At 31.1% G+C, this 144,179-nt stretch overlaps 1 protein-coding gene across 7 annotated transcripts; it reads right to left on the bottom strand.

Annotated features, from left to right (window-relative positions):
- Nucleotides 1-38,336: 38,336 nt before the first annotated feature.
- LOC107443390 (uncharacterized) lies at nucleotides 38,337-139,317 on the bottom strand. Of its 7 annotated transcripts, XM_087160753.1 has the most exons (26): nucleotides 139,204-139,317; nucleotides 133,793-134,017; nucleotides 131,035-131,262; nucleotides 126,348-126,575; nucleotides 124,718-124,945; nucleotides 123,394-123,621; nucleotides 120,329-120,553; nucleotides 111,518-111,766; nucleotides 108,005-108,229; nucleotides 102,196-102,423; nucleotides 100,773-100,997; nucleotides 96,797-97,021; nucleotides 94,910-95,152; nucleotides 91,972-92,202; nucleotides 81,011-81,238; nucleotides 79,647-79,874; nucleotides 73,234-73,464; nucleotides 67,496-67,723; nucleotides 66,125-66,352; nucleotides 58,373-58,603; nucleotides 52,625-52,852; nucleotides 51,231-51,458; nucleotides 47,247-47,471; nucleotides 45,473-45,715; nucleotides 42,609-42,839; nucleotides 38,337-38,586 (listed from the first exon to the last, which is right to left on the bottom strand). In XM_087160753.1, the coding sequence occupies exons 1-26, from the start codon at nucleotides 139,259-139,261 to the stop codon at nucleotides 38,468-38,470; spliced, it is 5,694 nt and encodes a 1,897-aa protein (XP_087016879.1). In that variant the 5' UTR covers nucleotides 139,262-139,317; the 3' UTR covers nucleotides 38,337-38,467. The 7 variants fall into 7 exon arrangements, with proteins under 7 accessions (XP_087016879.1, XP_087016882.1, XP_087016881.1 ...); XM_087160756.1 differs by lacking the exon at nucleotides 73,234-73,464; XM_087160755.1 differs by lacking the exon at nucleotides 79,647-79,874.
- Between the last annotated feature and the right edge of the window lie 4,862 nt (nucleotides 139,318-144,179).

The following is a 144,179-nucleotide window of genomic DNA, read 5'->3' as shown; positions in this document are numbered from 1 at the left end:
TGGCGACGGTCTGGGAAACACCCCGGAGGATGATCCGAAGACATGCCATCACAATTTTGATCCTCTGCGGAAGGGATGGCACCCCCGCTTCGGTAGCCCGACGACCTGCGCGCGAAGTCGAGCACTTTACGGTAGCACAGTTTAACGAGGACCAATACCGCACACCCTCGGTCCCTACGCAGACTGATCCAAGTGGTCACCCACCCGCACACTGACCGTAGCCAGTGATGCTTGACTTCGGTGATCTGCCGGGAACCGTGTCTTAACGATCAGTCCACTGCGGGACCACATAAAATTGAAACGTCATAAAAAGCAAACGATCTGATTGGTTCATGAAAGAAATTGCCTGAACGGTTGCAGATATTTCGTGCAACCGTAATTTCTATATCACACGAGCGTTTTTTGGAGAAATTTCACTTGCAGTTGCACTTACACTTGCAGTTGCACATATTTTCTCTCGTGTGATATAGCCATTAAATTCCAGTTTTATCATCAAATAATAATAGTTAATAACAATAGTCAAATAATAATAGTTTCTTTTCATGGTATGAATGAACTTTAAGCCTATCATTTACTGTGGTTATTATTATTTTGCATTTTATTTTATTTGAGGACCCCATTACTATCTTTCATAGCTTCCGAGAGCGAACTTCTATTTATTAACTTTTTCGTTCCTTAACATTGCAATTCAAAGCTTTTTTTTTTGTTTTTTTAATACCATTTTATTTTTCAATTACTCCTATTACCTTTATTTTATGTTCTCTAATTAATTTTAGCTGTAAAAATCTCAATCATCCTTGTATATTGTAATTTGCTTTCTTACAGAACTATTGTAGTTTTCTATATGTTTAATTACTTAATCTCTCGCCTTAATTTGTCTTATAATTTAATTACTTAAGTTATTTAATTAAATAAATTGATTAACTAAATAAATTAACTAGTTAAATTAATTAATTTACTTATTTTGCCTCTCACCTTCATTAATCATTCTTGTGAAAAGCTCCCTAAGGAAAAGAACTTGTAACTGCAATTTAATGACCCTTGTCAACGTATACATTTGTTTTCATATAGTTGTATGATAAAATTCTTATGTATATATAAAATATTGTATGATATATAAAATTTCTTAGGCTGTGGAAAAATTTCATAAGCTATAACATACTATAGTTTTATAGCAAATTTTATAGTAGGTAGGTATTTTATTTACGTCGCACTAGAGCTGCACAATGGCTATTGGCAAAGATCTGGGAAACATCCCCGAGGATGATCCGACAACCACAATTATGATTCTCTGCAAATGGGGTGGCTCCTCCTCTTTGTTAGCCCGACGATCTGCCCCCGAAGTCGAGCACTATACGGTAGAACAGTAAACGAGGACTGATACCGTGCACCCTCGGTTTCTACATAGGCTGATCAAAGTAGTCACCCACCTGCTTACTGACTGCAGTCAGTAATTCCTTGACTTCGGTGTTCTACTGGTAACTGTGTCTTTACAATCAGTCCACTGCGGGACTAAAATATTGAAATTATCATAGGATATCACAATGGTGTGAAACCTATGGTAAAATTTTATCATACACTTTTATCTATACACCTATACCTATGGTAAAATACATATTTTTGGTAAAATTTTATCATACACTTTTATCATATACGTATGGCAAAAATTTTCCAAACGCATGTGATAAAAAATTTGCCATACACGCATGGCAAAATTTTGCCATACGCTTATGACAAAATTGTATGTTAAAATTTTCCCATAGGCAAAACTCCAAAAGGATGTCTTATGGAAAATTTTTTATGGTAAACCTATGGCAAATTTTCATAAGGTATTAAACCTTTCAAAGTTTTAGTAACTAGTTAATTTTATTCAACTTTTATTTAAAAAAAATTTAAACTCATTCTTAATATTTTTAACATCAATGCTTATTTGCATTGTTGAAAGAATTGCATATATGTTTTCGGGGAAGCGTATTTTATCTATTTGTAGCTTTATTCACAAAAACACCTATTTCGATTAGTGTGATTATTTTTCAAACCTATAATAAAGCAATTTGCATAAAGTTTACCTGTCACCGTCTATTTTCGTTTCTATAACGAGTTCTATTACTAAGCTAACGTCAACAGTAATTTAATTTTTCTTTCACCGATAAAAATCTTTCGATGTCTTCAGATAATAAGTTTTTCTTTCAGAGCTTTATCAGCTTTTTTTTAATCAAAATAATTGTTTGCTTTCAGTTTTTTTCTTGATCATTTGCGAGAGAGATATTAATCTGATTGATAAGCTTTGCAAATTTGCTTACATTAATTAAAAGGAATATATTTCCTACGATTAAGAGGAAGGTTATGCTATTATGATCCATCTTTGTAACGTTTAAACAAAAATAAATGTTATTATACAGATAGAGATCAGTGGCAGAATGTCGGCGAAAAAGTTATCAAATATTTTTGAAAAAGAATACTGGCATGTCAGAGAAGAAAAGAGAGAGCCTGGCAGGTTTCATTAATAACACTGGGAAACGAATGTTTTTTTTCCGTTGCTTTTATAGAAATTTATGATATTGAATGATTCAGGTGTGGATTTCAAATTTGAGATTAGTTTTCCTCTTAAAGCAACAAATTTTTTAAAAATTTCATTTTAATCTATTTTTTGTCGAAAGGTACGAGTATAAAAACGTTATTTATAACAGGAGCGTAAATCTTGCGGCGAGCTTCAAGGAGAGTTAGGGCACATAATTAAGATTAAAATTATGCAGGAACCCTGCTCAAAAAAGTCGTCGTACGTGGCTAGGGGTGCTTCGCTATTATGATCTATTCAGAAGCGCACGAAGAAACAGTTCATTATAGGGGAAGAACCCCTAGCGGCGTATGATGACATTTACGGTCATGGACTTCCATACAATTTTAATCTTGATAATGTGCCATGACTCCCCTAGAAGTTTGTTGCAACATTTTACGAGCTCGGGTTGCATAAAACGTTATGAAACTTCTATATTTCGAAAAAAAATAGACGAATTGAAATGAGAGATGTGAAAATATCCGAGATACTTTAAAAAATTTCAAGCAACAGGAAAACAAACTGGTTCTCTCGATAATTTCATTTTATTTTATTTTATAACCGTAACAGCCGACCCAATTTTGGGTTTAAGATTAATAACATTCAACTCCGTAGCCTTGTAATTTTGAACCCAATGCAGAAGACAAGGGAACTCCTGAATCAAGTATTGGGAGAAGTTTTGCTTTCGTGGGGGACCTTTTGATGCAACTTATCCGGAGAAATTAACTGCAATAACATGGAGAGGAAAACCATGATGCCTCTCATGGTTAGCCAGATGGCAAGTAGACTCTAACTCATGACCCGTCTATCACTTAGAATATTTTAAGTCAGCACTGTGGTCGAGGCGAACCGGGTCCGGAATTCATATCGACCAGCTGTCGCTGGAATGCATTTAACCTACCCCAGTGAAATTGACCACAACATTATTACTATAAATTAAAATAATAACTAGTCTGTTATTTCTTTTCTTGCGCTACAGCTAAAAAGTTAATACCGCCCCTAGCAGTTGGTCAATATAAAACCATAATTTAAATAAAAATAACAGCACTTAATATGTTATGTGTATTTAATCAAGCAACGTTAATGGTCAAATTTGAATTCCATTTAATAACACTTCAAAATATGAACTCAATTTTTTTAAACTATGTTATTATAAATTTTTTTAGAATTTAAATACCTACACTTTTAGAATTTTTCTATTTTATTGCGAATTTCGCATTTTTGAAACTAAATCAAAGCAATAAATTGTATTTTTTCTTTAGTTTACACATAAGTTTTATTTTTAATATATGTACATAAAATTTAAATTTTAATATATGTACATTAATATATGTACATAAATTTAATACATATATATCAATTTTAGACGTAGTGTAAAATTAAAATTGCCTTTACCGAAACTCTATTCAACAATAATTACTCTTTAGAATATTCTGGATTAAATCACGGTAAAAAGTTCTGGCACTCAAAGTGCCGGTACTTTTCACAGTAAAATCCGTTTATACAGAAACATATAGCGGAACGAAAAATCTGATATAAAGTACTTTTTACAGTAATAATTACTGTAAAATCAGTGAATCATTCTAATTAAATAAATATTACTAAAAAAATTACCGTATACTATTTTATGGTAAAATGGATTTAATGGTAAAAAAAAATTTCACGGAAAATGCACCCAAAGTGCTGATCTTTGTAATTTGATTGGAAACTCTTTACTGTGTACAATATTACTTAATAAACTAAAAAATATTTCTTTGAAAGCAAACATATCAAACTTAAAATCAATTTATAACATGAATGTTAGATAATTCATAAATAGGAATTATTCATTCAGCCGTAAAAAACAGTTTTTATTTAGCAAATTAGTCAATTTACGTAACATTAATAATTTTTCTCTAAGCAGGCTGATCAAAAAATAACAATTATACTCATTTCATACAAAATTCATAATTCAGTCTCAAAAAACAAAAGCACGGCAATAATTTATCAAAACGTTTCAAACACCTGTTTGAAATTAAAAGTTCGAAATATTTTTTCCTGCGTGGTCTGTTATTTCGAGCTAACAAATAGCTAAAATATTATTTTCTTTCCACCAAAAATATAAATTTTCTCACCATTGTTTTTCCGAAAGTTTATTAAAAATAGATTATGAAACGAAAACATAAACATAAAATAGAGTACGGTTTCACAACAAATAAATCTTCAATTCAATTAAATCGGGAGATATAAAAAAAAATTAAGCTTAATTTATTTACAGATACTTTGGTATTAAATATTTTTATAGTTAATAGTTCGCAATTTCCTTTTTAGTTGCTACATTAAAATTTTTCGAAGAAAAACTATTTTTTATTTAATGCTGTTATATTTTCCTAAAATAGTTCTTGTAAATTAGGAAACACAATTAAAATATGAGATTTGGTATAGGCTTGAGATTTCTTTAAGAAAATTTAATTTAGTATTTAATTTGGAAGAAATTTTATGTACAAATAAATTATTTTTGTGTAAATGGTCTGCACTTTTTAGGACCCTATGAGATATTAATATTTTTGCAGCAGATACATAGTTTGGAAAATTTTATAATTAAAAAATTTGTATTTTTTGAACCTTGCGAAAAAGAATTTAAGCAAAACTACCAGACTACAGTAAAATTTACTGTGTAATAGTGCTGCGTGTGACACTATAGTGAATATATGGTGTTTTTGGTTCCATACAAGCACCAAAAAGCTCAGCTTTTCCGAAACACTTTGGTGTTGATTTTTGTAAATTTAACAACAAAATATAGTTTTAAAATATATGATAAAATTTGATAATTTTATCCTGATATCTTAGATATCTGAATCATGATAATTTTTATAATATTAGAGAAAGTTTGATAGTTTTATCATTATCTCAGTTGTTTTTATTCTTTAGCATAATAAAAATCGTTTACTCGATTAGATTTAAGTTTCAGTTTTGTAGTATATTTATTGCGTGTTAATACGAACTATAATTTTGAAATAACATAACAAAGCTTTCTAGAAGTTTTTGGAGTATTATTTTTTCCGAAAGAAAAAGGTGTAATTTTACTAGACTGCATAATTTTCTCATTTAAGTGTTAATTTTTTACCCATAAATTTCTATTGATGTAACAGGACAATTTTTAAGACAATAAAAATATTTATTAACGATAGGACAATACGGAACATCGTGCGTAAAACAATAAGCTAAACATATGCTCTTTGAAATTTGTAAAGCATTTTACACAGTGGCATTAGTGTATAGGGTTCAATAAAGAAATTCGTAGCATAATCCTAAATCTTTTACCACCGAGATCATATAAAAATTGTCTCCGCCGAGTAATTTTCCACTTTTTCTTAAGGAAAAATTTAAATAAAATAATAAATGAATAACAAAAATAAATATTCCAATTTCATAAGTCGGAATATTCATCATTCATACATATTAAAATTTCTAAAGCGCATTTTAAGTATTTTCTAATTTAAAAATTTGAAATAGAAACTTTTTATAAAATTTTTAATGAAGACTAAATCGTACTACTTATTACATTTATATTGTATTACAATGTTGATTGAAATATTTTAATAATAATATATCTTCTTCATTAAATTACTTATATTAGTTTGCGATAATAATATTTGAGCTGCAAGTACAGAAAATTAATTGCTTCCACAAAGTCCGCTAAAGAGAATGATTGCAGGTAACAGGTTGCTTAATTAGAAATATCTACTCTTTAAATTGTGCCTCCCTCAAAAGTATTGAGTATTTATGATTATATAAATAAATAGATCATGTGTAACCCAAACTAATGGCTTAATGGCATGATACGATATGTTATATGAAATTTTTGAGCTCATATAAGTATAGCAACAATATTATAAGTTTATAAAATATTAATGAAGCATTGTATTACGTGCGTAAATTTAGAGGGTGACTTTTACGTGCGCTGCTTTTTAAGACTGTTAGAAATTTCTCGGAAAAAATTGTTAGATAACAATTTATTTAATTTCTATTTTACCATATTCAAATAAAATAGTAAAAAAGCATAAATAAGTCAGTGTTCAAACTGTTAACTGCGTAAAGACCGTTTAATACTACTTTCAAATAATATGGTTAAGTAACCTGGCTTTTATCACACCAATTAGGTCCCCCTAATGAAAAAACTTAGTTTCAAGTAGATGAGTACATATTGCAGCTGAGAGGTTAATCTGCCACTCTCATGACCGACAGAACAGGGGTTCGAGCTCCAATGTTGGTAGCACAATATTTCCTCCATTCCCTTCATCACATGAAGAGTTTCCAGTGTCCTGCACTTTCCAATTTGTGACCCTGGGCTATTATGATACGATACTCTCATTCACGCATAGATGGCAGCACCATAAGGCAGCTAAACTATTTCTAACATCCAGTTGAATTTCTCTTTTTACTGTTTTGAAACCATGCTAGTTGTAAACGGTTTCAAAACCATATAGGTAAAAAAAGTTCTTTGCAGATTAATTGGATGGTCAGACTACTGACAGTTATTTTACCATAATTTTAGAATAAAAATAATTTTCTTTCTAGGTCTTAAAAATGAGAAAATCTGTTCAACGGAAACCTTGAACAAAGAAAGTATTCGGGCGGATACATCTTTTAACTCACATTACTGACCTATAATTGCTAGATCATTACTTGATAACTAGAAGAATCCCCACTTTTCTAAACTGGTACAATTTGGGAGAGATACAATTTTGGAAACCTTCATGTATTTGGTAATACAGCAATAATTTTCTTCAAAAGTTTTTTTTTGTAATTAATATAATGTTTTCTGATTTTATCTAAAAGGTATATTCATAAAATTTATAAGAATAATAAGTTAAATATTTTAAAACAAAATATATTAAAAATATTACTTATTATTGATGGCATCTAGAACATGTAGCATGAGTTTCCAAAACATAGTTTAGGTATCCTTGCAAGTTTAGTAAACTATCAGTTGCTTTAAATGATTCGGAAGAGGTATGTCTTAGGCAACTTTCCTATACATATATTGATAGTATAGACCCTAAAAAGGACTAAGTTTATATATTTAATGAAATATTAAAATGCAGTTTTCCATTCAGTTGATAAAGATCACACTTTCTCGTCTGAGTTAGTGAAAATATATTTAACGAGTAGTTCTTAAGGTGGTCGGTATAGCCTGGTTGGCAGGGCACTGGACTCGCGTTTGTGAGAACGGCCGAAGACTCACCGTGTAGTAAATGGTGAATGGTGCACGTGAAATCTGTCAGTTCGCATAGTCTTCCATGTTCCCATAACAAATCAATGCCTCAGGGGGTACTGAATAGGAGACTGATCGTTCTCTGGTTTAGGTTAAAATTACGATCTGTGGACGAATGAATGTATGAATGAATGGGTCCACCCTATAAACGGACGTAACGTATGAGTGTGGCAGAAGTCGAATTCTTTTCCGTAGATGGCGCCACTGTGAAACAAGAACAATCGCACCCACTCTGCCTTAATGGCCGACGACAACAGCAGCAATAGTTCTAAAAAGAGACTGTGACGAAAAACACCTCTTTAATTTTAATAAATGTATGTAAATATAATTTTTCATTCAATGGATAAAGAGCACTAATATCTTGTTCGATTTTAGGAAAATTCAGATACATTTAACATCAGATACATATACTTCTAAAAAGAGACTCAGTGTTAAAAATACTGTATAATGGTTTTTATAAATGTATTAAAATGTGATTTTTCATGGCGTGCATAAAGATATCATTGTTGTTTAATTTGAGTTTATGAAAATCAGTCTCCGAATAATGTATTTAACGGACAATTCCTTAGGGTGACTCAGTTTATCTTGTAAATTGAATAAATATCAACGTAACAAATGTATCTTTTCACGATAATCAAATTACCGTCGGGACAGAGTAATTAATTTCATTAACTTTTTTAATAAAAGTAATAGTATGTTTTATGTTTTCTTTTCCTTTTCTACTCAATTTTAGCATATATCGAGCAATTTTTTTCCTCTAATTTAGTAAAATTAATTTTATTGAATTCGCTATAATTTCTTTAATAAATAAATAACACGTGCATTTGTTTTCATAAAATGTGGAAAATTGTTAATTTAATTTTAACTTTAAAAAATGTTCTGTTTTATGATGTATATATTCTGCAAGGAATAAAATAATTAAATGTTGTTTCTTTAAAGTTTTTTAAAAGTTGATACACTAAAATAAACAATTGACAGGATGTGGTGTTTCGATTTTCAGCTAAAAGTAGCGAATGTAATTTTTTGTTTTTCACTATGACCTATCACAAAAGCGATACATAAATTTTAATCTGCATTAATAAACATTATAAACAGACAAGCTAAAATAATTTAATATTCAGCATATGTGTGCGTTTGAAATTGCTCTTAAGCTACTATATACGCTATATTCGATGTTTTACTTAAAAACTTGTTTTCTCATTAAAAAACTTTTCCAGCAGACTTTAAACTTTTTTACGAGCTATAAATAAATAATACTTTAGGGAAACAATTTTTATTCACTGTTTAAAAGCTACTGAATATGCTAATTTAGATTATCATTTTATCATATTATAAACTGGGAGGCTTCACCCCCTCCTCACTAACACTTACCCTCCCCCGGAACTACTATCGTAGTTTCTTTCGCACATGCATTGGAAAAGTTGCTTCCGTTTAGCTTTGTATACTTTTTTGAAGAATTAGTAGTCGAGAAAAAATGCTTCAGAAAACTTTTCTCTGTATGTTGTTGTCGTTGTCTTCAACCATTAAGGCAGAAGGAGTGAGATTGTTCTTGCTTTCTAGTGGCCCCATTTATGGCCAAGAATTCGACTTCCGCCTCACCGCCCATACGTCACACCCATTTAAAGGGTGGACCCATTCATACATCCATTCATTCGTCCAGTCCACAGATCGTAATTTTAACCAGAACCAGAGAATGACGAATCTCCAATTCTGCACCCTCGGAGATTTGTTATGAGAACATGGAGGGTTATGTGACCCAACAGATTTAACGTGCACCAGACATCATTTAGCGTGCTCCAGCGACCTACCAACCAGACTATCCCGACCTTTCCTCGGTGTAATACATATATATGTAAAAAATATCAAATAATTATTAAAAATTATTTTCGGGTGGAATTATCTTTGGATAAAATTGTTTTATAATTGTGTGCAAACGTATTTAATTCACTTCAAAAATTCTTGAGATATAGCGAAATTCACAAAAGATAAAATTAATATTAAGAGCTCCAATTTCTATACCCTAACCAAACTATTAGGACTCTATTACCAAGTTTGTGGCAACTCCCTACATATTGGGGGCAAAAATCCGTTGAAAAAAAGGTATGTTTATTCAGAGAAAGCACGTTTTTGTGTCAGATTTCGTAGCTTAAAATATCTCCTGCACTAACTAATTAGCATATGTGAGGTCATCTCCTTAAATAAAATCCGATTATAAGATCAAAAGTTAATCAGGGTGCTGTAATAATTGGTATTGAATAAGAGGAAAAAGTTTTGAACTATCGGGGAAAAACTTTGTCCTTGAATACAGTTAACACTAGGTTTACGGGACGCGTTACTTTGGTGCATTTCGAATTTTATAAGAAAAATTATAAAACCCGTTTGCATTTTAATTTTATCTCTTGTAATGACTTTTATTTATTGATTGAGGTAAATATATATTGAATTCTATTTTCTTCAAAAGCGTTGAAATATTGAAATTCTCTTTGTGGTATACCTATCTCTACGTATACGTGTCAATTTGACGCGATCGTAATTTAGACAGAATTTTAAGTAAGCATGTAAACATCACATCAATAATAAATAGGAATGTACCGACAATACTTTGATCTGTTATCCGATATCGTTATATCAAATGGAACAAGCTATAAACAACTGTTGCCGAATGCAAAGCAGAATGTCAATTGATGTCCGATTTTGAAGGTTTCAGTTGCTTAGTTCGAGTATTGAAAAATAAAATACTAGAATATTTTTTGAATTATTAATATTATTGTGAGCCTCAATTTTATACTATTTTGACAAAAAGCCCTTCTTTATCATCTGAATATGTCTGGAAGAGGAAATAAAATTTTACAAAACATAGTTAGTATTTGTGAGGAATATTACTTCGGGAGAACTCCAGACTTGCCAAATTGGCTTTTGTAAAAGAAACAGGAGCAATACCACCTGTGAAATATGTGAAATGGTTGTTTGAGGAAAGTGTACAAACAAAATTGAGTATTTGTGTAAAAGATGCATGAAATAAATGTATAATATTGAAATAATGTATAGTAAAATTATTGAATAATAAAAACGTTCCATAAATATATAACTCATATTTTCATTTTTTTTCTTATAGAACATAATTACATTGCTTTCTAAGTGTTGTTATATGTATTCGTTCATACGTCAAAATGACGCGTGTTCGTAGAGATAGATATATAAGAAACGTCCGTAAGCCTAGTGCCAATAATCTCCATAATGATTTGAATTATAAATCATACCACCTATTATACCTCACAAAAAAAACGACTGCAAAAAATTTCAAAGAGTTAAGAAAAAAAAGAGTTAAAGGCAGAGTAAAAAAGACGAGATGAGAAAGTTTTAACTCATAGATAAAATCTAATTTTTACTGAACAGAATAAAAATGAAACATGTAATTTCAGAGGAAAAAAACGAATTAAAGAATAAACAGAATATATTTAAGTTATCTTAAAAAATATGTAAATAATAATCAATAAAATATGGCTTTTAAGAATAGAAATTCCGTAGCTCTACATCAAGAGTTGTGGTGACAAGAAAGTTGCAGTCACCAAAATGGCGGCGTGTCGTTACTTAAGCTACGCATCCAGGGCACTATTGTAAGTGATTGATATAATTTCCAAGTGCAAGAGCATGGTTTTTGAAACTGAAACCAAAAAGTACGTCAAAATCTAAGCAACGACATTGTTAAAATCTTAACAAATATGTTAGAAACGAAGCTAACTGTCTAAAATAAATGTAAATAGGTTAAAAGTGAGGCTATGGGTTTTAAACCAAAACTAAATCAAATTATAAAATCCGATATCTTTTAGGTAAAAAAGTTCGGATGAAATGCATATTTAAGTAAAAATAATAAAGTTAGAAAGAAGCAGTTAAAGTGTTATTATCTTTTCAGTTTAAATTTTAAACATTGGGTCACAATACGCTTTACTGTAAGAGGCTCACGGTAAAAATTGAATGTTGATCCACCCTTACAAAAAAATAGCTGCTTTTGAGGTTGTATGATGTAAAAAATACACCCGAGGTGTAAAAATATGAGGTTATGTTTTGCACCAGCCTCATTTATAAATCTCACTTTCACCTTACTTAATCAACCTCATAAGTAACTCAGAAATAATTTTAGTTCTAATCTGGTGAAATTTTCACACCTCAAATATAGGTATTTGCTTACAGTACAGACGAAATAATCCGTACACCTCAAAAACAACCTCCTTAAGCTGGTTACCTTAAAGTAGATTTCCATCAACCTCAAAACAACCAACAACTTCAAGTGGGAATGAAACTTCATACACCTTGAGAGGTTATTTTTGAATCAACTTTGAAGAAACCTCAAATCAACCATGACACTTCAAAACAACTTCATATAAATCTCAAAAATACCTTACATTTCTGAGGTACGATACAATACCTCCTTTAACCGTTTGTGTATATTTTTTACTTCATTTTTGAAAATGACGTAAATGATTCTAGAAGTATTATAGATTCTAGAGAATGAAGAATAAATGTAGAAATGATTCTAGAAGTATAATAGATTCTAGAGAATGAAGAATGAATGTAGAAATGATTCTAGAAGTATAATATTAAGAGCAAGGTTCCGAAAACACCTTCGTTCGAGTGCATAAAGTTATACAAATTTAAGCGCATTGATTTGGAATAATTGGACAGGATAACCAAAATAAACAAACAAATAAAACTCGTAAAGTAAACAATACCTGAAAATTTTAGTACAATTAGCTTTAAAGATTATACGTTGACAATGGAAATTAAGAAATATAGACAATGTCTTGCTTTGTTTTTTGTATCAAAACTTCTAATTAATAAAATCAATAAATTCCTAACACAAAATTTAAAATATTGCCATCCCAAAAATTCACATTCACGGCTTTTTAATTTGATTTTAAAAGAGAGGTTATCTAGGCTTACAAAATTAATCGTCGATCCATTATTACCAGATGCACTTGAAACTTTCTTTCACATCGAGGATTCGCAAAGATTACTGCTTAGTTCCTTTATGCACTGATATCTGAGAAATTTAAGGACTTAGACAAACTTAACTAATGTTGTATTTAGTTAAATGAGACTAACATGAGATATTTTCCAGAAATTCTTTTTTTAAACATCACTTAGAATCTTTAACCACTTAGAGCCACTAACCTTTTCACACGGAAAAAAAATCTGCTGAAATTACCGTAACTGCCTTGAAAATGACGTTTCTGAAAGAAAAAAACCTATTCTGGTGAGCGAAAACAAAATATACGGTATTTAAACCGTTGATTTGGAACTTTTTTTCCGTTCATATCATAACGATTTACGGGAAATTCTCATTTCACAATTATAGTTCTTACTTCCACACGTTAAGTAAAAAATACAAAATTGAAAAGTAAATTTTATAGATAAATATTTTTTTTGCCATGATCTACGTATTGGGATAAAATTAGCAATTTTTACCACATTTAATAAATTTTATCACATATTATATGAAACATAATTTATTTTTAATTTTAGCAAAATCATTACCATAGCACTTTGATAAAAATTACATGGCTTTTTGATGTTCCCTTAGAGCCAGAAATACTGTAAAATTTACAATACTCTGGTAGTTTTGACCATGCATTTTTTCTCAGTGCAGTTATGAAAATGAACCGAACAAAACTGATGCTTCTAATATTATTTGAAAGATTACCTCGATTAGCGATAAAAACGGTCCGATATGAGCGTTACGAACGGAATATGTTCGGTCTCATATTTTGCACAGAAATTCCACATTAGAAGATCTTCTTAAGCGTTACATCGGATCCAATCCAGTCATATCCTTGAAAAGAAACTAATTTAAGCATAAAAATATCAATATCTTCTTTGGAAGAGGAAGCACTTCTTTTTTGTCAAACAAAAGCGTGCAGCAACTATGAAAAGCTATAGATTGTTATAGTCTATTCAGTTGCAGTCTATTCATTGTTGCAGTCTATTCATAACAGACTAGTCTCCTTTGGCAACTAGCTTGGTGACCTTTTAAAATTACCTTGCATGATATATATATATATATATATATATATATATATATATATATATATATATATATATATATATATATATATATATATATATATATATATATATATATATATATATATATATATATATATATATATATATATATATATATATATACACGCAGGGTGACTCTAAAAAGATGGGAAAAATTTTGGGAAGTGATAGTACACACCCAGACAACCAATTTTTTTCAAAGAATGCATGGTCGAAAACAAAACGCAAAGGTTTTGGAGAGTTTTTTCATGCAAACGAGAAAGCTCCTATTGCGAGTTACTGCGCTACGTTATTTGTCGCCAAGCTTTCCGCAGCTGCAGGGAAAGGTCGCCTATCTTTTCTTCTCCGTTGTACCAGCATAGCCGCTGCCGGTCACTGTTTTGAACACTTATTGTAATCACATGCCATTAAATTTGTTTTGATAACTTAACTTCATCGTTCTTTATGTGTTTTTGCCTCATATAAGAACATAAACTTTGACGCCCTCTAGCGGTTTTGGGTTTTGTTTTCGACCATGCATTCTTTGATAAAAATTGTTTGTCTGGGTGTGTACTATCACTTCCTAAAATTTTTCCCATCTTTTTAGAATCACCCTGTATATATATATATATATATATATATATATATATATATATATATATATATATATATATATATATATATATATATATATATATATATATATATATATATATATATATATATATATATATATACAGGTGATTATCAAAATAATGGAAACACTTAAGAATAAAAGGCACATTTAAGAATTCGTTTCATAAGCATTAAAATATAATCTTAACTACCAGTTTTTTTTTCATATAAAAAGTACATATATTAGGTGGTATGAGAGAGATTTAGCAGAGTTGTCTACGCTTTAATTTTTTGTCAGAAGTGTAAAATGTCAAACCTCACAGATTTTCAGAGAGGCCAAATTGTAGGAGCCCGACTAGTTGGAGCAACAGTGACCGAAACATCCCAGTTATTAGGCGTTTCTAGAGGTACGGTGTCTAAAGTCATGACAGCATACACACAGCGCGGAAAGACAAGCTCAGCAAAGCAAAATAGCGGACGGAAGGAGAAGCTGAGTGAAAGAGACCGACGGGTATTGAAGCGGATTGTAATGTCTAAAAAGAAAACAACTGCAGCCAAAGTAACCGCAGAGCTCAATCAGCATCTGGACTCTCCAGTGTCAACAATTACAGTTAGGAGATACCTTCATAAACAGAACATTTACTGCCATATTAAAAAAGGATTCCTTCAAAATCTAGGTTATTTCCATTATTTTGATAACCACCTATATATATATATATATATATATATATATATATATATATATATATATATATATATATATATATATATATATATATATATATATATATATATATATATATATATATATATATATAATAAAAATTAACCCCAACAGATAATAAATTTTAAGCCAAATTTTGTTTTATTGCATTTAATTAAGGAGAGCACTTTTACGTTTCTTACTAAATTTTTTGTACAACAAATCAATTGAGTTCCTTATAAAATAAAACCAGGAGCTGCATCTAAAACTTATTTAAAATCTAATTTCTACTAAAAAATGTTAATCAGTTGTATGCTTACAGAAATGAAAAAAACAGGAATAATGTGTATGTATACATGTTTAATCCTTCTCAATTAATGATATTGCTTTCGAAACAAGAGCAATTTGGGTCACTTAAGTGGACAAAAAAGAACAAAAGTCAAAACTTCGCAAAAAATTGCAGTTTCATTGCATCGTAAAAGGGAGTCTGTGTGTGTTCAAAAACTATAAAATAAATGTCCCTGAATCTTCTCATCAATTACCGAGATTGCTCTCAAATGTGGTGGGACAGCTAGTAATAAATTAACTGGGGAGCGAATGTTTCGAAAACACTTACGATTACAACCCTCCCTTCCAAATCACCCCAACTCCTGTTTCTTATAAGAGAAAACGTTCGATGCAAAATTACTTGGAACTAAATGCTTACCATAATATTTCACTCTGGAGTTTTTTACCCAACCCTTCTCGAAGCATCTTTGAATAATGTTTTGTTCGGTTTGGAATGATTTTAAATAGTTCCGCGAGAATTTCGGTTTCGAATTTTTATTTTCGTCGTTGTAGATTATGTCCTGACAGCATTTTGGGAGATCATTTTTCTGATTGCAGTTTTTTAGCGAGTAAATATGCTTAATAAATTGATAAAGAAAATGAGAAGAAAGTCGAGAATTTAGTATGAAATATGCAGCTACAAATTTGATATGGAATGTTAGTCATGATTGGCAAAAGATTTGATTTCTCGGGTTTTGGTGAGAGTTTAATCAAATTGCAAATTTTTCTCATCGTTTAATACTTGATTTAAATTGAATCACAAGGAGTTGAAACTTAATCTTGATGAAATTTGCTCACATAATGGAGAGATCTACCTTAAATCAGTAGAAGATGGAACTTTTTCTTAGGGTATGTTTGAAAAATCAGGCGAGTTGGTATCACACATTTGTCAACAACATTGTCTGTTGTGGTTAAAGATGTGTGGCATATTGTATTTCTGTTTTTTTGTTGTTGTTGTTTCTAATACAACTTGCCTGGCCGGGATAGCCCGGTTAGTAGGGCTCTGGGTCCATGTCCTAGAGGTCGTGGGGATAATCCCCGCTGGCCGAAACCTTCCCGTGTAGTAAATGGGGACTGATGCACGTTAAATCTGGCAAGTCACAAAGTTCTCCATGTTCCCTTATGAAATCATACTTCTGGGGGTATTGTTCCAGGAGATTTCTTGTCTTTTGGATTGGTTCAAAATTATGAGGCTACGGAGTTGAACATTAATAGTCGTGAACCCAAAATTGGATTGGGTGTTCAACGGCAGTTATAAAATGAAATTAAATGCCCCTTGCCAATATCGGCAAACCTAACCAAGAGAATTTAAGGCAGAGGGTGCGTTTCTTGTTTTCTAGTGTCGCTATCTCTGACTAAGAATACGACTTCAGCCATACACTCTTCATAGCCCGTTTACAGAGCGCACCCATTCATACATCCATTCATTCAAGAACAAATTGTAATTCTGACCTGAACCAGAGGACGATAGATCTCCAATTCAGTACCTCCAAAGCTATAGTTTGTTATAGAAGTGTGGAGGGCTTTGTGATCCGGCAGATTAAACGTGCATCAGTGACTTTTTACTACACGGGGAGTCTTCAAATGGCGAGAATTGAACTCACAACCTCTAGGATAGATCTAACGCCCTATTAACCAGGCTATCACGTCCCATATTGTGTTTGTCCCGTAAATAACTCTCGGTGGAAAAAAATGCATTGAAGCAGCAGGATTCCTTCAAGTAAATAAATATACTTACATAACACATGGAATATATGTGGTGCTTAATGCTAAAAAAATGCTTTTAACTCTGAAAACTTTTAAGAAACTACAAAAAAAAAGTATTACAATTTTTTTTATTTATTTTTTATCTGTGAAGTCAGCATGATGAGAGCCATGAGTAAATAACCGGCAAAGTCCTCCAGTGAGATTCAGGAAGCGCTGTCACTGTTAGGAGATTAGTCAGAGCCTTCAGTTAACAAATGACTGAGCTCAATCGGTATTCGAACCCGCTACCAAAACTGTCACACAAATAAAACAACCCAATAAAACACGTCGTCTTAGAAAGAGCATCTTGAATGAATTTTTTATTATTACACCTCGAAAGAAATTTACTTTATTGCACTCACTATATGAAGCAGTTCTCTAAGTAAAAACCACATTAAAAAGCAATAAAATTTAAAATTAAATATGTTTTTAAAAAGTGATTTGAATCATATTAAATTAATTTGTGGAAAAGTAAACCTTATACGTAAGTAGGTACTTTATTTACGCCACGCTAGAGCTGCACAATGGGCTATTAGCGACGTCCTGGGAAACATCCCTGAGGATGATGCGAGAAGACATGCCATCACAATTTTGACCCTCTTCAGAGAGAATGGCTCCTCTACATTAGTGGCCCGACGACCTGCGCACGAAGTTGATCTCTTCACGGTAGAACAGTTTAACTACGCCGATACCGGACACTTTTGGTCCCAACGTAGGCTGATAAAAGTGCTGAGTAGGACTGGGCGATACATCGATGCATCGGAAAACATCGATGTTGTGCAATCTTTGCCGATCCGATGCTTAGACTGGCCTCCTTTTCGAAGCATCGTTAATTCCGATGTGAGCACGATGTTTTCCGATGCCAGGTTGACATCGATGTTTCCCGATGCCGCGAAGAACGATTCTCCCTCTCCAACATCGATGTTCGCAAGCACGCGCGATGAGCATTTTCCCCCGATCATGCGGCGACATCGATTGTCGTGACGATATTTTCCTCTATGTTTCTTCTTTCGCGAAGCATCAAGTAACAATGTGCTCACACGATGATTTCCGATGTGACTAGACGATCTTTCCCCTTGTGTTTCTTCTTTCACGAATTGTCAAGTAACGATGTGCTCACACGATGATTTCCGATGTGACTATAACTCATCGCCAATGAAAGATGAGAAGGTGCTTTCTTCATTTCGTGTAAATCCAAGAAAAGAAAGTGATTCTCGGAGGATTATTTATGTTTTGTTATTTGACAATACTTTGAGATCATTTTTGTCTTGTTGAAGAAACGAGCGTCTGCTTCGATAAGACTTTTTATTTATTTACTTTTTTACCTATTTATTTTTCTTTGTTAAATCTGAAGAATTGCATTCCCTCAATATGGATAAAATGTTTTCATTAATAATTTTATATAAAGCTGCAATTTTGCATAATGACCACGTTTTCAATTATTAAAAAATGATTATTATTATTGTTAGAAAATATTAAAAAAAAAAATCTAATATTTTTGCAAAAAATCTTTGCAAACGAGGTTTTGAACCGACAACTTCTCAAACGCAAACTTTCTTTTTGAGACAGTCGTTTCGTTTTTATTTCTTTAGCATTTTCTTTTTTGACATGACTGCTTTTTGATCTTTCTTATTTATAACAATTTTAATAAGAGTGTGCAGTTAAATTTTATTTCCACGAAATATAGTTTATCAACATAATAATACATTAGGTCATCAATAATTTTGAAAAGAAATTTTCAAATAATTGATTTTTACAATATTGAAGCCATAATAATTTCCATAATATCCTTTTTCGGGAAATTTTGTTTTTATACTGGTTTTTCTCAATTTCCTCAATTATTGAAGGTTACTACCTTCAATAAATTATTGAAAGATATTCTTCAAGAAATTCTGGAGAATGAAAGGTCAAGAGGTTATGCGCATCGGCTGTTCTAAGTTTTCTAGCTTTCTCAATCCATATATATATATTTTTTATCTTTTTCTATTACGTTTTTTATTTTTCTGTTTATAAAGATTTTTAAATTGTTGGCTCAATGCACATTTAAAATTTTATTTTTATAATTGTATCTATTTTATTTTTACAGTTGGCTGACATAATTCGTTTATCCAAAGATAATTTTATGTAAAAATGATTTTAATTAATTTTTTTATTAGTAATAGTCGAAAAAAGTTTGAATTGTAAGGTATACAAATTTTTTTAAAAAATATAACTTTTTATTTTAAAATAAAAAAGTTAAAAGAAATTAGTTGAATAGTTTCTGAAAAATAAATTTAAAAAAAATCAGACTTTTTGAAATCCAATTATGAAGTCAACAGTAATTTTTTTTCATGCACTGCTATCTATCCGCAAATATCAAATATTAATTGCTAAAATATCCATGTTAAGATAAATTTATTACAATATGAGAGCTGAAAAAATGCACCAATTTCTTCTAATTTTATTTTCTAGAAAAATTATTTCTTAATGTAATAATTTTTTAATGTGTTTTTGTCTAAGATACCTAACCATCTTTAAGAATGTTGAAAATTAACGATAATTTTTGTTGGCTAAGGTTGAAATACTATTCTTTTTTTTTTAATTCATCCTTAAAGATAATTTCTAATTTTTTTTAAGCTGCATGTAAAATTTTAATGAATTATTCGTTTCACTAGTTAACTATTTATTCAATACCCTCTTTCTTTACTTTAAAAACTTCCGATTGTTTTCAGAAAAGTTTGAAAAGATGTGTTTTATTTAAATTGAAAAAGACAGTCTATCGAATTATTTTAATACATAAGAAGAAAATAATCAATTTACTAAACATTGATATACCCGGATATAAAGTCATATATTTAATTTACTCCTATCTTTACTTTTTTCTCTTATTGAATATATAACTTTATTGAAATTAAATACCTATAAAATGAATATAGTTCATATAATGTAAATATGATGCATTTTGGCAGATTTTCACTTTTATAAATTTTTTCTGAATATAACCCTTGAAATCTTACTCTCCTTTTTCCACAAACACACAAAGTTTAAATTCTAAAGATCTAATATATATATTTAAAATTTTAGATTTAGTCTTACTTTACAGTAGCATCAAATAAAAAAAAAGTAAAGGTGGGCAAGAATGCAAAATTTGGCAAAACCAAATGTGAAATAGTAATGTGACATCGCGATGTATCGAAACATCACGATGTTTGAGTGGCGATGCATCACGATGCTGAAATCTTAACATCGCCCAGTCCTAGTGCTGAGCCACCCGCTCTCTGACCGAAGTCAGTGATTTTTTACTTCAGTGTTCTACTAGGAACCGTGTCTTTACGATCAATCCACTGCGGGACAAACCTTTTACATAAATATGCCTGCTTGCGATACATACAGCTAAACTAAATTAAGATTTAAATTTTAGATCCAATGTGATTTAAAATTAAATTTAATAGTCAACATTAATTTCTTTTTAAAAATGTCATTTAAACTTAAATAAATCATAATCATGCATAAAAAATTCAACTCTGATTAAATTTAAACGACTGAAAAAATAATTTCGACTCATTAAAGTTTGCGAATGCATATTTCAACGTGTTTAGTTAACTAAAGTTTGAATTTACGAACATATTTCAGCACAAAGTATTTTTCGCCCACTTCACGTTCAAACACATTTTATACCATTTCAATTTTTAAAACGGAAACTTTTATGCTACTTTTTCTCAACGCATAAAAAAGTTCTCAATGCGGATCCTCGTAACATATTTAATATAGTCCAACAGGTATAAAACAAAACGCTTGACACAAAGAAAAATTTTAAGAGCAATTTATTACCACAGACGTAACGTCATTTTGAATTTATGATTTTTCATTCCGACCGACTTTTTGACCCTGTTTGATCCTTAAAAACAGTACCGACTGATCCTTGGTAGCCCTAAAAGAAAGCCGTAAGAGACTCAAAATGATAAGCAAATTTCTCGGCTATTGTACCTTAGAGAAGTTTTAAACCGTAGAACGAGCTAAAGGAAATCTCAAAAAGACGTTGTGCCTGGTAATAAAAACTTTTATTGTTTTCTTTGCTTGGGAGAATTCCGGTAAGAAATGAAATTGGAACGAAAAGGATTTTTTTTCCCGAACCTCCCCTTGGGGGTATCAGATGGTAAGTCTGGGGATTTGTTTCCGATAAATTTTTTACTCGTGCTACTTTAGGACCGGGATAGTTTTTGACTTGTTTGAAAAGAAAATATATCTATTTATCGGTGGGAATTTTCCCTGCTTTTTTTTCGCGCAGCAATTTTAAATGTTTTTCTTTTTTTTTTATCTTATGCGTAAAGTTGTAGAATTCTACAAATGCATAGCCTGCTGGAAAAGATAAGATTGAGAAAAGAAAAAAAAACTCTATTGTTAGAGAAGGAAAAAAATCGTTTAGCTTTTACGCGCTGCGAAAAATGTTATCAATATTTCTGAAATATTCATGGTGAACTTAATGTATGGTACGTTTTCTTAAAATAACTTTTGAATTCTAGGCATTGATGAACGAAAAAGGACTGGTCAGATAATTTTAACAATCCTTTTTGAGAAAAAACTTTACCTACACAAATATGAATCCTAAATTAAAATCTTGTTTGATTATTTGGTCAACTCCATCTGAAAGTCTAATGAGTGTATTGTTTTTTCCTATCTTTACTAATTTGCAATGTTTGAGAGTAAAAATGAGCTAAGATTTCAGTAGTTTTTAAATAATATAAGAATGTATGATTATAGCTAGAACAGCGGTGGCCCAGCGGATAGATTGCTCACATCCCAATGAGGTGATCCAGTTTCGTCTTCCCAGTGGTGGCTGGGTGATAAGAATTCTGCTCCTATCTCGCATCGACCGCGGTTCTGACGTAAAATATCCTCAGTAGTAGACTGATCATGAGTTAGAATCCTCTTCCCATCAGGCTTACAGTCGATGGCTTTCGTGGTTTTCCCCTCCATGTAACGAAAATGTTTTTCAGATTTATCAAAATGTCCTCCACGAAGACCAGTTTGTTCCAATGCTTGATCCTAAAGTTTAATTGTCTTCTGAGTCATATCCAAAATTAGGAAGCTATGGAGTTGAACATTGATTATCGCTCAAAACTCAGAATTGGGTCGGTTGTTTATTGCCGGTTGTAAAATAAAATATAATGATGAGAGTTAAACTGTTTTTCAAATAAGGACTTCAAAACTCTTACTCATATCACTGTATTTTAATGGGGGCAGGCACATACTTTACAATTGATAGAATTTCAATATCGTATTGTGCAAAAATATACTTCAGTGGATCTGAGAAGTGTACTGGTTGTACATGTGTAAAAAATTGTAGAAACTATGCCTCTGTATATTTGATAACACTATTGTATTAAATGGGCTTAAGTGTATCAGTCCAAAAATATTGCTAAAAGTATTATAATATTATAATTATATTATATTATAACCAGCATTGAGCAGTCGACCCCATTTGAGTTTACGACCATCAATGTTCAACTCCGTAGCCTTGTAATTTTGAACCTAACCAGAAAGACGAGGAAACTCCTCGATAAAGCATTTGGACATATTAGTCTTCATGGAGGACTTCTTAATAGAACTAACCCACATTTACCTAGAGAGGAAAACCACGAAAATCCCCCGCGGTTAGTCCGATGGCAAGGGGTTTCTAGCCCCATGATCTATCTACTAATGAGGATATTTTACCTCATCATTGGCTTTGGTGAGAGCTGAGAACAGAATTCGTATAAACAAGCCATCGCTTGGATTCGAGGCTGCGTCACCTCAATGAGAGGCGAAAGCTCTACCCCTGAGCCATCACGGTTCTCGCTAAAAATAATAGTCTTGGCTATAAATTCTGTCTGGTAATCACTGGATAAACTATCACTGAGTAACTAGCGTGTCTGGTGTAAGATAAAACAATCCGCCAAGCGAGAACTAGACTTCAGTTCAACGTGACTACCCTACTAAAGCACTATTTTTATAGAAATTATTTTTATAGAAATTAAAGCACTTAAATTTCTGCTTTAATCTACTATTTATGAATATAAACTTTAATTTGAATCATTAACGTAAAAGAGACACAGATATATCTTTATATTTTTTTCGGGAGATCTAATTGCAAGCGAAAGGAATTTTTTGATTTTTTTAATTATAAAAAAACAGTCTAATAGTTAATCAAAAATCTGTTATATAAATGGAATAGTATTTGTACAAAAATATGAATTCCAAAAAAATAAACAAAAATTTCATTGATATTCAAAAATTTATTAATAATTGATTTCATAAATTAAAGAAATTTCAATGATTAAAAACTTTTTCGCTTAGATCTAAACTGCAAATTTGAAAAATTATTGTATCAAAGTGAGCCGTACTTGAAAGATTTTTTTACCTTAAATAAACACCAATGTTTCATGTTTTATTTCATAACAGTAAATTATTAAAATGATAAATGTAATATTTTTTGCTTACTTTGACTTAAATTATTGCAAAATAATAAAAAAAAGTATGAAAAATATGTTTAATAAAAATTCTGCTTCTAAAGGTAAAGAGTGCTTTTATTTAAACATTAGTTTCAATTATTTAAACATTGGCTCGGATCAATTAGATAGTACTTTAATTTGAGTAATAAGTTATTATATTCCTACTATAATATAAATTATAAATACAAAATAATAAAAAAGTATGAAAAACTTGTTTAATTAAAATTCTGCTAAAAGGGCAAAGAGTGCTTTTATTTAAACATTAGTTACAATTATTTAAACATTAGCTCAGATTAAGTAGATAGTACTTTAATTTGAGTAATAAGTTATTAAAAAATTCTCCTATAATATAAATTATAAATACAAAGTAATAAAAAAGTATGAAACGTATGTTTAAAAAAAATTTGCTAAAAGGGTAAAGAGTGCTTTTATTTAAACAGTAGTTTCAATTATTTAAGCGTTAGGTCAGATTAATTAAATGGTACTTAATTAAGTTATTAAAATTCTACTATAATATAAATGCAAAATAATAAAAAAGTATGAAAAATATTTTTAGTTAAAATTCTGCTAAAAGAGTAAAGAGTACTTTTATTTAAACAATAGTTCAGATTAATTTGATAGTACTTTAATTTGAGTTTTAAAAAATGGTTTTAAAATGCACAGAGGGTACAGTAAGGAACAATTTTCTGGACGAGAAGATTGAGAATAAATTTTAATACTTTATATCAATTCAATAATTGTTGTTCTTTCAGATATTATCTGTCAACAGTTATTGATAGCACAGCAGAAAAATCTGCTGAAATACATCATTCACGAAGGCAAGAAAAATTACTCCTCATTTCTGAAATCAGTTCTGTCATAAATCAAGATATCTCTCAACTCATAAATCAAAATATAATTAGAAAATTAATAAACTGGGAAAAGTTAAAAGGTATCTCTTATTTCCTTTTCCAAAAGACCAATTTTCTAACTCTTCCCTCCTCCCCAAGAGGAACATAAAACCGTGTTCTTCCAGTGAGGAAGTAACTTCAACCACTAAAGGTGGAAAATAAAAGACTTCAAACTATTTCTCTAATTCCTTCGCTGTAACCGCGTCTGCGTCAGATGACAAAGTGAAATTCTTCCCTTTCCCATCAAATGACAAAAGCGTAAGGGAGAGCTCGCTGGTGCGCACAAGTTCGTCTTCCAATTCATTAGCTTGCCTCGTGTGCGTTCTCTTTTGGGTTGTTGAAGGAAAAGTTTTCAACCAAGAAAGGGATCGAAAGAAGAGGTTAAAACTCTAATTGAGGCTCTCTGCCTGACGCCCAGTTTCAACCATTTCTGGAGGAAGAGTGGGAAAAGGGTTCATTTTAAAAGGACAGGCACAGAAGAATCTGCCAGCGCCTTAAGCCATACATTTGTTGTTCGAAGTTTACATTAGGCCTTATATTCGACTTTAAAAGACCATTTTTATGAATGAGTTTTTTTTTCTCACTGCATTTTTTAAAGCGAACTGCCTTTATAAAACAAAAGAAGGTTACAATAAAAGATACGTGCAAAAACTTATCACAAATAAATCTGGTTTACAATGGAAAAAGAGTTTATTTTGAAAAAGTAAACCCAAAAGAATCTCACAACGTCTTATGATATACAGTTGATATGAGTTTTTTTTTTTCCTTACATTCTAGAAGTTTCATTTTTTTAAGCGTTTTTATTAAGCATAAGAAAATTACAAATGATGCACACAAACACATAATCTACTTGATTATGCAAGACGTTCTGTAATGAACATTGTTAATATATACAGTCCCGATTATCCGAGTTCATGTGGAAAACGAATAATTCGGAGAACCGAAATACTCGGTTAAAGTGAAAAGTAGGTATAAATATAATATATTTAACAAATACAAAATTTATGCCAGTACACCATATACAATTCATATTATAATTAAAAAGCTTACATTATTATCAAGCTTAAAGCTTGACTTATAAAGCTTTAAGTCATATTACGTAAAATATGACTTAAAGGTCATATTTTACGAGAATTAAAGAGTCTCTACTTAAAGTCCTTATTTTATTTTATTTTATTTTATAACCCTTGCTTGAACAGCTGACCCAATTTTTTGTATTTACGACTGCTGATGTTCAACTCCGTAGCCTTGTAATTTTGAACCCAATTCAGAAGACAAGGGAACTCCTGGATTAAGTATTGGGAGAAATTTTGACGTCGTGGAGGACTTTTTGATGGAACTAACCCGCATTTGCGTTGCATGGAGAGGAAAACCACGGGGACCTTCCACGGTTAGCCTTATGGCAAGGAGACTAACCCATGATCCGTCTACCTCTGAGGGTATTTCACGTCAGCACTGCGATCGGTGCAAACTGGATGCGGAATTCGTATCAACCAGCCAGAATTCGAACCCGGTTCACCTCATTAGAAGGCGAACGCTCTGTCCCCTAAGCCATAACGGCACCCTGTTTAGAATACACATTATCTAGAATGTAGAAAATGAAAAACATTGTACAGATGGGATATTCCAAATCATTAAGTTTCCCTTGGGTCATTGGTTGTTGACCACTGGCCTAGATTGATTATCAATATAATTAATTTGATTAAAATAAATGAAATTTATTATTAATAAAATTGACTTAGTTAATAAAATTAAAGATTAATTGATTATAATTAATTGAATTGATTTCAATTAATTGAAATTTATTTAATAATTAATTTAATAATTAAATTTAGAATTCAATTTAATTAATAATTAATTAAATTGAAGATTATAATTAATTAATCTTCCTAAATGATCTCAGTTCTCCTTTATTTACCTGGGAAAGAAAGACTAGGTTCAACATATAACTAGAAACCAATTTAGGTTTGAAGTTTAAAAATCGGACATGTTTACATGACATAATTAAATTGTCTAAATTTACTGGTTTATTGAACAATTTATTTTGAGTTAAACTTATTCCTTTTACTTTCATTTGTGTATTCAGCAAAGTAGAAATGTTTCAAAATAATATTTAACCAAATTAAGCAATGCAATTTATTTTGAATGTAGTTTCTGTTTTTACCACTTGCTTAATAGTCAATTTCTTTTTACACAGCAGTAAATAATTGCACATGAATACCTTTAGAAACTTGCTTATATATTAGATTTATGTGATAAGGAATGATTCGGTTGTTGGGAGTGATCAATAAAATTAAATCAAAGATTGTTTATACTTTTTTTCTTAATTGTATTGTAAACATAAGTGTTACTCTTGTTTCTTTATTTTGAGTATTTCTAAAGATTATTTTAGTGTCAAATTTCAATTTATTTATTTTTTTGTTGCTATTGCTGGAAAAAAATCATTAATTCAATTGCATTCATGTTTTCCTCCAAGATTCTTTAATATTCCTTTAATCATAGCTGTCAACTCCATTAGATTTTCCAGTAGACTACTGGATTTTGCCAGTTTTTCTTGTTCTACTGGTTTAACAAAAGTTCTCCTAATTTCTTAGCATTTTAGAAAATTCCCTAAAATTGAGTGAGTTTTCCCTAAAAAATCCCTATTGAATAGAATTTTTGTGCAGATTATTGCTTACTTGAATATTTAAATAAGTGTCACTAATACATAAGGAAGCGAGCCTCTTTTATAATACTCAGTTAACCATCTTTGTTGAATTTAATGCCCATTAACATTCAAAATTATGAATTAACATAATGCGTAACATTTCAAGATTAGCATATTTGCAGAAATTATCATAAGTTTATATTATTTTGTAAATCTGCGGGATTTTTTCCTATCCGTGTTGGCAGCTGTGTTTGAATTTTTTTGAAAAATTAAGTTAAAAGCTTATATGCTTTTGAAAAGTATTCTGTTTTCAATATTCATGGCTGCCAACTCTACTGGATTTTCCCAGATTCAGGTCTACTAGTTTAAATGAAATTCTTCTCCTAGATTTTGTACATTTTAGAAAATTCCTTAAAATTCAATCAGTTTCCAAATAAAAAATCCCAATTGAAATAGAATTTTTATAAAGATTATTGCTTGAATACGTAAAAAAGCATTACTAACACATTATGAAGCAAACCTCATTTATAGAAATCAGTTCAATGCTTTTTTGTTATAAAATGTTCAGTTTATTTTTATTGAGAACTCTCTTTTTAAATTAATTTTTTTTTTAAATATTAACTATCTTTGATAAATTAAATGCCTATTAATATTTGAAATTATGAGTAAACATTTCAAGTATGTTTAAATGTCAAGAAAAACTGGAAAATATGGCAGTTTTTCTATTTTGATGACTATGAAAAACCCTGAAATTCCCTCTGTGTAAAATATTTAGTGCATCGTGCAACAATTATCATTAAATTTATTTTATTTCGTAAAATTTACTGGATTTTTTTCCTATCCATGTTGGCAGCTACAAATATTTAAACAATTAGGAACACTTGAAAAAGATAAATTTTTAAGAAAAGTATCAAAAGACAAAATAATATGCTATGACTTTACTCTGCTTGCACTTTTATCATCAGTATTGCAAATACATTTCATTAAAACTTCCAACTGATAAGGTAGATGAGCTTTCAAGTTTATCGTGTTTAATTCTGTAATTAAGTTTATAAGTTTTATCTAATTTTGTGTGTACTAGAGTTGTGTGTATTAGAGTTGCGTGTACTAAAGTTGTGTGTACTAGAATTGTGTGCACTAGAGTTGTGTGTACTAGAGTTGAGTGTAAGGAGTGCTTATCGTTAAAAGCATAGCTACAAGAAAAAATCTTAGCTTATAAGACAAATTTAATCCTGTGAATAATTTGTAGAGTGTCTTTTTTTTCTTTAATAATAATTTGTTATAAGTTGCGTAATTTAATTATCTGCTTGTTAAACAAAAACTAAACTAAAGGTACATTAAGGCGCTGCAGCTTAATGTTTATAAAATAGACAAAAAAATTGCTAATTCCAAACTGAGCAGAATTGGTTTCATATTGTTGATCAAAGAAGCCCATTTTATTTGTTTTGAAGTCACTTGTTAGTTCGTTCAAATGTTTAGAAATGTGTGGGGGCATTTATCCTTAACATTTACGTCAGAATGAACTGCAAAATTTGAAATAAAGTAATAATTTCCATTACATCCCTGAAAATCTCATCAATCTCAAGCTACGTAGGCTTCAAAGCCACCTCCAGGAATCGAACCCCAGCACTTCACAAACGCGGCTTAACCGCTCAGCTGTCGCAGTGTCTGTATGCATAATTTCAAAAATATATTTTATTGACTGGTTGGTTCTAATGCTACTTGCCGCACGGGCAAGCCTGCTTGGTGAAACCAAGCAAATTTAAGGCAGAGTGTGCGATTCTTGTCTTTCTTTGGCTCCATCTATGGCCAAGAATTCGACTTCTGCCACATCATACGTCACACTTGTTTGTAAGGCGGACCCATTCATACATCCATTCATTCATCGACAGATCGTAATTTTGACCTGAATCAGAGAATCACAGATCGTAATACAGAGAGAGGCACCAATCCAGTACCCCCAGAGGTACTCTCGGACATGGGCCCAGCGCCCTACCGATCAGGCTATTCCGGACTCAATATATTTTATTTGATGAGAGTGTGTTTTTAATTTCACATTTGTTTACTTCCGCGCTGTGTTAGGAGTCCTCTTGTTATTTTTGTGTGGCATATAGAAAAATATTTATTATACTCATAAATTTGTGTAAATTTTTATTTTCTCTTCAGGTTATTTGTGTTTCTAAAAATGTTGTCTAGCGGTTTAAATTCCATTAAGAAAATATTTCATTTATTTTAAAGTTTAAGTAAACTTGTCTTGTAGAAACCCGTAATTGATGGAAATAATCAAGAAGTCATCTTAAACAATTGTTCAGTCTATATATACTGGACTTTAAATGCAATTAAAACTGGGTATGTATTTATCGAATTTTATGAATGAGGTTTATTTTTAGTGAGGGCTAAAAATTGTTTTTAGTGATTGATCTATGAAAAATTTCAAAACATTTTGCAGCTGTTAAATTTTAAGTTTACAATAATCTTTGAGTTTATTATTGATTTTATCTTATTTTAGTGCCTTTTAGTCATTTGCGAAATCGTATTTTTCCATACATTGTGATAAGAAGTGGTTTTGTTTATTTAGTGGCAAGCTTGGTTAGCTAGCGTTCCTTTGGTTTAAACTTTTATACAACTCTAATAGGATTTTTTATACACATCACGTTGGAACTTTAATATTAAATTTGTTATTTTAATAATTTTTATTGCACCCAATTTAAAATATATATATATGTGTGTGTGTCATAAAATATAATTCTGTGAAGTGCAATTTAGTCATTAAAGAATTTTTCTTTCTTTCTTGTCATAACTTTGATTTTTTAACATTAGAATTGCCATTTTCATAATGTCTAAACCATAAACGAGGTTATTAAAACATGCATAATTAATTTTCTTAATCTTAAATAATCTGTAAATGATTCTAGCTTTTTTTTGTATGTGCTATTTTTCATGAATTCTCTATTTATGCACAGAATTCTCTTTTCATTTTCCTGTTATTAGTTTTAATTATTAAATTAAACCATTTATAAACAGATAAACGATAAGTTTGTGTGCTTATGGCCAAATGTATTGTCCAAAATAATAACGAATCATTTTTTTCTTCCTTCATAAAATTAACGTTAGCTTTTCTATTAATAAATGATAGAATAATTCTATCCTACTCAATATATATATATAAGTTCAAAACGAAGAATAAAACAAAGAAAAATTATAGACATATAAAAAAAAAAGGGGGGGGTGGGAAATAATAAGAAAAAAATAACAAACAACATTTTATTAAAAAAAAAAAAAAAAAAAAAAAAAAAGTGAAATGTTAATTAAAAAACCGGAGAAAAAAAAACCGGAAAAAAAGATATAATCTTTTCTTCAGCCCACACGATTATATCCGCAAAACAGAGTGCTTTCTGATATTGTATCAATAAAGCCAAAGCAAAATATATTAATACAATAGTGTGAGGAGCACTCAAAAAAAATTTTTTTTTTTTATAAAATAACTACATAAAAATAGATCATAAAAAGTAAATATAACATGTAAAAACAGATAATAAAATAAAATAAAAAGAAAAAATAAAATAAAAAGAAAAAGAAAAAACATTAAAAAGGGGGGACTATAAAGCGAGTAGCAAAATCATAACAACTTACATGGACGGTTATTTTTCAAGAATGATTTAAAAATGTTTTCGCAGAAAGATTGCCAGATTACAAAATAGGAAAACAAAAGATGAAAACAAAAGCGCAAATCGAGTGTAACAAAAGGGTTTTAAAGTGTCATTCTTACTGCACTGCCGAAGTGATTTGTTATTCTGAGTTTTGATTTGTTAGTTACCAAGGATGGGCCCGAAATGGATGTGCACAAGGTAATATTATACTGGATAATTTTAAAAATTGATCATAAATAGTTTTAGAAGATAGATGTTTATTTAAGAAAAAATATAAAATAGAAAAGAGAAACATAAATTGCCTGCTTTGCAAATAATTTTAGCCGCGGATTTGCACGATATGGATTAGCACATAGAAAAATTATTTAAATTATCAAAGAAAAAATTTCAATAGATAATTTTTAACACGGATTTGCCCGAAATGGATTTGAATATATATATATGTATATATATATATATATATATATATATATATATATATATATATATATATATATATATATATATATATATATATATATATATATATATATATATATATATATATATATATATATATTTATATATATATATATATTTATATATATATATATATACAATATATATATATATATATATATATATATATATATATATATATATATATATATATATATATATATATATATATATATATATATATATATATATATATATATATATATATATATATATATATATATATATATATATATATATATATATATATATATATATATATATATATATATATATATATATATATATATATATATATATATATATATATATATATATATATATATATATATATATATATATATATATATATATATATATATATATATATATATTGTATATATATGTAAAAAATTCATTTAATAAATGATAGAATAATTCTATCCTACTCAAAATATTAAAAAAAAACTCATTAAATAAATGATAGAATAATTCTATCCTACTCAAAATATTAAAAAAAAACTCATTTAATAAATGATAGAATAAACTTATCCTACTCAAAATATTAAAAAAAACTGTTTTCCCTTTTGACTTCATTATTATACTTGAGTAAAAAGAGCAACCATTTTACTTTCACAAATAATGTTAATTAGAATTTTATCTTTATTTATTGCGCAATTGCTTCTGTAAATTATTGTTTATGGTAAAGGCTCGTAAATATTAAAAAGAATTACTCAGCTGCTGTTCGCCATTGTACGGTGTTTTTTTTATTACTATTTGTTTAAATAAAAAGGGGAATACTTAAATGTTAGTGATGCAATTATTTTACATTATTGCAATTTTGTAGTGTGATGACGACAAACATTAAAAAATAAGAATTGTGAATGTAATAAAAACAGAGGTAATATTGTCGGAAGTTTGGCATATTTTGATAACTTTTATCTCTGTGCATTTTGTTTCATGAATAAAAAGTGATCTGATTTGTTTATTTCTAATTGGCAGCTGTATCCTGTAAAGAAAAAATGTAGATTTTTTTCCCATCCTGGAAAAAAAATTTTTAATAAAATATACGGTCAGACTTCTATTTAACGAAATTCCATTTTGCGAACTTCTCTATTTTGCGATTTTTTTCGAGGAACTAAAAGAACATTTTTGAAATTTCTTCGCAAAATAACTTTCCAAATAGCAAAGTAAATTTTCTATTTAACGAACTTTTTCTTGAGATCCACTTTCCCTATTTCCCAAAATATTTCAAACTTGTTAACACATTTGAAGGGGGAAATGACTTTGAATAGATTTTCGAAGGCACTCAACTTTTAGAGAAAGCAGTAAAGTCCGTTTCCCTTTTCGTTTGCATTTCAAACGAAAAACTCAAGACAAAACTAACGGATTTGATCAGTAGCAATTGAACTTAAGAACGCATGTGGTTATGTATGTTTAAAATTACTTTTATAATAAATGCAGGTATAATTTTAAACACAAATTTAGCTTTTCTTTAGTTGAAAGTGTATGTAGCACGTACTGGATGATGTTTTGCTTTATTCTTGCTTCCCGTGCAGATCTCATTTATGGTTAAGATTTATAAAAGAAATAGTAGATAATAATTCACAAGAAAAAGGTGTATCAATTGCTAATATAAATATGTCTAGAGCTTATGAATTTAAAATCTGTTTTGTGTTGATTAAGTATTTCAAAAGGTGATTTTCTATTTAACGAATTTTCCATGTAACGAACTTGTTATCCGGATTTAGTGACTTCGTTAAATAGAGGTCCGACTGTACTTATTTTTAAATACAGCTTTATTCTGTAATGAGGGAGAAAAAGAATCTTCTGAGTATAACAGCTAGCAGTGCCAAAGGAGTCTGTGATTCACCCACTGTATTAATTATCAGTGTCAGTTAAGTTGAGTTAATCATTAGTTAATTATCAATGTCAAAATTTATTGAGAAGTTCCTGTGCGCTTCTTCTTAGAATTGAGTCTGACTACATGTCCCCTTTCTTCTTTTTTGTTTTTTATTACTACTATTATGATTTTTTGAAGTGATACTTCGTATGCAACTTCCTACAAGGTTGCGTTAAACGTTTAACGCTACATTTTTATTGGCCGGGAAATCACGTGATATGATCCAGTTTTCCCTCATTTATTTCCATATTGTTTTGGTTCTCACTAGCATAAAAATAATAAAAGTCATAAAAGTATTCGCGATCGCAACGAACTATAAGGGGCGTTGTTGTATGAGACTAATACCTGCGATTTCTATATGAACAGTCATTCATTCACTCTAAAGACGTGTTTAATGTAGCGTGTAGCATTGCAACGTTCCTTCTTTATCGTGGCTAATTAAATTTAAAAAAGAAAAATGTTTAATATCCTTTCTTATGCAAACGAAAACAAAATGGTATCTCTTTTTTTAGAGAAGGAACATCCAAAACACATAGGAAAAATATTTACACATGAACAGAAAAAAATATATATATTCTTATAAGAGTTAAAACCTAATGCCCGAGAAATAATTTTACTAAATTTAATGATATAACATGAAAGGTCTATTTAAACTTTACATTCCATAGTTTCAAGAATCATATTACTTCAAAAATTAAAATGAACAAAAAGTATACATAAGCCTCATAATTTTATGAAATTTAATTTAGTAAAAGAAGTTTTTTGACAACAATTTTTATCAAAAAATTTCAAGTTTCAATAAAAATCATTATTTAGAAACTAAAAGACGTAAAATAAAGAATGCTTACGATACAAAGCAAGAAAGAAAAAACCAATTCTGAAAATTCCTTACATTAAAATAAACAACTTTCATGTTTTTTCTTTTTTGATTTATAATCGGACGCAGAAAACCATTCTATAGAAAACTATCATCAAATAAGAAAAAAACTACTTTAAAGTAAAATTTTTTAAGTTACAAAAATTAACGCTTACCTGCTTTATAAGTCAGAAGAATTCCAAAATGATTTGCTCTTCGATTTTTGTTACCATTTTTTAGTGCTACGAAAATGCGTCTTTGGGATTTGCCAAAAATAGAACAAGATCCAATTTTATTTTTTCAGGAGCGAAATATTTCGCCCATTGTTCACCGAAATCCGATAAACTACTTTGATTTTAAATAAAGTGTTTCATTTTATGATTTGACACAAAAATTTTAGGTGCAGATAGGCGGCACTTAAAAACCGCCAAATGTGTAGCTGCTGTGGCGTTAATACGTAAGTACCGAATTTTTATTCATACTTTTCTGAATCATATTACTTGAAACATTAGAATATGCAAGAAGTATACATAAACACATAATGTTATACCATTTATGTTTTCAAAAAAAAGTATTTTGGCAACTATTTTTTATCAAAAAATTATAAACTATAAAACGGAAAATAAAGAATTCTTTGGATAAAAAACGATTTTAAGAATTCTTTACATTGAAATAAAAACTTTCATATTGTTTCTTTTATTATTCATATAGTTCTTAATCAGACGTAAAAAATCATTCTGTGGAGAACTATCATCAAATAAAATTAAAAAATTTTACAGGCTAATTTTTTATTATAAAAATCATAACACTTACCTTCTTTATAAATCCGCAGAGTTCCAAATGAAATGTTCTTCGTTCGAAAGTTTTATTTACAAATAATATGTACATAGATTATCCCTTTATTACTTTTAGATAACATACCACACATCAAAATTTTATAATTGTAAAATCTCTATATGAATTTGAATATGTAGATTAAAAGAAGAATAGCTGAATTCTAGTTGAAATTATCTATTCTTTCAAAACTGAAAAATACTTACCAAGAAAACTATACAAAATTTATTAATCATCAGCACAAATGACACTATTTCAAGTAATTTGGTTGATTCTTTATTGCTGTTTTCCGAATTATATAGATACAGAAATATATACTGTTCTATAACAAAGAAGAATATTCCATAACTATTGCAGCTCTTGACGTTCTGAATTCACATTTATTTATTGGAATGACGAAAGCAATGTTGACTTCATTTTAATTTGTAATGAATTGAAGACAAAATAAATTATTTTACCGTAATATACACATCTGTAACAGCAAGTGATCATGAAATTGTAAGTTATGTTCTTGGTAATAGAAAGGTAAAAATTATGGAGAAATTGTTCTTCAAATGCTTGGCGTGTTCTGCTTCAATGTTTGGCATGTTCTGGTTAGTTTTTTCAAGTTCTTCAGCGTTTCCTTAGGGAAATTTTGATTTTTATTTGCCGCTAAGCGTCCGTCATGGCCAATGATTTTAATCGAACTAAATGAAAACGTGATAAATTAATGTCTGATATTTACAGGCTCCCGCTAGAAGGCGTACTCGAGCGTTGCGATCGCGAATTGTTTTTCTATAAATATTTTAGTTTGATTTGATACACATATAATTTAATAGGGTAGTACTTCTTATTTTCAAACTTAGTGGATAACAATTGTAAAAAATGAGTGAAAACAATCCCACGGACAATGCGACGGATTTAAGGTTATATTAAGGTACGTCTCTTGTGAATATCAATTGATTGTTAGGTTTTCTCTCTTCTAATTGCCATTTATATTTCACCAAATGCAGCCATGAGGGATATTAAATTATTTATTGCAAAATCTTTCTTGCCACTATGAACTGCAGGTTCACAAGCTCTGGCAGACGTTACTGGTGAAGAAATTATGAGCGGCCTGTGATCCTTGCAGGAGATTTTTAAGTGAATTTCTCGTTACCTGAAGCTGAAACATTATTAACCTTCCTTAAATACAAATTTGGATTGGAAATGATAAATGGTAGGAATGATCCAACAACCAAAGGGGTAACTACCATTTATGCAGTTTTTGCAAGAAATATTGAAAAAAAAGAACTCAAACATTTCGTATCTTACTTTAGTTATCATAATCCCATTGTAAATGTTATAGATTTGGATATTTCTCCACTCGAAACTGATAATTAAAAGATGCGATCAATTGTGAATTGTAAGCATTGTTAATAAAGTTTGTCTTAAAGAAACAATATGATTTCCCTAAAAATCAATTTCTACCCCTTCCTATTTTCATTTCCACATTACGAAGTTTCACATCTTCCGCGCGGAGGGACTCCACGCACTATTTTTTATTTGTTTTATCAGCTACTTTATGTGACAATTGTGCTTACGTTGTTGAATCATGATTGTGATTGTCTTTTGTATTTTAAAAGCAATGTAGATATTGTTATGCATTGTTTGATGACTGGTAGAAATGTACATTACCATTTATTGGGTTAGTAGGTTATAAATAAATGATAAACTCGCAGCATTTTGTTATTCGCTTTTTTTTCGGAACACAAGAAGAAAAAATGTTGCTACATTTCAAAAGAAAGAAATGTTTCCCTTTTGATATGTTAGAGTCTGTCACTAAAAGCAACAAATGTCAATTTAAAAAGAGAAAAGAGTAATAGTATAGTTTGTCTACGGTAAGAACTCCTCCCCCCGCCCAAAAGTTTGGGGCCGTCTGCTGCTGTGGAAACGATGGCGCATTTCAGGGAGGGTCTTTACTCTAGAGCTAACACAATAGACCGAAGAAATACAAAGAGCGTAGCGTTTTTAAAAAATGCTTATTTTCGATTTTTTTTTTAAAGTTCTTTAAGGTGCTTTTTTCATTGAGTGTTATTAAAAAGTGCTTAATTTTCCCTCTTCGAAAAAGTTGTTTTTTTCTTTACCATGTAGATTTTCGCCACGTATTATGCAAAAGCGTGCTTTTCACATTGTTCTATTCAACGTTTTCACAATTCATTCAACCACAATCCGTTTCGGCGAACCGTCGGTCCATAGCGTATGAAAGCGTCAATCATTTTACATGTTTGGTGAAATACGTGTGAGTCCGCATCTGAGTTGGTTTTGGTGAGATTCTAGCACTCTCGTGTGCATTTTGCAAGATGTTCTCAATTTCAGACTTCATTTTCCACCCTCTGATATCGAGCCGAAAAATCTCTTGATCATTTTTTAGTGATTAATACAATTAAGTAAAGAGTTTCTTGTCAGAAACTAGTTATTTTATAATGATCATGCAAAGTGTTGGAAAATTTATTTTGCATTTTGTTAAAAAATTATGGTGCTTAAATATATTTTTTGAGTGCTTAAAAAGTACTTAAAGGTATTTATTTTTGGTTGAAAGATTTGTTTATGCACCCCGAAGAAAAAATAATTGCTGCAGTATAAAAAGGGGAAAAAAGACAAGCGTAATAGTATAGTTTGTAAGAGTAACAGAACTCCCCCCGCCCCAAAGTCTAAGGCCGTTAGTTGCTATGGAAACAAGAATTGCGCATTTCAGGGAGGGTGGCTTTTCTTCACTCTGAGGCTACCACAATAGCCAAAGAAAAAGAATCTCTTGCCTTCGCAGCCCGGAGCCAAAACCTGTATCGAACAATAACCCCACATCCCTACTTGAAATAGTTATATCTCGTTACCATAGTTCCCGCCTCGGGTCTAGACGAATGGCTAAGGGGTTCTTACTTTAGACAAACTATATACAACATAAGTGTAAAAAATTAGTTTACTACAAAATATTGCTTAAGAAATATATGCTTAATGGTGTCCTTAAGAAATAGGTTTGATAATACAACATAACTAAAGTTGCCATACATACGTTCTCGAGAATAATGTAAAAAAGCAAGTTTATCTGTCTCGAGTTTTGTTTCCTAAAAAGACGATTGTTCTTTTTGATGTATCGTTATACTCAAAGGTCTATCGAGAAAAATAACAATAAATAACAGGACAATTAACAATATTTTTTTTAAAAAAATAATTTTTAATGAAATATTGAAGAATTGAAATTTTTAAACTAAACCAATTATTATGCTAATATGAATTTTTATTGAATTCCTGTCGATTTTAGTAAGGACTTCATCAAGCATGAATTTTTGTTTTGGAAATTATGTACTAACTATAAGTGTATATAAATTAAAACCCATGAACCATTTCCTATTTGTTCATTAAATTATTTATTTAAATTCAAATACATAAAAAGATCATTTGATTAATCATCAATAGCAATAAATATTGAAATTAAAAAGAATAAAACATTTTGAGAATTTTTTAATTTGAAGTATTAAGATTTGGTAGAATTTCGCTTGAAAATGTTCAGAAAAAACTCTTTAAAAACTACACTTGAATCGTCCAGTTCATCAATAATACTGTCGATATCAGTAGATTCTTTTTTCACATCATCTAAATGAAACAAAAATCTAATTATACAAGAAAATTAACAATTTTTAAACCAACGATAAAAAATCAGAAGACAAACTTCGATATAAAATGCACTAAATGCAAATAAGTACAAATTTAATGGGCGATTTAAATTTGAATTTTGAAGTTTCGCCTGCCGTTTTATTTAAAGGCTCAAAAAAATTTCTTCCAATATTTGATCCAAGAGTTCGTTTGTCTTCTGGATTGGGTTCAAAATTACATGACTACGGAGTTGAACATTGATGGTATAAAAGCAATGAACAAAATTAACTAAGCTGCAAACTTTAAGGTTTTATAAGTTTTAGTAATAAAAAAATAATTTAATTTTATGCAAGCTAGAACGGTTCTGTTATCAGTTTTTTCCGAGTTTCAAACAGGCATGAATATTTTCAAAAACTGATCTTTATTTTAACAAATAGCGTAATTTTTACGATTGTCGGCATTCCTCAGCATTCGTTTTTTTGTGTCGACGATGTCGATCGACATTGTGCAAAGTTTGTAAATGCTGTGAGATATCAATCGACATTCCTCAACATTTTTTACAATATCGAACAGTATCGTTTTGCGATATTGAATATACATTATGAAAGGAATCCATTTTATACACCGAAGAGCCATTACATTCTGACCAACCTGCTAATAACATGTAGGACCACCTTTATCCCTCAAAGCCGCTAGTACCCACCGTGGCATTGATTCCACAAGGTGCCGATAGGTAGTCTGAGGTATCTGGTACCAAGCGCTCACCAACTGGTCCTGCAATTCCTTCACAATGAGAGGAGGTAGCGTGGCAGCACGAATTTGGTTTTCCAAGTAGGACCACAAATGTTCTATTGGATTAAGGTCGGGTGAATTTGGGGGCCAAGACATGACTTGAAAGTCACTGGAATGTTCCTCGAACCAATCCATGACGATTCGACCCTTATGACATGGTGCATTATCCTGTTGGTAAACACCATCCCCCGCAGGAAAAACTGTTGCCATGAATGGATGAACCAGGTCTGCAACTATGTTCAAGTAGCTTAGGTCATAACGTAATGGCTCTTCGGTGTATAGTACAATGGTTCGCAACGATATTGTACAATATTCGAAGATAAGTTCGTACGATATTGTTTTTGAGATATGTGCTACTTGGATCGTAAACCCAAAATTGGGTCTACTGTTCAGCGACGTTTTTTAAAAAGAAAATTTGTTGAGGCGCGTCATCTTCCATCCAAACGATGTCAATCAGCGCATAGTGTAGCTGCAATTCTTGTATGACGTAAATTAACAGCATGGCTACATAGCGTCAGCCTGTTACAAAGCATATGTTACAATCCCCGATGGTGGCGCTTAATCACAAAATTTTAGAACGCCAACTATTGTGCCTGAAATTGTGAGCCACTTTTTTATAGGTTTTCTTCGTTGAATATCTAGTGAACGTGATTCTATGATTTTTTTTAATTTATTTTTTTTTATTTTACTTTATTTATTTGACTTTATATACTTTATTTATCATGCACATTGACTCTATCTTTGCGCTTCATAGAGTCAATATTTTTTTTCATGTTCATGTGTTTTTTGGGTGTTCAATGCTTTCATCATCCATGTGATTCCTTGTTCATGTGTTTTTGGATGAGGGCAGAGTTGCTTTTTGTGAGTCGTGCATAGCGTACCAGATTTTGTGAGACACGTACCTTTTAACACTGTGTTTAAGGTTTTCGCATGCTCTGAATTTTTTGCAACGAAAAAAATGGGTGCCGCAAATTCGAAAATGTCGAGTCTCTGTACCTATAAAGCCGTAACCGTTGTCGTTTTTAGAATCTCAAGCTTATACCTCTGAATATACTACATCTGAAATTTCCTCATCTCAATAGGTTGAGCGGCCGCTGGAGGTCCATAAAAAGGGCAAAGGGTTTTTTATAACCACCCCATTCTCACAACTGTATTTCAATTTGAGTGGATTGACATTCAGTTGTAAGAATTTTTACAGTTTTTCTTTTCTTTTTCCTTTTTTTTCCTTTGTCAGCAGCGACCTTTGACCACAGACTGCACGACCATTGTAACTATTTTGAAAATTAGCGGGAAAAAATAAATCGATTTTCCGTAGAAAAATGAAACAAATCTTAAGGCTTGGTTTCTTAGGACACATCGGCGATGCAAAACGTTAGCTTGGAGGGAGCGCTTACCTCTGATTGGTCAATTTGTGCGTACAGCATACGTCATCGAACACTCAGCTTGAACGACAACTGCCGTCCGAATCAATTGTAGTTGGATTACATTAACGGTAGAAGCAATGGCGGACAACAGCCAACAGATTATTGAAATCTGCCAACATTTTGATTTCGTGGAGTAATTAATCTCCGAAATTTAAAAAATAACCTAATTTGTATATTGTAAGATATAAATCATACAAAGATTCCGGGCTTAAAACGATCTGTGGTCGAAGATTAAAAGGTCATTTTTTCCCCTCTTAAGCACTGGTCTACAATAACACATATAAAGTTGAAAACGAGCTACAGAATCAAAATAAATATTTGTTTATGTCATTCACGCATGCGCAATGCGAGATAATGTCTGAGGTGAAAAGACTGCTCACTCTGAGTTTACAAAACAGTTTCTTGTTGGGGTCAAGGCAGGGCTACAGAGAATAGAAGGGCTGCTTCACTCCTTTGAAGTAGCTCTAGCCGCGCCATTCCTCCGATTTTCTCTAGTGACGTCACTTTGGCGCAAAGCTCTCACTTTTACTACGCACTTTGCGTTGGGGCTTACTAGCTCTAACTAATATTGGAGCATTTCTTTTTGCGAGATATTCGAAGACATTTGTTATTTTCTATAATGACTTTCCTCAGTTTTTGCAGTGAATTTACAAAAATTTAAAACTATTATCGAAATGCTAGTTTGCGCGATTGCAACTTGAAAAGATTTTGATAGAAAAACAAAAGGAAAATATATAATTTTCCGCGTGTTCCCTAAAGTAAATGAACAACTATGAAAAGAATGGATTCCGAAATGACATAGTTAATATAAAATAGCTATACGTTTATTCTGTCGTTAAGAACTTTTATAAAAATTTATTATCTAAATAGAAACCGCCTCGTTACTTCATAAAGAAAGGCATGTGAAAAGAATTAAAAAATGGATAAAATCAAAGAAAATTAAAATGTAAGTAAAAAGTATAAATAAAATATATAGTTGAAATTCTACTAATTTCATAACATATTTTTTAATGTAGTTATTTTAAATATTTATGATTTTTTTAAAAATTATATTCTCTTCAATTTAAATATCTATAAATTATATCATCGTAAATTTAAATGTCTATAAGCAATTGTAAAATTTCTAATGTCATTATGCACCTAAATTATTATTTTGTTTCAGTAATTAGCGGTTAAGGTAGATGTTTCCTAATGATTAAGTATGAACAAATTGCTATTAACGGCATATTTTAAGATCAGGAATTCTAAATTTAACTCAACTTATTGTTATAAAAGAATATGTAGATAAAAAAAGTGTCGATATATTCTTTCATTTTTCTTAATAATTAAAGTTAAAACTGGACTTTTTAAAATAAAGTATTTATAGTGTCATTTTCGCAAACTAGTAAAACATTTTTATAAGTTTAAAATGGTATTTTTTTTAATATAATGGGCAAGAAAGTTTTTTTGAACTATGTTTATGATCGGAAATAATGTGTTAATTACGTAAAGTTTGAAAGCTAATAACCAGAAAAAGTCTAACTTATTTTTACAAAGAGAAAGATGCAAAGTTATCATAATATCTCTGCTTACGATCTCCGAGATCTGTGGACACAGTGACGTCATGAAGAGGGAAATCGTAGCTTCAGCTCTAAGAGCGGAGTGAACTAGCCCTTCTATTTTCTTTAGCCCTGGGGTCAGGGTAGGTCAACTTTCAGCTGAAGTCCAGAGAAGGCCTTGTCTTAAGAAACCAGGCCTTTACATCCATTTTACTTGAATATTTTTGTGACTCGCGGTTTTATTAAAATTATGCAACACTTTATTTACCACACTTATCTTCATCACTTCCATCTGAACAGTCCCTCTGACGATTGCAAAGAAATCTTTTCGGAAGGCATTTATTTTCATCGCATCTAAAATGAGTTTCCTCGTCGCACTCAGAAGCTTCGCAGTTTTCTTCATCATTTCCGTTCGTGCAATCCTTCCGTCCGTTACATCTATATTTTTGAGGAAAACATTCTTTGTTGCCGCAATAAAATCCTCCACATTTGGATTCGGCTGGAGAAAAAAAACACACATAGATAAATTTATTATACTACTTAGATAGCTATATAAGCTTTCTTTTCACTCCACAAAAACCTTTTAATGTAAACTTAAGAAGGTTTGTAATACGGTTTACGTGTAAACCTTTTAATCTTAAAATAAGATCTGTGACAATCTGCTCTATTCCACGCACATTACTCGAATCCAAAACCTTGGGAAACAACCTTTTACATAAAAACCTTAAATCGAGATAGACTTAGTGTTTTAAACAGCGATTTTTTTTAAATAAAGCTTGTCTCAAGGTGAAAATAATCTTAAATCTTGGTAATTATAATGTTTCTTTTCGCAAAGTCTTGCATGCTTAGGTAAAATCCACCTTGTCACGATATTTTAATGGACAATGCAATTTGATTTTATAGCTAGTGTGACGTCATTTAAAACGTCACTAAGAATCTTAAGTGACAACACTGTTTAAAAAGTGCTTTAAAAAATACTTTTTATTCCTTTAAGGATGAAAGGTTTGAAAGTGCAATATTTTTGCTTTATTGAAAAAAGGTTTAACATTCATGTGACAATAAAAAGAAAATTCCGACACATTGTTGCCGTAAGGATACATACTTTCTGTGTTAGAGTTCACTATTTTATGAACTTAAAATGATTCAGCAAACTGTATTCTTAAATGCTTTATTATTTTACTGATTTCTCAACATTTTAAAGATTTTTTTGTTTTATGTAGATGGTGAAACTAAGCTACACCATCTGGGATATGAACTAACATAAGCTTAAAATGATCTGTTAAAGTATTATTGCACGTGGAATCAGGGTCCGGTTCATTCAATCGACATCGACAAGCCTCTTCATCGCCATCACTTCGTCTACGGATAATTTCATCGACAAGATCATTTCGTTGACAAGGCCGTTACGTCATCTGCCTTTTTTCACAATTTAATGTATTTTTAAGTGTCTAATTTTTTTTAAAGCTTTACCTAAAGCAAACTTTGTATCCTTTACGACTGTTATCAGAAAATACTTTCTTTGAGATTTGTAATTACTTACTCCTTTTTATTATACTACGTTACGTTGCAAAAACTGAGCCTTTATTTAATCGGTGCTTTAGTGGTATTTTATTCGAATTTCCTTACAAGACTGTTTGTTTATGTTTAGCTTTTGAAGATTATAGATAATATATTATAGATTAGCACCGCAAAGCAATTACTGCAAAAGATTCTTGATATAGCAAGTAATGGAAGAAAGAAAGGAATTTTTCATTTTTCGGTAGTTTTTCTTTTCAGCGAATTACTGAATCCGATATTACTTGATATTGAAATAATTTTAAAACTAAAAATTGATTTTAATTTCATTTCTTTATTTTTTTTTTTAAGTAAATTGATAGTTGGTTAGGAGAATTTAACAGAGATCGATACATGTATCAACAGTTGCTTTTTTTAATTCCTTAATTGCAATTGCGCAAGGATTGTCCTCACATTATTACTAAGCATAATTATTTGACCGTTTTCAACAACCTATTGTGAATCTAGCCAGATATTTACAATCAAACGATAATTAGAATTCACTTTGTGTGATGTTAACAATCAAACGATATTTAGGATCCACAATGTGTGACGTTCACAATCAAACGATAATTAGAATCCACATTGTGTGATGTTAACAATCAAACGATATTTAGGATCCACAATGTGTGACGTTCGCAATCAAGCGATAATTAGAATCCACATTGTGTGATGTTAACAATCAAACGATATTTAGGATCCACAATATGTGACGTTCGCAATCAAACGATAATTAGAATCCACATTGTGTGATGTTAACAATCAAACGATATTTAAGATCCACAATGTGTGACGTTCACAATCAAACGATAATTAGAATCCACATTGTGTGACGTTCACAATCAAACGATATTTAGGATCCACAATGTGTGACGATAACAGTCAAACTATATTTAAAATCCGCAATGTGTGACGTTAACAACCAAACGGTTCCACACTGTTCGGTAGTAATCACAACCTATTTAAAAGCAAAGTATTTTTACTAATGAAGAGGAAACTTCATGGCAAATTCTCTCACCTCTGCGTAAGTATTTTAAAGTTAAAAATAACTTGTAGTAGACCATGGAATTTCATATTCTGAAGATCCGCCGGGGACAGGTCGTAAAAACACCTAGTAGACCACCGAAGTCAAGCATCACTGGCTGCGGGAGAGTGACCACAGCTGCGCAGGGACAGAGGGTGCACGGTATAGGTGCTCGTTCAACTGTTCTGCAGTAAAGTGCTCGACTTCACTTGCGGGTCGTCGGATACCAAAGCAGGGTAGTCATTCTCACTGCAGAGGTTCAAAATTGCGATGGCATGTCTTCTGATTATCCTCATGGATGCTCCCCAGACCGTCGCCAATACCTCATTGTGCAGCTCTAGTGCGACGTAAATAAAGTATATATCTACCTATCTATCAAAAATGCTGATTTTTTTTCAGACTGTCTGAATACAAATAAACTATTGCAAGATTACGCTGAACTCACTTTTTTTCCGAACTTTAAAATACCAATTGGAGGTGAAACAGAATTCGTCATGAAAAGTTTCTCCCATGCTATAGGATCCTCGCGAAAAACGATTAAAAATAAAACTTACAGCAAATTTTTTCATCAGTCCTATCGTAGCAATCAAAACTACCGTCACAAATTTTCTCTTTTGGGATGCAGAGTCCAGACCTGCATTGGTATTCCCCATCCTCACAATAACTGGGTGGGCAGCCATCTTCGTCTTCCCCTTCAGAGCAATCCTCTATACCATCGCAAACCCAATACCATGAAATGCATGTACCATTGTTACATCTGAATTGTTGGGGTGAGCATTCTTCCGATGGATTGAAATCTGAAACAGAAAAAGGCTTCGCATAGTGTAAAGAATTATTGGTCCATGTAGTTATCGAGCTCTTATATCTGAATGTAGTTAGAAAATTACGATATGCGGAGCTTTGTTTAATTTTCTGATTAGTTAGTTAACTGCTAAAATTTACCGAAAAGAAACGAAATAAGCATTCTCATCAAAAATACCTATCAGTATTGAACTGCATGTGTTGACAGAAATGTATCAATCCTCTATTTTTACACATGTCTGATATGCTCAAAACAATTTGCCATTGAAAAGCATCCCTCGTTAAACCGGGCGTTTCCAACTTACATGAGGCCGGGGTCCGCAATTAAAAACACCAGCGAAACGGCGGGTCGTAACTTTATCAAATTTTTATATAGGTCTCTTTTACGTTTGAAAAAACATTAAATATAACTGTCGGAATTTTATGAAGTTGTTCAAAGCAAGCGTATTGCATTACTTATTAAAATATGAAGTAGATTTTTAAAAATATTTTATTGCATATTAAACAATTTTTGCTACAATAACTTCAATGTGCACCCATGTCTAAGCAATTAATGTACAACAGATTTCAAATTGTAAAGATATAAAGCTTAAAATTAAAACCCATATTGATTTAAGAAATATATATAAACATATATATATATATATATATATATATATATATATATATATATATATATATATATATATATATATATATATATATATATATATATATATATATATATATATATATATATATATATATATATATATATATATATGTATATATATATTTCCACACCACCCTCATATTTTGAGGAAGCCGTTTTTTAATCCAATTCCATTGCTTAAAATATCATCTGAACAAATATTTTTGACAAAGTGTAGCCCTTTTCTTAAGACCTGTTTGGACGACCCTAGTTCTTGGACAAAGATTGATTGATATTGATGGAAACTTGTTTTTGCCTTGAGCTTGGTATGCGTAAATGATCATTCAAGTACTTGGACGGCAATTGAACATGTTCTACTTTCCATTCATCCAAGTTTGTTTTTTCTTCCTTAACCAATCAGCGTCTTAGGTTTTGTGACGTCAACAAGCAGGAATCAGTTTATTTCATTTCGTTATCTGCTCTCATATATTTTAGTCCAAATAAAATGATCTGTTCCGGTTTATTTGTGATATTATGATTTTATTTGAATTTATTCTGTAATTTCAAACTTATGTAAGTATTATTTTATACTGTTTAATATGAACAATGCACATGCGCAAGTTTTTCTGTCTACAATGTGGACGCGCAAGTTTTTCTGTCTACAATGTGGACGCGCAAGTTTTTCTGTCTACCAATCTGTGACATTCTAGAACTTGGATAGTGTCGACGAATCATCCGATTTCTTGGACAGAGAAATCTTTCCGATTTCTCGGGTTCAAGAACTTAGACCGTGTAAACAGGCCTTTAGTTCGCGAAAAACCAATTCATAAGATCAAAAGTTATTAATACTTTTTTTCTTTATTTTGCAATTTGTAAATTTTAAAAATGTTACTCACCACAGTCTTTCTCATCGGAACTATCGGGACAGTGTCGAAATCCGTCACAGAGGAAGTGTTTATGGATACATATAATACCACACTGAAAATTATATTTTTCAGAGCACCAAGGAGTACAACCTTCTTCGTCAGAGCCATCAACGCAATCTTCTCTGTAATTGCATTTCTGAAAAGAACGTAAGCATACTCCATCTCCACAGAAAAAACCTTGACAGGATGATGCAGCTAAATGTAATGAAACAAATAAATTATAACTTTCTTAAAAAATGCAGAGACACTAAGAAATGTGGCTCAACATTCTGTTTATTAAAATTGGTTGTTGTTGTTGTTGCGTTGTTGTGGTTTATCCTCCAATGCCTGACGAAGGCAGACAATGTCCATCAGACAGTTGACCTTAAGGAAATCGAGGCCCAGAAGGGGAGATAAGTATATGTCCTCTCTGGAAAGTCCCTAACAGTTCAGGATGTGTTCGGGAGAAGCCTGCTCAGTTTATCATTTAGAGCAGACCTCGAAGATTCACCTGCATTCGAAAAACGGGAGACTTTTTGTGTCACCGCTTGCTAATCTGGAAATTGCGGTTTTAGAAGCTCTGTCACAATTGATGTCAAGGAGGAATCTTCCACCCCTACGAAATAACAGAATTAACCATGGATTTAAAATTGGATTAGGGTTCAAAAAGGTTTTCGATAACCGCTTAAACCTATCCACTCAAATTTTGTATTTTGCCTAATAAAATTACATACTTTAAAATGATGAGAAAAATTGTACAAATTACAATTCAAAATTTTTTCGACTATTTATTTAATAAAGCAATAAAAAAAATCTTTACTACAATTCATTTTGCATGGAATTATCTTTGGATAAACGAATTTTATAACTGTGAGCAAATATTTTTCAATTCAGTCAAAAAGTTCTCGAGATATGGCGAAATACAAGCAAAAGAGAATTAACATGAAGGGATCCGAACTATAATAGGTCTCCAGATCAAACTATCGGAACCATATTTCCCATATTGCATCTACCCCCTATAATGTGGGGGTCAAAAATCCAAATCCGTTGAAAAAAAAGGTATGTTTATACAAAACAAAGTACGTTTTTGTGTCTGATTTTAACTTAAAAATAAATTAGCATATCTAATATCACCCCGTACAGCCATTAAGATTGAGTTCTAGAACGTAAGGATTCGATCAATAGATCTTAAGTTATTCAGGGTAATCCATTTTTTTTTCGTGAAATGTACATTTTAGACGTAACAATACTTTGATTTATATTTCACTTTATTTAATTGGTAAACATAATGATTTGATTTACATACAATTAGTTTAACTCAAGCATGGAAATTAAATCTGGAACAACAAATTCATGGAATCTCCCTACATTCGCAATTGTTAATTCACAACACTTACTTATTAACCGCTTCCCTGATGTTTGTATATATATTGCAAATATTTATTATCCCGAGAATATTCGGGAGAATTTGTAAGTATGTTTTTGTTTTAACACGCTTTTACTCGGCCAAAGAAGAAAAAAATCTGCTGTGATTGCCAAGTTTTGTTTGCGAGTTTTGCTATTCGATTGCGGGACTGATCACGTGTTTTGTACAGTTGTATATATGATGGTTGTTGAATACACACAAGTTGTTGAATACTTACAGGTTGTTGAATACTTGCATAAGGAAAAAGATCAAAATATGGCATATCACTTCACTGGGGTCTCGAAAGTATCACTTTGTGTTGTCCCTCGTTTTAAAAACTGTCACTAATATTTAACTTTTTTCTCTTGCCCGAGATAATTCGGGATGGTGAACTGGTGGCAAATTAAATGTGTTATACAAATAAAAAAATGAAAATTTCAACTTAAAACTTGCGTATTACGTTTTGCTTTAGTTCCTTGTATTCATTAATGGCTAAAAAAATATGTTTTAAAATAAAGTTTTAAATATCTGCAGCAAATAATTCCCAATTCTAAATTTCATTGCTAGGAGACGCTGTATTTTTAAAGCCCGTAATACTGAAGTAAAATAATAAAGTATGTAAAAATCGAAGAAAAAGATCAGAGAATGACAAAGAAAAAAACCACCTAGTAACAAAGTAAGTAAAAATGGATGAAGTATACCAGGAACGGGGAAAAAAATTATGTTTAATCTATGAGCATAAACAGCATAAGCATAGATCTTAAAATTTCTCTATGAACACAATGTTAAAATAGAGAGTCATAAAATCACAACAGTGACAGAATTGAAAGATGTAATGCTATATATATATATATATATATATATATATATATATATATATATATATATATATATATATATATATATATATATATATATATATATATATATATATATATATATATATATATATATATATATATATATATATATATATATATATATATATATATATATATATATATATATATATATATATATATATATAAAGAAAAAAAACACATATATATATATATATATATATATATATATATATATATAAAGAAAAAAACACATATATATATATATATATCTGTGTGTGTGTGTGTGTATAGCATTTTAGGACAGATTCGTTGATTCTGTTTTCTTCTTTACAAATTTAGAAGGAAAAAAAAAGTTTACTACATAGCTTTCTGGCGCTTTTTTGTGTTTCGTATGAATCAGTGCATAGCATAAAACAAAACCATTGAATTAACAACATTCCTCAGTTATTATTTAATTTGGAATATTTCTCGATATCGCTAGTTTTTCATATCACTAAGCCAATTATAATAATAATAAATGGTAATTTCGAAATAGGAAGCAGTTTCAAATATCCGTTTTGATCAAGAGCATACTCAAGTTAATTATAACGGACGTAATTAAAATACTAAAAGTTCTTATCGCATTTTAATTTCTCTATTTCCTCATTTAATGGGGGGGGGATAAAGACTTTCATTAGGTCAATTATAAACTAACATGATAATTTTTAGCGCCAAATTAAAAAGGTTTATTGCTAATGCGACATCAAATGCTTCAGAAACTCATATCTTCAAAGACGAAACAAAATAACTCAAATTCCTATAACGCCTTTGACAAACAACAGAAGCAACCTTGACTCGCCTTCTAAATGTACCCTCAAAAAATTGGTTCACTGTAAAATCTTAAGCTTTTTGATTTTCTTTTTTCTAATTCAAGAAATAGTTCATCTTGTTACGATTAACAAATTAAGAAAATGTTCTTACAATTGATTATAATAATTATATATTTATACACGAAATGATCCTTTTTTTTTCCTTGAAAAGTATCGAATTTCAAGGCGAAAAACAAAGATGGATTCGAAGTTACTCTGGTCACAAAAAGCATGTAACCTTATGGCAACATTCTGTCGAGATTTTTTTTTATTGTAACGGAAATATCTATACTGAAAATACTTTTTTCAATGAAGCAAAAATATTGCAGCTTCAAACCTCATCCAAAAAGGTTTAAAAATTATTTTTCAAAGCTTTTTTAAAAGTATTGTCACTTATATCTAAAATGATATCTTAGCTGACGTCACACTAGCGATAGGATAAAATTGCATTGTCCATTAAAATTTCAAGACGAGCGGGATTTTAGCTGAGCATACCAGACTTTGCGAAAAGAAACCTTATAATTACCTGGATTTAAGATTATTTTCACCTTGAGACTAGCTTTATTGAAGGATATTTTCACGCTAAGACAACCTCGATTTAAGGTTTTCATATAGAAGGTTGTTTTCCGAGGTTTTGGATTAGGGTAATGGGTGTCGAATAGAGCAGGTGTTGACAGATCTCGTTTTAATGTTCAAAGGCTTGCACATAAAACGCAATACAAACCATTTTATGTTTACAATAAACGGGTTTTGCTGAATTTATTACGGGTCAGCGAAAAAAATAACTTTTTTTTGCTATCTCGGTCTGGGGAGTTGGGGAGCGCAGCAAGCAGATTCGGAGCTTCCAAATATTTTAAAATACAGATAAAGTTTTATATACTGCAATTTGATTCGTCACTCTTATCTCTACAGTCACTCAATCCATCACATGAGTCTGATTTCAGGATGCATTGCCCGCTTCTACATCGAAATTCAGTTTCTGAGTTACATACTCTGGCATGGCAATCACGTTCGTCACTGTTATCATCGCAATCTTTGTCTCCATCGCAAACATCAAATTTATCAATACAATTTCCATCATCACACTGAAATTGGAATGGACAAGCAGCTGTAACAAAAAAGATATATTCTTTAAAATAAATATCGAAATCAGTTACAAATATGTTGGCTAATAATAGGTAAGAGAACCAAAACTTTGATTTTCTTATAGCATTCTATGATTTTTCTATATTTTTATTTTCGCTGGAAGTAAAATAGTTAACTTGCTTCTCTTTTCTTAAAGTTTAATTTCTTATTTTCCCTTTCCACCCAGAAAGAATGTAACCTTACGTCAATCTTGTGTTGGAGTTTTCTTTTTTCTGTCACGAAAATGTTTGCACTAAAAACCTTTTTTCAATAAAGAAAAATATTGCAGTATCAAACCTTTCATCCAAAAAGGATTAAAAATTATTTTTTAAAGCTTTTTTAAAAAGTATTGTTACTGAAGGTCCTTAATGACGTCACACTAGCGATAGAATCAGATTGCTTTGTCCATTAAAATTTCAAGACAATGTGGATTTTAGATAAGCATGCCAAACTTTAAGAAAAGAAATCTTATAAATACCTATATATAAGATTATTGTCACCTTGAGGCTAGCTTTGTTGAAGGATTTTTTTTCACGCTGAGACAACTTTGATTTAATGTTTTTATATATAAGGTTGTTTTCAAGGTTTCGGATTAGCAGTGTTACCCAAACTTGTGAATTTTGTGCACCCTTTCTAAATTATTCGTAACGCTGTGTACCACTAATGAAAATATGGATCTATTTTTTGCTATAAAAAATTCGAAAAAATGTTAAAAATCACGACTGTATGTTGGCACGACAATTATTGAAAGTTGATTGAATAGCCAAGAGAAAACTACGTAATCGTAAATTTCCATGGCTAGTATTGTTTTTAAATAAAAAATTTTGAAATTCTTATTTGTTGCGAGATATTTCGCATAAGAACATGTACACCCACTAAACCGTTCCCGTACCCCTGGCGGTATGCTAACCACACTTTGGGAAACACTGGATTAGGATAATGTGCGCAAAATAGAGAAGATGGTCACAGATCTCATTTTAAGGTTAGAAAGCTTACACGTAAACCGCATTACAAACTTTTTTAGGTTTACAATAAAAAGGTTTTGGTGAGTTAAACTAAACCTTTTTTTGCTATCTGGGGACTTGGAGAGCGAAGCGAGCAGTTACTGAGCATCCAAATATTTTAAACTAAAGATAAAGTTTTATTTACTGCAATTCGATTCGTCACTGCCATCTGCACAGTCGGAATATCCATCACATGATTCTGATTTCCAGACGCATTCCCCGCTTTGACATCGAAATTCAGTTTCTGAGTCACATACTCTGGCAGGGCAATCACGTTCGTCACTGTTATCTTTGCAATCTTTGTATCCGTTGCAAACACGCCATTCTTCAATACAATTTCCATTGTCGCACTGAAATTTGAAGGGACAATAAGCTGTAAGAAGAAAAAAAAAATTCTTTAAAACAAATATCTATTCCAGTTACAAAAGTGTATGCTAATAATAAGTAAGAGAACCAAAACTTTTGAATTTCTTTTAAATAATATTCTATGATTTATTATTATTTTTTTTATTTTTTTTCGCTGGAAGTAAAACAGAAAGCTTGATTTTTCTTTCCGTATAAATCGTTTTCTTTTTTTTTCCTTCTCATTCATAACATAAACTATAAACCTTCGATCTCAATTCCTTGGGTAAAAAAAAAAAAGGTTTTCATATTATTTTTGTATGAAATTGTACTAAGTTCATTTCGTGCAAAAAACATTTTTTACCAATATCTAGTTATTTCACATGTCAAAAAAAATTACTTTGAAAAATGACACTTTGACGTTATTTTACACATTTTCAACTCTCGTTACTTCCTTAATTATTGATCAATTTTCCCGTTTATATAGTTAGGAAATTTCATGTATCATATATTTTGTATAAACTTTCTTTTCTGTATCCAATGATTTCTGTAGTATTGTAGGATAACTACCACTACAAAAATACAATTCCAATTCATTAGTATCTAATACACGCTAACTCGATTCTAAGATGGGTTACCTTTTCATAGATGAAGGTTAACATTGTCGATATCTTCAACCTCCACATTAATGACCTTCGGACGTGATGTGAAGACGCTTACCTAATCAGAAACTCCCACTTCGATCAGAACACGTCTACTTCGATGGATGGTCCCTTTTGAACAATTGACTTGCATTTTGTGACTGCGACATTATCAACCTCTTCTCGCTGTTGCTACTCAGTGTCGATCGCACGCAACATCGGCCTGCATACACTCGACTGCTAATGGCAACACAGAAGCAACCACGACCGCGCACTTAATACAGCTCTCACGATCAGCAAAATGAACGGTGACCTTAATACATCTCTACCGGCTTCTCACAAAACATTAATGAATCAACAAGAGGTGTCTGTTCATCGAATTCTATCACAGATACAATTCTGGTGAGGGAGTACTGTTGTGTATCTACCACTACAGAAATACAATTCCAATTCATTAGTATATTAAACATGTTAACTCGATTCTATGATGGGGTACCTTTTAATTGATGATGGTTAACATTGTCAATATCTACTAAGGCCGCAGGATCTTTATATACTGAAATAAGATGGGACCTTAACTTACTTAAAGAAGGGAATACGCACACGGCTAATCCAACTCCTCCTATAACTGAAAGCCTCCACACGGTTTTTTGTAGATAGCCCGATTAGACCACTATAAGGGTAAATATGTTTACAAACGAAGCATTTAATAGAAAATCTGCTAAAAATATGATAGTGGTAGAAAATATATGACTAAAAATTTGTTTTATTTATGAATATGATTTGTTTGACTTATTAACTAGTCAACCACTACATATGCAATTATCAAATATATATGATAAATTTCCCTCAATTACTTTTAAAAAAGAATTTAGTTTCATGCGCACAACTGATTCACTTTTTAAATAGTCTGCGCGGACTACTTATAAAAAACTTTGTGGGGGCTTTCAGATGTAGGAGGGGATGGCTAAACTCGCCTCCGTGAGGATTTTTAATGTCAAATTCCATTTCCCCTTTAACGCAGAATTCTTATAAGAAAATATTTTTCATTATTTTGTATTAATTTTGGTCAAAATAATTGAAAAATGTTAAATTTAGCATTTTGATAATTTATAGTTATGAAATACAGAATAAAACACCGGTGTATTTTTCCGAGTATTCTAACCGGTGTATTTTTCTGAGAATTTTTTAAACACAGCTCACGTCCTATAATTTTTCAAATTTGCACTTATTTGCTATTAAATGACTCTGAAAGAAATAGTTATTCAACATAAAAATTTCTTTACTTTCAAAAAATCATTTATTTATAAATAATTGAAGACGAATAGAAAAAAAATTGAATACTTCTTTTTTTGTATTTTATATTTTAGTACAAATATAATTTCAATAATCAAATGGATTTTTTTAGTAATTGATTGATAAGTGAGAAATATCCAAATATATTTTTGTTTGTCATTAGAGCGTTAGAAAAAAATATGTATCTATAAATGAGGGTCACCGGTATTCGATCTTCATCACTGCTCTACCAAATCTAAAACTATTTAATTTTCGTTTCTATTTTTCATCCACCGTCCAAACTGACATATAAATGTGACTGTAAAAGCATTAAGAGCAGCACTCTAGCTCATTAGCAAAAACTTTAGTGCGAGTCCTGCCGGCATAGTCGTTTAAATAATATCAGTACTTTCCTTCTTAAAAATTATTTTTTAAGGCTTTTTAAAAAGTATTGTTGTTTAGGGCCCTAATGACATTTTAGCTGACGTCACACTAGCGATAGGATCAAATTTCTTTGTTCATTAAAGTTTCATGACAAGGTGAATTTTAGCTGAGCATACAAGCTTTAGTGAAAAGAAATCTTATAATGACCTTGATTAATGATTATTTTAACCAGGTCTGCAACTATGTTCAAGTAGCTAAGGTCATAACGTAATGGCTCTTCGGTGTATAGTACAATGGTTCACAACGATATTGTATAATATTCGAAGATAAGTTCGTACGATATTGTTTTTGAGATATGTGCTACTTGGATCGTAAACCCAAAATTGGGTCTACTGTTCAGCGACGTTTTTTAAAAATAAAATTTGTTGAGGCGCCTCATCGTCCATCCAAACGATGTCAATCAGCGCATAGTGTAGCAGCAATTCTGGTATGACGTAAATTAACAGCATGGCTACATAGCGTCAGCCTGTTACAAAGCATATGTTACAATCCCCGATGGTGGCGCTTAATCACAAAATTTCAGAACGTCAACTATTTTGCCTGAAATTGTGAGCCACTTTTTTATAGGTTTTCTTCGTTGAAGATCTAGTGAACGTGATTCTATGATTTTTTTAATTTATTTATTTTTATTTTACTTTATTTATTTGACTTTATATACTTTATTTATCATGCACATTGACTCTATCTTTGCGCTTCATAGAGTCAATATTTTTTTTCATGTTCATGTGTTTTTTGGGTGTTCAATGCTTTTATCATCCATGTGATTCCTTGTTCATGTGTTTTTGGGTGTGGCCAGAGTTGCTTTTTGTGAGTCGTGCATAGCGTACCAGATTTTGTGAGACACGTACCTTTTAACACTGTGTTTAAGGTTTTCGCATGCTCTGAATTTTTTGCAACGAAAAAAATGGGTGCCGCAAATTCGAAAATGTCGAGTCTATGTACCTATAAAGCCATAACCGCTGTCGTTTTTAGAATCTCAAGCTTATACCTCTGAATATACTACTCTGAATATACCTCATCTGAATAGATTGAACGCCGCTGGAGGTCCATAAAAAGGGCAAAGGGTTTTTTATAACCACCCCCTTCTCACAACTGTATTTCAATTATAGTAGATTGACATCCAGTTGTAAGAATTTTTCCGGTTTTTCTTCTCTTTTTCTTTTTTTTTCTTTGTCAGCAGCGACCTTCGACCACAGACTGCACGACCATTGTAACTATTTTGAAAATTAGCGGGAAAAAATAAATCGATTTTCTGTAGAAAAAGGAAACAAATCTTAAGGCCTGGTTTCTTAGGACACATCGGCGATACAAAACGTTAGCTTGGAGGGAGCGCTTACCTCTGATTGGTCAATTTGTGCGAAAGACAGCATACGTCATCGAACACTCAGCTTGAACGACAACTGCCGTCCGAATCAATTGCATTTGGATTACACTAACTGCTGAAGCAATGGCGGACAACAGCCAACAGATTATTGAAATCTGCCAACATTTTGATTTCGTGGAGTAATGAATCTCCGAAATTTAAAAAATAACCTAATTTGTATATTGGAAGATATAAATCATACAAAGAGTCCGGGTTTAAAACGATCTGTGGCCACAGATTAAAAGGTCATTTTTTCCCTCTTAAACACTGGTCTACAATAACGCATCTAAAGTTAAAAACGAGCTACAGAATCAAAATAAATATTTATTTATGTCATTCACGCATGCGCAATGCGAGATAATGTCTGAGGTGAAAAGACTGCTCACTCTGAGTTTACAAAACAGTTTCTTGTTGGGGTCAGGGCAGGGCTACAGAGAATAGAAGGGCTGGTTCACTCCTTTGAAGTAGCTCTCGCCGCGCCAATCCTCCGATTTTCTCTAGTGACGTCACTTTGGTGCAAAGCTCGCACTTTTACTACGCACTTTGCGTTCGGGCTTACTAGCTCTAACTAATATTGGAGCATTTCTTTTTGCGAGATATTCGAAGACATTTGTTATTTTCTATAATGACTTTCCTCAGTTTTTGCAGTGAATTTACAAAAATTTAAAACTATTATCGAAATGCCAGTTTGCGCGATGGCAACTTGAAAAAATTTTCATACAAAAAAAAAAGTAAAAAATATAATTTTCCTCGCGTTCCCTAAAGTAAATGAACAACAATGTAAAGAATGGATTCCGAAATGGCACAGTTAATATAAAACAGCAGTACGTTTATACTGTCGTTAAGATCTTTTATAAAAATTCATTATCTAAATAGAAACCACCTCGTTAAGAAAGGCAGGAGAAAAAAATTACAAATTGGATAAAGTCAAAAAAATTAAAATGTAAAATAAAAAGTATAAATAAAATATATAGTATATAGTTGGAATTTTCCTAATTTCATAACATATTTTTTAATGTAGTTATTCTAAATATTTATGATTTTTTTTAAAAATTATATTCTCTTAAATTTAAATATCTATAAATTTAAATATCTATAAATTATATCATCGTAAATTTAAATATCTATAAGCAATTGTAAAATTTCTAATGTCATTAAACACCTAAATTATTATTTTGTTTCAGTAATTAGCGTTTAAGGTAGATGTTTCCTAATGATTAAGTATGAACAAATTGCTATTAACGGCATATTTTAAGATCAGGAATTCTAAATTTAACTCAACTTATTGTTATAAAAGAATATGTAGATAAAAAAAGTGTCGATATTTGCTTTCATTTTTCTTTATAATTAAAGTTAAAACTGGACTTTTTAAAATAAAATATTTATAGTGTCATTTTCGCCAACTAGTAAAACATTTTTATAAGTTTAAAATGGTATTTTTTTTAATATAATGGGCAAGAAAGTTTTTTTGAACTATGTTTATGATCGGAAATAATGTGTTAATTACGTAAAGTTTGAAAGCTAATAACCAGAAAAGTCTAACTTATTTTTACAAAGAGAAAGATGCAAAGTTATCATAATATCTTTGCTTACGATCTCCGAGATCTGTGGACACAGTGACGTCATGAAGAGGGAAATCGTAGCTTCAGCTCTAAGAGCGGAGTGAACTAGCCCATCTATTTTCTTTAGCCCTGGGGTCAGGGTAGGTCAACTTTCAGCTGAAGTCCAGAGAAGGCCTTTGTCTTAAGAAACCAGGCCTTTACATCCATTTTTCTTGAATATTTTTGTGACTCGCGGTTTTATTAAAATTATGCAACACTTTATTTACCACACTTATCTTCATCACTTCCATCAGAACAGTCCCTCTGACGATTGCAAAGAAATCTTTTCGAAAGGCATTTATTTTCATCGCATCTAAATTGAGTTTCCTCGTCGCACTCAGAAGCTTCGCAATTTTCTTCATCATTTCCGTTTGTGCAATCCTTCCGTCCGTTACATCTAGATTTTTGAGGAGCACATTCTTTGTTGCCGCAATAAAATCCTCCACATTGGGATTCGGCTGGTGAAAAAAAAACACACATGGATAAATTTATTATACTACTTAGATAGCTATATGGGTCATTCTCACAAAAACAGTCATTTTCATGTCCCCAGTATATTTTATGTTTGTTTTACAGCTTACGAAAAAAAAAAATTCAGGGAAAGCGTCCTTCAAAATGCAAGCTAACAAAAGAATAAAAATAAAATTATCAATTTTCATTTTTTATTTATTTTAGGTAATTATAATATACCAATATGTCATTCCCTCATTTGTCCCCACTGCTGATTTCAAAAAAGAAAAAAATTGTTACTGAAATAAAAAAAAGTTTTTTACAAATTCGTGTTTTTTATTTCAGAGTACTGAAATATAGAATTCAGAAAATCAATTTTAAATTTAATTTCTGATAAAAATATTAACACAGCACTATTTTAAACTTTGTCCCCAGTGTTTCGCGTCATTCCCTCACAACAATGTTCTTATCACCTGCAATCTTCTTAGAATAAAAATATTTCAATAAAAACTTCAGAAGTTAACAACTGGCATCATAGAACAAAATTGCAGTATGTTTCCATCTTCAACTTAAAGAAGCCTTGCTGTGGAATAAATTTGAATGAATCAAACCAGGTAAAATTTTTTACATTTGTCATTCCCTCATGTCATTTTTTAGAGTAAAATAAAATACAACTTCATCAAGAAAGTGGATAATTATATGTTGCTTTCTTGTACGAATATAATTGTATGTGATGGACTTCAGAAATTAATTAGGCCTAACTGTTATTTTTAAATTTTATTGAATTCGTCATTCCCTCACTAGTGCATAAAGTGAGGGAATGACGCTGAAGTGAGGGAATGATTCAAGATGAGTATATTATTAAATTTTTTTTGTTCAATCGTGCCAGCCAATTTTATTTCCCAAACCTGTAAAAACTATTAAATATATAAGAGTAAATTATAATAAATATTAGATATACTTAGTATGTTATCATTTTCAAACTTTAGGTAGATGTAACTTAGATAAAAACATGTATTAAAATAAAATATCATTCCCTCACTTTTTAAATAGTGAAAATAATTAATTCACTTATTAATTAATTTGAAAAATAAATTAAAAAATTAAATTAATAATTTATTTATTAAATTAATTATTAATTATTATAAATTAATTAATTATAAATTAATTATTTAAAAAATTAATTAATTTAAATATTAAGTATATTTTATAGGATATATACTTTCTTTATAATGCCATTACATTATTCTATTAATATAAAAAGTTTCAGAGCTTTTTATTCACTTTACTTTTTCGGGATTTTATGAACTGAAAAATGACAGTTTTCGTGAGAATGACCCATATAAGCTTTCTTTTCACTTCACAAAAACCTTTTAATGTAAACTTAAAAAGGTTTATAATACGGTTTACGTGTAAACCTTTTAATCTTAAAATAAGATCTGTGACAATCTGCTCTATTCCACGCACATTGCTCGAATCCAAAACCTTGGAAAACAACCTTTTACTTAAAAACCTTAAATCGAGGTTGACTTAGTGTTTTAAACAGCGATATTTTTTTAATAAAGCTTGTCTCAAGGTGAAAATAATTTTATATCTTGGTAATTATAATGTTTCTTTTCGCAAAGTTTTGTATGCTTAGGTAAAATCAACCTTGTCATGAGATTTTAAATGACAATGCAATTTGATTTTATAGCTAGTGTGACGTCATTTAAAACGTCACTAAGAATCTTAAGTGACAACACTGTTTAAAAAATGCTTTAAAAAAATACTTTTTAATCCTTTAAGGATGAAAGGTTTGAAAGTGCAATATTTTTGCTGTATTGGAAAATGGTTTAACATTCATGTGACAATAAAGAAAAAATTCCGACACATTGTTGCCGTAAGGATACATGCTTTCTGTGTTAGAGTTCACTATTATATGAACTTAAAATGATTCAGCAAACTGTATTCTTAAATGCTTTATTACTTTGCTGATTTCAACATTTTAAAGATTTTTTTGTTTTATGTACATGGTGAAACTAAGCTACACCATCTGGGATATGAAGCAACATAAGCTTAAAATGATCTGTTAAAGTATTATTGCATGTGGAATCAGGGTCCGGTTCATTAAATCGACATCGACAAGCCTCTTCATCGTCATCACTTCGTCTACGGATAATTTCATCGACAAGATCATTTCGTTGACAAGGCCGTTACGTCATCTGCCTTTTTTCACAATTTAATGTATTTTTAAGTGTCTAATTTTTTTTTAAAGCTTTACCTAAAGCAAACTTTGTATCCTTTAGGACTATTATCAGAAAATACTTTCTTTGAGATTTGTAATTACTTTTACTCCTTTTTTTATACTACGTTACGTTGCAAAAACCGCGCCTTTATTTAATCGGTGCTTTAGTAGTATTTTATTCGAATTTCCTTATAAGACTGTTTGTTTATGTTTAGCTTTTGAAGATTATAGATAATATATTATAGATTAGCACCGCAAAGCAATTACTGCAAAAGATTCTTGATATAGCAAGTAATGGAAGAAAGAAAGGAATTTTTCATTTTTCGGTAGTTTTTCTTTTCAGCGAACTACTAAATCCGATATTACTTGATATTGAAATAATTTTAAAACTAAAAATTGATTTTAATTTCATTTCTTTATTTTTTTTTTGAAGTAAATTGATAGTTGGTTAGGAGAATTTAACAGAGATCGATACATGTATCAAAAGTTGCTTTTTTTAATTTCTTAATTGCAATTGCGCAAGGATTGTCCTCACATTATCACTAAGCATAATTATTTGACCGTTTTCAACAACCTATTGTGAATCTAGTCAGATATTTACAATCAAACGATAATTAGAATTCACTTTGTGTGATGTTAACAATCAAACGATATTTAGGTGTTCGGTAGTAATCACAACCTATTTAAAAGCAAAGTATTTTTACTAATGAAGAGGAAACTTCATGGCAAATTCTCTCTTCTCTGCGTAAGTATTTTAAAGTTAAAAATAACTTGTAGTAGACCATGGAATTTCATATTCTGAAGATCCGCCGGGGACAGGTCGTAAAAACACCTAGTAGACCACCGAAGTCAAGCATCACTGGCTGCGGGAGAGTGACCACAGCTGCGCAGGAACAGAGGGTGCACGGTATAGGTGCTCGTTGAACTGTTCTACAGTAAAGTGCTCGACTTCACGTGCGGGTCGTCGGATACCAAAGCAGGGTAGTCATTCTCACTGCAGAGGTTCAAAATTGCGATGGCATGTCTTCTGATTATCCTCATGGATGCTCCCCAGACCGTCGCCAATACCTCATTGTGCAGCTCTAGTGCGACGTAAATAAAGTATATATCTACCTATCTATCAAAAATGCTGATTTTTTTTCAGACTGTCTGAATACAAATAAACTATTGCAAGATTACGCTGAACTAACTTTTTTTCCGAACTTTAAAATACCAATTGGAGGTGAAACAGAATTCGTCATGAAAAGTTTCTCCCATGCTATAGGATCCTCACGAAAAACGATTAAAAATAAAACTTACAGCATTCTCTATTGTTAGTGAAAAAATTATATTTCGTCCTTTTATATATATATATATATATATATATATATATATATATATATATATATATATATATATATTCTTTTTGTGATTATACTTTAGATCAGGTAGTTTAAATTGGGTGAAAACGATTGAAAATCATTTTGGTTAGTGTAATCAAGTATAATGAATAATAATAGATACAATAATTTTTGTTACAAAATATAGTTCTTTTTAATCCATTTTTAGGAGAAATGAGATAAGCAGAAAAAAATTCTTTTACAAAATTTGCCTCTTTCTAACAAGCATAAAATAATTTAGAAACAGATTTATTACTTGTTTCTAAATAAAAAAATATATAGGAGTTCCCTATTACATTCTGTTTGACGATATAACCAGAATCTTTTCATTTCTACGAGAGGAAAAGAAATGGAACTTCAATATTGAGATAAATTAGAAATTTAAAAAAAAAAATTTATCTCTGAATTTAAAATACAACATAATGTATTATTATTTTTAAATAAAAACAATTTAGGAATAGCAGATTATATTCTGTATATTTGACAAAATAACCAGAATTTTTCATGTTATATAAGAAAAGAAATAGGGCTTAGTTGTCTTCTAGAATTTCAAGTTGACAAAAATGAAATTAAATATAACCTAATACCTAAAAATAATCTAACTGCATGCATTGCAACCTCGTCGCAATTTTTTAAATAGTTCGAATAACATCATATGACAGTTTTAGGCTGAAAAAGTATATTCTAAAATGTAATTGATTGAGCTTTACCAATTTGCACCAGATGAAACATTTAGGAAATTAAATATAAATAGAGCATAATCCCAGACTTTTAAACATTTTTTTAAAGTAAATATTCAAAATAAACATCAGTATACGAATTTAGCATAATTTTTAAAGAAACAAGTCTTTTTAACAATTCTTAACTTTTCTTGGATTACTTAAATAATATTTTTCTTTCAAAATAATTAGCACATTAATATCAAAATATCACATACTATGTAGCCTTAATGGTAATTTTAATGTCAAAGAAAAATTCAAAACAAGAAGAAAGAAAGAAAAAAAAGAAATTCGTCAAATTAACTGTAATAGATTTTTCTCTTCACTGCAGAATATTATCATTTAAAAATATATTATTTATTTTCCTCAAAAATTCAAAGTAAATAAATTTTTTAAGCAACAAAATAATAGGCAATGCCAGAGAGACATCTATTTCTATGCGAGTGGACAAAATTCAACGCAAAAATTACTCTTCGCATAGAACATTGATTGAATTATTACAACAAATAACTACGAGGGAAATAAAGGACACACCTTCATGTAAAAATATTGATAGAGTCCATTCGTAACCTCGAAGGTCACGGTCGATTCCGACCTCGAAAAGGAAGCCGCCGATAGCGCGAAAGCCAGGGAGGTGGCTCGAAAGTTAGGGGACCAATGGTGTAAAGCAGTGTTTCCCAAAGTTTGGTACGCGTACCCCCAGGGGTACGAGAACAGTTTAGCGGGGGTACGCGTTCTTATGCGAAATATCTTGCAAAAACAAAAATTTCAAAAAGTTTTATTTAAAAACAAAGCTAGCCATGAAAATATACGATTACGTATTTTTCTATTGGCTATGGGCAGAGTTAACAGTTAATAATTAGTGATGTCAGCAGCCAGTTGTGATTTTTAACTTTTGTGCAAATTTTTTATATAGTAAAAAATACATTCATTTTTTTATTAGTGGTACGCAGCTTTGCGAAAAATTTAGAAAGGGTACACAAAAGTCATGAGTTTGGGAAACACTGGCGTAAAGAGTTGCCTGGATTCTCAAAGTAAACTACTTATGCTTAGATGTCCCCCAAAAGACGATTGTAATTAATGCAGTAAATACAGTAGGCGAAAAAAAGAGACAATGAAAAAAATTGGAGCATTTTTATGCATATGTGGGCCGTAGTTACTCTATAGTGAGCAATTCACTATTTCAAGCAAAATATTCTTACTTCTTCATTAAATGTATAAAATATATAAATTTAATGCCCCTTAAAACTTTATAACTAAGCTTCATTATTAAATCACATTCATAAAATATTTTGCTTAAAAAATATTTACATATTATTCTACTACCCTTCATCTTCTTAGTAATATTGTACTACCTTTCATGCTTCGTCATAAGTTCAGCATATTTAAGTAGATGTAAAAAAGGATAAAGATTGAGAGAAAAAATATAGTGTTTGATACAAAGAAAAGAAAGTGTTTAAATATAGTTTGAATTCGCATACTAAATATAGTTTTAGCAATTTTAACACATCCTTCTTACAAGGAAATAAAAAGTTAAAATATTTATTGCCTTAAAAAAAGAAAGAAAAAAAAGGTGAAAGAGAGGGAGAGAGAGAGTAAGACTTAGGAGAGAAGAAATGAGACAATAAGAATCGTATTTTGTAGAAAATTTTTACATGTAGAAAATATGTATCAATATCAAAAAATTAGGAAAAATATTTAAATGCTTCAACTTTTTACATCGCAGAAAAAAAATTAAAACAAGGAAAATGCAATTATAAGCAACAGCCCCCTTCCCCCCCCCCATATGCCGGAGCATCAAAAGGGCAGGGGCGACATTCTTACAAATAAACTTAACCTGCAAAATAGTAGGCAAAGCTATCAAAAAATTCTTGCCTATTCCTGAATACAAATTTGTTCAAAAGTACTAACCTGCTTCACCTGTTCCAAAATACTAGCCTGTGACAAAATACCATCTGTTCCAAAATACTAGGCTGTGATAAAATACTGCCTGTTCCAAAATACTAGCCTGTGACAAAATATCGCCTGTTCCAAAATACTAGCCTGTGATAAAATAACAGGCTGTTTCGATAAAGCGTGTGTTGGCTTCGAATGTTGCTGAATTAACATTAATAAAGTCTTCATAGAAAACACAGACAATATTTATTGATAATGTAAGTACACTCGTAGCTTACTACATTCACGTACATATCGTATTATTCTACAAAATAATAATGTTTACATCACAAAATCGAAACAGAAACTAAAACATAACCGCTGTTGCTATTTTTCATTCTTACAATGTATATGCGCTTACGGTGGCCAAGCAATAAATTTTTGGCAAGATAATTGTTTGCCTAGTATTTTGGAACAGGCCTTTCTAAGTAAACTGTTATTTTTATAACAGGTACGATTAAATAACAGGTGAAAAATACCTGTTCCAGAAAATATTAGCCATCTCTATACTGAAGGTCCTTAATGACGTCACACTAGCGACAGAATCATATTGCATTGTCCATTAAAATTTCAAGACAATATGGATTTTAGATAAGCATGCCAGATTATTGTTACCTTGAGGCTAGCTTTGTTGAACGATTTTTTTTCATGCTGAGACAACCTCGATTTAAGGTTTTTATATATAAGGTTGTTTTCCAAGATTTCGGATTAGCAGTGTTTCCCAAACTTGTGAATTTTGTGTACCCTTTCTAAATTTTTCGTAACGCTGTGTACCACTAATGAAAATATGGATCTATTTTTTGCTATAAAAAATTCGAAAAAATGTTAAAAATCACAACTGTATGTTGGCACGACAATTATTGAAAGTTGACTCTGCAAAAAATAGCCAAGAGAAAAGTACGTAGTCGTAAATTTCCATGGCTAGTTTTGTTTTTAAATAAAAATTTTTGAAATTCTTATTTGTTGCGAGATATTTCGCATAAGAACATGTTCACCCACTAAACCGTTCCCGTACCCCTGGCGGTATGCTAACCACACTTTGGGAAACACTGGATTAGGATAATGTGCGTAGAATAGAGAAGATGGTCACAGATCTCATTTTAAGGTTAGAAAGCTTACACGTAAACCACATTACAAACTTTTTTAGGTTTACAATAAAAGGGTTTTGGTGAGTTAAACTAAACCTTTTTTTGCTATCTGGGGACTTGGAGAGCGAAGCGAGCAGTTACTGAGCATCCAAATATTTTAAACTATAGATAAAGTTTTATTTACTGCAATTGTATTCGTCACTGTCATCTTCACAGTCAGATATTCCATCACATACGTCTGATTTCCAGACGCATTCCCCGCTTTGACATCGAAATTCAGTTTCTGAGTCACATACTGTGGCAGGGCAATCACGTTCGTCACTGTTGTCTTCGCAATCTTTGTATCCGTCGCAAACATACAATTCTCTAATACAATTTCCATTGTCGCACTTAAATTTGAAGGGACAAGCAGCTGTAAGAAGAAAAAAAAATTCTTTAAAATAATTATCTATTCCAGTTACAAAAGTGTATGCTAATAATAAGTAAGAGAACCAAAACTTTTGAATTTTTTTTAAATAATATTCTACGATTTATTATTATATTTTTTATTTATTTTCGCTGCAAGTAAAACAGAAAGCTTGCTTTTTCTTTCCTTTGCTATTCTTTGCTTTCCTTTGCTATTTCTTTGCTATTATTGAGAATAGATTAACTCCTCCCGAATATTATCTAATATTGAAATAGTTCTTATACCAGTATTTTCTATTTTCCGTCCCGCTTTCAGGCCTGGGTGTGAACAGCCGGCGTGAACCTGTTAATGGCGTTTTAGCTGACGTATCACTAGTGATGGGATCAAATTGCATAGTCGATTAAAATTTCAAGACAAGATGGATTTTAGTTAAGCGTATCAGACTTTACGAAAACAATCCTTATAATTATCTATTTATAAGATTATTTTCATCTTGAGGCTAGCTTTATTGATGGATTTTTTTCACGCTGAGACAACTTTGATTTAATGTTTTTATATATAAGGTTGTTTTCCAAGATTTCGGATTAGCAGTGTTTCCCAAACTTGTGAATTTTGTGCACCCTTTCTAAATTTTTCGTAACGCTGTGTACCACTAATGAAAATATGGATCTATTTTTTGCTATAAAAAATTCGAAAAAATGTTAAAAATCACAACTGTATGTTGGCACGACAATTATTGAAAGTTGACTCTGCAAAAAAATAGCCAAGAGAAAAGTACGTAATCGTAAATTTCCATGGCTAGTTTTGTTTTTAAATAAAATTTTTTGAAATTCTTATTTGTTGCGAGATATTTCGCATAAGAACATGTACACCCACTAAACCGTTCCCGTACCCCTGGCGGTATGCTAACCACACTTTGGGAAACACTGGATTAGGATAGTGTGCGTAACATAGAGAAGATGGTCACAGATCTCATTTTAAGGTTAGAAAGCTTACACGTAAACCGCATTACAAACTTTTTTAGGTTTACAATAAAAGGGTTTTGGTGAGTTAAACTAAACCTTTTTTTGCTATCTGGGGACTTGGAGAGCGAAGCGAGCAGTTACTGAGCATCAAAATACTTTAAACTATAGATAAAGTTTTATTTACTGCAATTCGATTCGTCACTGCCATCTGCACAGTCGGAATATCCATCACATGAGCCTGATTTATAGACGCATTCCCCGCTTTGGCATCGAAATTTGGTTTCTGAGTCACATACTCTGGCAGGGCAATCACGTTCGTCACTGTTGTCCTCGCAATCTTTGTATCCGTTGCAAACACGCCATTCTTCAATACAATTTCCATTGTCGCACTGAAATTGGAAGGGACAATAAGCTGTAAGAAGAAAAAATAAATTCTTTAAAACAAATATCTATTCCAGTTACAAAAGTGTATGCTAATAATAAGTAAGAGAACCAAAACTTTTGAATTTCTTTTAAATAATATTCTATGATTTATTATTATTTTTTTTATTTATTTTCGCTGGAAGTAAAACAGAAAGCTTGCTTTTTCTTTCCGTATAAATCGTTTTCTTTTTTTTTTCCTTCTCATTCATAACATAAACTATAAACCTTCGATCTCAATTCCTTGGGTAAAAAAAAAAAAGGTTTTCATATTATTTTTGTATGAAATTGTACTAAGTTCATTTCGTGCAAAAAACATTTTTTACTAATATCTAGTTATTTCACATGTCAAAAAAAAAATTACTTTGAAAAATGACACTTTGACGTTATTTTACACATTTTAAACTCTCGTTACTTCCTTAATTATTGATCAATTTTCCCGTTTATATAGTTAGGAAATTTCATGTATCATATATTTTGTATAAACTTTCTTTTCTGTATCCAATGATTTCTGTAGTATTGTAGGATAACTACCACTACAAAAATACAATTCCAATTCATTAGTATCTAATACACGCTAACTCGATTCTAAGATGGGTTACCTTTTCATAGATGAAGATTAACATTGTCGATATCTTCAACCTCCACATTAGTGACCTTCGGACATGATGTGAAGACGCTTACCTAATCAGAAACTCCCACTTCGATCAGAACACGTCTACTTCGATGGATGGTCCCTTTTGAACAATTGACTTGCATCTTGTGACTGCGACATTATCAACCTCTTCTCGCTGTTGCTACTCAGTGTCGATCGCACGCAACATCGGCCTGCATACACTCGACTGCTAATGGCAACACAGAAGCAACCACGACCGCGCACTTAATACAGCTCTCACGATCAGCAAAATGAACGGTGACCTTAATACATCTCTACCGGCTTCTCACAAAACATTAATGAATCAACAAGAGGTGTCTGTTCATCGAATTCTATCACAGATACAATTCTGGTGAGGGAGTACTGTTGTGTATCTACCACTACAGAAATACAATTCCAATTCATTAGTATATTAAACATGTTAACTCGATTCTATGATGGGGTACCTTTTAATTGATGATGGTTAACATTGTCAATATCTACTAAGGCCGCAGGATCTTTATATGCTGAAATAAGATGGGACCTTAACTTACTTAAAGAAGGGAATACGCACACGGCTAATCCAACTCCTCCTATAACTGAAAGCCTCCACACGGTTTTTTGTAGATACCCCGATTAGACCACTATAAGGGTAAATATGTTTACAAACGAAGCATTTAATAGAAAATCTGCTAAAAATATGATAGTGGTAGAAAATATATGACTAAAAATTTGTTTTATTTATGAATATGATTTGTTTGACTTATTAACTAGTCAACCACTACATATGCAATTATCAAATATATATGATAAATTTCCCTCAATTACTTTTAAAAAAGAATTTAGTTTCATGCGCACAACTGATTCACTTTTTAAATAGTCTGCGCGGACTACTTATAAAAAACTTTGTGGGGGCTTTCAGATGTAGGAGGGGATGGCTAAACACGCCTCAGCGAGGATTTTTAATGTTTCACAAATTCCCTTTCCCCTTTAACGCAGAATTCTTATAAGAAAATATTTTTCATTATTTTGTATTAATTTTGGTCAAAATAATTGAAAAATGTTAAATTTAGCATTTTGATAATTTATAGTTATGAAATACAGAATAAAACACCGGTGTATTTTTCCGAGTATTCTAACCGGTGTATTTTTCTGAGAAATTTTTAAACACAGCTCACGTCCTATAATTTTTCAAATTTGCACTTATTTGCTATTAAATGACTCTGAAAGAAATAGTTATTCAACATAAAAATTTCTTTACTTTCAAAAAATCATTTATTTATAAATAATTGAAGACGAATAGAAAAAAAATTGAATACTTCTTTTTTTGTATTTTATATTTTAGTACAAATATAATTTCAATAATCAAATGGATTTTTTTAGTAATTGATTGATAAGTGAGAAATATCCAAATATATTTTTGTTTGTCATTAGAGCGTTAGAAAAAAATATATATCTATAAATGAGGGTCACCGGTATTCGATCTTCATCACTGCTCTACCAAATCTAAAACTATTTAATTTTCGTTTCTATTTTTCATCCACCGTCCAAACTGACATATAAATGTGACTGTAAAAGCATTAAGAGCAGCACTCTAGCTCATTAGCAAAAACTTTATTGCGAGTCCTGCCGGCATAGTCGTTTAAATAATATCAGTACTTTCCTTCTTAAAAATTATTTTTTAAGGCTTTTTAAAAAGTATTGTTGTTTAGGGCCCTAATGACATTTTAGCTGACGTCACACTAGCGATAGGATCAAATTTCTTTGTTCATTAAAGTTTCATGACAAGGTGAATTTTAGCTGAGCATACAAGCTTTAGTGAAAAGAAATCTTATAATGACCTTGATTAATGATTATTTTAACCAGGTCTGCAACTATGTTCAAGTAGCTAAGGTCATAACGTAATGGCTCTTCGGTGTATAGTACAATGGTTCACAACGATATTGTATAATATTCGAAGATAAGTTCGTACGATATTGTTTTTGAGATATGTGCTACTTGGATCGTAAACCCAAAATTGGGTCTACTGTTCAGCGACGTTTTTTAAAAATAAAATTTGTTGAGGCGCCTCATCGTCCATCCAAACGATGTCAATCAGCGCATAGTGTAGCAGCAATTCTGGTATGACGTAAATTAACAGCATGGCTACATAGCGTCAGCCTGTTACAAAGCATATGTTACAATCCCCGATGGTGGCGCTTAATCACAAAATTTCAGAACGTCAACTATTGTGCCTGAAATTGTGAGCCACTTTTTTATAGGTTTTCTTCGTTGAAAATCTAGTGAACGTGATTCTATGATTTTTTTAATTTATTTATTTTTATTTTACTTTATTTATTTGACTTTATATACTTTATTTATCATGCACATTGACTCTATCTTTGCGCTTCATAGAGTCAATATTTTTTTTCATGTTCATGTGTTTTTTGGGTGTTCAATGCTTTTATCATCCATGTGATTCCTTGTACATGTGTTTTTGGGTGTGGCCAGAGTTGCTTTTTGTGAGTCGTGCATAGCGTACCAGATTTTGTGAGACACGTACCTTTTAACACTGTGTTTAAGGTTTTCGCATGCTCTGAATTTTTTGCAACGAAAAAAATGGGTGCCGCAAATTCGAAAATGTCGAGTCTATGTACCTATAAAGCCGTAATCGCTGTCGTTTTTAGAATCTCAAGCTTATACCTCTGAATATACTACTCTGAATATACCTCATCTGAATAGATTAAACGCCGCTGGAGGTCCATAAAAAGGGCAAAGGGTTTTTTATAACCACCCCATTCTCACAACTGTATTTCAATTATAGTAGATTGACATCCAGTTGTAAGAATTTTTCCGGTTTTTCTTCTCTTTTTCTTTTTTTTTCTTTGTCAGCAGCGACCTTCGACCACAGACTGCACGACCATTGTAACTATTTTGAAAATTAGCGGGAAAAAATAAATCGATTTTCTGTAGAAAAAGGAAACTAATCTTAAGGCCTGGTTTCTTAGGACACATCAGCGATACAAAACGTTAGCTTGGAGGGAGCGCTTACCTCTGATTGGTCAATTTGTGCGAAAGACAGCATACGTCATCGAACACTCAGCTTGAACGACAACTGCCGTCCGAATCAATTGCATTTGGATTACACTAACTGCTGAAGCAATGGCGGACAACAGCCAACAGATTATTGAAATCTGCCAACATTTTGATTTCGTGGAGTAATGAATCTCCGAAATTTAAAAAATAACCTAATTTGTATATTGGAAGATATAAATCATACAAAGAGTCCGGGTTTAAAACGATCTGTGGTCGAAGATTAAAAGGTCATTTTTTCCCTCTTAAACACTGGTCTACAATAACACATCTAAAGTTAAAAACGAGCCACAGAATCAAAATAAATATTTATTTATGTCATTCACGCATGCGCAATGCGAGATAATGTCTGAGGTGAAAAGACTGCTCACTCTGAGTTTACAAAACAGTTTCTTGTTGGGGTCAGGGCAGGGCTACAGAGAATAGAAGGGCTGGTTCACTCCTTTGAAGTAGCTCTCGCCGCGCCAATCCTCCGATTTTCTCTAGTGACGTCACTTTGGTGCAAAGCTCGCACTTTTACTACGCACTTTGCGTTCGGGCTTACTAGCTCTAACTAATATTGGAGCATTTCTTTTTGCGAGATATTCGAAGACATTTGTTATTTTCTATAATGACTTTCCTCAGTCTTTGCAGTGAATTTACAAAAATTTAAAACTATTATCGAAATGCCAGTTTGCGCGATGGCAACTTGAAAAAATTTTCATACTAAAAAAAAGTAAAAAATATAATTTTCCTCGCGTTCCCTAAAGTAAATGAACAACAATGTAAAGAATGGATTCCGAAATGGCACAGTTAATATAAAACAGCAGTACGTTTATACTGTCGTTAAGATCTTTTATAAAAATTCATTATCTAAATAGAAACCACCTCGTTAAGAAAGGCAGGAGAAAAAAATTACAAATTGGATAAAGTCAAAAAAATTAAAATGTAAAATAAAAAGTATAAATAAAATATATAGTATATAGTTGGAATTTTCCTAATTTCATAACATATTTTTTAATGTAGTTATTCTAAATATTTATGATTTTTTTTAAAAATTATATTCTCTTAAATTTAAATATCTATAAATTATACCATCGTAAATTTAAATATCTATAAGCAATTGTAAAATTTCTAATGTCATTAAACACCTAAATTATTATTTTGTTTCAGTAATTAGCGTTTAAGGTAGATGTTTCCTAATGATTAAGTATGAACAAATTGCTATTAACGGCATATTTTAAGATCAGGAATTCTAAATTTAACTCAACTTATTGTTATAAAAGAATATGTAGATAAAAAAAGTGTCAATATATGCTTTCATTTTTCTTTATAATTAAAGTTAAAACTGGACTTTTTAAAATAAAGTATTTATAGTGTCATTTTCGCCAACTAGTAAAACATTTATATAAGTTTAAAATGTTATTTTTTTTAATATAATGGGCAAGAAAGTTTTTTTGAACTATGTTTATGATCGGAAATAATGTGTTAATTACGTAAAGTTTGAAAGCTAATAACCAGAAAAGTCTAACTTATTTTTACAAAGAGAAAGATGCAAAGTTATCATAATATCTTTGCTTACGATCTCCGAGATCTGTGGACACAGTGACGTCATGAAGAGGGAAATCGTAGCTTCAGCTCTAAGAGCGGAGTGAACTAGCCCATCTATTTTCTTTAGCCCTGGGGTCAGGGTAGGTCAACTTTCAGCTGAAGTCCAGAGAAGGCCTTTGTCTTAAGAAACCAGGCCTTTACATCCATTTTTCTTGAATATTTTTGTGACTCGCGGTTTTATTAAAATTATGCAACACTTTATTTACCACACTTATCTTCATCACTTCCATCAGAACAGTCCCTCTGACGATTGCAAAGAAATCTTTTCGAAAGGCATTTATTTTCATCGCATCTAAATTGAGTTTCCTCGTCGCACTCAGAAGCTTCGCAATTTTCTTCATCATTTCCGTTTGTGCAATCCTTCCGTCCGTTACATCTAGATTTTTGAGGAGCACATTCTTTGTTGCCGCAATAAAATCCTCCACATTGGGATTCGGCTGGTGAAAAAAAAACACACATGGATAAATTTATTATACTACTTAGATAGCTATATAAGCTTTCTTTTCACTCCACAAAAACCTTTTAATGTAAACTTAAGAAGGTTTGTAATACGGTTTACGTGTAAACCTTTTAATCTTAAAATAAGATCTGTGACAATCTGCTCTATTCCACGCACATTACTCGAATCCAAAACCTTGGAAAACAACCTTTTACTTAAAAACCTTAAATCGAGGTTGACTTAGTGTTTTAAACAGCGATATTTTTTTAATAAAGGTTGTCTCAAGGTGAAAATAATCTTATATCTTGGTAATTATAATGTTTCTTTTCGCAAAGTTTTGTATGCTTAGGTAAAATCAACCTTGTCATGAGATTTTAAATGACAATGCAATTTGATTTTATAGCTAGTGTGACGTCATTTAAAACGTCACTAAGAATCTTAAGTGACAACACTGTTTAAAAAATGCTTTAAAAAAATACTTTTTAATCCTTTAAGGATGAAAGGTTTGAAAGTGCAATATTTTTGCTGTATTGGAAAATGGTTTAACATTCATGTGACAATAAAGAAAAAATTCCGACACATTGTTGCCGTAAGGATACATGCTTTCTGTGTTAGAGTTCACTATTTTATGAACTTAAAATGATTCAGCAAACTGTATTCTTAAATGCTTTATTACTTTGCTGATTTCAACATTTTAAAGATTTTTTTGTTTTATGTACATGGTGAAACTAAGCTACACCATCTGGGATATGAAGCAACATAAGCTTAAAATGATCTGTTAAAGTAGTATTGCATGTGGAATCAGGGTTCGGTTCATTAAATCGACATCGACAAGCCTCTTCATCGTCATCACTTCGTCTACGGATAATTTCATCGACAAGATCATTTCGTTGACAAGGCCGTTACGTCATCTGCCTTTTTTCACAATTTAATATATTTTTAAGTGTCTAATTTTTTTTTAAAGCTTTACCTAAAGCAAACTTTGTATCCTTTAGGACTATTATCAGAAAATACTTTCTTTGAGATTTGTAATTACTTACTCCTTTTTTTATACTACGTTACGTTGCAAAAACTGAGCTTTTATTTAATCGGTGCTTTAGTAGTATTTTATTCGAATTTCCTTATAAGACTGTTTGTTTATGTTTAGCTTTTGAAGATTATAGATAATATATTATAGATTAGCACCGCAAAGCAATTACTGCAAAAGATTCTTGATATAGCAAGTAATGGAAGAAAGAAAGGAATTTTTCATTTTTCGGTAGTTTTTCTTTTCAGCGAACTACTAAATCCGATATTACTTGATATTGAAATAATTTTAAAACTAAAAATTGATTTTAATTTCATTTCTTTATTTTTTTTTTTGAAGTAAATTGATAGTTGGTTAGGAGAATTTAACAGAGATCGATACATGAATCAAAAGTTGCTTTTTTTAATTTCTTAATTGCAATTGCGCAAGGATTGTCCTCACATTATCACTAAGCATAATTATTTGACCGTTTTCAACAACCTATTGTGAATCTAGTCAGATATTTACAATCAAACGATAATTAGAATTCACTTTGTGTGATGTTAACAATCAAACGATATTTAGGTGTTCGGTAGTAATCACAACCTATTTAAAAGCAAAGTATTTTTACTAATGAAGAGGAAACTTCATGGCAAATTCTCTCTCCTCTGCGTAAGTATTTTAAAGTTAAAAATAACTTGTAGTAGACCATGGAATTTCATATTCTGAAGATCCGCCGGGGACAGGTCGTAAAAACACCTAGTAGACCACCGAAGTCAAGCATCACTGGCTGCGGGAGAGTGACCACAGCTGCGCAGGAACAGAGGGTGCACGGTATAGGTGCTCGTTGAACTGTTCTACAGTAAAGTGCTCGACTTCACGTGCGGGTCGTCGGATACCAAAGCAGGGTAGTCATTCTCATTGCAGAGGTTCAAAATTGCGATGGCATGTCTTCTGATTATCCTCATGGATGCTCCCCAGACCGTCGCCAATACCTCATTGTGCAGCTCTAGTGCGACGTAAATAAAGTATATATCTACCTATCTATCAAAAATGCTGATTTTTTTTCAGACTGTCTGAATACAAATAAACTATTGCAAGATTACGCTGAACTAACTTTTTTTCCGAACTTTAAAATACCAATTGGAGGTGAAACAGAATTTGTCATGAAAAGTTTCTCCCATGCTATAGGATCCTCACGAAAAACGATTAAAAATAAAACTTACAGCATTCTCTATTGTTAGTGAAAAAATTATATTTCGTCCTTTTATATATATATATATATATATATATTCTTTTTGTGATTATACTTTAGATCAGGTAGTTTAAATTGGGTGAAAACGATTGAAAATCATTTTGGTTAGTGTAATCAAGTATAATGAATAATAATAGATACAATAATTTTTGTTACAAAATATAGTTCTTTTTAATCCATTTTTAGGAGAAATGAGATAAGCAGAAAAAAATTCTTTTACAAAATTTGCCTCTTTCTAACAAGCATAAAATAATTTAGAAACAGATTTATTACTTGTTTCTAAATAAAAAAGATATAGGAGTTCCCTATTACATTCTGTTTGACGATATAACCAGAATCTTTTCATTTCTACGAGAGGAAAAGAAATGGAACTTCATCAATATTGAGATAAATTAGAAATTTAAAAAAAAAATTTATCTCTGAATTTAAAATACAACATAATGTATTATTATTTTTAAATAAAAACAATTTAGGAATAGCAGATTATATTCTGTATATTTGACAAAATAACCAGAATTTTTCATGTTATATAAGAAAAGAAATAGGGCTTAGTTGTCTTCTAGAATTTCAAGTTGACAAAAATGAAATTAAATATAACCTAATACCTAAAAATAATCTAACTGCATGCATTGCAACCTCGTCGCAATTTTTTAAATAGTTCGAATAACATCATTTGACAGTTTTAGGCTGAAAAAGTATTTATACTAAAATGTAATTGATTGAGCTTTACCAATTTGCACCAGATGAAACATTTAGGAAATTAAATATAAATAGAGCATAATCCCAGACTTTTAAACATTTTTTTAAAGTAAATATTCAAAATAAACATCAGTATACGAATTTAGCATAATTTTTAAAGAAACAAGTCTTTTTAACAATTCTTAACTTTTCTTGGATTATTTAAATAATATTTTTCTTTCAAAATAATTAGCACATTAATATCAAAATATCACATACTATGTAGCCTTAATGGTAATTTTAATGTAAAAGAAAAATTCAAAACAAGAAGAAAGAAAGAAAAAAAAAGAAATTCGCCAAATTAACTGTAATAGATTTTTCTCTTCACTGCAGAATATTATCATTTAAAAATATATTATTTATTTTCTTCAAAAATTCAAAGTAAATAAATTTTTTAAGCAACAAAATAATAGGCAATGCCAGAGAGACATCTATTTCTATGCCAGTGGACAAAATTCAACGCAAAAATTACTCTTCGCATAGAACATTGATTGAATTATTACAACAAATAACTACGAGGGAAATAAAGGACACACCTTCATGTAAAAATATTGATAGAGTCAATTCGTAACCTCGAAAAGGAAGCCGCCGATAGCGCGAACGCCAGGGAGGTGGCTCGAAAGTTAGGGGACCAATGGTCTAAAGCAGTGTTTCCCAAAGTTTGGTACGCGTACCCCCAGGGGTACGAGAACAGTTTAGCGGGGGTACGCGTTCTTATGCGAAATATCTTGCAAAAACAAAAATTTCAAAAAGTTTTATTTAAAAACAAAGCTAGCCATGAAAATATACGATTACGTATTTTTCTATTGGCTATGGGCAGAGTTAACAGTTAATAATTAGTGATGTCAACAGCCAGTTGTGATTTTTAACTTTTGTGCAAATTTTTTATATAGTAAAAAATACATTCATTTTTTTATTAGTGGTACGCAGCTTTGCGAAAAATTTAGAAAGGGTACACAAAAGTCATGAGTTTGGGAAACACTGGCGTAAAGAGTTGCCTGGATTCTCTAAGTAAACTACTTATGATTAGATGTCCCCCAAAAGACGATTGTAATTAATGCAGTAAATACAGTAGGCGAAAAAAAGAGACAATAAAAAAATTGGAGCATTTTTATGCATATGTAGGCCGTAGTTACTCTATAGTGAGCAATTCACTATTTCAAGCAAAATATTCTGACTTCTTCATTAAATGTATAAAATATATAAATTTAATGCCCCTTAAAACTTTATAACTAAGCTTCATTATTAAATCACATTCATAAAATATTTTGCTTAAAAAATATTTACATATTATTCTACTACCCTTCATCTTCTTAGTAATATTGTACTACCTTTCATGCTTCGTCATAAGTTCAGCATATTTAAGTAGATGTAAAAAAGGATAAAGATTGAGAGAAAAAATATAGTGTTTGATACAAAGAAAAGAAAGTGTTTAAATATAGTTTGAATTCGCATATTAAATATAGTTTTAACAATTTTAACACATCCTTCTTATAAGGAAATAAAAAGTTAAAATATTTATTGCCTTAAAAAAAGAAAGAAAAAAAAGGTGAAAGAGAGGGAGAGAGAGAGTAAGACTTAGGAGAGAAGAAATGAGACAATAAGAATCGTATTTTGTAGAAAATTTTTACATGTAGAAAATATGTATCAATATCAAAAAATTAGGAAAAATATTTAAATGCTTCAACTTTTTACATCGCAGAAAAAAAATTAAAACAAGGAAAATGCAATTATAAGCAACAGCCCCCTCCCCCCCCCATATGCCGGAGCATCAAAAGGGCAGGGGCGACATTCTTACAAATAAACTTAACCTGCAAAATAGTAGGCAAAGCTATCGAAAAATTCTTGCCTATTCCTGAATACAAATTTGTTCAAAAGTACTAACCTGCTTCACCTGTTACAAAATACTAGGCTGTGATAAAATACTGCCTGTTCCAAAATACTAGCCTGTGACAAAATATCGCCTGTTCCAAAATACTAGCCTGTGACAAAATATCGCCTGTTCCAAAATACTAGCCTGTAATAAAATAACAGGCTGTTTCGATAAAGCGTGTGTTGGCTTCGAATGTTGCTGAATTAACATTAATAAAGTCTTCATAGAAAACACAGACAATATTTATTGATAATGTAAGTACACTCGTAGCTTACTACATTCACGTACATATCGTATTATTCTACAAAATAATAATGTTTACATCACAAAATCGAAACAGAAACTAAAACATAACCGCTGTTGCTATTTTTCATTCTTACAATGTATATGCGCTTACGGTGGCCAAGCAATAAATTTTTGGCAAGATAATTGTTTGCCTAGTATTTTGGAACAGGCCTTTCTAAGTAAACTGTTATTTTTATAACAGGTACGATTAAATAACAGGTGAAAAATACCTGTTCCAGAAAATATTAGCCATCTCTATACTGAAGGTCCTTAATGACGTCACACTAGCGATAGAATCATGTTGCATTGTCCATTAAAATTTCAAGACAATATGGATTTTAGATAAGCATGCCAGATTATTGTTACCTTGAGGCTAGCTTTGTTGAACGATTTTTTTTCATGCTGAGACAACCTCGATTTAAGGTTTTTATATATAAGGTTGTTTTCCAAGATTTCGGATTAGCAGTGTTTCCCAAACTTGTGAATTTTGTGTACCCTTTCTAAATTTTTCGTAACGCTGTGTACCACTAATGAAAATATGGATCTATTTTTTGCTATAAAAAATTCGAAAAAATGTTAAAAATCACAACTGTATGTTGGCACGACAATTATTGAAAGTTGACTCTGCAAAAAATAGCCAAGAGAAAAGTACTTAATCGTAAATTTCCATGGCTAGTTTTGTTTTTAAATAAAAATTTTTGAAATTCTTATTTGTTGCGAGATATTTCGCATAAGAACATGTACACCCACTAAACCGTTCCCGTACCCCTGGCGGTATGCTAACCACACTTTGGGAAACACTGGATTAGGATAATGTGCGTAGAATAGAGAAGATGGTCACAGATCTCATTTTAAGGTTAGAAAGCTTACACGTAAACCACATTACAAACTTTTTTAGGTTTACAATAAAAGGGTTTTGGTGAGTTAAACTAAACCTTTTTTTGCTATCTGGGGACTTGGAGAGCGAAGCGAGCAGTTACTGAGCATCCAAATATTTTAAACTATAGATAAAGTTTTATTTACTGCAATTGTATTCGTCACTGTCATCTTCACAGTCGGAATATCCATCACATACGTCTGATTTCCAGACGCATTCCCCGCTTTGACATCGAAATTCAGTTTCTGAGTCACATACTGTGGCAGGGCAATCACGTTCGTCACTGTTGTCTTCGCAATCTTTGTATCCGTCGCAAACATACAATTCTGTAATACAATTTCCATTGTCGCACTTAAATTTGAAGGGACAAGCAGCTGTAAGAAGAAAAAAAAATTCTTTAAAATAATTATCTATTCCAGTTACAAAAGTGTATGCTAATAATAAGTAAGAGAACCAAAACTTTTGAATTTCTTTTTAATAATATTCTACGATTTATTATTATATTTTTTATTTATTTTCGCTGGAAGTAAAACAGAAAGCTTGCTTTTTCTTTCCTTTGCTATTCTTTGCTTTCCTTTGCTATTTCTTTGCTATTGTTGAGAATAGATTAACTCCTCCCGAATATTATCTAATATTGAAATAGTTCTTATACCAGTATTTTCTATTTTCCGTCCCGCTTTCACGCCTGGGTGTGATCAGCCGGCGTGAACCTGTTAATGGCGTTTTAGCTGACGTATCACTAGTGATGGGATCAAATTGCTTAGTCGATTAAAATTTCAAGACAAGATGGATTTTAGTTAAGCGTATCAGACTTTACGAAAACAATCCTTATAATTATCTATTTATAAGATTATTTTCATCTTGAGGCTAGCTCTGTTGAAGGATTTTTTTTCACGCTGAGACAACCTCGATTTAAGGTTTTTATATATAAGGTTGTTTTCCAAGATTTCGGATTAGCAGTGTTTCCCAAACTTGTGAATTTTGTGCACCCTTTCTAAATTATTCGTAACGCTGTGTACCACTAATGAAAATATGGATCTATTTTTTGCTATAAAAAATTCGAAAAAATGTTAAAAATCACAACTGTATGTTGGCACGACAATTATTGAAAGTTGATTGAATAGCCAAGAGAAAAGTACGTAATCGTAAATTTCCATGGCTAGTTTTGTTTTTAAATAAAAATTTTTGAAATTCTTATTTGTTGCGAGATATTTCGCATAAGAACATGTACACCCACTAAACCGTTCCCGTACCCCTGGCGGTATGCTAACCACACTTTGGGAAACACTGGATTAGGATAATGTGCGTAGAATAGAGAAGATGGTCACAGATCTCATTTTAAGGTTAGAAAGCTTACACGTAAACCGCATTACAAACTTTTTTAGGTTTACAATAAAAGGGTTTTGGTGAGTTAAACTAAACCTTTTTTTGCTATCTGGGGACTTGGAGAGCGAAGCGAGCAGTTACTGAGCATCCAAATATTTTAAACTATAGATAAAGTTTTATTTACTGCAATTCGATTCGTCACTGCCATCTGCACAGTCGGAATATCCATCACATGAGCCTGATTTATAGACGCATTCCCCGCTTTGACATCGAAATTTGGTTTCTGAGTCACATACTCTGGCAGGGCAATCACGTTCGTCACTGTTGTCTTCGCAATCTTTGAATCCGTTGCAAACACGCCATTCTTCAATACAATTTCCATTGCCGCACTGAAATTGGAAGGGACAATAAGCTGTAAGAAGAAAAAATAAATTCTTTAAAACAAATATCTATTCCAGTTACAAAAGTGTATGCTAATAATAAGTAAGAGAACCAAAACTTTTGAATTTCTTTTAAATAATATTCTATGATTTATTATTATTTTTTTTATTTATTTTCGCTGGAAGTAAAACAGAAAGCTTGCTTTTTCTTTCCGTATAAATCGTTTTCTTTTTTTTTTCCTTCTCATTCATAACATAAACTATAAACCTTCGATCTCAATTCCTTGGGTAAAAAAAAAAAAGGTTTTCATATTATTTTTGTATGAAATTGTACTAAGTTCATTTCGTGCAAAAAACATTTTTTACTAATATCTAGTTATTTCACATGTCAAAAAAAAAAATTGCTTTGAAAAATGACACTTTGACGTTATTTTACGCATTTTCAACTCTCGTTACTTCCTTAATTATTGATCAATTTTCCCGTTTATATAGTTAGGAAATTTCATGTATCATATATTTTGTATAAACTTTCTTTTCTGTATCCAATGATTTCTGTAGTATTGTAGGATAACTACCACTACAAGAATACAATTCCAATTCATTAGTATCTAATACACGCTAACTCGATTCTAAGATGGGTTACCTTTTCATAGATGAAGGTTAACATTGTCGATATCTTCAACCTCCACATTAGTGACCTTCGGACATGATGTGAAGACGCTTACCTAATCAGAAACTCCCACTTCGATCAGAACACGTCTACTTCGATGGATGGTCCCTTTTGAACAATTGACTTGCATCTTGTGACTGCGACATTATCAACCTCTTCTCGCTGTTGCTACTCAGTGTCGATCGCACGCAACATCGGCCTGCATACACTCGACTGCTAATGGCAACACAGAAGCAACCACGACCGCGCACTTAATACAGCTCTCACGATCAGCAAAATGTAAGGTGACCTTAATACATCTCTACCGGCTTCTCACAAAACATTAATGAATCAACAAGAGGTGTCTGTTCATCGAATTCTATCACAGATACAATTCTGGTGAGGGAGTACTGTAATGTATCTACCACTACAGAAATACAATTCCAATTCATTAGTATATTAAACATGTTAACTCGATTCTATGATGGGGTACCTTTTAATTGATGATGGTTAACATTGTCAATATCTACTAAGTCCGCAGGAGCTTTATATACTGAAATAAGATGGGACCTTAACTTACTTAAAGAAGGGAATACGCACACGGCTAATCCAACTCCTCCTATAACTGAAAGCCTCCACACGGTTTTTTGTAGATACCCCGATTAGACCACTATAAGGGTAAATATGTTTACAAAGGAAGCATTTAATAGAAAATCTGCTAAAAATATGATAGTGGTAGAAAATATATGACTAAAAATTTGTTTTATTTATGAATATGATTTGTTTGACTTATTAACTAGTCAACCACTACATATGCAATTATCAAATATATATGATAAATTTCCCTCAATTACTTTTAAAAAAGAATTTAGTTTCATGCGCACAACTGATTCACTTTTTAAATAGTCTGCGCGGACTACTTATAAAAAACTTTGTGGGGGCTTTCAGATGTAGGAGGGGATGGCTAAACTCGCCTCAGTGAGGAGGATTTTTAATGTTTCACAAATTCCCTTTCCCCTTTAACGCAGAATTCTTATAAGAAAATATTTTTCATTATTTTGTATTAATTTTGGTCAAAATAATTAAAAAATTTTAAATTTAGCATTTTGATAATTTATAGTTATGAAATACAGAATAAAACACCGGTGTATTTTTCTGAGAATTTTTTAAACACAGCTCACGTCCTATAATTTTTCAAATTTGCACTTATTTGCTATTAAATGACTCTGAAAGAAATAGTTATTCAACATAGAAATTTCTTTACTTTCAAAAAATCATTTATTTATAAATAATTGAAGACGAATAGAAAAAAAATTGAATACTTCTTTTTTTGTATTTTATATTTTAGTACAAATATAACTTCGATAATCAAATGGATTTTTTTAGTAATTGATTGATAAGTGAGAAATATCAAAATATGTTTTTGCTTGACTTTAGAGCGTCAGAAAAAAATATATATATATAAATGAGGGTCACCGGTATTCGTTCTGCATCACTGCTCTACCAAATCTAAAACTATTTAATTTTCGTTTCTATTTTTCAGCCACCCATCAAACTGACATATAAATGTGACTGTAAAAGCATTAAGAGCAGCACTCTAGCTCATTAGCAAAAACTTTAGTGCGAGTCCTGCCGGCATAGTCGTTTAAATAATATCAGTACTTTCCTTCTTAAAAATTATTTTTTAAGGCTTTTTAAAAAGTATTGTTGTTTAGGGCCCTAATGACATTTTAGCTGACGTCACACTAGCGATAGGATCAAATTTCTTTGTTCATTAAAGTTTCATGACAAGGTGAATTTTTGCTGAGCATACAAGCTTTGGCGAAAAGAAATCTTATAATGACCTAGATTAATGGTTATTTTAACCTTGACATTAGCTTTAATAAAGCTTTTTTTCACGTTTGAATACCCTAAGTCAGGGGTGGCGAACCTTTATACACCAACGTGACATTTTTTCTAGAAAATTGTTTAATGAGATCATAGACGTGCCGTCAAATAATTTTGACTTCGTGATTATTGGGAAAATAATAATACTAAATACTATCAACTCAAAATACTTTATTTACATAAAAAAATAAAACATTTTGCAATGTCTCAGTTATACGCGTAATTCAACTTAAAGTAACATCAGTGTGACTTCTGTTGCTGCAGATTAGATGACAAATAACTTATATTAGGTCGAAGGAAGTTAGATTAAGTAGGACTATTAATTTTTTTTTTGCTAGTCATTTATTAGTAGCTTTTTATGATTATTAATTGTTTTTTAGCATTAATTGTTAATTTCTTTATTAATAATTGTTTATTATTTTGTTTGTTTTTTGTGAATTTTAATTTAATTGTTACATATGCTTCATAGTGTAATAACAATTCATAGTGCAATAACAATTATGATCGGTGGCGTGCCCAAAATATTGTGTCACGTGCCATAAATGGCACGCGTGCCATTGGTTTGCTATCCCTGCCCTAAGTGAACCTCGATTTAAGGGCTTTATTTAGAATGCTGTTTTCCAAGGTTTTGGATTAGGGTAATGTGCTTAAAATAAAGCAGATTGTCACAGATTTCACTTTTAGAAGGTTTACACGTAAACAGCATTACAAACCTTTTTAGGTTTACATGAAAAGGTTTTTGCTAAGTAAAAATAAATCTTATTTTGCTATGTGGAAATCCGACTTGCTAAAGCATATATTGGGGGTGCGTTCTCTATGAATTTCAATCATTTTCTGACCGCTACAATTAGAATTTATCGTGAATTTATCACCACTACCTAGTTTGACCTCACGTCGAAAAGTGTTCAAAATTGAACTGCGTTCTGAGCTTGATGAATAGGCTTGCTTCAATTTTTCTTTCACTAACAAGCAGAATTTATAGCGCCATTTTTGTCGCCAAATAGAATCTATCGTCAATCGTAATTTCGACAAAACTTTCTAGCGAGATTACTTAAATTTCAGCTGATCATGAAACCAATGCTAGTTGCATTTGTTTTCTAATTAATACAAGCGAACTTTATTGCCATTTTTATCGCCAATCAGAATTTTGACAGTTTTTGCTTTGTCGCAATCGGCTACTTAAACAGACTCTAAATTAGAAAAAAAGTAAACAAATCTATTTTTAACATACAAAAAAAAAGAAAAAAGTTGGGCGCGCTTTCATAATAACCACGTGAGACAACGCGTCCAATAAATTGTAACTTGAACAGTTTGGGCTATTTGATTACGTAAAAGATAAGGAAAAATAAATAATGAAAAAAAAAAACATAGATTAAGAAATTTTTAATGTTTCTACACTGTGTAAAAATTTAATTCAATTTACCGTCTTTGGTCAGAATTTTTAATTACAAAGAAAAATTATAAGAAAAATAAGAGATTCGATTCAATCAATCTTTCGTGCATGCAAACATCTTATTATTAAGTTGAGTTTCATGGTCAAAATGTGAAGAAAAATATCCGACATAGAGCAAAAAATTTCTAAAAGCTAAAATGAATCATTTTTATGCAACAACTAAAAAATAATTAAATGACTAAAACATAACGAAATTAAACTAAAAAATAATTAAATTAGTTTATTGAATTTAAATAAAAACTTTTATCGCATTTATGAGTTTATTTGCCTGATGTACAGTATTTAAGCAAAAATCGCATTTTCTCCTATTATTTAACCCTTTGTAAGGTTTTGGTAAGTATACTCACCGCGAGCAGATGGGAAACCATGTGATTTGTTCGATCATCTACAGATAAATTCAGGGAATACAAAGTAGGGAAAAAAGCATTGAAGGATGTTCTTTTACATAAATGCGTTTAACAATAAAGGTTTGAGTGAGATCAAGAGGTCAACACTAGAGAGCTACATTCTCTCGTACGTTATGAGCCGTTATTTCAAGGTCCTAGTTTACTGCTAACTCTTTAAAGTTTTAAACTCCATCAAAAAAATTTTTTTTAAATCAAATTAGTTTTTGGGTCAAACTAAATATATTGTATTTAATAAATCAATCACAATCCCAAAAATATTTAATAATAACATAACCTGAAAAAATGGCAGTAAAAATGTTTATTGGAACTCAGTAGGTTAAACCTCTATCACTACCGAAAACTCCTCCATGTCTATCAAAAGTGATGGGGACCTACGCTGTTCATTTTCGATCTAGCAAAAAATTATTTTATTTTCGCCCAAGTCCACTCCAAAAATATTTTTAAAATTTATATCTTAATATTTAAATATAAATTGAAAGTATCTTTATCATGCTTCCAACTTACCTTGCGTTGAAGAAACTACAACGAGGATCAACAAAGCAATTATTATACGTAGAGCCATTGTATACAATAGAATACTCAACTAACCACTGAGTTAATATTTCAAAAACTGCAAATAATGATTTGCCTTAACAAGCAATAAATGAGGAAGTTTACAAAAGGGTATATCAGCAACCGGAAATCAATTAAAATGTCAGGATAAAAGACTTCATTATTTTTATTTTTATATTTTTAATTATTTGTTTCAAAGGAAGTAATTTTTTTATTGGTAATATTTACTAATAACTTGTTATATAACTGAAAAAAATATTAAAAATTAATTTTAAACAAATTTCTTTACACTTTAGTTATTTTTTCACATTTTTACTGTTTTTGGTCAGTATGGGTATATATTAAGTTTCAGTCTTTCTAGTGTTTATAAAGACTGAATTACATGATAAATATTTTAAAAAATTTATCATTAATATCAAATTGTACTAATTTGTTTTATTGAAAGTTATAAAATGGGAAGAAATTTTTCATGAACCAATTGCGTGGATTTAGCTAGGAAAGGTTTTTAAAATTATTTTTAAACTGTCCCTTGTAAAATTTAAAATGTCATTTAAAGTAACGCTTTAGAGAAAGTATTCAATTTTCTACTATCATTATATTCTAATAGTTCTGTAATGCAAAATATACGGTACCACAGATATTTTCTATTCCACGATACCAAAATATATAAACCTTTTTAGGTTTATATTAAAAGGTTTATTCTGGGTGAAAATAAACCTTATTTTGCTATCTGGAAAGTCTATTAAAGCATCTATTTTTAAGGATACTTGTAATGGAAACCCAATCTCTATTCAATAGATGTTTGGAAATTGCTTGATATTTTAAAATAAACTTCTTCAGAAAAGGAAAAAATATATATTTAACTTAATATATCATGTATATTAAATTTACTAAATATATTAAAAATAAAAAAGTTAATCACTTCATCAAACATGAATTTTTGTAATACGCTTTCACAATTCATTAAACCACAATCCATTTTGGTGAGCCGTCGGTGCATAGCATATGAAAGCGTCAATCATTTTACAGATTTGCTGAAATACGTGTGAGTTCGCATGTGAGCTGGGTTCTTTGAGATTCTAGCACTCTCGTGTGCATTTTTCAAGATGTTCTCAGTTTCACATTTCATTTTCCACCCTCTGATATCGAATTGAAAAATCTCTTGATCATTTTTTAGTGGCTAATATAATTAAGAAAAGAGTTCCTAGTCAGAAACTTAGTTATTTTATCATGATAATGCAAAGTGTTGGAAAATTTATTTTGCATTTTGTTAGTATTTATGGTGCTTGAAAATATTTTTGAGTTCTTAAGAAGTACTTAAAAGGTGTTTATTTTTTGTTGAAAGATTTGTGTACACCCTGAAGAAAAAATATTGCTACAGAATAAAAGGGGGGGGGGGGAGGAAAAGCGTATTAGTATAGTTTGAAAGAGTAACAGAACGATAAATCAACAGAACACCCCCGGCCCCGCCCCAAAATCTGAGTCCCTCAGCTGCTGTGGAAACAAGAATTGTGCATTTCAGGGAGGGTGTGGTTTCTTTTCATTCTAAGCCTAACACTGTAGTCAAAGAAAAAGAATCTCTTACCTTCGCAGACCGGAACTAAAACCTGTACCAAACAATGACCCCACACCCCTAATTGAAACAGTTATATCTCGTTACCATGGTACCCGCTTCGGGTCTTGACGAATGGCTAGGATGTTCTTACTTTAGACACACTATAAACAACATGGCTGCCACTCTTCAATCCTGAGAAAAAATCAGTGGACTAAATTCCCTCTTCCAATTAATATTTATTTCCATTTTTTTATTTTCAAATTAAGTTTTAAAAAAAATTAATGTACATTTTTAAAAAAAAAATCTGTCAAGAGATAAAAATTAATATTTTTTTTATTAAAACATTGCTATTTTTCAATTTGCAATTTCAATTTGCATTTTTCAAATTGCTATTTCTATTGTAATTTTTTAATTATGTTTAAATTAAATTTATTCTTTAAATTTTATTTGGTAATTTGTTTTAATGTTTATAAAAACTTAATTTACCAAAGTGTCCTTAAGAAATAGGTTTGATAATACTACATAACTAAAGCTGCCACATATACGTTCTCGAGAATCATATAAAAAAGCAAGTTTATCTGTCTCGAGTTTTGTTTCCTATAAAGAAGATTGTTCTCTGTGATGTATCGTTACATTCAAAGGTCTATAGAGAAAAATAACAATAAATAACAGGACAAATAACAATATTTTTTAAAAAAAAAATTTTTTTTTAATGAAACATTGATGAATTAAAATTTTAAAACTAAACCAATTATTATGCGAATATGAATTTTTATTGAATTCCAGTACTAAAAGGAAACAAAACATTTTTATATATCTAAATAGATAAAACTTCTTTGAAAAAAAAAGCTCTTTAAAGCAATAAAGGAAACGAAGTAAAAATATGACCACCGAAGACGACGTCTTCAATGACTACCGACCCCGGTAGCCATAAAACGAATCCTTTTCTATTGAGGGAGAGGCAAATGCCTAAAGTAACTTCCTCAGTACCCCGAAGGTTTTGTATAGAAGTCTAGGAAAAAACATGAAATACATAGAAGCAATTTAGAAAAGAAACTCAAACAAAATCATCAAAAAATAAAAACTCACTTTCAACCAGGTTAAACAGCGATTTCATAAGCAAACCAAATGAAAAGGAAACACTTAAAACAAAAGGGAAACAACACTCTTTATTATAAAAAAAGAAGTCAGAGAAAAGATCCGTAACATATTAATAGAATGCTTAACTGGGACATATTAATAGAATGCTTAACTTGACAGTTAAGCACTCTATTAATATGTTGCGTATCTCTTCATTCACCGGTACCCCCAGAAGAGTCGACTTCGGTGGTCATATTTTCATTTTTATTTCGTTTCCTTTATTGCTACATATTGAATTCCAGTAGACTTTAGTAAGGACTTCATCGAGCATAAATTTTTGTTTTGAAAATAATTCTACTAACTATAAGTGTATAGAAATTAAGACCCATAGACCATTTCCTACTTGTTCATTAAATTATTTATTTAAATTCAAATACATAAAAAGTTCATTTGATTAAACATCAATAGCAATAAATATTGAAATTAACAGGAATAAAACATTTTGAAAATTTTTTAATTTGAAATATTAAGATTTGGTTGAATTTCGCTTGAAAATGTTCAGAAAAAATTCTTTAAAAACTACACTTGAATCGTCCAGTTCATCAATAATACTGTCGATATCAGTAGATTCCTTTCTCACTTCATCTAAATGAAACAAAAATCTAATTATACTATAAAATTAACAATTTTTAAACCAACGATAAAAAATCTGAAGACAAACTTCGATATAAAATGCATTAAATGCAAATAAGTACATATTTAATGGGTGATTTAAACTTGAATTTTGAAGTTTTGCCTGCCGTTTTATTTAAAGGCTCAAAAATATTTCTTCCAATATTTGATCCAGGAGTTCCTTTGTCTTCTGGATTGGGTTCAAAATTATATGACTACGGAGTTGAACATTGATGGCACAAAAGCAATGAACAAAATTAACTAAGGTGCAAACTTTAAGATTTTATAAGTTTTAGTATTAAAAAAATAATTTAATTTTATGCAACCTAGAACGGTTCTGTTATCAGCTTTTTCCGAGTTTCAAACAGGCATGAATATTTTCAAAAACTGATTTTTATTTTAACAAATAGCGTAATTTTTACGATTGTCGGCATTCCTCAGCATTCGTTTTTTTGTGTTGATGATGTCGATTGACATTGTACAAAGTTTGTAAACGCTGTGAGATATCAATCGACATTCCCTAACGATTTTTACAATATCAATCAATATCGTTTTGCGATATTGAATATACGTTATGAATAGGGTCCATTTTTATACACCGAAGAGCCATTACATTATGACCAACCTGCTAAAAACATGTAGGACCATCTTTATCCCTCAAAATTGCTAGCACCCACCGTGGCTAGGTGCTGATAGGTAGTCTGAGGTAGTCTGATAGGCCTAATGTGCCCCATGAAAACATTGCTCCTGGGCGAGAAACCATGAAAAGCTGGACCAGCCTATTGTTATAGATGGAGGGTGGTCATAACATAATGACTCATCAGTGTATAGCACAATGGTTCGCAGCGATATTGTACAATATTCGAAGATAAGTTCGTACGATATTGTTTTTGAGATATGTGCTACTTGGATCGTAAACCCAAAATTGGGTCTACTGTTCAGGGACGTTTTTTAAAAATAAAATTTGTTGAGGCGCGTCATCTTCCATCCAAACGATGTCATTCAGCGCATAGTGTAGCAGCAATTCTGGTATGACGTAAATTAACAGCATGGCTACATAGCGTCAGCCTGTTACAAAGCACATGCTACAATCCCCGATGGTGGCGCTTAATCGCAAAATTTCAGAACGTCAACTATTGTACCTGAAATTGTGAGACACATTTTTCATAGGTTTTCTTCGTTGAATTTCTAGTGAACGTGATTCTATGATTTTTTTAATTTATTTATTTTTATTTTACCTTATTTATTTGACTTTATATACTTTATTTATCATGCACATTGACTCTATCTTTGCGCTTCATAGAGTCAATATTTTTTTTCATGTTCATGTGTTTTTTGGGTGCTCAATGCTTTTATCATCCATGTGATTCCTTGTTCATGTGTTTTTGGATGAGGGCAGAGCTGCTTTTTGTGAGTCGAGCATAGCGTACCAGATTTTGTGATACACGTACCTATTAACACTGTGTTTAAGGTTTTCGCATGCTCTGAATTTTTTGCAACGAAAAAAATGGGTGCCGCAAATTCGAAAATGCCGAGTCTATGTACCTATAAAGCCGTAACTGTTGTCGTTTTTAGAATCTCAAGCTTATACCTCTGAATATGCTACATCTGAAATTTCCTCATCTCAATAGGTTGAACGGTCGCTGGAGGTCCATAAAAAGGGCAAAGGGGTTTTTATAACCACCCCATTCTCACAACTGTATTTCAATTAGAGTGGATTGACATGCAGTTGTAAGAATTTTTACTGTTTTTCTATTCTTTTTCTTTTTTCTTTTCTTTGTCAGCAGCGATCTTCGACCACAGACTGCACGACCATTGTAACTATTTTGAAAATTAGCGGGAAAAAAGAAATCGATTTTCCGTAGAGAAATGAAACAAATCTAAAGGCCTGGTTTCTTAGGACACATCGGCGATACAAAACGTTAGCTTGAAGAGAGCGCTAACCTCTGATTTTTCAATTTGAGTGTAAGACAGCATACGTCATCGAACACTCAGCTGGAACGACAACTGCCGACTGAATCAATTGCAGTTGGATTACATTAACGACAGAAGCAATGGCGGACAACAGCCAACAGATTATTGAAATCTGTCAACATTTTGATTTCGAGGAGAAATTAATCTCCGAAATTTAAAAAATGACCTAATTTGTATATTGTAAGATATAAATCATACAAAGATTCCGTGCTTAAAACAATCTGTGGTCACAGATTAAAAGGTCATTTTTTCCCTCTTAAGCACTGATCTACAATAACACATATAAAGTTTAAAACGAGTTACAGATCAAAATAAATATTTGTTTATGTAATTCACGCATGCGCAATGCGTGATAATGTCTGAGGTGAAACGACTGCGCTCTCTGAGTTTACAAAACGGTATCTTGTTGGGCTCAGGGTAGGTTAACTTTCAGCCAGAGAAGGCCTTTGTCTTAAGAAACCAGGCCCTTACATCCATTTTCCTTGATTATTTTTGTGATTCGCGGTTTTATTAAAATTATGTAATACTTTATTTACCACACTTATCTTCATCACTTCCATCTGAACAGTCCCTCTGACGATTGCAAAGAAATCTTTTCGGAAGGCATTTATTTTCATCGCATCTAAATTGAGTTTCCTCGTCGCACTCAGAAGCTTCGCAATTTTCTTCATCATTTCCGTTTGTGCAATCCTTCCGTCCGTTACATCTAGATTCTTGAGGAACACATTCTTTGCTGCCGCAATAAAATCCTCCACATTTTGATTCGGCTGGAGAAAAAAAACACACATAGATAAATTTATTATACTACTTAGATAGCTATATAAGGCTTCTTTTCACTCCACAAAAACCTTTTAATGTAAACCTAAAAAGGTTTGTAATACGGTTTACGTGTAAACCTTTTAATCTTAAAATGAGATCTGTTACAATCTGCTCTATTCCACGCACATTACCCTAATCCAAAACCTTGGAAAACAACCTTCTACATAAAAACCTTAAATCGAGGTTGACTTAGTGTTTTAAACAGCGATATTTTTTTAATAAAGCTTGTCTCAAGGTGAAAATAATCTTAAATCTTGGTAATTATAATGTTTCTTTTCGCAAAGTCTTGTATGCTTAGGTAAAATCCACCTTGTCATGATATTTTAAATGACAATGCAATTTGATTTTATAGCTAGTGTGACGTCATTTAAAACGTCACTAAGAATCTTAAGTGACAACACTGTTTAAAAAATGCTTTAAAAAATACTTTTTATTCCTTTAAGGATGAAAGGTTTGAAAGTGCAATATTTTTGCTTTATTGAAAAAAGGTTTAACATTCATGTGACAGTAAAGAAAAAATTCCGACACATTGTTGCCGTAAGGATACATGCTTTCTGTGTTAGAGTTCACTATTTTATGAACTTAAAATGATTCAGCAAACTGTATTCTTAAATGCCTTATTACTTTACTGATTTCAACATTTTAAAGATTCTTTTGTTTTATGTAGATGGTGAAACTAAGCTACACCATCTGGGATATGAAGCAACATAAGCTTAAAATGATCTGTTAAAGTATTATTGCACGTGGAATCAGGGTCCGGTTCATTTAATCGACATCGACAAGCCTCTTCATCGCCATCACTTCGTCCACGGATAATTTCATCGACAAGATCATTTCGTTGACAAGGCCGTTACGTCATCTGCCTTTTTTCACAATTTAATATATTTTTAAGTGTCTAATTTTTTTAAAGCTTTACCTAAAGCAAACTTTGTATCCTTTATGACTATTATCAGAAAAGATTTTCTTTGAGATTTGCAATTACTTACTCCTTTTTATTATACTACGTTACGTTGCAAAAACTGAGCCTTTATTTAATCGGTGTTTTAGTGGTATTTTATTAGAATTTCCTTATAAGACTGTTTGTTTATGTTTAGTTTTTGAAGATTATAGATAATATATTATAGATTAGCACCGCAAAGCAATTACTGCAAAAGATTCTTGATATAGCAAGTATTGGAAGAAAGAAAGGAATTTTTCATTTTTCGGTAATTTTTCTTTTCAGCGAACTACTGAATCCTATATTACTTGATATTGAAATAATTTTAAAACTAAAAATTGATTTTAATTTCATTTCTTTATTTTTTTTATATAAATTCATAGTTGGTTAGGAGAATTTAACAGAGATCGATACATGTATCAACAGTTGCTTTTTTGAATTCCTTAATTGCAATTGCGCAAGGATTGTCCTCACATTATTACTAAGCATAATTATTTGACCGTTTTCAGCAACCTATTGTGAATCGAGTCAGATATTTACAATCAAACGATATTTAGAATCCACAATGTGTGACGTTCACAATCAAACGATATTTAGAATCCACAATGTGTGACGTTCACAATCAAACGATAATTAGAATCCACATTGTGTGATGTTAACAATCAAACGATATTTAGGATCCACAATGTGTGACGTTCACAATCAAACGATAATTAGAATCCACATTGTGTGATGTTAACAATCAAACGATATTTAGGATTCACAATGTGTGACGTTCACAATCAAACGAAAATTAGAATCCACATTGTGTGATGTTAACAATCAAACGATATTTAGGATCCACAATGTGTGACGTTCGCAATCAAACGATAATTAGAATCCACATTGTGTGATGTTAACAATCAAACGATATTTAAGATCCACAATGTGTGACGTTCACAATCAAACGATAATTAGAATCCACATTGTGTGACGTTCACAATCAAACGATATTTAGGATCTACAATGTGTGACGATAACAGTCAAACTATATTTAGAATCCGCAATGTGTGACGTTAACAACCAAACGGTTCCACACTGTTCGGTAGTAATCACAACCTATTTAAAAGCAAAGTATTTTTACTAATGAAGAGGAAACTTCATGGCAAATTCTCTCACCTCTGCGTAAGTATTTTAAAGTTTAAATTAACTTGTAGTAGACCATGGAATTTCATATTCTGAAGATCCACCGGGGACAGGTCGTAAAAACACATAGTAGACCACCGAAGTCAAGCATCACTGGCTGCGGGAGAGTGACCACAGCTGCGCAGGGACAGAGGGTGCACGGTATAGGTGCTCGTTGAACTGTTCTGCAGTAAAGTGCTCGACTTCACGTGCGGGTCGTCGGATACCAAAGCAGGGTAGTCATTCTCACTGCAGAGGTTCAAAATTGCGATGGTATGTCTTCTGATTATCCTCATGGATGCTCCCCAGACCGTCGCCAATACCTCATTGTGCAGCTCTAGTGCGACGTAAATAAAGTATATATCTACCTATCTATCAAAAATGCTGATTTTTTTTCAGACTGTCTGAATACAAATAAACTATTGCAAGATTAAGCTGAACTCACTTTTTTTCCGAACTTTAAAATACCAATTAGAGGTGAAACAGAATTCGTCATGAAAAGTTTCTCCCATGCTATAGGATCCTCGCGAAAAACGATTAAAAATAAAACTTACAGCAAATATTTTCATCAGTCCTATCGTAGCAATCAAAACTACCGTCACAAATTTGCTCTTTTGGGATGCAGAGTCCAAACCTGCATTGGTACTCCCCATCCTCACAATAACTGGGTGGGCAGCCATCTTCGTCTTCCCCTTCAGAGCAATCCTCTATACCATCGCAAACCCAATACCATGAAATGCATGTACCATTGTTACATCTGAATTGTTGGGGTGAGCATTCTTCCGATGGATTGAAATCTGAAACAGAAAAAGGCTTCGCATAGTGTAAAGAATTATTGGTCCATGTAGTTATCGAGCTCTTATATCTGAATGTAGTTAGAAAATTACGATATGCGGAGCTTTGTTTAATTTTCTGATTAGTTAGTAAACTGCTAAAATTTACCGAAAAGAAACGAAACAAGCATTCTCATCAAAAATACCTATCAGTATTGAACTGCATGTGTTGACAGAAATGTATCAATCCTCCATTTTTACACATGTCTGATATGCTCAAAACAAATTGCCATTGAAAAGCATCCCTCGTTAAACCGGGCGTTTCCAACTTACATGAGGCCGGGGGCCGCAATTAAAAACACCAGCGAAACGGCGGGTCGTAACTTTATCAAAATTTTATATAGGTCTCTTTTACGTTTGAAAAAACATTAAATATAACTGTCGGAATTTTATGAAGTTGTTCAAAGCAAGCGTATTGCATTACTTATTAAAATATGAAGTAGATTTTTAAAAATATTTTATTGCATATTAAACAATTTTTGCTACAATAACTTCAATGTGCATCCATGTCTAAGCAATTAATGTACAACAGATTTCAAATTGTAAAGATATAAAGCTTAAAATTAAAACCCATATTGATTTAAGAATATATATATATATATATATATATATATATATATATATATATATATATATATATATATATATATATATATATATATATATATATATATATATATATATATATATATATATATATATATATATATATATATATATATATATATATATATATACATATATATATATATATGTATATATATATATATATATATATATATATATATATATATATATATATATATATATATATATATATATATATATATATATATATATATATATATATATATATATATATATATATATATATATATATATATATATATATATATTTCCACACCACCCTCATATTTTGTTTTTAATCCGATTCCATTGCTTAAAATATCATCTGAACAAATATTTTTGACAAAGTGTAGCCCTTATCTTAAGACCTGTTTGGACGACCCTAGTTCTTGGACAAAGATTGAATGATATTGATGGAAACTTGTTTTTGCCTTGAGCTTGGTATGCGTAAATGATCATTCAAGTACTTGGACGGCAATAGAACATGTTCTACTTTCCATCCATCCAAGTTTGTTTTTTCTTCCTTAACCAATCAGCGTCTTAGGTTTTGTGACGTCAACAAGCAGGAATCAGTTTATTTCATTTCGTTATCTGCTCTCATATATTTTAGTCCAAATAAAATGATCTGTTCCGGTTTATTTGTGATATTATGATTTTATTTGAATTTATTCTGTAATTTCAAACTTATGTAAGTATTATTTTATACTGTTTAATATGAACAATGCACATGCGCAAGTTTTTCTGTCTACAATGAGGACGCGCAAGTTTTTCTGTCTACCAATCTGTGCCATTCTAGAACTTGGATAGTGTCGACGAATCATCCGATTTCTTGGACAGAGAAATCTTTCCGATTTCTCGGGTTCAAGAACTTAGACCGTGTAAACAGGCCTTTAGTTAGCGAAAAACCAATTCATAAGATCAAAAGTTATTAATCGTTTTTTCTGTATTTTGCAATTTGTAAATTTTAAAAATGTTACTCACCACAGTCTTTCTCATCGGAATTATCGGAACAGTGTTGAAGTCCGTCACAGAGGAGGTTTTTATGACTACATCCACCATCACACTGAAAATTATATTTTTGAGAGCACCAAGGAATGCAACCTTCTTCGTCAGAGCCATCAACGCAATCTTCCCTGTAATTGCATTTCTGAAAAGAACGTAAGCATACTCCATCTCCACAGAAAAAACCTTGACAGGATGATGCAGCTAAATGTAATGAAACAAATAAATTATCACTTTCATAAAAAATCTAGAAACACTAAGAAATGTGGCTCAACATTCTGTTTATTAAAATTGGTTGTTGTTTTTGTTGCGTTGTTGTGGTTTATCCTCCAATGCCTGACGAAGTCAGACAATGTCCATCAGACAGTTGACCTTAAGGAAATCGAGGCCCAGAAGGGGAGATAAGTATATGTCCTCTCTGGAAAATCCCTAACAGTTCAGGATGTGTTCGGGAGAAGCCTGCTCAGTTTATCATTTAGAGCAGACCTCGAAGATTCTCCTGCATTCGAAAAACGAGAGACTTTTTGTGTCACCGCTTGCTAATCTGGAAATTGCGGTTTTAGAAGCTCTGTCACAATTGATGTCAAGGAGGAATCTTCCACCCCTTCAAAATTTCAGAATTAACTATGGATTTAAAATTGGATTAGGGTTCAAAGAGGTTTTCGATAACCGCTTAAACCTATCCACTCAAATTTTGTATTTTGCCTAATAAAATTACATACTTTAAAATGATGAGAAAAATTGTACAAATTACAATTCAAAATTTTTTCGACTATTTATTTAATAAAGCAATAAAAAAAAATATTTACTACAATTTATTTTGCATGGAATTATCTTTGGATAAACGAATCTTATAACTGTGAGCAAATATTTTTCAATTCAGTCAAAAAGTTCTCGAGATATGGCGAAATACAAGCAAAAGAGAATTAACATGAAGGGATCCGACCTTTAATAGGTCTCCAGATCAAACTATCGGAACCATATTTCCCATATTGCAGCTACCCATTATAATGTGGGGGTCAAAAATCCAAATTCATTGGAAAAAAAAGGTATGTTTATACAAAACAAAGTACGTTTTTGTGTCTGATTTTAACTTAAAAATAAATTATCATATCTAATATCACCCCGTACAGCCATTAAGATTGAGTTCTAGAACGTAAGGATTCGATCAATAGATCTTAAATTATTCAGGGTAATCCATTTTTTTTTCGTGAAATGTACATTTTAGACGTAACAATACTTTGATTTATATTTCACTTTATTTAATTGGTAAACATAATGATTTGATTTACATACAATTAGTTTAACTCAAGCATGGAAATTAAATCTGGAACAACAAATTCATGGAATCTCCCTACATTCGCAATTCTTAATGCACAACACTTACTTATTAACCGCTTCCCTGATGTATGTATATATATTGCAAATATTTATTATCCCGAGAATATTCGGGAGAATTTGTCAGTATGTTTTTGTTTTAACACGCTTTTACTCGGCCAAAGAAGAAAAAAAATCTGCTGTGATTGCCAAGTTTTGTTTGCGAGTTTTGCTATTGGATTGCGGGACTGATCACGTGTTTTGTACAGTTGTATATATGATGGTTGTTGAATACACACAAGTTGTTGAATACTTACATAAGGAAAAAGATCAAAACATGGCATATCACTTACCTGGGGTCTCGAAAGTGTCACTTTGTGTTGTCCCTCGTTTTAAAAACTGTCACTAATATTTAACTTTTTTTCTCTTGCCCGAGATAATTCGGGATGGGAAACTGGTGGCAAATTAAATGTGTTTTACAAATAAAAAAATTAAAATTTCAACTTAAAACTTGCGTATTATGTTTTGCTTTAGTTCCTTGTATTCATTAATGGCTTAAAAAATATGTTTTAAAATAAAGTTTTAAATATCTGCAGCAAATAATTCCCAATTCTAAATTTCATTGCTAGGAGACGCTGTATTTTTAAAGCCCGTAATACTGAAGTAAAATAATAAAGTATGTAAAAATCGAAGAAAAAGATCAGAGAATGACAAAGAAAAAAACCACCTAGTAACAAAGTAAGTAAAAATGGATGAAGTATACCAGGAACGGGGAAAAAAATTATGTTTAATCTATGAGCATAAACAGCATAAGCATAGATCTTAAAATTTCTCTATGAACACAATGTTAAAATAGAGAGATGTAATGCTATATATATATATATATATATATATATATATATATATATATATATAATATATATATATATATATATATATATATATATATATATATATATATATATATATATATATATATATATATATATATATATATATATATATATATATATATATATATATATAAATATATATATATATATATATATATATATATATATATATATATATATATATATATATAAATATATATATATATATATATATATATATATATCTGTGTGTGTGTGTGTGTGTGTGTGTGTGTGTGTGTGTGTGTGTGTGTGTGTGTGTGTGTGTGTGTGTGTGTGTGTGTGTGTGTGTGTAGCATTTTAGGACAGATTCGTTGATTCTGTTTTCTTCTTTACAAATTTAGAAGGAAAAAAAAAGTTTACTACATACCTTTCTGGCGCTTTTTTGTGTTTCATATGAATCAGTGCATAGCATAAAACAAAACCATTGAATTAACAACATTCCTCAGTTATTATTTAATTTGGAATATTTCTCGATATCCCTAGTTTTTCATATCACTAAGCCAATTAAAATAATAATAAATGGTAATTTCGAAATAGGAAGCAGTTTCAAAGATCCGTTTTGATCAAGAGCATACTCAAGTTAATTAACGGACGTAATTAAAATACTAAAAGTTCTTATCGCATTTTAATTTCTCTATTTCCTCATTTAATGGGGGGGGGGATAAGGACTTTCACTAGGTCAATTATAAACTAACATGATAATTTTTAGCGCCAAATTAAAAAGGTTTATTGCTAATGCGACATCAAATGCTTCAGAAACTCATATCTTCAAAGACGAAACAAAATAACTCCTATAACGCCTTTGACAAACAACAGAAGCAACCTTGACTCGCCTTTTAAATGTACCCTCAAAAAATTGGTTCACTGTAAAATCCTAAGCTTTTTGATTTTCTTTTTTCTAATTCATGAAATAGTTCATTTTGTTACGATTAACAAATTAAGAAAATGTTCTTACAATTGATTATAATAATTATATATTTATACACGAAATGATCCTTTTTTTTTCCTTGAAAAGTATCGAATTTCAAGGCGAAAAACAAAGATGAATTCGAAGTTACTCTGGTCACAGAAAACATGTAACCTTATGCCAACATTTTGTCGAGATTTTTTTTTTATTGTAACGGAAATATCTATTCTGAAAATACTTTTTTCAATGAAGCAAAAACATTGCAGCTTCAAACCCTTCGTCCAAAAAGGATCAAAAATTATTTTTTAAAGCTTTTTTAAAGTGTTGTCACTTATATCTAAAATGATGTCGTAGTTGACGTCACACTAGCGATAGGATAAAATTGCATTGTCCATTAAAATTTCAAGACGAGCTGGTTTTTAGCTGAGTTACCAGACTTTGCGAAAAGAAACCTTATAATTTCCTGGATTTAAGATTATTTTCACCTTGAGGCTAGCTTTATTGAAGGATTTTTTCACGTTAAGACAACCTCGATTTAAGGTTTTCATATAGAAAATTGTTTTCCAAGGTTTTGGAATAGGGTAATGTATGTAGAATAGAGCAGGTGTTGACAGATCTCGTTTTAATGTTCAAAGGCTTGCACATAAACCGCAATACAAACCATTTCAGGTTTACAATGAACGGGTTTTGCTGAATTTATTATGGGTCAGCGAAAAAAAAAACTTTTTTTTGCTATCTCGGTCTGGGGAGTTGGGGTGCGAAGCAAGCAGATTCGGAGCTTCCAAATATCTTAAAATACAGACAAAGTTTTATTTACTGCAATTTGATTCGTCACTCTTATCTCTACAGTCACTCAATCCATCACATGAGTCTGATTTCAGGATGCATTGCCCGCTTCTACATCGAAATTCAGTTTCTGAGTCACATACTCTGGCATGGCAATCACGTTCGTCACTGTTATCATCGCAATCTTCGTCTCCATCGCAAACATCCAATTTATCAATACAATATCCATCGTCACACTGAAATTGGAATGGACAATCTGAAAGGAAAAAAGATAAATTCTTTAAAATAAATATCGAAATCAGTTACAAATATGTAGGCTAATAATAGGTAAGAGAACCAGAACTTTGATTTTCTTATAGCATTCTATGATTTTTCTATATTTTTAATTTCGCTGGAAGTAAAATAGTTAGCTTGCTTCTCTTTTCTTTTAGTTTAATTTCTTATTTTCCCTTTTCACCGAGAAAGAATGTAACCTTACGTCAATCTTGTGCTGGAGCTTTCTTTTTTCTGTCACGAAAATGTTTGCACTAAAAACCTTTTTTCAATAAAGAAAAATATTGCAGTATCAAACCTTTCATCCAAAAAGGATTAAAAATTATTTTTTGAAGCTTTTTTAAAAAGTATTGTTACTTAAGGTCCTTAATGACGTCACACTAGCGATAGAATCAGATTGACCATTAGCGATAGAATCAGATAGATCAGTCCATTAAAATTTCAAGACAATGTGGATTTTAGATAAGCATGCCAGACTTTACGAAAAGAAATCTTATAAATACCTATATATAAGATTATTGTCACCTTGAGGCTAGCTTTGTTGAAGGATTTTTTTTCACGCTGAGACAACTTTGATTTAATGTTTTTATATATAAGGTTGTTTTCAAGGTTTCGGATTAGCAGTGTTACCCAAACTTGTGAATTTTGTGTGCCCTTTCTAAATTATTCGTAACGCTGTATACCACTAATGAAAATATGGATGTATTTTTTGCTATAAAAAATTCGAAAAAATGTTAAAAATCACGACTGTATGTTGGCACGACAATTATTGAAAGTTAACTCTTCAAAAAATGGCCAATAGAAAAATACGTAATCGTAAATTTCCATGGCTAGTTTTGTTTTTAAATAAAAAATTTTGAAATTCTTATTTGTTGCGAGATATTTCGCATAAGAACATGTACACCCACTAAACCGTTACCGTACCCCTGGCGGTATGCTAACCACACTTTGGGAAACACTGGATTAGGATAATGTGCGTAAAATAGAGAAGATGGTCACAGATCTCATTTTAAGGTTAGAAAGCTTACACGTAAACCGCATTACAAACTTTTTTAGGTTTACAATAAAAGGGTTTTGGTGAGTTAAACTAAACCTTTTTTTGCTATCTGGGGACTTGGAGAGCGAAGCGAGCAGTTACTGAGCATCCAAATATTTTAAACTATAGATAAAGTTTTATTTACTGCAATTCGATTCGTCACTGCCATCTGCACAGTCGGAATATCCATCACATGATTCTGATTTCCAGACGCATTCCCCGCTTTGACATCGAAATTTGGTTTCTGAGTCACATACTCTGGCAGGGCAATCACGTTCGTCACTGTTGTCTTCGCAATCTTTGAATCCGTTGCAAACACGCCATTCTTCAATACAATTTCCATTGTCGCACTGAAATTGGAAGGGACAATAAGCTGTAAGAAGAAAAAATAAATTCTTTAAAACAAATATCTATTCCAGTTACAAAAGTGTATGCTAATAATAAGTAAGAGAACCAAAACTTTTGAATTTCTTTTAAATAATATTCTATAATTTATTATTATTTTTTTTATTTATTTTCGCTGGAAGTAAAACAGAAAGCTTGCTTTTTCTTTCCGTATAAATCGTTTTCTTTTTTTTTTCCTTCTCATTCATAACATAAACTATAAACCTTCGATCTCAATTCCTTGGGTAAAAAAAAAAAAGGTTTTCATATTATTTTTGTATGTCATTTGTGCAAAAAACATTTTTTGTTTGTCATTTCGTGCAAAAAACATTTTTTACTAATATCTAGTTATTTCACATGTCAAAAAAAAATTACTTTGAAAAATGACACTTTGACGTTATTTTACACATTTTCAACTCTCGTTACTTCCTTAATTATAGATCAATTTTCCCGTTTATATAGTTAGGAAATTTCATGTATCATATATTTTGTATAAACTTTCTTTTCTGTATCCAATGATTTCTGTAGTATTGTAGGATAACTACCACTACAAAAATACAATTCCAATTCATTAGTATCTAATACACGCTAACTCGATTCTAAGATGGGTTACCTTTTCATAGATGAAGGTTAACATTGTCGATATCTTCAACCTCCACATTAGTGACCTTCGGACGTGATGTGAAGACGCTTACCTAATCAGAAACTCCCACTTCGATCAAAACACGTCTACTTCGATGGATGGTCCCTTTTGAACAATTGACTTGCATCTTGTGACTGCGACATTATCAACCTCTTCTCGCTGTTGCTACTCAGTGTCGATCGCACGCAACATCGGCCTGCATACACTCGACTGCTAATGGCAACACAGAAGCAACCACGACCGCGCACTTAATACAGCTCTCACGATCAGCAAAATGTACGGTGACCTTAATACATCTCTACCGGCTTCTCACAAAACATTAATGAATCAACAAGAGGTGTCTGTTCATCGAATTCTATCACAGATACAATTCTTGTGAGGGAGTACTGTAGTGTATCTACCACTACAGAAATACAATTCCAATTCATTAGTATATTAAACATGTTAACTCGATTCTATGATGGGGTACCTTTTAATTGATGATGGTTAACATTGTCAATATCTACTAAGTCCGCAGTATCTTTATATACTGAAATAAGATGGGACCTTAACTTACTTAAAGAAGGGAATACGCACACGGCTAATCCAACTCCTCCTATAACTGAAAGCCTCCACACGGTTTTTCGTAGATAGCCCGATTAGACCACTATAAGGGTAAATATGTTTACAAATGAAGCATTTAATAGAAAATCTGCTAAAAATATGATAGTGGTAGAAAATATATGACTGAAAATTTGTTTTATTTATGAATATGATTTGTTTGACTTATTAACTAGTCAACCACTACATATGCAATTATCAAATATATATGATAAATTTCCCTCAATTACTTTTAAAAAAGAATTCAGTTTCATGCGCACAACTGATTCACTTTTTAAATAGTCTGCGCGGACTACTTATAAAAAACTTTGTGGGGGCTTTCAGATGTAGGAGGGGATGGCTAAACTCGCCTCAGGGAGGATTTTTAATGTTTCACAAATTCCCTTTCCCCTTTAACGCAGAATTCTTATAAGAAAATATTTTTCATTATTTTGTATTAATTTTGGTCAAAATAATTGAAAATTTTTAAATTTAGCATTTTGATAATTTATAGTTATGAAATACAGAATAAAACACCGGTGTATTTTTCCGAGAATCTTCCAAACACAGCTCACTACCTGTAATTTTTCAAATTTGCACTTATTTGCTATTACTTGACTCTGAAAGAAATAGTTATTCAACATAGAAATTTCTTTACTTTCAAAAAATCATTTATTTATAAATAATTGAAAACGAATAGAAAAAAAATTTAATACTTCTTTTTTTGTATTTTATATTTTAGTACAAATATAATTCCGATAATCTAATGAATTTTTTTTTAGCAATTGATTGACTGTTTTTTATAGGTAAAAAATATCAAAATATGTTTTTGCTTGACTTTAGAGCGTCAGCAAAAAAGTATATATATATAAGTGAAGGTCACCTGTATTCGATCTGCCTCAAGGATCTACTCCACCAAATCTAAAACTATTTGATTTTCGTTTCTATTTTTTATCCACCCATCAAACTGACATATAAAAGTGACTGTAAAAGCATTAAGAGCAGCACTCTAGCTCATTTGTAGAAACTTTAGTGAGAGTCCTGTCGGCATAGTCGTTTAAATAATATCAGTACTTTCCTTCTTAAAAATTATTTTTTAAGGCTTTTTAAAAAGTATTGTTGTTTAGGGCCCTAATGACATTTTAGCTGACGTCACACTAGCGATAGGATCAAATTTCTTTGTTCATTAAAGTTTCATGACATAGTGAATTTTAGCTGAGCATACAAGCTTTCGTGAAAAGAAATCTTATAATGACCTTGATTAATGATTATATTCACCTTGAGATTAGCTTTATTAAAGCATTTTTTCAAGTTTGAAAACCCCTAAATTAACCTCAATTTAAGGTTTTTACATCGAAGGTTGTTTTCCAAGGGTTTTGATTAGGGTAATGTGCTTAAAATAGGTCGAGCAGACTGTCACAGGTTTCGCTTTAAGGTTAGAAGGTTTACACGTAAATAGCATTACAAACCTTTTTAGGTTTACATGAAAGGTTTCTTACTAAGTGAAAATGAACCTTATTTTGCTATCTAGAAATCCGACTTGTTAAAGCATCTATTGGGGGTGCGTTCTCTATGAATTTCACTCATTTTCTGACCGTTACAAATAGAATTTATCGTGAAATTATCACCACTAATAATTCTGACTACATTTTGACAAGTGTTCAAAATTGAACTGGCATTCTGTGCTACCTGAATAGGCTTGCTTTAATTTTTTCTTCACTAACTTCGACAAAATTTTATAGTAAGAGTACTTAAATTTCAATTGATCATAAAACCAATATTAGTTGCATTTATTTTCTAATTAATACAAGCTATTTTTATAGCCCTTTTTATCACCAATCAGAATTTTGACAGTTTTTTACAAGTGAACTTTATAGCCCTTTTTATCGCCAATCAGAATTTTGACAGTTTTTGCTTTGTCGCAATCGGCTACTCAAACAGACACTAAACTGAAAAAAAAAAAAAAGAAAAGAATAAAGTAAAAATTTGAAACAAATTTTTCTAAAAGACTAAAAAGGGAAAATAAATCTATTTTTAACAAATATGCACTTTTATAATAGCCACGTGAGACAACGCGTCCAATAAATTGTAACTTGAACAATTTGGTTAATTTTATTACGTAAAAGATGGGGGGGGGGAAGAAGAAGAAAAAGAACATATTTTAAGACATTTTTTATGTTTGTATGCCTTTTCACTGTATAAAAATTTAATTCAATTTACCATATTTGGTCAGAATTTTCAATTACAAAGAAAAATTATAAGAAAAATAAGAGACTCGATTCAATCAATCTTTCGGGCACTTTTGAGCATGGGCACTTTTGAGCATCAAAATGTGAAGAAAAATATCCGACATTGAGCAAAAAAATTCTAAAAGCTAAAATGTATCATTTTTATGTAATAATTAAACATGACTAAAAATAATTAAATTAATCTATTGATTTTAAAAAAATTTTTTTATCGCATTTATGAGTTACTTGCCTGAGGTTCATTATTTAAGTAAAAATCGCATTTTTTCCTATTGTTTAAACCTTTGGCTTTAACGCATTTTCTCTTATTATTTAACCATTTCGGCTTTATTTAACTCTTTGGCCTTAAACACATTTTCTCTTATTATTTAACAATTTGGCTTTATTTAACCCTTTGGCTTTAACACATTTTCTCTTATTATTTAACAATTTTGGCTTTATTTAATCCTTTGGCTTTAACGCATTTTCTCCTATTATTTAACCCTTTGGCTTCAACGCATTTTCTCCTATTATTTAACCCTTTGGCTTTAACGCATTGTCTCCTATTATTTAACCCTTTGGCTTCAACGCATTTTCTCCTATTATTTAACCCTTTCGCTTTAACGCCTTTTCTCTTATTATTTAACCATTTAGCTTTATTTAACCCTTTAGCTATAACGGATTTTCTCTTATTATTTAACCATTTTGACTTTAATTAACTCTTTGGCTTTAACACACTTTCTCTTATTATTTCACAATTTGGCTTTATTTAACCCTTTGGCTTAACATATTTTCTCTTATTATTTAAACATTTTGGCTTTATTTAATCCTTTGGCTTTAGCGCATTTTCTCCTATTATTTAACCCTTTGGCTTTAACGCATTTTCTCCTATTATTTAACCCTTTGGCTTTAACGCATTTTCTCCTTATTTAACCCTTTGGCTTCAACGCATTTTCTCCTATTATTTAACCCTTTCACTTTAACGCATTTTCTCTTATTATTTAACCATTAGGCTTTATTTAACCCTTTAGCTATAACGGATTTTCTCTTATTATTTAACCATTTTGACTTTAATTAACTCTTTGGCTTTAACGCACTTTCTCTTATTATTTCACAATTTGGCTTTATTTAACCCTTTGGCTTTAACACATTTTCTCTTATTATTTAACCATTTTGGCTTTATTTAATCCTTTGGCTTTAGCGCATTTTCTCCTATTATTTAACCCTTTGGCTTTAACGCATTTTCTCCTATTATTTAACCCTTTGGCTTTAACGCATTTTCTCCTATTATTTAACCATTTGGCTTTAACGCATTTTCTCCTATTATTTAGACTTTGGTAAGAAACCATGTGATTTGTTCGATCATCTACAGATAAATTCAGGGAAGTACAAGGAAGGGAAAAAACATTGAAGGATTTTCTTTTACATAAATGCGCGTAGCATTTAAGGTTCGAATGAAATCAAGAGGTCAACACTAGAGAGCTACTTTCTCTACGTTATGAGCCGTTTTTCAAGGTCCAAGTTTATTGCTAACTCTTGAAAGTTTTAAATTCCACCCCCCCCCCTCCAAAAAAAGGCCTGGTTCCTTAGAACATATCGGCGATACAAAACGTTAGCTTGAAGAGAGCGCTAACCTCTGATTGGTTCAATTTGTGCGTTAGACAGCATCAGCATACGTCATCGAAAACTCAGCTTGAACGAAAAAAGCCGTCCGAATCAACTGCATTTGGATCACATTAACAGCAGAAGCAATGGCGGACAACAGCCAACAGACTATTGAAACCGGCCAAGATTTTGATTTCGAGGAGAAATTAATCTCCGAAATTTAAAAAATGATCTAATTTGTATATTGTAAGATATATATCATACAAAGATTCCGTGCTTAAAACAATCTGTGGTCACAGATTAAAAGGTATTTTTTCCCCTCTTAAGCACTGGTCGATAATAACACATATAAAGTTATAAGAACGAGCAAATTAAAAATAGATATTTGCTTACATCATTAACGCATGCGCAATGCGGGATAATGTCTGAGTTGGAACGACTGCCTACGTTTATAGCCGTTTTTCTTTATTATTTTTGTGACTCGCGGTTTTATTAAAATTATGTAACACTTTATTTACCACAGTTATCTTCATCACTTCCATCTGAACAGTCCCTCCGACGATCGCAAAGATATAATTTTCGAAAGCATTTATTTTCATCGCATCTGAAATGAGTTTTCTCGTCGCAAGCTCCACAGTTTTCTTCATCATTTCCGTTTGGGCAATCCTTCCATCCGTTACATCTAGATTCTTGAGAAATACATTCTTTGTTGCCGCAATAAAATCCTCCACAACTGGATTCGGCTGGTGAAAAAAAAAACACACACAGTCAAAAATCATTCCACTTCTCAGATAGCTAAATAAGGTTTCTTTTCACTTCACAAAAACCTTTTAATGTAAACCTAAAAAGGTTTGTAATACGGTTTACGTGTAAACCTTTTAATCTTAAAGCGAGATCTATGACAATCTGCTCTATTCCACGCACATAACCCTAATCCAAAACCTTGCAAAACAACCTTCTATATAAAATCCTTAAGTCGAGGTTGTCTTAGTGTTTTCAAGAGCAAATTTTTTTTTTAAAAAAAAGCTTGTCTCAAGGTGAAAATAATCTGAAATCTAGGTAATTATAATATTTCTTTTCGTAAAGTCCTGCATGCTTAGGTAAAATTAAACGTAACTAAACTACCGTAGCTAACTAGAGCAAACTCTGATCTAAATTAGTTAAGTGCCACATTTTCAGATGGCAGCAAGCGTTGTCATTTGGCTAGTTAAAAAATCCAAATTCATCGAAATATGCTTCTATTTTTAGAAAAATTGTCTTAGTACAGTCAAACCTCGCTATAGTGAACCTTCAAGTGACCGAAATTTCGATTCACTATAACCGGGAGTTCACTATATCCGTCCTGCAAGCAATTTTAAGTAATTTTTTTCGAACTTCTCCCTTTTTTTACACATTATTTCAATAAATGTCCCATAAAAAGAAATACAAAATTGATTAAAAAACAATATGTAGTTACAGAAAAGGTGTTAACTTTTATTTTTTTATGACTCTTTGTCTTACGCACAAAAAATTTAGGGATGAGAAACTGAGACAGAAAACAGGAAAAACAGGAAACTGAGAGGAAGAAAACAGGAAAAAATTATGGCTACATTCCACTTAATAGAAGGCCTTAAAACTCGGTATATGTACTAAATGTAGATATTTCAAAATTATCAAAAAATAAAGAAAAAGGCATGAGTCGAAGACAGAAAAAAGTTCATAATATCCAATTTCTTCTCGTTTTTTGATTCACTATATCCACGTAAAATAATATTCCGCGTGTATTGCAAGGCACGGGAGTGAACATTTCGTTCACTATATCCGGGAGTTCACTATAACGCGGATTGGCTGTATTTCCTATTACGTAATAAAAATTTTGCACTGATCAATTTGCATATTTTAGGTATGAAAATAACCAATTGTTATTTCTAATGATAATTATACCAATATGAAATCTAATCGTTAGATCTGTGGCGCAACTACCACTATAAATATTAAACACCAATTCACTGGTATATATAAGACATGTTAACTCGATTCTAACTTGAGGTCACTACTAATTGATGAAAGTTGACATGGTGGATAATTAATCCCCTCGATGATGACAGGGGTGTGATCTCATCAACACCGATGGGATGATCCATATTAGACAGTTGATTTGCTTAAAATATAACAACAAAAGAAATCCGTGAAAGTAAAAAACAGTCTCCTGATTTAATAAACAAAAAGTGAAGGAAAGAGAAAAGACAATGAGCGAAATGATATAACTAAACAAAAAAGGATGAAAAAATATGTACTCGTGCATATCTGCCAACTCTTCCGGATTTTCCGGAAGATTTTATTTTCATATTTAAAGTAGTAAATATATACTATTTTTTCTTTTATAATTTGAAGTTTTAAATGATTTTGTTCACCACTTTTCTCACAAAAATTAAGCACATATATCAATATGCATTACTATCATGGTTGTCAACTTAAGTTTTCTCAAATACAACGTATTTGTTTGCTTAAAATTGAAGTTTTAATTCCATTTTAATACCACTGGGAAAAATTATAATGGAAAGGATTAAAAGTTGGCAGGTATGCTAGTGGTATTCCGTCCATCGAAATCTGCCACAGATAAAATTTTGGAAGCGGGGAGTAATGTGGCGTAAGTACCACGATATGTATTAAATACCAATTCACTAGTATATAAGACATGTTAACTTGATTATATCATGAGGTACCCATTACTGCCAACTTTCACTGTTTCCGAGAATGGATTTTTAGAGTGATTGTAAAACATTAAATGAAAAACAATCTGACTCAAAAATATATTTATATTTTGATACCGTTGAAATTCGCTTGCGCAACGATTATTATGCTTTCATATATTTATTGTAATTATTTATATGTAGTGGTGGTCAAACTCATTTATAATTATCATTATAATTCAAAAAGCTAATTGGAATAACCTGAGTATTGCAACCACTTTAAATATTAAAATAAAATCTTCCGGAAGAGTTGGTAGGTATGGGTACCTTTTGATAGATGAAGTTTGATGCGGTCGATTAATAATCCCTTCTTATCATTTACAGAGAATCAGAAAAACTGGTCGCATATATGATACCGTGATGGAATAACGTATCATACCTGTCAACTTTCACTCTTTCCGAGAATAGATTTTCAGAGTGGTTGTAAAACAATAAACGAAAAACAATCTGACTCAAAAATATATTTATATTTTGATCCCGTTGAAATTCGCTTGAGCAAGGATTATTATGCTTTCTTATATTTATTATAATTATTTATATGCAGTGGTGGTCAAACTCATTTATAATTATCATTATGATTCAAGAAGTTAATTGGAATAACCTGAGTATTGCTACCACTTTAAATATGAAAATAAAATCTTCCGGAAAATCCGGAAGAGTTGGCAGGTATGGCGTATATATACACGGTTCAGTAGTAATCACAACCTATTTAAATGAAAAGTATTTTTATTAATGAAGAGGAAACTTCATGGCAAATTCTCTCTCCTCTACGTAAGTATTTTAAAGTTAAATTTCTGCAGTTCCGCAGTGGACTGATCGTAAAGACACCTAGTAGAAGACCGAAGACACGCATCACTGGCTGCGGTCAGGGAGCGGGTGGGTGACCACAGCCTGAGTAGGGACAAAGGGTGCGTGGTATTGGTCCTCGTTAAACTGTTCTTCCGCAGAGTGCTCGACTTCGCGTGCGGGTCGTCTGGCTACCAAAACAGGGGAGTCATCCCCACTGCAGAGGTTTAAAATTGCGATGACAAGTCCTCTGACCATCCTTATGGATGCTTCCCAGACCGTCGCCAATACCTCATTGTGCAGCTCTAATGCTGCATAAATAAAGTATATACCTAGTTATCTATCAAAAATACAGATTTTTTTCAGGCTGTCTAAATACAAATAAACTATTGCAAGATTACGCTGAACTCACCTAACTTTAAAATACCAATTGGAGGTGAAACAGAATTCGTCATGAAAAGTTTCTCCCGTGGTATAGGGTACTCGAGAAAAACGATTAAAAATAAAACTTACAGCAACTATTTTCATCAGTCTTATCGAAGCAATCAAAACGACCGTCACAAATTCGCTCTTTCGGGATGCAGCCTCCATGCCTGCATTCGAACTCCCCCTTCTTACAAAAAAAGGGTGTGGATCTGCAGCCATCTTCGTCTTCCCCTTCAGAGCAATCCTCCATACCATCGCAAACCCAAAACCACGAAATGCAAGTACCATTGTTGCATCTGAATTGTTGGGGTGGGCATTCTTCCGATGGATTGAAATCTGAAACAGAAAAAGGGTTCGCATAGTGTAAAGTATTATTGGTCCATGTAGTTATAGAGCTCTTGTATCTAAAAGTGGTTAGAAAATTACGACATGCGGGGCTTTGTTTTATTTCCTGATTAGTTAATTAACTGCTAAAATTTACCGAAAAGAAACGAAACAAGCATTCTCATCAAAAATACCTATCAGTATTGAACTGCATGTGTTGACAGAAATATATCAATCCTCCATTTTTACACACGTCTGACATGCTGAAAACAATTTGCAATTGAAAAACACCCCTCATTATACCAGGCGCTTCCAACTTACATGAGGCCGGGGGCCGCAATTAAAAACACCAGTGAAACGGCGGGTCGTAACTTTATCAAAGTTTTATATAGGTCTCTTTTATGTTTTAAAAAACATTAAATATAACTGTCGGAATTTTATGAAGTTATACAAAGCAAGCGCATTGCATTACTTATTAAAATAAGAAGTAGATTTTTAAAAATATTTAATTGCTTATTAAACAATTAATGTACAACAGATTTCAAATTGTTAAGATATAGAGCTTAAAAGTATTTTAAACCCATATAGATTTAAGATACTTGTCCTCCAAAAAAATGACAACTGATATATTTTAGTTCGCGGGCCATAAAAAAACCTTCGCGGGTCACCAGTTGGTAACCACTGATTTAAACGAAGTCAATATGAAAAAAAAGTTGTGCCAAGTTTGTGCATCACTTCAACTCCCAGAGGAGACTGTTATCTTAAGGGTATCCAACTTATATTTTAAGGATTCAAACCAAGTTTCTTAATCCAAATATATCACCATTTAAGCCTAAATAAAATGGGAGACAATTTTGGAATCCGAAAAATTCGAAATTTTGGAGCGATACATTAATATTTGTTAAGTCCATATGGATTGACCAATTTTGCAGAGTATTAGGTTCCGTTTTGAAACAAAAGTTGCAAAACGTGGCACAGTAAGTATAGGCCTCAATACAAATAGTCCTTGCGATAAGAAAGTTTAAAAATGCTGTTTTTTTTTTATATAAATTTTAAACTTCAAAAACTATTTATGCAATTTTTTTCACAATTGGAATTATTTTCTTCTTCTTTTAAAGTTAAGTAGTTTTAAAATAGAATAAAAATCTGCATATTTTACTTATATACCAGCCAAAGTTTTCAGATTTTTGGGTAATATCCTGTATTTAAAGTAATGGCAAAATTTATATAATAACATTTTGTTCCTGTTTAAATAAGGGCGATGTAAAGTGATTTTTGCTACCTTCACATTTTAATAATTTAAACATCCTGAGAGCTCTTTAAAAATGTTTTAATTGTTGACCTAATTTTAACAAAACACATTGTCAAGTGAAATGGCATTTCCCTACCACTTTGAAAAACTTTTTTAAAAGCGTAAAAGTTGAGAGGCATGCTTCATACTTTTTCTCGTTCCCTTATATCAAATGATTAAAAAGTAACAAATAATTATTAAAGATTATTTTTTGCATGGACGATCTAAAGACAAACATATAATTGAATGCAGAGAATTTTCGGCTCGCTTAAGCATTTTTCCAGATATAAATAAATTCTTAAATATTGTAATTATAATTCGCGATCGCAACGCTCGAGTACGCCGTCTAGCGGGAGCCTGTAAATATCGGACATTAATTTATCACGTTTTCATTTAGTTCCATCAAAGTCATTGACTGAATCAGACGCCATTTTTTAGCAGCAAATAAGAAACAAAATTTCCCTAAGGAAAAGGCCGAAGAACTTGAAAAAAATCTCCAAAATATTAGTAAATCTTTCAGGAACAGAACACGCCAAACATTTGAAGAAAAATTCCTCAATAATTTTTCATTTCTATTATCAACAAACTTGCAACTGATGACTTCCGATTTCGGATACTGTTACAAATGTGTGTATTAAGGTAAAATGCATTTCTTCTGTCTTCAATTCATTACGAATTAAAGTGAAGTCAACATTGCTTTCGTCATTCCAGTGAATAAATATGAATTCAGAACATACAGAATTGTAATAGTTATAGCATATTCTTCTTCGTTATAGAATAGTATATATTTCTGTATCCATATAATTCGGAAAACAACAATAAAAAATTATCCAAGTTACTTGAAATAGTGCCATTTGTGATGATTCTTAATTAATTTAAATCGTTTTCTTGGTAAGTTTTTTTTAATTTTGAAAGAATAAGTTCAACTAGAATTCAGCTATTCTGTTTTTAGCTACATATTCAAATTCATATCAATTATAAAATTTTGCTGTGTAGTATGTTATCTAAAAGTAATGAAGGTATAAACTATGTATCTATTATTTGAGAATAAAGTTTTCAAACAAGGAACTTATCATTTTGGAATTCTCCGGGAATCATAAATCAGGTAAGTGCAATGATTTTTACAATAAAAAATTTGCTTGTAAATATTTTTTTTCATTTGATGATGGTTCTCTACAGAATGGTTTTTTACGTCTGATTAAGAACTATAAGAATAATAAAAAAAGAAACAATATGAAAGTTTTTATTTCAATGTTGAGAATTCTTAAAATCGTTTTTTTTATCCTAAGAATTCTTTATTTTCCGTTTTTTAGTTTATAATTTTTTGATAAAAATTGTTCTCAAAATACTTTTGAAAAATTAAATGGTATAACATTATGTGTTTATGTATACTTCTTGTATATTCCAATGTTTGAAATAATATGATTCAGAAAAGTATGGAATAAAAATTTCGGTACTTACTTATAAACGCCACCGCCGCTACAGATTTGGCGGTTTTTAAGTGCCGCCAATCTACACTTAAAATTTTTGCGACAATTCATAAAATAAAACACTTTATTTAAAATCAAAATAGTTAATCGGATTTCGGTGGAACATGAGCCGATATAGAGTTTAGCATAGATTCAAAACAATCATATCGCCATATGAACTCTGATGAATAAGATTCCAAATGAAATAACATTTCCAAAACGTACGTTTACCAAGATAAAGTTTTATGTTGTGGGAATTGGTACATTTTCGTTTTTTCGGTAAAATATTTCCCTCCTGAAAAAATAAAATTGCATCTTGTTTTGTTTTTGGCAAATCCCAAAGACGAATATTCGTAGCACTAAAAATGGCGACAAAAAAGAATTGTTTTTTTTTTTGTTTTTGTTTCGTCAGCATTCTTTATTTTACGTTTCTTAGTTTCTAAATAATGATTTTTATTGAAACTTGAAATTTTTTGATAAAAATTGTTGTCAAAAAACGTTGTTTACAAAATTAAATTTCATAAAATTATGAGGCTTATGTATACTTTTTGTTCATTTTAATTTTTGAACTAATATGGTTCTTAAAACTATAGAATGTAAAGTTTAAATGGGCCTTTCATGTTATATCATTAAATTTAGTAATACTATTTCTCGGGATTTAGGTTTTAACTCTGATAAGAATATACATATTTTTTTCTGTTAATGTACAAATATTTTTCCGATGTGTTTTGGATGTTCCTTCTCTAATAAAAAGAGATACCATTTTGTTTTCGGTTGTACAAGAAAGAAGATCAAGCATTTTTCTTTTTTAAATTTAATAAGCCACATTAAAGAAGGAACGTTGCAATGCTACACGCTACATTAACGACGTCTCCAGAGTAACTGAATGACGGTTCATATAGAAATCGCAGGTATGCGTCTCATACAACAACGCCCCCTATAGTTCGTTGCGATCACGAATATTAAAAAGCCCAAACAATCTCTCTTGAATAAACTAGTGAAATCTTATTTCCCAGATTGCCATTGGTCCATATGACTTCCAAACAATTTCTATAAACTAACCATAATTTTTTGAGGAAAAACATTTAAAATTCTTCGTCAAAAACGTTTTTTTCTTATTTGAAAGGAAGAAAATATTTTGATTAAAGCTAAATAATTACACTAGCAGTTATCATTTATTTATTTTTTCATAAAATATTTTTATAAAATTATTTAAATTTTCCTTTAATTTAATTCAAAATATTTTTTCTGTTTTCAATTAGCTTAAAACACTTTATTTTCTAAGAATAGTTTTTTTTAAATTTTCTTTAGAAAAAATGAAATAATTTTTTTAGTGAAATTCGTTAAAGCGATATTAAAAATTTATTTGCAACAAAACTCGAAAACTATATCTTTTTAACTTGCTTTTAAACGAAATGTTTCAACATTGTGATACATATATATATATATATATATATATATATATATATATATATATATATAAAGATATAAGAAGAGAGTGGAATGATAACACATAGCCAATCACATAAGACTTCTGGTTAGTAACGCACAAAACAGCCAATCAAAATTGAGAACGCATGTATGTGAAAAGGTAATAACTTTTAATAATGCTGTCAAAAAATACAAAATATAAACTGACCTCAAATAAAACTCAGAGGACTTCGAATCAAATAATTAAGAAAACTCGACTATTACATTTATAAAAAGGAAGATTTATTAACTCAACAACAAAATTATAACATCGCCATTCCAAAAAAAAAAAATCTTACACTTGTTACGTTAAGTTAAATAAAGACAGAACGATTATTTATGCAGGCAATTATATCTGATTATTATGTACTAAACTTTATGCAAACGATTGTTTAAGACGTCATTAGATAAAAGTGTCATTAACGCAATATTATCCAGTGTTTATTAATAATTTTGAGTGGCAATGTAAAAAGATAGTTGTTCTAAAGTTTTATAATTCGCGATCGCAACGAACTATAGGGGGCGTTGTTGTATGAGACTAATACCTGCGATTTCTATATGAACAGTCATTCATTTACTCTAGAGACGTCTTTAATGTAACGTGTAGCATTGCAACGTTCCTTTTTTATCGTGGCTAATTCAATTTAAAAAAGAAAAATGTTTAATATCCTTTCTTATGCAAACGAAAACAAAATGGTATCTCTATTTTTTTAGAGAAGGAACATCCAAAGCACATCGGAAAAATATTTGCACATACGCAGAAAAAATTATGTATATTCTTATAAGAGTTAAAACCTAATGCCCGAGAAATTTAATGATATAATATGAAAGGCCTATTTAAACTTTACATTCCATAGTTTTAAGAATCATATTACTTCAAAAATTAAAATGAACAAATAGTATACATAAGCCTCATAATTTTATGAAATTTAATTTAGTAAAAAAAGTTTTTTGACAACAATTTTTATCAAAAAATGTCAAGTTTCAATAAAAATCATTATTTAGAAACTAAAAACCGTAAAATAAAGAATGCTTACGATACAAAGCAAGAAAGAAAAAACCAATTCTAAAAATTCCTTACATTAAAATAAACAACTTTCGTGTTTTTTCTTTTTTGATTCATAATCGGAAGCAGAAAACCATTCTATAGAAAACTATCATCAAATTAGAAAAAGACTACTTAAAAGTAAAATTTTTTATTTTATAAAAATTAACACTTACCTGCTTTATGAGTCAGAAGAATTCCAAAATGATTTGTTCTTCGATTTTTGTTACCATTTTTTAGTGCTACGAAAACGCGTCTTTGGGATTTGCCAAAAACAGAACAAGATGCAATTTTATTTTTTCAGGAGCGAAATATTTTGCCCACTGTCCACCAAAATCCGATAAACTACTTTGATTTTAAATAAAGTGTTTCATTTTATGATTTGACACAAAAGTTTTAGGTGTGGATAGGCGGCACTTAAAAACCGCCAAATCTGAAGCTGCTGTTGCGTTAATACATAAGTACCGAATTTATATTCATACTTTTTGAATCATATTACTGAAAACTTAGAATATGCAAGAAGTATACATAAACACATAGTGTTATACCATTTATGTTTTCAAAAGAAGGTATTTTGACAACTATTTTTATCAAAAAATTATAAACTATAAAACGGAAAATAAGGAATTCTTTGGATAAAAAACGATTTTATGAATTCTTTACATTGAAATAAAAACTTTCATACTGTTTCTTTTCTTATTATTCTTATAGTTCTTAATGAGACGTAAAAAACCATTCTGTAGAGAGCTATCATCAAATAAGAAAAAAAAATTTTACTTCCTAATTTTTTATTATAAAAATCATAACACTTACCTTCTTTATAAATCCGCAGAGTTCCAAATGAAATGTTCTTCGTTTGAAAGTTTTATTTTCAAATAATATGTACATAGATTATCCCTTTATTACTTTTAGATAACGTACCACACATCAAAAGTTTATAATTGTAAGATCTCGATATGAATTTGAATATGTAGCTTAAAAACAGAACAGCTGAATTCTTGTTGAAATTATCTATTCTTTCAAAACTAAAAAATACTTGCCATGAAAACGATAAAAAATTTATTAATCATCAGCACAAATGACACTATTTCAAGTAATTTGGTTGATTTTTTATTATTGTTTTCCGAATTATATAGATACAGAAATATATACTGTTCTATAACTACTGCATTTCTTGACGTTCTGAATTCACATTTATTTATTGGAATGACGAAAGCAATGTTGACTTCATTTTAATTTGTAATGAATTGAAGACAGAAAAAATTATTTTACCGTAATATACACATCTGTAACAGCAAATGATCATCAAATTGTTAGTTATGTTGTTGGTAATAGAAAGGTAAAAATTATGGAGAAATTGTTCTTCAAATGCTTGGCGTGTTCTGCTTCAATGTTTGGCATGTTCTGGTTAGTTTTTCAAGCTCTTCAGCTTTTCCTTAGGGAAATTTTGATTTTTATTTGCCGCTAAGAAAATCGCGTCCGTCATGGCCAATGACTTTGATGGAACTAAATCAAAACGTGATAAATTAATGTCTGATATTTACAGGCTCCCGCTAGATGGAGTACTCGAGCGTTGCGTTCGCGAATAGAATGTTTGTTTTGATAGAAAGCAGTTATTTATTTTAGAATTCCAATATATTTTAATAGCTTTGATAAGTCTGGTAGAGTTATTGGAAGTGCGAATCAACAATCTCTAAAGAAACTATTTACATTCTAAATTATCAGAATATATTGAACGGAGTTTATTTTAAAAACTTATATCTTTTATAAAACATGAATCGCCGTGAATATCTTAGGCGATATCAACAGCGACATAGAGTTGAACATAATTTAGCAGCACAGAATTACCAGGAAAATAATAGTAGTGCTATTAATACGCGACGGCGGAATGCGCGGCGAAGAAACGTTGAAGAGTCAAGACGTTTAAATGAAAACGAATACCTTGATGAGTCTTTACAGTCACATTATACCCCCTTTTTCTGTTGTAACATTCAGTGATGAATGCGTAAACTGTGGTGCTCTTTCGTTTCCAGCAGAGCATGGCAGAACGAAATTTAATTGCTGGCATCATCGCAAAGTTGAGCTCGTCAATCTGGATTATCCAGAAGTATTGAAAGATCTTTTACTTGGCAGCCATTCTGAAACAGAATGTTCGATCGTACAACTCTGCATTTGCGATGGCAGCTTTTCGCCCATCTCATGAAATTTCTTTTAAAGGGATCAGTTGTCTTACTTTTAAAAGTGATGTCAATGTTACTGCGACAGCAAATTTGATCCCTCTTAATAATCAAAATCACAAATTTGCTCAAATTTATATCCAGGACAGTGATTCAGCATTGTCGAGTAGAATTTCAGATAAATTTCTTAGATAGAAATATCTTAGATAGCCACCTTAGATAGTCACATATCTTAGAGATTAAATCTTAGATAGCCACCATATAGGGAGCTTCCGGCATCCTATAAGATCATCAATGATTTGAGTTAGGCTCTGACACGCGTGCTTCGGATACGAAGATTAATCTCCGGCAATGGCCCATAGTAATGTGTTAAATAATATTGCTTCATCGCTTTATATAAGTTTATAATATCGCTTGTATTAAAATTGCTTTATATAAGATTATAATTATAATAAGTACCTCTGACATTTTACAATCCTATCATATTCTCTCTATGTGATGTTAGTGCTGAAAAATTACCAGCTAATCTCCAGGAAGGAAGACGACCCTAATTTTGTTCGCTAAGCAAACAAAAATGTAATTGCGTAACCTCTGATATTGATGTAATCGGTATTGTCTATCGGTAATGAGTCTATGTAATTGGTATGGAATTATATATATATATATATATAATTCCCTACCACCCTCATATTTTAAGGAAGCCGTTTTTTAGTCTGATTTCATTGCTTAAAATATCATCTGAACATATATTTTTAACTAAGAGTAGTCCTTATCTTAAGGCCTGTTTGAACGACCCAAGTTCTTGAACGAAGATTGATTGATATTGATGGAAACTTGTTTTGCTTTGAGATTGGATCACGTAAACGATCATCCAAATACTTGGGCCAAGTCCTTGGAAGGCAAAAGACCATGTTCTACTTTCCATCCAAGTTTGTTTTTTCTACCTTTGGTATGAATTGTGCCCAGCGTCTTAAGTTTTGTGACGTCAGCAAGCAGGAATCAGTTATTTCATTTCGTTGTCGGCTTTCATATATTTTAGTTCAAATAAATTGATCTGTTACGGTTTATTTGTGCTATTATGATTTTATTTTGCACTTTGTAAATTTTGAAAATGTCACTTACCACAGTCTTTCTCATCGGAAAAATCGTCACAGTGTTGACGTCCGTCACAAAGGAGGTGTTTATGGATACATCCAAACTTACACCGAAATTTATATTTTTCAGAGCAAAAAGGAATGCAACCTTCTTCGTCAGAGCCATCAACGCAATCTTCCTTGTTATCACATCTCTTAGAAGAACGTAAGCATACTCCATCTCCACAGAAAAATCCTCGGCAGGCTGATTCAGCTAAATGTAATGAAACAAACAAATTATCACTTTCTTAAAAAATGTAGAAACACTAAGAAATGTGGCTCAACAATATGTCTATCAAAATTGGTTGTTCTTGTTGATGCGTTGTCGTGGTTTATCCTCCAATGCATGACGAAGTCTGACAAGGTCCATCAGACCGTTGAACCTAAAGAAATCGAGGCCCAGAAGGGGAGATAAGTATATGTCCTCTCTGGAAAGTCTCAAAGTGTCCAGGATGTTTTCGGGAGAAGTCTGCTCAGTTTATTCTTTGGAGAAAACCGCGAAGATTCTCCTGCCTTCGAAAAACGAGAGATTTTTTGTGTCACCACTTGCTAATCTGGAAATTGCGGTTTTAGAAGCTCTGTCACAATTGAGGGCGAGTGAAGAACCTGGGTCTTTGCCGGCATACCAGTGATGCCGGGGAGGAATCTTCCACCCCTCGAAATTTCACAATTAACTACGGGTTTAAAATTGGATTAGGGTTCAAAGAGGCTGTGCTCCAGATAACCGCTTAAACCCATTGCTACCGCTCAAATTTTGCATTTGCCTTGTAAAATTATATACTTTAAAATGATGTGAGAAATTGTACAAATTAAGATTCAAAATTTTTTCTACTATTTATTTAAAAAATAAGAAAAAAATATTTACTACAATTTATTTTGCATGGAATTTTCTTTAGAAAAACGAATCTTATAACTGTGTGCAAATTTTTTTCAATTCATTCAAAAAGCTCTCGTGATATGGCGAAATACGAAAAAAAGTAAAGTTAATGTAAAGGGGTCCAATCTGATCGAACTATCGGAACAATATTTCCCAGATTGCAGGTACCCCAAAATCCAAATCCGTGGAAAAAAAGGTATGTTAATACAGACAAAATACGCTTTTGTGTCTGATTTTAAATTAAAAATCGTCTGCATTTATTGATTAGCATATTTAATATCACCCCTACAGCCGTTAAGATTGAGTCCTAGAACGCAAGGATTCGATCAATCGATCTTAAGTTATTCAGGGTAATCCATCTTTTTAGCGAAATGCACATTTTAGACTTAACAATACTTTGATTTATACAAGTATTTCACTCTATTTAATTGGTATACATAATGATTTGATTTATATTCAATTAGTTTAACTCTAGATCAACTATGTGAAGATAAAACTTGAAGTTTAAAAGTAAAACTATGTTGACTCATCTACTTCGCCTGTACCCGACTTAACCAAATTTGGGGCCAGGGGCAAAAACAACTTTGGGGTCCCCCTCTGCTTCATTCATTTGTGATATGTAGAAAGCAAAGGCTTTTGATTGGCCAGATATGTTTATTGTCAATGTGAAAGATACAAAGATGAAAGATGGGCTTAATTCTGCGCTAGAAAACCATAGATTTACGAAACAAAGATATTTTGTGTTCATGCGATAGATGAATGCAGAAGCTGACATAAAATTGATGGTTTTACACTGTACTGATATTATGTTTTAAAAAAATTCATTAGTTGAAAAAAAGTTCAAATGAAAACCTAAAACAAACCTTCTATTTGATTTAGGGGTCCCCTCTGATGTGGGGCCTGCAGAGATGCCAACTTGCTCCGGACAGCAAATATATATTTTAAAGTGGTAGTTTATCAATTGTGATTCTTGATTTAATAAACTTAATTTAGTAGATTTTTATCCACCACTGTTTCAAAATAATTCGTAGGCTTATATAATTCAGAACTTCATAACACTTGTGTCATGCTGTACCTTTTAAAAAGCAAGCAAATGTAGTCAAATATTTTCGAAATTTACTTTGAAGTTATCTACCGTTCTTTTAATTATTTTGGCATGTCCGGAGCAGTTGGCATCTCTGGGCCTGTGACAACTGCCCCGTACGCTCTTGCTTTAGTTATGCTCTATAATTCCGACTAAAATGAAATGACAAAGTTGAAATTTAACATGCTGATTGGGCCGCTTTCAATTATAAATTTAACGCATGGTATTGTTTTTTCGAAGTTGTATTTTGTTTGAAAATTATTGCGATTTTAACGAGCAAAAAAAATTTACGTAAAACAGTAAAGAAATTTTTGTAAAAATACGTAATTATTTTACTGTTTTTTTATGCTTTAAATAATGATTATTTATGCATCAACGTCAAAAAATGTGTCTCGCTCTTGAAATCATTATTTTATTACCTCGTTCTTGATTTAATGCGAAAGTTACAAAACAAAATGGACAAGTAAAAAAAAAACCCAGAAAGCGTGTAACCTTATGTCTTTCTTCTTTTTGACACGAAAATATCTGTACTAAAAAACTTTTTTCAATAAAGCAAAAATATAGCTGCTTCGTCCTAACAGGATTAAAAATTATTTTAAATCTATTTTAAAAAGTATTGTCACTTAAATCTATATTGATGTCCTAGCTGACGTCACACTTTGCGATAGCATCAAATTGCATTGTTCATTGAAATTTCAAGACAAGGTGGATTTTAGCTGAGCATATAAAGCTTTGCGAAAAGAAACCTTATAATTACCTAGATTCAAGATTATTTTCACCCTGAGGTTAGCTTTTGAAGGATTTTTTTCACGCTAAGACAACCTCGATTTAAGGTTTTTATATATAAGGTTGTTTTCCAAGGTTTTGGATTAGGGTAATGTGCGTAGAATAGAGCAGATGGTCACAGATCTCGTTTTAAAGATCGATGGCTTACACGTAAACCGCATAACAATTCTTAATAGGTTTACAATAAAAGGGTTTTGGTGGATTAAAATAAACCTGTTTTTGCCATCTCGATCTGGCTAGTTGTGGCGTGAAGCGAGCAGATTCGGAGCTTCTAAATATTTTAAACTACAGATAAAGATTTATTTACTGCAATTTGATTCGTCGCTGCCATCTCTACATTTAAGAAAGCTATCACACACGTCTGATTTCCGGATGCATTGCCCGCTTCGACATCGAAATTTGGTTTCTGGGTCACATACTCTGGCATGGCAATCACGTTCGTCACTGTTATCATAGCAATCTCTTTCTCCATCGCAAATCTCCAATTCATCAAGACAATAATATCCATCGTCGCACCGAAATCCAAATGGACAAGCTGTAAGAAGAAAAATTAATTCTTTAAAATAAATATCGATTCCAGTTACAAACAAATAGGCTAAAAATAGATAAGAGAACCAAAGCTTTTTATTTTTTTAATAATATTCTGTGATTTTTTATTATTTTTCATTTATTTTCGCTAAATGTAAGACAGTGAGCTTGCTTTCCTTTTCTTACAGTTCTTTTTCTTTTTTCTCTTCCAACTCAGAAAGTATGTAAACTTACGCCAACCTTGGGTCGGAATTTACTTTTTAATGTCACAAAAATGTTTGTACTAAAAACCTTTTTTCAATACAGAAAAATATTGCAGTTTCAAACCTTTCATCCTGAAAGTATCAAGAATTATATTTTAAAGCTTCTTTAAAAAGTATTGTCACTTAAGGTCCTTAATGACGTTTTAGATGACGTCACACAAGCGATAGGATCAAATTGTATTTTCCATTAAAATTTTAAGTTAAAGTGGATTTTAGCTAAGCATTCCAAACTTTACGAAAAGAAATCTTATAATTACCTGATTTAAAGATTATCCTCACCTTCAGGCTAGTTTTATTGAAAGATTTTTTCACGCTGAGACATCCTCGATTTAAGGTTTTTATACCGAAGATTATTTTCTAAAGTCTGGGTAGCAGTGTTTCCCAAACTTATGAATTTCGTGTACCCTTTCTAAATTTTTCGTAACGCTGTGTACCATTAATGAAAAAATGAATGTATTTTCCACTATAAAAATTTGCACAAAAGTTAAAAAAACACAACTGGGTGTTAATACTACTAATTATTTAATGTTAACTCGCATAAAAATAGGCAATGGAAAAATACGTAATCGTAAATTTCCATGGGGTACGCGTATCACAGTTTGGGAAACACTGTATTAGGGTAATATGCGTAAAATAGAACAGATGGTCACAGATCTCGTTTTAAAGTTAGAAGGCTCACAGTAAACCGCATTATAAAACTTTTTAGGTTTACAATAAAAAGGTTTTTGGTCAGTTAAATTAAACCTTTTTTTATGCTCTCTTGGTCTGGGGAGTTGGAAAATGAAGAGAGCAGATTCGGAGATTCCAAATATTTTAAACTGCGGATAAAGTTTTATTTACTGCAATTGTATTCGTCACTCTTATCTCTACAGTCAGATACTCCATCACATGCGGCTGATTTCCGAATGCATTGCCCGCTTCCACACCGAAATTCGGTTTCTGAGTTACATACTCTGGCATGGCAATCACGTTCATCACTGTTATCTTTGCAATCTTTCACTCCGTCACAAACATTACTTTCGTTAATACAATAATATCCATCGTCGCACCAAAATCCGAATGGACAAGCTGTAATAAAAAAAAAAATTCTTTAAAATAAATAACGATATCAGTTACAAAAAGGTAGAATAATAATAGTGATTAAGATATTAGAGATATAGAGATGATGAAAGTTATTCATAAAATATAAGTGAATAATTGACGGGCCATGTGTCTTTTCAATCGTTTATTTAGACACACACATGACATAGAAAAGGTATAGGTAGCAAAAGAGAAAATTCCCGCAAAGAGAAAGCTGCTGTTCTCTTTAACATGAAAACATCTTCTGCTCTACTAATTTCTAGTGATAGTAAACACATAAGCAGACAAATAGGTTTCTCTGGTAAGAGAGCCAAAACTTTTGATTTTTTTTTTATATTCTATGATTTTTAACATTTTTATTTTCGTTAGAAGTAAAACAGTTTGCTTGCTTCTCTTTCCTTACAGTTCAATTTCTTTTTTCACTTCCTACCCAGAAAGTATGTAAATTTACATCAACCTTGTGTCGGAATTTTCTTTTTTGTCTCACGAAAATGTTTGTACTAAAAATCTTTTTTCAATATAGAAAAAATATTGCAGTTTCAAAACCTTTTTCCTAAAAGGATTAAAAATTATTTTTTAACCCTTCTTTAAAAAGTATTGTCTCTTAAGATTCTTAGTGACGTCGCACTAGCGATAGGATCAAATTGTATTGTCCATTAAAATTCAAGACAAGGTGGATTTTAGCTAAGCATGCGAAACTTTACGAAAAGAAATCTTATAATTACCTATATATAAGATTATTTTCACCTTGAGGCTAGCTTTATTGATGTATTTTTATCACGGTGAGACAACCTCGATTTAAGGTTTTTATATATAAGGTTGTTTTCTAAGGTTTTGGAATAGCAGTGTTTCCCATACTTATGAATTTTGTATACCCTTTCTAAATTTTTCGAAACTGTGTACCACTAATGAAAAAATGAATGTATTTTTTACAGTAAAAAAATTGCACAAGAATAAAAAATCTCAACTAGCTGTTGTCATCATTAATTATTGAATGTTTAATCTGCAAAAAAATAGCCAATAAAAAAATACGAATCGTAAATTTCCATGGCTAGCTTTCATTTTAAATGAAATTTCTTGAAATTCTCGTTTGTTGCAAGATATTTCGCGTTAGAATACCCATCCCCGATAAACTGTTCCCGTACCCCTGGGGTACGCTTACCACACTTTGGGAAACACTGGATTAGGATAACGTGAGTAGAATAGATCAGATGGTCACAGATCTCATTTTAAGGCTGGAAGGCTTACACGTAAACTGCATTACAAACTTTTTTAGGTTTACAGTAAAAGCGTTTGGTGAGTTAAACTAAACCTTTTTTCGCCATGAGGAATCAAGCGAGCAGACTCGGAGCTTCCAAATATTTTAAACTATAGATAAAGTTTTATTTACTGCAATTGTATTCGTCACTTTTATCTCTACAGTCAGATACTCCATCACATGCGTATGATTTCCGGATGCATTGCCCGCTTTCACATCGAAATTTGGTTTCTGGGTCACATACTCTGTGACGGCAATCACGTTCGTCACTGTTGTCTTCGCAATTTTTGTATCCGTCGCAAACACGCCATTCTTCAATACAATTTCCATTGTCGCACTGAAATTGGAAGGGACAAGCAGCTGTAAGAAGAAAAAATAAATTCCTTAAAATAAATAATGATTCCAGTTATAAGAAAGTAGGCTAATAGAAGGCAAGAGAACCAAAACTTGTGATTTTTTTTAAAAATGTTCTACGATTTTTTATTATTTTTTATTTACTTTCGTAGGAAGTAAAACAGTTAGCCTGCTTTTCTTTCCTTATAGTTCGTTTTCTTTTTTTCCTTCCCATTCACAACATAAACTATAAACCTTCGATCTCAATCCCTTGTGTAAAAAAAAAGTTTTTCTATCATTTTTGCATGAAATTGTATTCATTTCACGCAAGAAACCTTTTTTACTAATATCTAGTCATTTTACATGTCAAAAAAAATTACTTTGAAAAATGACATTTTGACGTTATGTTACATATTTTCAACTCTCGTTACTTCCTTAATTATTGATCAATTTTCCCGTACAATATATTGTTTATAGGAAACTTCATGTGTCATATATTTTGTATAAAATTTCTTTTTTGTATCCAATAATTTCTGTAGTATTGTAGTGTATCTACCACTACAAAAATACAATTCCAGATAATTAGTATATAAAACATTTCAATTCGATTCTATAATGGGGCACCTTTCCATAGATGAAGATTAACATTGTCAATATCTACTACCACCGCAGTATTTTTATATACCGTCACTCGGGGCTACATTGTGTAGGATTTCGCAGTTTTAGAACTTTGAAAAGTTAAAAAACTATGTTAATTCAAGCTTTAGTAAAATGTATCGATATCGTATTCATAACTGAACTCAGTGAATTGTATCAATATTGGCATTATTTGTATGTAATATTTACAATTAATAAGTCTAAACATACCTTGCACAAAGTAGCCCCCAAGTGGGGCAACTTTGTGCAGCGATAGGAATACAGTTTAATAATCATGTTTTCAGTAAAATATTGATTTAAAATTGTTAAAAAAGTTAATTGTTGACATTTTTAATAACAAAAACATCAAGGTATGTAAAGATATTAGTTTGAAAATAATTTTCAGCGTTAAAAAACCTTTTTTTATAAAGAATTTTTTTTAAAAAAGAATGTTTATTTCAAAACATTTGAGTTTAAACAAAAGGAATCCATATACATTTTTGAACATTGAAATGGATGAAATTACAAAAATAATAATTATTACATATTCATTAATATTTATAATACTGATAAATTTGAGCATAACATGCTTGAATGAACATGATAGAACTTGCTCTTCAGTTTCTGTCAAAATCACCTGATGTCCTATAAAATATATTTTTGTGAGTTAAATCGTATGATTAATTCATTAGAAAAATCTTTGTAGGAGAAAAATAATAGTTTAACAGCACGTTTAACGTGTTTCTTGAGAATTTTATTAGAGATAGTATTTCTGTGGATTTTGTACTTCCGTGAAGATTCTGCAATCGACATACCACCAGCAACTGCTTGCAAACATTGTTGCAGCTTTTCAAAAATGTAATCACGGTACTTTCTCGTTTCATGTATATTTTTTATAACGTCTGACAATTTTAATTTTGAAAAAAAAAACTTATAAAACTTAACACAAAGTTGCCCAACAGTGCATTTTCTTCATTTATTTGTTATTAATTTTCAAATTTTTTTAACGCTAATATGATGCAATTGTTTATTAAAATATAAATAAAAAAATTTTGCAATTATGACATTTGTTTTATCAACGTCTCTGCATTTCACAGCTAAAGTTTCCACGCACACTTTTCGACGTCCGACGTTCTCGGAAAGTTGTTGACATTGGATGAACAAAACACACTCTGAGATTGTTTTAAAATTCGAAAAAATGTTTGTAGTAATAGAGGAGACTTCTATCTTCAAATTCCACACTTTTTTAATGTGAAAAAAAACATAATACTGAATAGCAGAACTTAAAAAGTGCCAAATTCGAATTTGAACATAGTAGCCCCACATGACGGTACTAATAAAAGATGAGATCTTAACTAACTTAAAGAAGGGAACTAAAAAAATAAGGAAATACACACACTGGTGTACTCGTCTCAGTGAAGATATTTAATGATTCTCAGATTCCCTTCCGTATCCCCGACGCAGAATTTTTATAAAAATTATTTATCATAATTTTGTATTAATTTAAATCTAAATAATTGAAAAATGCTATATTTAACATTTTAATAATTTTTAGGTATGAAATACAGAATGAAATTTTTCTGAGAATTTTCTAAACACAGCACACTTCCAATAATTTATCACATTTGCACTTATTTGCTATTACTTGACTCTGAAAGAAATAGTTATTCAACATAGAAATTTCTTTAGTTTCAAAAAGTCATTTATTGATAAGTGTTTGAATATGAATGAAAAAAAATGTAATACTACTTTTTTTTGTATTTTATATTTTAGTACAAATAAAATTCCGATAATCTAATGGATTTATTTAGTAATTGATTGACTGTTTTACATGTGAGAAATATCAAAATATATTTTTGTTTGTCATTAGAGCGTTAGAAACATATATATATATATATATATATATATGTGGGGACGGCATGAGTGGTCATCCCCACATTAGGCCTGGGCAATATACCGAAATACCGTCATTTACCGGTATTTCTTTGATACCGCGGTAATGATATTCGGAAGTATATTCTTCGGCAATACCGAGTTATTGAACTTCGGTATGCCTGCACCTCTCGGTACTCACCGCTATCCAATATCTTCGGCCGACCGGCGGCGAGGAAGTGGCGGTATGGTATGGTATCTAGGAGGTATTGGTATGGCACGTGATTGATTTAGGGGTGAAGAACTCAAAGGCTTGCGCGTAATATTTACGATACCTCCTCTCGGCAGCTAGAAATTTCTCCTACAATATATTGTGGTATCATTTGACTTTAAAGCGCATGCGTCATATCCGTGGTATTGGCGATATCGGATTTCAAACACCCGCGCGTTATATCAACCCTCCATGGTATACTTAGTTACTGATTTTGGTTTCATTTTGAGAATAGCGTGTTTCTGATTTAAAAAATATCCGAGATTGTCGGATCTCCTTGTGATGTTTATAATTGTGTTGATATTTATAATTGTTGATGTTTATAATTGTGTTGATGTTTATAACTGTTTTGATGTTTATAATTGTGTTGATGTTCATATTAGTAATTGATGTTTATATTAATAAAATTTTTCTGTTTTAAAATAATGATGTTTTATAATTAGTTGATTCCATGGGATAATTATGCTGCGAGCTAATATAGGATAAGTACCCCATTTTTTTTAAATGATGCTCTTTAAACACATTAATTTTTAATTGCAAAATAGTCTTAGCATTTATAATATACATAACAATTTAATTACCGCGGTATATCATAATATCGTGATATGAAGCTCACAATATACCACAATATCGAAATTCTGACATTGCCCAGCCCTACCCCACATATATATATATATATATATATATATATATATATATATATATATATATACATATATATATATATATATATATATATATATATATATATATATACATATATATATATATATATATATATATATATATATATATATATATATATATATATATATATATATATATATATATATATATATATATATATATAAATGAGGGTCACCGGTATTCGTTCTGCATCACTGCTCTACCAAATCTAAAACTATTTAATTTTCGTTTCTATTTTTCAGCCACCGTCCAAACTGACATATGAATGTGACTGCAAAAGCATTAAGAGCAGCACTCTAGCTCATTTGCAGAAACTTTAGTGAGTGTCTGCTAGCATAATCGTTTAAATAATCCCTGAAAGTATGTAACCTTGCAGCAGCTTTGTGTCGAAATTTTCTTTTTATTGTCACTTTAATGTTTGTACTGAAAGCCTTTTTTCAAATAAAGCAAAAATATTGCAGTTTTAAACCTGTTATCCTAAAAGGATTAAAAATTATAATTGAAAGCTTTTTTCAAAAAGTATTATTGACACTTTGGTAAAAAGGTCATTTGGGTCCATAATGACGTTTCAGATGACGTAACACTAGCGATAGGATCAAATTGCGTTGTTCATAAAAATTTCATGGCAAGGTGGATTTTAGCTGAGCATTCAACACGTTGCGAAAAGAAACCTTAAAATTACCTAGATTTAAGATTATTTTCAACTTGAGACTTGCTGTATAAAAGGATTTTTTCACGTTAAAACAACCTCAATGTAAGGTTTTTATATAGAAGGTTTTTCTTCCAAGGTTTTGGATTAGAGTAACGTGAGTAGAATAGAGCAGATGGTCACAGATCTCGTTTTAAGGTTAGATGACTTACACATAAACCGCAAAACAAATCTTATTAGGTTTACAATGAAAGGGTTTTGGTGAGTTAAAATAAACCTTTTTTTGCTATCTGGGTCTAGGGAACTGGGGAGCGAAGCGAGCAGATTCGGATCTTCCAAACATTTTAAACTAAAGATAAAGTTTTATTTACTGCAATTTGATTCGTCACTGTCATCTCCACAGTCAGATACTCCATCACATTCGTCTGATTTCCGGATGCATTGCCCGCTTTCACATCGAAATTCGGTTTCTGAGTCACATACTCTGTCATGGCAATCGCGTTCGTCACTTCTATCTTCGCAATCATTGTTCCCGTCGCAAACACGCCATTCATCAATACAATTTCCATTGTCGCACTGAAATTTGGAGGGACAAGCAGCTGTAAGAAGAAAAAATAAATTCTTTAAATTAAATAACGATTTCAGTTACAAAAAAGTATAGAAGGCAAGAGAACCAAAACTTTTGATTTTCGTTAACAATATTCTATGATTTTTTATTATTTTTTATTAACTTTCGTTGGAAGTAAAATAATTAGCTTGCTTTTCTTTCCTTATGTTTCGTTTACTTTTTTTCCTTCACATTCATAACATGAACTATAAACTTTCGATCTGAATCCCTTAAGTAAAAAAAAAGTTTTCATACCATTTTTGTATGAAATTGTATTCATTTCGTGCAAGAAATATTTTTTGCTAATATTTAGTCATTTTCCATGTCAAAAAAAAAAATTACTTTGAAACATGATATTTTGCCGTTATTTTACCCATTTTCAACTCTCGTTACTTCCTTAACTATTCATCAATTTTCCCGTTTATATTGTTTATAGTAAATTTCATGCGTCATATATTTCGTATAAACTTTCTTTTTTGTATCCAATGATATTTGTAGTATTGCAATATATCTACCACTACAAAAATACAATTCCAATTAATTAGTATATAAAACATATTAATTCGATTCTATGATGGGGTACCATTTCTTAAATGAAGATTAACACTGGTGACCTTCATAACAATAACCCGCACTTTGAACAATTGACTTGCAACTTGTGACTGCGGCATTAACAAACACCTCGCACTGTTGCTACTCAGTCTCGATCACACGCAACGTCGGCCTGCATACACTCGACTGCTAGTAACAGCACTGGAGCAGCCACAACCTTGAACTTAATACAGTCTCACGATCAGCAAAATTCACGGTGATCTTAATACAGCTCTATCGGCTTCTCACAAAACAGCAATGAATCAACAAGAGGTGTCTGTTCATTGAATTCTATCACAGATATAATTCTGGTGGCGGAGTACTGTAATGTATCTACCACTACAGAAATACAATTCCAATTCATTAGTATATTAAACATGTTAACTCGATTCTATGATGGGGTACCTTTTCATAGATGATGGTTAACATTGTCAATATATCTACTACCTCCGCCGTATTTTTATATACTAAAAAAAGATAGGGTCTTAACTAACTTAAAGAAGGGAACTAAGAAAAGAAGGGAATACGCACACGGCTAAACTCGCCTCAGTAAAGATATTTAATGATTTTCAGATTCCCTTCTGTAACTCTTTGACGCAGAATTTTTATAAAAAAATATTTGTCATTATTTTGTATTAATTTAGGTTAAAATAATTGAAAAAAGTTATATTTAGCATTTTAATAATTTGTAGGTATGAAATACAAGCACCGGTATATTTTTCTAAGAATTTTCTAAACACTGCTCACTTCCAATAATTTTTTCAAATTTGCACTTATTTGCTATTACTTGACTCTGAAAGGACTAGTTATTCAACAAACAAATTTCTTTAGCTTTAAAAAATCTATTATTGATAAATGTTTGAATACGAATGAAAAAAAAATTAATACTACTTTTTTTGTATTTTATATTTTAGTACAAATATAATTTCGATAATCTAATGGATTTTTTTTTGGTTATTGATTGACTGTTTTTTATAAGTAAGAAATATCAAAAATTATTTTCGCTTATCATTAGAGCGTGATAAAATATATATATATAAATGAGGATCACCGGTACTCGACCAGCGTCAAGGGTCTGCTCCATCAAATCTAAAACTATTTGATTTTCGTTTCTATTTTTTTATCCGCCGTCCAAACTGACTTATGAATGTGACTGCAAAAGCATTAAGAGCTCATTTACAGAGAATCATTAAGAGCTCATATGGTCTTGCTTATTTGCAGAAACTTTAGTGAGAGTCCTGCCGACATAATCGTTTAAATAATCCCTGAAAGCACGTGATCTTACGGCTACCTTGTGTCCAAATTTTCTTTTTATTGTCACTTTAATGTTTGTACTGAAAGCCTTTTTTCAAATAAAGCAAAAGTATTGCAGTTTCAAACCTTTTGTCCTAAGACGAGTAAAAGTTATATAATTTAAAGCTTTTTTTAAAAAGCATTATTGACACTTATGTAAAAAGGTCACTTGGGGCCAAATTGACGTTTTAGCTAACACCACACTAGCACTAGGATCGAATTGCGTTGTTTATTCAAATTTCATGGCAGGATGGATTTTAGCTGAGCATACAAGACATTGCGAAAAGAAACTTTAAAATTACCTAGATTTAAGATTATTTTCACCTTGAGACTTGCTTTATTAAAGGATTTTTTCACTTTAAAACAACCTCGATTTTAGGTTCTTATAAAGAAGGTTTTTTCCCAGGTTTTGGATTTGGGTAACGTGAGTAGAATAGAGCAGATGGTCACAAATCTCGTTTTAATGTTAGATGACTTACACTTAAACCGCATAACAAGCCTTATTAGGTTTACCATAAAAGTGTTTTGGTGAGTTAAAATAAATCTTTTTTTGCTATCTGGATCTGGGGAGTTGGGGAGCGAAACGGGTAGATTCAGAGCTTCCAAATATTTTAATCTAAAGATAAAGTTTTATTTACTGCAATTTGATTCGTCACTGTCATCTCCACAGTCATATACTCCATCACATTCGTCTGATTTCCGGACGCAATACCCGCTTCTACAGCGAAATTCGGTTTCTGAGTCACATACTCTGTGATGGCAATCACGTTCGTCACTTCTATCTTCGCAATCTTTGTCTCCGTCGCAAACATACCTTTCGTCAATACAATTTCCATTGTCGCACTGATATTTGAATTGACAATCTGAAAGGAAAAAAAAATATCGATTTCAGATGCAAAAAAGTAGGCTAATAATAGGTAAGAGAACCAAAACTTTTGATTTTTCTTCAATAATATTCTATAATTTATTATTATTTTTTATTTATTTTCGCTGGAAGTAAAACAGTTGGCTTGCTTTTCTTTCCTTATAGTTTGTTTTCTTTCTTTTTTTTCCTTTTCCATTCACAACATGAACTATAAACCTTCTGTCTCAATCCCCAAAGTTAAAAAAAAAAAAAAAAAATCATGTCATTTTTGTATGAAATTGTACTGATTTCATTTCGTGCAAGAAACTTTTTTTTCTATTATCTAGTCATTTTACAAGTCAAAAAAATTGCGTTATTAGGTTGACGTTACTTTACCCGTTTTCAACTCTCGATACTTCCTTAAATATTGATCAATTTTCCAGATTTATATCGTTTATTGTAGATTTCATATAGCAAACATATTGTATAAATTTTCTTTTTTGTATCCAATGATTTCTGTAGTATTGTAATGTATCTACCACTACAAAAATACAATTCCTATTCATTAGTATATAACGCATGTTAACTCGCTTGTACTTTACTCCAGTCCCTGTGTACTGCTCTTGTTACGGATTTAACCTTATTGTGTATATGTTCAATACTTTTATTATCGTTACTCATTCCATTTCTTTTACTATGCCCGTACTCATTTATTTTACTCTATTTTTGTTATTACGATTGCACTATTATGTCATGAAATAAACACGCGATTAATTTACTTTGAGGTATTATTTTGCTTTTGTATATATGTTTATAACTTATTTAATCAAGTACCTTTTAATTATTGCGCTTAACCTGTTTACTTTATCGTGTTAATTATATTATCGTACTACTTTATTACAGTCTATCATTAACTTATGACTGACCATTTAAATTTTTATGTTCTCCTCGCCGCTTTACTTGTGCTATGCACCACCTCCCACCCTAATTCCTTCCCTCTTATCCACCCCGAATATCTAACTTATAATTTTGACGAATGGGTTAAAGCCGCTTCGCGGCTGTGTACCCAGGTTCTCGCTATTTCTACCATTCTACCAACTCGCTAGTATGACTGGTTACCTTTTCAAAGATGAAGGTTAACATGCTCGATATCTACATGTAGGTGACCTTCGGCCGTGATTTGAAGACGCCTACCTTATCAGAAACTTCTGAACAAGCCTACGTCGATGGATGGTCCACTTTGAACATTTGACTTGTGACTGCGACATTATCAACCTCCTCACGCTGTTACTACTCAGTCTCGATCACACACAACGTCGGTCTGCATTCACTCGACTGCTAATGGCAACACAGGAGTAACCACGACCGTACGCTTAACACAGCTCTCACGATCAGCCAATTGCAGGGTGATCTTAATACAGCTATACCGGCTTCTCACAAAACAGCAATTAATCAACTAGCGGTGTCTGTCCATCGAATTCTATCACAGATATAATTCTGGTGAGGGAGTACTGTAGTGTATCTAAAACTACAAAAATACAATTCCAATTTATTAGGATATGAAACATGTTAACTCGATTCTATGATGGGGTACTTTTTCACTGATGAAGGTTAACATAGTCAATATCTACTACCTCCGCAGTATTTTTATATACTGATAAAAGATGGGATCTTAACTAACTTAAAAAAGGGAACTAAGAAAAGAAGGGAATATGCACATGGCTAAACTCCTTTATTTCAATTGCATTCCACAACCTCAACGAAGCACCACTCAGTTCAAGCTCAAGATGAATGGGAAAAGGCATCAGGTGCCCAGATATTTTATACAGTTCAAGTTTAACACGGCTAAACTCGCCTCAGTGAGGATTTTTAATGTTTCTCAGATTTCCTTCCGTAACCCTTTGATGCAGAATTTTTATAAAAAATATTTTTCATTAATTTGTATCAATTTAGGTCAAAATAATTGAAAAATGTTATATTTAGCATTTTGATAATTTATAGTTATGAAATACAGAATGAAGCACCGGTTTATTTTTCAGAGTATTCTAACCGGAGTATTTTTTTGAGAATCTTCCGAACACAGCTCGCTTCCAAATAATTTTTCAGATTCAATTAATTTTTTACTTATTTGCTATTACTTGACTGTGAAAGAAATAGTTGTTCAACATAGAAATTTCTTTAGTTTTAAAAAATCATTTATTGATAAATGTTTGAATACGAATGAAAAAAAAAATTAATACTTCTTTTTTTGTATTTTATATTTCAGTACAAATATAATTTCGATTATCTAATGAATTTTTTTTAGTTATTGGTTGACTGTTTTTTATAAGTGAGAAACAACGAAATATATTTTCGCTTCGCATTAGTGCGTCAGAAAAAATATATATTAAAATGAACGTCACTAGTATTCGATCTGCTTCAAGGATCTGCTCCAACAAATCTAAAACTATTTGATTTTCGTTTCTATTTTTTATCCACCCTTTAATCTGACATATGAATGTGACTGCAAAAGCATAAAGAGCAGCACTCTAGCTCATTTGCAGAAACTTTAGTGCGAGTCCTGCCGGCATAAACGTTTAAATAATGTCAATACTTTTCTTCTTAAAAATTATTTTTTAATGCTTTTTAAAAAGTATTGTTGTTTAGGTCCATAATGACGTTTTAGCTGACGTCACACTAGCGATAGGATCAAATTTCTTTGTCCATTAAAATTTCATGAAAGGTGAATTTTTGCTGAGCATACAAGCTTTCGCGAAAAGAAATCTTATAATGACCTAGATTAATGGTTATTTTAACCTTGACATTAGCTTTAATAAAGCTTTTTTTCACGTTTGAATACCCTAAGTCAGGGGTGGCGAACCTTTATACACCAACGTGCCATTTTTTTCTAGAAAATTGTTTAATGAGATCATAGACGTGCCGTCAAATAATTTTGACTTCGTGATTATTGAGAAAATAATAATACTAAATACTACTATCAACTCAAAATACTTTATTTGCATAAAAAAATAAAACATTTTGCAATGTCTCAGTTATACGCGTAATTCAACTTAAAGTAACATCAGTGTGACTTCTGTTGCTGCAGATTAGATGACAAATAACTTATACTAGGTCGATGGAAGTTAGATTAAGTAGGACTATTAATTTTTTTTTTGCTAGTTATTTATTAGTAGCTTTTTATGATTATTAATTGTTTTTTAGCATTAATTGTTAATTTCTTTATTAATAATTGTTTATTATTTTGATTGTTTTTTGTGAATTTTAATTTAATTGTTACATATGCTTCATAGTGTAATAACAATTCATAGTGCAATAACAATTATGATCGGTGGCGTGCCCAAAATATTGTGTCACGTGCCATAAATGGCACGCGTGCCATTGGCTTGCCATCCCTGCCCTAAGTGAACCTCGATTTAAGGGCTTTATTTTGAATGCTGTTTTCCAAGGTTTTGGATTAGGGTAATGTGCTTAAAATAAAGCAGATTGTCACAGATTTCACTTTAAGGTTAGAAGGTTTACACGTAAACAGCATTACAAACCTTTTTAGGTTTACATGAAAAGGTTTTTGCTAAGTAAAAATAAATCTTATTTCGCTATGTGGAAATCCGACTTGCTAAAGCATATATTGGGGTTGCGTTCTCTATGAATTTCAATCATTTTCTGACCGTTACAATTAGAATTTCTCGTGAAATTATCACAACTACCAAGTTTGACCTCTTGTCGAAAAGTGTTCAAAATTGAACTGCGTTCTGAACTAGATGAATAGGCTTGCTTCAATTTTTCTTTCACTAACAAGCAGAATTTATATCGCCATTTTTGTCGTCAAATAGAATTTATCGTCAATCGTAATTTCGACAAAACTTTCTAGCGAGAGTACTTAAATTTCAGCTGATCATGAAACCAATGCTAGTTGCATTTGTTTTCTAAATAATACAAGCGAACTTTATTGCCCTTTTTATTGCCAATCAGAATTTTGACAGTTTTTGCTTTGTCGCAATCGGCTGCTTAAACAGCTACTAAACTAAAAAAAAATACAAAAAAGGACAAAAAAGGGAAAACAAATCTATTTTTAGCAGACAAAAAAAAAGTTGGGTGCGCTTTCATAATAACCACGTCAGACAACTCGTCCAATAAATTGTAACTTGGACAGTTTGGTTAATTTGATTACGTAAGAGATAAGGAAAAGTAAAGAATGAAAAAAAAAAACATGGATTAAGAAGTTTTTTTACATTTCTACACTGTATAGAAATTTAATTCAATTTATCATCATTAGTCAGAATTTTTAATTACATAGAAAAATTATAAGAAAAATAAGTTTCGATTCAATGAATCGCTCATGCATACAAACATCGTATTATTGAGTTGAGTTTCATGATCAAAATGTGAAGAAAAATATCCGACATTGAGCAAAAAATTTCTAACAGCTAAAATGAATCATTTTTATGCAACAACTAAAAAATAATTAAATGACTAAAACATAATGAAATTAAACTAAAAAATAATTAAATTAGTTTATTGAATTTAAATAAAAACTTTTATCGCATTTATGAGTTTATTTGCCTGAGGTACAGTATTTAAGCAAAAATCGCATTTTCTCCTATTCTTTAACCGTTTGTAATGTTTTGGTAAGTATACTCACCGCGAACAGATGGGAAACCATGTGATTTGTTCGATCATCTACAGATAAATTCAGGGAATACAAAGTAGGGAAAAAAACATTGAAGGATTTTCTTTTACATAAATGCGTGTAACAATAAAGGTTTGAGTGAGATCAAGAGGTCAACACTGGAGAGCTACATTCTCTCGTAAGTTATGAGCCGTTATTTCAAGGTCCAAGTTTACTGCTAACTCTTTAAAGTTTTAAATTCCACCAAAAAAAAAAGATTTAAAAATCAAATTAGTTTTTGTGTCAAACTAAATAAATTGTATTTAATAAATCGATCACAATCCCAAAAATATTTGATAATAACATAACCTGAAAAAATGGCAGTAAAAAAGTTTATTGGAACTCAGTAGGTTAAACCTCTATCGCTACCGAAAACTCCTCCATGTCTATCAAAAGTGACGGGAACCTACGCTATTCATTTTCGATCTAGCAAAAAATTATTTTTTTTTCGCCCTAGTCCACTCCAAAAAATTTTTTAAAATTTATATCTTAATATTTAAATATAAATTGAAAGTATCTTTATCATGCTTCCTACTTACCTTGATTTGAAGAAACTACAACGAGGATCAACAGAGCAATTATTATACGTAGAGCCATTGTATACAATAGAATACTCAACTAACCACTGAGTTAATATTTCAAAAACTGCAAATAATGATTTGCCTTAACAAGCAATAAATGAGGAAGTTTACAAAAGGGTATATCAGCAACCGGAAGTCAATTAAAATGTCTAGATAAAAGACTTTATTATTTTTATTTTTATATTTTTAATTATTTTTTTCAAGTGAAGCAATTTTTTTATTGGTAATATTTACTAATAACTTGTTATATAACTGGAAAAAATATTAAAAACTAATTTTAAACAAATTTCTTTACACTTTAGTTATTTTTTCACATTTTTACTGTTTTTGGACAGTATGGGTATATATTAAGTTTCAGTCTTTCTAGTGTTTATAAAGAATGAATTACATGATAAATATTTTAAAAAATTTATCATTAATATCAAATTGTACTAATTTGTTTTATTGAAAGTTATAAAATGGGAAGAAATTTTTCATGAACCAATTGCTTGGATTTAGCTAGGAAAGTTTTTTAAAATTACTAGGTGGCTCCACCCCCTGCTCGCTAACGCTCGCCAACCCCTGAGAATTGCTACGCAATCCTATGTGATTCACGCCGTGAACCGTGGCTCGCTGCGCTCGCTCGCCAATGAACACAATGTTCTAGCACAAAGACATAGTATCTTATCATCAAAGACATAGAATTTTATCATCAAAGACATAGTATTGTACTTATGTAGAAGAATTCTATCAATGTTCTTATTGGCTTTTAAAAAAGTATATTAGCTATTTAGATTGTACATGGTGAAAAAATCAAAACATTAGCTAAATGAGAAACATATTAGCAAAATAAATTACCCAAATATTGCAGTTACTCACCTAAATTCAACTAAATATGTATAATAAATTAGTTAATGCTAGAAATTCTGAAAGTTTTAGAAAAAAAATTTATTAATTAATAATATAAACTTTAAACCCTAGCTTTTCCTTGTGAGATAATAACCCTCAAAAAGTCTTTCATTTTCAAGAACACAAATATTTGTTTTATCGCCAAATGAAATATTTTTTGGTGATCAGCGTTATTGAAATCAATTTCTATATTAATTAACATTTGTGATAAAGTACATAACATTTTAGAACAAAATAAGAATGTTTCACATACAATAAATTAAAATGCATGGCTGTTAGCATTACCCGAGAAATACCACGTGGAGGTCGCCATGCTGCATTTCTAATCGGGGAGTTTTGATTTTGGCAGTTCCCCTTGCCTACTGCCAATAGAAGTTTCAATTAAATTTTTTCCAAAAAACATTTTTTTCTGCAAAGCTCTAAGAAATTAACAGTAAGCATTTAGAATTTCTTTGAAAACACATTTATAGATTTGGCATCTTGGAGCAATTACTGAAAGGCTGTCAAATGACTTAACTCTTGACATGCCACCATAAAGTTGTCCATGACTAAAAACTTGTTTAGTCAATACTAAACTGATTTTCTCCAAAGTCTGACCTTGTGACTTATTTATAGTCATGGAGAAGGCCAGCCTAATTAATTCCTAATTGAGTTTAAATTAAATATTATCATGTTTTTAGGGCATGAATCTGAATTGAACAACCTGATAATGCTCACTCTGGTTATTGTTTCCGTTTTTAAAAGCGCTATATGTTGAGCCAGTTTAAATTAAATATTATCATGTTTTTAGGGCATGAATCTGAATTGAACAACCTGATAATGCTCACTCTGGTTATTGTTTCCGTTTTTAAAAGCGCCATGTGACATTTTTAGCAGCAATCATTGGTCGATTTTCTTACATTGCCATTCGGGATGTTGTAATGAGGCTTTTCTTTTGGTGCCGTGTAAGAGAAATATATATATAGATTTTTAAACTGTCCCTTGTAAAATTTAAAATGTCATTTAAAGTAACGCTTTAGAGAATGTATTCTATTTTTTACTATCATTATATTCTAATATAGTTCTGTAATGCAAAATTTACGGTACCACAGATATTTTATATTCTACGATACCAAAATATACAAACCTTTTTTAGGTTTACATTAAAAGGTTTATGCTGGGTGAAAATAAACCTTATTTTGCTATCTGTAAAGTCTATTAAAGCATCTATTTTTAAGGATACTTGTAATGGAAACCCAATCTCTATTCAATAGATGTTTGGAAATTGCTTGATATTTTAAAATAAACTTTTTCAGTAAAGGAAAAAAAATATATTTAACTTAATATATCATGTATATTAAATTTATTAAATATATTAAAAATAAAAATGTTAATCACTTCATCAAACATGAATTTTTGTAATACGTTTTCACAATTCATTCAACCACAATCCATTTTGGTGAACCGTCGGTCCATAGCGTATGAAAGCATTTTACAGATTTGCTGAAATACGTGTGAGTTCGGTAGACGGAAAGTAAGGTTCCGGAAAAAGCGGTACGGAAAAAAAGGGTTCCGGTAAAAAAGGTCCCTGGAAAAAAAGGTACGGAAAAAAGGGTTCCTGGAAAAAGGGTCCCTGGAAAAGGGGTCCCAGGAAAAAAGGTCCCGGAAAAAAAGGCCCCTTTTAAAAAGGTATCTCCATAGGGAAAATCTGTAGGGATATTTCCCTTCTCGCTTTCTGGGCAGCATGAATGCTTCTCGCTGTTTCAATGAATATTCTTTTTATCTGTAATAATTCCGATTAGATCATTGAGGTAAGGAGAAGGGTAAGGGGGGGACTTTTTTCAGTTATGTTATCAATTGTTATCAATCAATCAGTTATATTATTGTTATCAATCAGTTATAATATTGTTATATTATTGTTATCAGTTATATTATTGTTATCAATCATCAACAATTGTTATCAATCAGTTATATTATCAGCTATGTTATCAATTGTAACTTATTACAAAATAAAAAAAAAGCAAAAAATGAAAGAAAATAACATGCAAGTACCTGTCAAAAAATTTCTATTAGAAGCGTTATAAGCGAAACACATTCATTTTACTACCCCCCCCCCCAAAAGTTTCATGTAGCCTGATAACACTTTTTCAATAGAGTCAAGATTCCCGGGAGAATCATGATCTTAGAATATAAATAAACAATTTTATTGAACATTTTCATATTTAATTAACTTTTTAGAATAAACAAGGAGGCTTCGCCCCCTGCTCGCTGGCGCTCGCCAACCCCCGGAAATGCTTTCGCAGTTCATTTCGGATTGCGCGCAATCCGATGCTCGCTTTGCTCTCTTATTGGATACGTTCTTAACGTCTAGCTTTTGTATACTTTTTTGAACACTGAAGTTCCGACCACTTTTCTCTGTAGAAAGTTATAAACCTGTGCATATCAGTATTAATTTGAAATTGCCAACAGTTCACATATTTTTTTTAATCACACTATTCTAAATTTCAGTTGTTGAGAAAAGTAACTGTTGTAAGTTTTGTTTTAAAGTCTTTCCCACCAGAGGGCTAAAACCATGTGTTGTAAAACAATATGAAATAGTACTGAACGCCGGATGTAAAGCATCGACTTCGATGAAGATAATTTTGTGAGAATTTTTTTGATAATTCGGTGAGAATTCACCCGATTAGACATATGATGCTCACTACGTGCTCTTGCTCGCCGAAGCCTATCAATTAAAACGTATTAACGCTTTATATAATATAGATTAGCCATATGATGCTCACTACGTGCTCTTGCGCGCCGAAGCCTATAAATTAAAAATGAAAATCGTTGCCAACGCGAGAAACGAAATATCATCGGTTTTACTGATACATACGTACGTATTAGCGTTTTATATAATATAGATGCATCAAAAAGAAACAAAAGTTGGATAAAAAGCACTTTGAAAATGCGCGACACGAAAAAAAAAAAAAAACATGCACGGAACAGCAAAAGCGCTTCAATCTAATTTTCTCAGTTCAAATATTTTCCCCTAAAGAATTTTCCCTACACAGGTACCTTTTTTACCGGGACCTTTTTTTCCAGGTACCTTTTTTTCCGGGACCTTTTTTTCCTAGAATCGTGAGTTCGCATGCGAGTTGGGTTCTGTGAGATTCTAGCGCTCTCGTGTGCATTTTGCAAGATGTTCTCCATTTCAGACTTCATTTTCCACCGTCTGATATCGAATCGAAAAATCTCTTGATCATTTTTTAGTGGTTAATATAATTAAGAAAAGAGTTCCTTGTCAGAAACTTAGTTATTTTATCATGATAATGAAAAGTGTTGGAAAATTTATTATGCATTTTGTTAGTAATTATGGTGCTTGAAAATATTTTTGAGTTCTTAAAGAGTACTTAAAAGGTGTTTAGTTTTTGTTGAGAGATTTGTCTACACCGTGAGGAAAAAATATTGCTACAGTATAAAAGGGGGAGGGGGAGAAAAGCGCATTAGTATAATTTGTAAGAGTAACAGAACTCCCTCCGCCCCTAAGTCTGAGGCCGTCAGCTGCTATGGAAACAAGAATTATGCATTTCAGGGAGGGTGGTTTCTTTTCACTCTAAGGCTAACACTATAGCCAAAGAAAAAGAATCTCTTACCTTCGCAGACCGGAACTAAAACCTGTACCAAACAATGACCCCACACCCCTAATTGAAAGAGTTATATCTCGTTACCATGGTACCCGCCTCGGTTCAAGACGAATGGCTAGGATGTTCTTACTTTAGACACACTATAAACAACATGGCTGCCACTCTTCAACCCTGAGAAAAAATCAGCAGACTGAATTCCCTCTTCCAATTAATATTTATTTCCATTTTTTTATTTTCAAATTAAGTTTTAAAAAAAGTTAATGTACATTTTTTAAAAAAAAATCTGTCAAGATAAAAAAATTAATAATTTTTTTTATTAAAACATTGCTATTTTTCAATTCCTACTATTAGTTCATACTCTTCCTGAATCTTGTTCAAATTTTCCATCGTTAATAAAATACTTTTTATTCATCCACTCAAGTTCAAATAAGTTTTTTGTTA

The sequence above is a fragment of the Parasteatoda tepidariorum genome, chromosome 4 (genome assembly GCF_982258835.1).
Source record: "Parasteatoda tepidariorum strain Cologne lab strain chromosome 4, Ptep-v5.0, whole genome shotgun sequence".
Taxonomy (NCBI): Eukaryota; Metazoa; Arthropoda; class Arachnida; order Araneae; family Theridiidae; genus Parasteatoda; species Parasteatoda tepidariorum.
This window is presented reverse-complemented; position numbering and strand designations above follow the sequence as displayed.

Coding starts and splice junctions, on each gene's coding strand:
- LOC107443390 (XM_087160753.1), bottom strand. CDS start 139,261: ATGGCTCTACGTATAATAATTGCTCTGTTGATCCTCGTTGTAGTTTCT. Junction 67,724..73,233: donor AAGTGATGAAGATAAGTGTG/GTAAATAAAGTG, acceptor TTCTTCTTACAG/CTTATTGTCCCTTCCAATTT. Junction 58,604..66,124: donor CAGTGACGAATACAATTGCA/GTAAATAAAACT, acceptor TTTTTTCACCAG/CCGAATCCCAATGTGGAGGA.